The 141,841-nt window shown below is 50.4% G+C and overlaps 6 protein-coding genes across 9 annotated transcripts; 2 read left to right on the forward strand and 4 right to left on the reverse strand.

Moving 5' to 3' along the window:
• The first annotated feature begins 6,529 nt into the window (after positions 1–6,529).
• Positions 6,530–8,139, forward strand: LOC141993541 (myb/SANT-like DNA-binding domain-containing protein 7). Its single transcript, XM_074963086.1, has 2 exons — positions 6,530–7,321; positions 7,901–8,139. Exons 1-2 carry the CDS (start codon positions 6,739–6,741, stop codon positions 7,984–7,986), a joined length of 669 nt encoding a protein of 222 aa, XP_074819187.1. The 5' UTR covers positions 6,530–6,738; the 3' UTR covers positions 7,987–8,139.
• A 29,260-nt stretch (positions 8,140–37,399) lies between these two features.
• On the reverse strand, positions 37,400–48,244 carry CNGA2 (cyclic nucleotide gated channel subunit alpha 2). The gene is made up of 6 exons (XM_074963087.1): positions 48,132–48,244; positions 46,123–46,230; positions 45,289–45,462; positions 41,921–42,028; positions 40,762–40,868; positions 37,400–39,686 (listed from the first exon to the last, which is right to left on the reverse strand). Exons 1-6 carry the CDS (start codon positions 48,242–48,244, stop codon positions 38,263–38,265), a joined length of 2,034 nt encoding a protein of 677 aa, XP_074819188.1. The 3' UTR covers positions 37,400–38,262.
• Positions 48,245–62,941: 14,697 nt separating this feature from the next.
• Positions 62,942–92,085, reverse strand: LOC141994199 (mitochondrial fission factor-like). Its single transcript, XM_074964382.1, has 6 exons — positions 91,988–92,085; positions 75,274–75,501; positions 73,332–73,495; positions 71,261–71,346; positions 66,143–66,221; positions 62,942–65,596 (listed from the first exon to the last, which is right to left on the reverse strand). Exons 2-6 carry the CDS (start codon positions 75,473–75,475, stop codon positions 65,465–65,467), a joined length of 663 nt encoding a protein of 220 aa, XP_074820483.1. The 5' UTR covers positions 75,476–75,501; positions 91,988–92,085; the 3' UTR covers positions 62,942–65,464.
• Positions 92,086–94,757: 2,672 nt separating this feature from the next.
• PRRG3 (proline rich and Gla domain 3) lies at positions 94,758–114,638 on the reverse strand. 4 transcript variants are annotated; one of them, XM_074964381.1, is made up of 4 exons: positions 114,522–114,638; positions 108,852–108,893; positions 100,837–100,997; positions 94,758–100,259 (listed from the first exon to the last, which is right to left on the reverse strand). In XM_074964381.1, exons 2-4 carry the CDS (start codon positions 108,856–108,858, stop codon positions 99,723–99,725), a joined length of 705 nt encoding a protein of 234 aa, XP_074820482.1. In that variant the 5' UTR covers positions 108,859–108,893; positions 114,522–114,638; the 3' UTR covers positions 94,758–99,722. The 4 variants fall into 4 exon arrangements, 1 of the variants encoding a protein (XP_074820482.1); XR_012641035.1 differs by lacking the exons at positions 94,758–100,259; positions 100,837–100,997 and adding exons at positions 104,935–105,678; positions 107,710–107,913; XR_012641036.1 differs by lacking the exons at positions 94,758–100,259; positions 100,837–100,997 and adding an exon at positions 104,932–105,678.
• Positions 114,639–122,640: 8,002 nt separating this feature from the next.
• On the reverse strand, positions 122,641–128,300 carry RIPPLY1 (ripply transcriptional repressor 1). Its single transcript, XM_074963088.1, has 4 exons — positions 128,194–128,300; positions 127,365–127,440; positions 123,304–123,374; positions 122,641–122,896 (listed from the first exon to the last, which is right to left on the reverse strand). Exons 1-4 carry the CDS (start codon positions 128,298–128,300, stop codon positions 122,641–122,643), a joined length of 510 nt encoding a protein of 169 aa, XP_074819189.1.
• A 10,513-nt stretch (positions 128,301–138,813) lies between these two features.
• On the forward strand, positions 138,814–141,333 carry CLDN2 (claudin 2). The gene is made up of 2 exons (XM_074963089.1): positions 138,814–138,918; positions 139,831–141,333. The coding sequence occupies exon 2, from the start codon at positions 140,044–140,046 to the stop codon at positions 140,731–140,733; it is 690 nt and encodes a 229-aa protein (XP_074819190.1). The 5' UTR covers positions 138,814–138,918; positions 139,831–140,043; the 3' UTR covers positions 140,734–141,333.
• Positions 141,334–141,841: the final 508 nt, after the last annotated feature.

Below are 141,841 nucleotides of genomic sequence, written 5' to 3' on the forward strand. Positions count from 1 at the left end.
CCTGGGGAGGCTTGAGAATAAACAAGATGAGCACAGACCAACCTTTGGGTTGTTGGTTTTTTTTAGTGTCCTAAAAAACCGCATCAGATTCTAAAAGAAACAGAATTTTATTATAAAGAAAAAAGATACAAAAAAGCACCTCTGTAAAATTAGAATGGAAGATAATCTTACAGAGCAATCAGATTCAAAAACACAGAGGATTTCCCTCCAGGCCAAACTTTAAAGTTACAGAAAGAAAACCAGGAATACACCTTCCTCTCAGCACAGAGAAAATCACAAGCCAAAACAAAAATAAGCTAACGCATTCCCTTGCTAGTACTTACTAACTCTAATGGAGTTGGATTGCTTGCTTCCTTGATCTGTCCAGCAAGCACACAGAACAGACAGACCAAAACCTCCCGCCACCCCAGATCTGAAAGTATCTTGTCCCCTTATCGGTCCTTTTGGTCAGGTGCCAGCCAGGTTACCTGAGCTTCTTAACCCTTTACAGGTAAAAGGATTTTGTGCCTCTGGCCAGGAGGGATTTTATAGTACTGTATACAGGAAGGTTGTTACCCTTCCCTTTATATTTATGACAGCTTCCACCACAACAAGACTCCTGGAAACACCTGAGGAACAAAGACTGAACTGGGGGAAGTGATGGAGCCAGGTTAAAGTGATTTTTAGCCTGTGAATGAAACACCTGGGGATTCCAAGCTGTAAAGCAAGTGCATCTTGCCCCTTAAGAATCTGCAGCCTGCTTGTATCATCTCTTTGGATATGAATAGCAGATTCTCACCCTATCTATTTAGTATATTAAGCTTAGTTTGCATTTTTTGTTTATTTGCTAGGTAATCTGCTTTGATCTGTTTGCTATCACTTGTAATCCCTTAAAAATCTCTCTTTTGTAGTTAATAAACTTGTTTTTGCTTTATCTAAACCAGTCAGTTGGAGTGAAGTATGTGGGAATCATAACTCAGGGGCAAAAGGCTGTTGCATATTCCTCCCACATTGAGGGAGGGGGCAAATTTTATAAGCTTAAGCTGAACATTTCCCTGTGCACGGAAAGATGGTAAAATTTTGGGTTAATATTCCAGAGGGGGTGCATGCCTGAGGAGCTGGGAGTTGCCTTAGCTGTAGCCTTCCTATGCATGGGGCTGGTCAAAGAGCCTGCAGGTAACAGCAGCTGGGCGTGCCCCTACCTGTATGTATGCTGGTGAAAGTGCAGGCTAGAGGGCTTTGCAGCTTGTCACAGCAGCACAGTGTGAGAGGGAGCCCAGGCTGGTGGGTCAGGGGGCTCAGTGGTACCCTGGTTCCAGGTGGCACCCTAGTGTGAACCCGTCATAGGGTGAAATCACAATGCATGGCTGTCCGTTGTGTCTGATAACATCATTGGCATTGTATGTGTTCTCTTGTGGCTGTCTAGCCCGATCTGCGAGGTGCAAGGTCATGCCCAGATGTCACACAGGCAGGTGTAGGCTCCCACTGAACACTTGGCATGACACTTTCCCCTATTTTCAATCAGTTTTTCATATCTGTCTTTCTCAAAGCGATTACAGCCTTGATTTAGAGTTGTTCTCCATTCAGGTCTGTCCTTGGCTGTGTCTTCAAAGTTACCAGTATTTATGCCCCATGAGCTGAGATTCTGTTAAGAATGTCTTTGAAGCATTTACATTGACCAAGTTTCAGCTCAGCATAGAGGACATTTCTGGGGAGTCTATCACCACCCAGTCTGATACCATGACCTGGCCACCTAAGCTGAGCTGTGTTCATCGTTGCCTCAATACGGCGTGTTTTTTCTTATTCAGTGCTAACGTTTGACATTTTGTCTTGCCAGCAGACCTTCAGACTAGAGTGACAACAGCACATCTGAAATGTTTCTGGTCGCTCAATGAGTCTGCGATAAACTGTCCATGTTTCACACCCATCCCAAAAGGGTGATATCACTGCTGCATTGTATATCAATTTTGAGAACAAATTTGATGACGTGCTGGTTCGGTCTCCTACGTCCAAGTCTGTCTGATATTTCTTAATCCAGGGAATTGCCAAGGCATGTAACGGGATTGACGCTCTTTAGTTTTGTACCATCAGTGGAGATGTTTGGGAGGGGTTAGGGGAGCTTGCTCAAAGAGGACTTCTGTTTTTTCAAAGTTGATGGTGAGGCCAGACAGTTTAGTTGCCTGGAGAACCTGTCAAGGATAAGTTGTAGCTCTCTCTCACTCTGACTAAGTAAAGCACAATCAATGAAAAGTGGTGAGGTGAAATCACAACAACCATCAGTAAAAACCCCAAGGGAGGAAAGGGATTATTTGGGGTGCTACAGCAGTGGAGCAGGCTGTCGTTCAGAAATGGACAATGCAGGCCCAACTTCAGGAAATACTTTCTAGCAGGGAGATCGGTGAAGTGGTGAAAGCCATACCACTCGGGACATTTCAAACCTGGTGAAAAAAAGCACTAGACATACATTGTGTGGGATAATCCTGCTCCAGCAGGGGAATGCACTTAAAGTGACCTTTCTCTAAGCCTAATTCCTCTCATTTGATGAGCCTATGATCTGAGTATCTCTCCAGCTGCAACATCTATTCCTCTGTCAACAGTGTTCATCACAGTGTCTCTCTTGCTATCTTTAGTATCTTTTTATTGATCTGTAGTTTCTACCTATCCCTCTAATTCTTTTGTGTTTATTTCTGCCTGTCATTCAATTTACTGCCCAAGCCTGTCCTGTTTTACAATGTGTATCTTTTGTCTGCCTCCTCTCTCTGTGCCCAGCTCAGGACTGAAAGCTGTTAACTGTTTGGTAGCCTGCAGTGCATGGGCAGAGGTGAGAAACCGAATGAGCAGGCAGACACAGCTACCGTCTCAGCCACCGAAGAGGCACATGACTGGGGCATGGGCCTGCCACTGCCATTGCTGGGCCTGTTCAGGGGATGAATAGAAAACTTGTGACTCCAGCCCAGGATGAGGTGTTTGAGTGTAGGGGGTAGAGAATTCTCTTTGCCAGGGGATGTTGTGAAGGCCTAAACTATAACAAGGTTCAAAAAAGAGCTAGACAAGTTCATGAAAGATAGGTCCATCAATGGCTATTAGACGGGATGGCGTCCCTAGCATAGGCGCCGACTTCCCCTCACCCCTGGCCCCACCCCTGCCCACCCTGCCCCAATTCCACCCCCATCCCCCAAGTCCCCAGCTCTGCCCCGCCTCTTTACCACCTCCTCCCCCATGTGCACTACGTCCCCACTTCTCCCTCTCCCTCCCGGAAAGTCCTAAGCGGCACCGAACCGCTGAGGCCTCAGACCGAGCCATAACTGAGCTTAAGAGAGGAAAAGGAGGAAGTAAGCAGGAACAAACGAATCCTTGTGAGAGAGAGAGAGAGGAAGAGGCGAGGAAAGATGGAAGGAAGGATAAATAAATGGTGACAGATGGGGTTGCAGCTATAAGGCTGAATTTCTTATCTTTCATCCCTGGAAGGTGAGCTGAAAAAAGAAACCCAAAACATTTCTTAGCCAAGCTCGTTATCATGTTTCCATGAGCATCTACAGGGCAGCCACGATGCGAACAAGGGAGATTTCCGAAATGGGAGAGCCTGTCAATGTCCCATTGCAACATGTTGAAAAATCCCTCATTACAAACAGGCAGCAATTTTTCAAACTGCCTGAAAAGATTAATCCCAAACAAGCGAGTCTCCCTCCAAGGCACGGGTCTTGGCAGGGCTGGAAACACACCTCTCAGATGAGACTTTCACAGACTCCTTACACTCTCCACGTGCCTCTGGGATAGAACAAAGAACGTGTGAAAGAAAATCACCTGGGGCCTAATGCAGCAGAGCACTGAAGCTTTATGCACATGACAGAGTTCCATTGAAGTCCATGGGATTTACACCCATGCTTAAAGTGAAGCATGTGTTTAATCAGGGAGTCAGTGCTGAATAAAGAGTGTGTTGTCTGGGGTTTCTGCCTATGAAGGCAGAAAATGACAAGTGGCCCCAAAAGAGCATACTGTATCAAAGCACCACAAACAAGGGGGTGTTTGAAACCTGGCGACTGATCACAATGCTGCAGCCTGATCATCATCATTTAAATATTTACATTTGGTTTCTATTGTAGGTTTTCCTACTGTGCCCATTGCTGCAGTGTCTAAGTATTTTACATAGCACTATAAATCATAGAATATCAGAGTTGGAAGGGACCTCAGGAGGTCACATCTAGTCCAACCCCCTGCTCAAAGCAGGACCAATCCCCAATTTTTGCCCCAATCCCTAAATGGTCCTCTCAAGGATTGAACTCACAACCCTGGGTTTAGCAGGCCAATGCTCAAACCACTGAGCTATCCCTTTTCCCCGGTAAATACACAGTGCTTATTCTTGAATATCCGTGTGAGTAAATGGATTTACTGATGACCATGGTGCATCTCTCCAGCAAACCAGGTTGAACGATCAGCTTGCTTTCTTACTGAAAATTGAGAGCTGTGTGTCACAAACACATACGGCCCATGTATTCCAGAGAGTCATATACCCTGCACACACACATCTATTATACACAGGGCTCTTTACAACCACTAGAGGTGCAGAAAACAAAAAGTTAACTTACTTTTTGGTTGGTTGGTTTGAGACACACAGATTCCCCCCTCTCCAGTCATCATTAGCGGAGATATTGATGCACATGGTACTTCAAAACCCAGCCTGTCAAGCAGCCAGAGCGAGGGAGATGAAGAACGCAGCAGCACCAAAGGCGGTAGCGGATCAGAGATTCATGCCTTAAATAAAATAATATTTTCTCGGTTTCATAATTCAGCACTTGAGCTGGAAATCATTTACATTCCTCAAAGCCAGACAACAGTACAACTGTAAAAGGTATCAAGATCCTTTTCAGGGAGTCCTTTGGGTTCTTCAGGGATGAGGGGCGTGTGAAGAAGGTTTATTTGCTGGCTCAGGGGATAGGTAGTGAGACTGGATTCTCTGACCACCAAATCAATAGTGCTAAACCAGCCCGTGCCTCTGACAGCTGATGGATGGTGCGTGTGAAGGAGCAGGTGGGTTTTGGTCCACTCTCCAGGGGGCAGGTATTCACATCATAAAAACCAGCTATGCTTAATGCTAGTTGCCATTCTAACTGGCAGCCTCGGTGGAGATGCCCAAGTCTGAATGGGCTAGGGGGACTGACCATCTCTCTCACCTCGAGAGATGCTCCGTCCAGGGCCAGGCTGGGGTACGCCGGCCAGGCAGTGTTGGGGGTGGCTTATGCTCTACTTATGCTGTGTCTACTAGCTCATCAAGATGGCAGCAGGAACAAACATGGAGTTGGATTTGCCATCCCTCCAGGGCTGGGAGCAGCACTGGGACACCCCTCCGGAAGAAGCCAAGGAAGCCAGTTTCCATGACTGTTGTGAAAGAAGAAACAGAAGCTAAGCAGTGTGCAGGTCAAGGTTATTAACCCTCCCCTCCTGCCTGCTCAGTGCAGCCCCTTTCCCTGCCCCCCTGAGGTTGGATTCCAGCCCTGACCTACACATAACGGGGCATCAGGAACTCGCTGGATCCAGACTCCCACACCCACCTCGCTTCTCCATCTCCGGCAGGGGGAGATGCAGAGCAGTGCCAAGCCACGGAAGAGGAGCTGGTTTCCTTAGTGCACTCCACCCTCCACCCCTCCCTGCTGCCCACTGCCAGCCAGCATGGAAACTCATTAGCACCTGAAGTGTTACTGAGGTGGAGATTATCACTTCCTTGGAGGCTTTTCCTCCTGGATAAAATTGCCCCAGCAGCTTCTCCTCCCTCTCTCCCCTCCCCCCCCAGTTCATGATCTGGTCAGAGCCCTGGTTGGTACTTGTACCCTGAAGTGCAGCTGCTTTATACAAGTACAGGACCAACGTTGTTTCCACAACAGGAGTATCTCTCTGAGAACTGGGCTAGCCAGACCATCTCTCTGACTAACCCCTCACTCCTGCTCCCATTGAAGTCAGTGGCAAAACTCCCACCAACTTCAATGCAAAACCAGGGCCCTGGTGAATTGGTAGCATGGTTTTATAAAATGGGTCACAGCAATAATTATTCCTGTTCACAGTGGTCAGTGAAATAATGCTACAACCATCACCTGTACAATTTGGTTTAAACACTACTGTTCCTAGCCAGGTTCAGAACATACCATAGCCTCTCTGGGATGCTTGAAGACCAGGGATGTGTGGAGGGGGAGGCAGCACGAGAGAGCCAAAGGCCCATTTATAGTACAGAGAGAATCAAGAGGAGGAGGACAGAGGAGAAGTGGGCTGGGAGTTCAGTATTAATTACTGTCTTTGTCAAACATCCATAGAATATCCCTAAATTTACACAGCACTTAAAAACAATGATGAGACTCATTCACTGCTGGCTCCCCAACAAGAGATATGAGAGAGAGGGTTTGGGGGTTACTAAGCCCTGGTCTACACTAGGACTTTAGGTCGAATTTAGCAGCACTAAATCGATGTAAACCTGCACCCGTCCACACGATGAAGCCCTTTATTTCGACTTAAAGGGCTCTTAAAATCGATTTCCTTACTCCACCCCTGACAAGTGGATTAGCGCTTAAATCGGCCTTGCCGGGTCGAATTTGGGGTACTGTGGACACAATTCGACGGTATTGGCCTCCGGGAGCTATCCCAGAGTGCTCCATTTTGACCGCTCTGGACAGCACTCTCAACTCAGATGCACTGGCCAGGTAGACAGGAAAAGAACCGCGAACTTTTGAATCTCATTTCCTGTTTGGCCAGCGTGGCAAGCTGCAGGTGACCATGCAGAGCTCATCAGCAGAGGTGACCATGATGGAGTCTCAGAATCGCAAAAGAGCTCCAGCATGGACCGAACGGGAGGTACGGGATCTGATCGCTGTATGGGGAGAGGAATCCGTGCTATCAGAACTCCGTTCCAGTTTTCGAAATGCCAAAACCTTTGTCAAGATCTCCCGGGGCATGAAGGACAGAGGCCATAACAGGGACCCGAAGCAGTGCCGCGTGAAACTGAAGGAGCTGAGGCAAGCCTACCAGAAAACCAGAGAGGCGAACGGCCGCTCCGGGTCAGAGCCCCAAACATGCCGCTTCTATGATGAGCTGCATGCCATTTTAGGGGGTTCAGCCACCACTACCCCAGCCGTGTTGTTTGACTCCTTCAATGGAGATGGAGGCAATACGGAAGCAGGTTTTGGGGACGAAGAAGATGATGATGATGACGAGGTTGTAGATAGCTCACAGCAAGCAAGCGGAGAAACCGGTTTTCCCGACAGCCAGGAACTGTTTCTCACCCTGGACCTGGAGCCAGTACCCCCTGAACCCACCCAAGGCTGCCTCCTGGACCCAGCAGGCGGAGAAGGGACCTCCGGTGAGTGTATCTTTTAAAATACTATACATGGTTTAAAAGCAAGCATGTGAAAGGATTACTTTGCCCTGGCATTCGCAGCTCTCCTGGATATACTCCCAAAGCCTTTGCAAAAGGTTTCTGGGGAGGGCAGACTTATTGCGTCCTTCATGGTAGGACACTTTACCACTCCAGGCCAGTAACACGTACTCAGGAATCATTGTACAACAAAGCATTGCAGTGTATGTTTGCTGGCGTTCAAGCAACATCCGTTCGTGTGTTATCCTCAGGAGAGTGAGATATAATCCATGGTCACCTGGTTGAAATAGGGTGCTTTTCTTCAGGGGACACTCAGAGGAGCCCATTCCTGCTGGGCTGTTTGCCTGCGGCTGAACAGAAATGTTCCCCGCTGTTAGCGACAGGGAGGGGGGAGGGTTGAGGGGGTAGCCACGCGGTGGGGGGAGGCAAAATGCGACCTTGTAATGAAAGCACATGTGCTATGTATGTAATGTTAACAGCAAGGTTTACCCTGAAAGAGTGTAGCCAGTGTTTTATAAAATGTGTCTTTTTAAATACCGCTGTCCCTTTTCTTTTCTCCACCAGCTGCCTGTGTTTCAATGATCACAGGATCTTCTCCTTCCCAGAGGCTAGTGAAGATTAGAACGAAAAAAAAAACGCACTCGAGATGAAATGTTCTCCGAGCTCATGCTGTCCTCCCACACTGACAGAGTACAGACGAATGCGTGGAAGCAAATAATGTCAGACTGCAGGAAAGCACAAAATGACCAGAAGGAGAGGTGGCGGGCTGAAGAGAGTAAGTGGCGGGCTGAAGAGAGTAAGTGGCGGGCTGAAGAGAGGGCTGAAGCTCGAATGTGGCGGCAGCGTGATGAGAGGAGGCAGGATTCAATGCTGAGGCTGCTGGAGGACCAAACCAGTATGCTCCAGTGTATGGTTGAGCTGCAGAAAAGGCAGCTGGAGCACAGACTGCCACTACAGCCCCTGTGTAACCAACTGCCCTCCTCCCCAAGTTCCATAGCCTCCACACCCAGACGCCCAAGAACGCGGTGGGGGGGCCACCGGCCAACCAGCCACTCCACCACAGAGGATTGCCCAAAAAAAAGAAGGCTGTCATTCAATAAATTTTAAAGTTGTAAACTTTTAAAGTGCTGTGTGGCATTTTCCTTCCCTCCTCCACCACCCCTCCTGGGCTACCTTGGTAGTCATCCCCCTATTTGTGTGATGAATGAATAAAGAATGCATGAATGTGAAGCAACAATGACTTTATTGCCTCTGCAAGCGGTGATCGAAGGGAGGAGGGGAGGGTGGTTAGCTTACAAGGAAGTAGAGTGAACCAAGGGGCGGGGGGTTTCATCAAGGAGAAACAAACAGAACTTTCACACCGTAGCCTGGCCAGTCATGAAACTGGTTTTCAAAGCCTCTCTGATGCGTACCGCACCCTCCTGTGCTCTTCTAACTGCCCTGGTGTCTGGCTGCGCGTAACCAGCAGCCAGACGATTTGCCTCAACCTCCCACCCCGCCATAAACGTCTCCCCCTTACTCTCACAGATATTGTGGAGCACACAGCAAGCAGTAATAACAGTGGGAATATTGGTTTCGCTGAGGTCTAAGCGAGTCAGTAAACTGCGCCAGCGCGCCTTTAAACGTCCAAATGCACATTCTACCACCATTCTGCACTTGCTCAGCCTGTAGTTGAACAGCTCCTGACTGCTGTCCAGGCTGCCAGTGTACGGCTTCATGAGCCATGGCATTAAGGGGTAGGCTGGGTCCCCAAGGATACATATAGGCATTTCAACATCACCAACAGTTATTTTCTGGTCTGGGAATAAAGTCCCTTCTTGAAGCTTTTGAAGCAGACCAGAGTTCCTGAAGATGCGAGCGTCATGTACCTTTCCCGGCCATCCCATGTTGATGTTGGTGAAACGTCCCTTGTGATCCACCAGTGCTTGCAGCACTATTGAAAAGTACCCCTTGCGGTTTATGTACTCGCCGGCTTGGTGCTCCGGTGCCAAGATAGGGATATGGGTTCCGTCTATGGCCCCACCACAGTTAGGGAATCCCATTGCAGCAAAGCCATCCACTATGACCTGCACATTTCCCAGGGTCACTACCCTTGATATCAGCAGATCTTTGATTGCGTTGGCTACTTGCATCACAGCAGCCCCCACAGTAGATTTGCCCACTCCAAATCGATTCTCAACTGACTGGTAGCTGTCTTGCGTTGCAAGCTTCCACAGGGCTATTGCCACTCGCTTCTCAACTGTGAGGGCTGCTCTCATCTTGGTATTCTTGCGCCTCAGGGCAGGGGAAAGCAAGTCACAAAGTTCCATGAAAGTGCCCTTACGCATGCGAAAGTTTCGCAGCCACTGGGAATCGTCCCAGACCTGCAACACTATGCGGTCCCACCAGTCTGTACTTGTTTCCCGAGCCCAGAATCGGCGTTCCACAGCATGAACCTGCCCATTAGCACCATTATGCATGCATTGGCAGGGCCCATGCTTTCAGAGAAATCTGTGTCCATGTCCTGATCACTCACGTGACCGCGCTGACGTCGCCTCCTCGCCCGGTAGCGCTTTGCCAGGTTCTGGTGCTGCATATACTGCTGGACAATGCGTGTGGTGTTTAATGTGCTCCTAATTGCCAAAGTGAGCTGTGCGGACTCCATGCTTGCCTTGGTATGGCGTCCGCACAGAAAAAAGGCGCGGAATGATTGTCTGCCGTTGATCTGACGGAGGGAGGGGCGACTGACGACACGGCTTACAGGGTTGGCTTCAGGGGGCTAAAATCCACAAAGGGGGTGGCTTTACATCAAGGAGTAGTTCAGGCAGGACTTCACGGAGGGTTCCAATAAGAAATGGTGCACCTAAGTTATTGTTCTTATTGGAACAAGGAGGTTAGCCTGGCCTCTGATTGATACATGGCTAGATCTACCTCGCTGCACCTTCTCTGTGCGTGACTGCAGTGTGACCTAGAGGAATGAGTCCCCTAGACAGGGGAGAAGGCAAATGAGTACAAAACAAATCTGGTCTATTTCTTGTTTTGATCCACTCCATCTATCTTTTACATCTTTGGCTGGCAGCAGACGGTGCAGAAGGACTGCAAGCCATCCACATCTCATGGCTGCTCGGCAGAAGATGGTACAGTACGACTGCTAGCCATCCTCATCTCTTGCCTGCCTGGCAGAAGATGGCACAGTACGATTGCTAGCCATCGTCATCTCTTGCCTGCCCGGCAGAAGATGGTACAATACGATTGCTAGCCATCGTCATCTCTTGCCTGCCCGGCAGAAGATGGTACAATACGACTGCTAGCAATCCGTATTGCCTGCTTGCTCACCATTAGACGGTTCAATACGACTGACTGCAGGACTAAAGAGAATGACCTGGTCAAGTCACCAAAAATTTAGTCCCTGCGCCCATGTCTGCCCAGGCGCTCCCAGCCGACGTGGCCAGGAGCACCTCGGACATGACGAGGACGGCTATCAGTCATACTGCACCGTCTGCTGCCAGAAGGCAATGGGTTGCTGCTACTGTGTAGCAATGCCGTACCGCGTCTGCCAGCACCCAGGAGACATACGGTGACGGTTACCTGAGCGGGCTCCATGCTTGCGGTGGTATGGCGTCCGCACAGGTAACTCAGGAAAAAAGGGGCGAAACGATTGTCTGCCCTTGCCTTCACAGAGGGAGGGAGGGAACGGGGGCCAGACAATATGTACCCAGAACCACCCGCGACAATGTTTTAGCCCAATCAGAGTGCTCCATTGGGCTGCTCTGGACAGCACTCTCAACTCAGATGCACGATTGTTTGCCGTTGCTCTGACGCAGGGAGGGGCGACTGAGGACACGGCTTACAGGGTTGACTTCACGGAGGGTTCCAATAAGAAATGGTGCACCTAAGTTATTGTTCTTATTGGAACAAGGAGGTTAGCCTGGCCTCTGATTGATACATGGCTAGATCTACCTCGCTGCACCTTCTCTGTGCGTGACTGCAGTGTGACCTAGAGGAATGAGTCCCCTAGACAGGGGAGAAGGCAAATGAGTACAAAATAAATCTGGTCTATTTCTTGTTTTGATCCACTCCATCTATCTTTTACATCTTTGGCTGGCAGCAGACGGTGCAGAATGACTGCATGCCATCCACATCTCATGGCTGCTCGGCAGAAGACGGTGCAATAGGACTGCTAGCAATCCATATTGCCTGCCTGCTCACCATAAGACGGTTCAATAGGACTGACTGCCGGACTAAAAAAAATGACCTGGTCAAGTCACTAAAAATTTAGTCCCTGCGCCCATGTCTGCCCAGGCGCTCCTGATCGACCTCACACAGGCGACCAGGAACACCTTGGACATGACGAGGACGGCTACCAGTCGTACTGTACCGTCTGCTGCCAGAAGGCAATGGGTTGCTGCTACTGCGTAGCAATGCCGTACCGCGTCTGCCAGCACCCAGGAGACATACGGTGACGGTTACCTGAGCGGGCTCCATGCTTGCGGTGGTATGGCGTCCGCACAGGTAACTCAGGAAAAAAGGCGCGAAACAATTGTCTGCCCTTGCTTTCATGGAGGGAGGGAGGGAAGGGGGGACTGACGATATGTACCCAGAACCACCCGCGACAATGTTTCAGCCCCATCAGGCATTGGGATCTCAACCCAGAATTCCAATGGGCAGCAGAGACTGCGGGAACTGTGGGATAGCTACCCACAGTGCAACGCTCCGGAAGTCGACTCTAGCCTCGGTACTGTGGAAGCACTCCGCCGAGTTAATGCACTTAATGCACTTCTGTGGGGGGACACACACTCGAATATATAAAACCGATTTCTAAAAAACCGACTTCTATAAATTCGACCTTATTCCGTAGTGTAGACATACCCTAAGTGATCAGGTGCCATGGTGATGGTGGGTGCCATACAAGGACATAGCTAAGGAGACAAACAGGCAGGCAGGTAGATAAGTAAGAAGAGAGGAGGGATTTTTGAGGAGATGTAGGGAGGAGAGAGATGAGGGCACGGAGACTGCTCTAGGTGTTAAGAGGTAGGGATGGTCTTGTGGTTAGAGAATGTGGCTGGGACTTGGGAGATCTAAATATTGTTCCCAGCTTGCCCACAGGCTGTGTGTGTGACCAAGGGCAAGTCGCTTACTCTTTGCGCCTCAGAACCTCAACTGTAAAACCAGGAGGGCTGTGCAAATAACAGATTTTACGATTCACAGGCAATTCCAAAAAATTGGAGGGAAAGTTGTTTCAGGTCCAATCAAAAACTAATATTTTTGAAGTTTTCAGCGAATCAGGAAGAAAAACAAAAATTCATTTCAGGTCAAATGAAATGTATCGTTTCAATTTTGAGTGTTTAACATTTATTTTTATAAAATTGAAGGAAATTTTTAAAGAAAAGGTCATTTCAACCCAGAATATCAAAATGTTTTTATTTCCAAAACTGTTGGAACAAAATGATTAGACTTCCAGAATTTTTTGTTTTGTTTTTTGATATGAACAATTCAGAAAAAAAAAAAAAGACACAAAATTGTGAAATGTACAGTGTCACCAAACCTGCCTTTTTTTTTTTTGCCCGTAAAAAAATTCACCCAAAAAATAAGGATAACAATATTTTCATTTGCCCAGACTGTCTCTCTCTCGTACTTTCTTTAGGACAAAGATTGCCCCTTACAATGCCTAACACAACGGGGCAGCGATCTTGGTTGCGGTGAGTGTGACCAGAATATTAATAGTACTTAAGGTGCAGCATGTTAGAAGGCACAAAGCTGAAAACAGGAGAAGAGAACAAAGGGAACAGTAAGGTGTGATAAAGAATTTTTCTCTTGGAAAATGCAGTGTTATTTAAATCAAAACTTCCAGAAATAATGTGTCGATTTCAACAAAATTTCATTTGGAAAAAAATCAAATTGTCACATTTCATTGATGTCAGAATGGAACAGTTCTGTTTTTCATTTCAAAAGGACAAAATTGAAAGTCTAAAAGAAATGGTTCAATTTTCTCAATATGAATTGGTTCAGTTGACCTGAAACGTTCCCCCCCACCACCAAAAAAATGTTTGTTTCACAGCAAACTTTAAAAGGTCAGGGTTTTCTTCTGATTTGGAACAAAATATTCTTCCCCAACATGTCAGAATTTCTTCAGGAACATAAATTCCCATTCCTGACCAGCTCTAGCATGAGAGAACTGGGAAGAGCACAGGGAGGGAGAAGATCTTACCTGACTGAAAACTAGCAGAAGGATTCTAAACAGAATTTTCCATTGGCCACGAAGAGTATGTCTACACTGTAATCCACGGTGTGATTACAGCATGGGTAGCCATACCCGAGCTAGCATGGTGTGACGAAGTGGGACTGTTCTTAATGGTTCCTCTGAATAGTGTGGGGGTGCCTCAGTTTCCCCTATGCAGTTCTTAAGTATCTAGGTGGTGGGGTAAGGGTGTATGATCGTTGCAGAGCTAGAGGGCAGGTGTGTGCAGGGGTCTGGACACAGAGAATGGCCGACACCCTGTTTCCTGGCAACTGATGGCCTGGGCCCTTCCCCCCTGCAAGGTGAGAGCTAAAGGGTTGGAGAACAAAGGGATCAAGTGACCTCCTGGCCCGGGAAAGGGACAAAGCCCAGGGGAGGAGGGGCTGGAGGGAGTTTCAGTATGGGGCTGGCTGGAGACATGGAGTGAAGGGCAGACATGGTTGTCTGGCTCACTGGCCCCAAAACGGACCCAGCTGAGGGGTCCGGTTCTTTGCACCTACAAGCTCTGTTTTAGACCACGTTCCTGTCGTCTAATAAACCTCTGTTTTACTGGCTGGCTGAGAGTCACGTCTGCGGAGTTGGGGTGCAGGACCCTCTGGCTTCCCCAGGAGCCCCGCCTGAGCAGACTCGCTGTGGGAAGCGCACGGAGGGGCAGAGGATGCTGAATGCTCCGAGGTCAGACCCAGGAAGGTGTAAGCTGTGTGAGCTTTGTGTCCTGCAGACAGGCTGCTCACAAAAAGGAGACTTCCCCAGAGTCCTGACTGGCTTCCTGGGGAGCAGTTCCAGAGCATCGCCCAGGGACTCCGTGACACATGACTAAAAACAGTAGTGTGGACATGGCCACACCAGCTACAGCATGGACCGTCCGAGCATGCAAGGGATCCTCCATCTGGACTTGCATTGCTAGCCTGCACTGCAGCCCCTGTCACCTTGTTTACATGGCTATTTTGAGCCATGGTAGCATGGGCAATGCTAGCATGGATATTTCTACCCATATCGCAGTGTAGACATACCCTTCAGTTTACCCTATCCAATTTCAGCACCTCACCTGCACCTACAAGGTCCTATGCAATTGTGCTGCAAGATGTCAATAGAGGGATTAGAGGAGGTAAGGGCCATGACAAAAACAGGGAGGTTGTTCTTGGGTTTCATTTTCCCTCCTCTCCAGTTTAGGACTAACCGAGCCTTGGCCGGCCGTGTCCCTGTTTAACACCCAACCTCAGCATGACAAGCTCCACCAGCACTAGAAAGCACTCACCAGAGCAGGCCTAAGCTTCAGCAGTTCCAACAAGGCCTTTGGGGACTCTGTGGAGAGGTCACAACTTGAGCAGCTCCAGGTGTAGCAGCAGTGACTCTCCCAGCTGCTTCGGGTTGGGTGACTCCAGAAGACTCTGGCCAGAACAGGCTTGAATGTGGATGCCTCACCTGGAGCATTTGTCATTACATGGTCTGGCTGTCAAGACAATAACGATATCTCCTGATGATTAGGCCCAGAAGCTCTGTAGGCTGATGGCCTGTTGAATTTGAAGATTTGCCCTCTTCTCTGAGCCCAAGTGGAACTGGAGCTGAAATTATTCTAGTATGACATACACAGGACATGTAGCTACAGTGCAATACGCACCCGTCAGGTACAATAATACGCGTCAGGGACTGTGGCCATGCTGTCTCACCTCACACCTCAGTATCAAACGAATAGGGGAGTAGCCCCATCAATGCTTCAAGAGACATGTGAGACCTGAAATGGATAGTGGGGAACCTCTAGCAACCCAAGCAAAAAGCGCATGGAGGATTCTGTATCTGGATTGCATCATGGCACAAGTACAAGGGCGATGTCTAAAGCTGGACTGGCAGAAATGTCAATGCCATACGGGGTCCTAGGAATGAGCTAAACAGGGGGTTGTTGGTGAGTCTTGAAGTTCAGGATCAGAACTGTGTGGAGAATTCTAACTCTGCTCAAGTCTTTCCTTCCACACATAAGAAAATCAGAAACATCTCAAATTTTAGGACAGAAAAAGAAACCAAGGAGGGAGAACAACTAATTTTGATAAACAGCTCCCTACAGGTGAGTTTTTCAAAAAGCATTTGCTATACATCTGACAGAAACCAACTGCGACAAGGACAAGACTCAGGTGACCTTTGCCACTGCTTTGCCCTCAAAATATTTCCATAATTGTTTTTTTCATATGCTATTTTTCCTTAGTTTGTCTTTCACAAAGGGTCATTTTAATGAGAGCAGTCCACAGACACATGTCACTTAAGGATACTGACAAGCCAAAGGAAATGTCAAACCATGATTTGCCTCCCAGATATTCAGGACATTTTTGTTTGTCCTCATGGTGGTGTCCCTTCAAAGCCACCATACTCTGGTAACCCTTGCATGGGTCATTCAGTAGCGTAGAAGTGGTCCTGTAGCAATTTGCTTCCAAGAAGACAGTACCATAGCTGTCCATAATGAGAAATCACAAAGCCTGACATTTTCCTTGTAGCTGACCCAACTTCCAAGAGCCCTGCAGTCTTACACTATGGGAGAGCTGATCCCAGTGCACCACAAGCTGTCCTTCTGTGGGTGTGGCAGCGATGGACATGCTGCCCAAGCAGCCACCCTCAGGTCTAGCTAGGGACAGGTGGAGAGTGTATCCATCACTCCTGCTGATCAATAGGTGAAGGCGTATGGAGAGAACCCACTAACCCTTCTCCTGAGAGACTAGTGGCTGCAACCTGGAAGAGGTGGTTAAGCAGCAGGAAATGAGAGGAAATCTTCAAACCCTCTCTCTAGGTGGGAAGCTCTGCCCCGACAGACATTGCAGAGCACTCTGGGAGAGTTGGCATAGCGAGTTCCCCGGCCTGGGCTGGGGGAGAACCACTTCTTTCACCAGAGCTTTGGTGTACCCAGCACCCATTTAGAAAATGGGATGAAAACAGGAATGGAGGCCTGGGAAGTGTAGGAATGTGCACAGAACTTGCAGGGCAGAGTACAGATTTCAGCTCCCTATGGAGGTGGCTACACAAAGCAGGGGCAACGGACGACAGTAAAACAACAGACGTACTGTGGCTGACCTTGGCCCAGAGGGCTTGGGGGCTGGCAATGCTGAATGAGCTGCACGTTGCTTCAAGAACATTCCCAGCACGTCACAGATCGGTTCCAGACAGAACGGTACCCCCGCATTTTCAAAATGGACCAGTGAAGATTGCAGAAGCCTCTGGGTTCGTCAGCAGCCCCTCACCGACCTGAGCCTCATTCCACCCACTACCTTCTCGTTATCTCTGCAGTATTTGTCACAGTGCGCAGAGCGGGGTGATGGATGTATTCAGTTCAGCTCAAAGGCGGTGTCTGGCTGCCGTACAAAGCTCCCGGAGGGAGCAGGGGGTGTTGATCTGTGATCTTGCAAAGGACAAGTAACCACTCTCAGTTTGGGCAGGTACGGGAGAGGGAGAACTATAGGCTTGTAAGTGGGTCGGCCAAGCGTCCCTGCCACCTTGAACAACTTCCCCTCCCTTTTCCCTCAAACAGACGAGATGCCAAAACTGACACTCCAAGGCGTTCTACAGCCTGGCTCCCAGATGCTTGTCTCCACTTATGAAGTGCATGCACAGTTAGCAGCGCAGGCCATTTGTCACCGCCGGCACAGCCAGAGGGGGCTGATGGTGAGAGTTCAAAGGGAGGCAGGGGAAAGGAGAGGGGAAGAATGACCGTAGTGATTTGGCAGGGAACAGGGTTACAGTGGGGATGAGATCATAGCACTGCAGAGGCAAGTGGCTGTGGGGAGGGATATGCCAGCAGTGCTAATGCTGGCCAGTCACAGAGCTGGATGTCTTTAATTCCTCAGTGGGAGCTGAGGACACTCAGTACCCCACAGGATCAGGCCCTAAGAGGGAAAGAATAAGGAGGATAAAATGCCAGCGAGGAGGAGGGAGAGAATGGGGATAAAGGGAAGGCTAGCACCGAGGAGGAGAACAGGAAGGATGTGGGGTGATACTGGGCTTACGGGGAGGAAGAGGATAAAGGGGTGAGAAGGATGGTGATGAGCAGGGTGAAGGTTATCGGGGTCTCATGTAGGAGATCATCACTTACAGTGTCACTGTGCATGGTGCTCTGCTTAACGGAGGAAGCCTGGGTCTCTTTGGCCTAAAGATCTTATCAGATAGTAACAGCCCGTGCTCTGGGCACAAGGGTGCTGATACAGTGTGGTTCGGCTTCTGCTACTGAGCTGCTGGATGACCTTGGACAAGTTGCTTCCCCTCTCGAGGCCTTGTTTTCCCTTCCCACCCTTTGCCAGTCTTCTCTAGTTAGACTGTGAGCTAGTTAGACTGTCTCTCACTATGGGTACGATCAGCCCTGATCTCAGCTGAGGCTACTGAAACATAATAATATGACAGGTTTTGGGCATGTGCAAATTAGCCAGTGATTGTGCATATGCAACCCTGGATTCGTTACACACCGTTATCACCGACAGCATCTCTCCCCCTCTTGTAGGTCCAGCCCTCTTTCCTCGCTCTCTTTTTTGGATCCTTTTAAAACTTTATTTTCCATCAGTCCTCTGGTCCATGTGTAACAATAAGGGCCAGCTCCTATTTAATCCAGCACAAGGGGCTGGTGCCCAGCTCATTTCAGAACTGAGCTCCTGCTGGCTGCAAGCAGCCTTTGGGCCAAAGCAACAAAGGTAACCGCATGGCTGGAGAAACTCTGAGTCACGTTGAGCTTTCTGGCAGCTTTGCTGTGGCGTGTGAAAGCATGGAGGAGCCAGAGCATAGAGGAGAGCCCAAGAGAGCGTCTTGAAATGAACATGGATCATAGAGGTCACAGAAGGAGTTGGGCTGATGGGGAAGAGAATTCTCCATGGGAGAAGGCTGGGAGAGTCTCACTGCAAAGCAGAAGAAAGTAGAGGGTGGGGGAGAGTGGCACCTTTGCTCTGCGGAAGGGGGAAAACGTAAACCATAGCATCCGAAACCATGAAGAGCAACTTGGAAACATTATGGGAATCATGTGCAGCATGGTCTAGCAGACAAGACACTGGGCTGGGAACCAGGTGTGTTCTGTCCCCAGCTCTGACACTGACCTGCGAGGTGCCCTTGGGCAAGTTGCTTCCCCAGCTCTGTGCCCCTGTGGCTCTTCCCATTCTTTGTCGGTCATGTCTGCTTAGACTAAGATTTGATTGGTCCTGCTTTGAGCAGGAGGTTGGACTAGATGACCTCCCGAGGTCCCTTCCAACCCTGATATTCTATGATTCTATGATAAGAGGGCAAAGACAGTCTCATACAATGTATCTGTACAGCACCTAGCACAATGGGGCTCCTGTGATATAAATAATAATGATGGGCATTTCTCAGATGATCCCTCATTGGTGACTTTCTCCACCTCCTTTCCCACCCCTCAGGGTGAGAGAAGAAATAGCCGCACGACGATGGGAAACATCCTGGGGACATGCTGAGCTTGCACTTGGAAGGGGCGAAAGCTGCCAGTAAGTGCCAGCTCATCAAGACTTGGTGAGAGAAAGTTGCATACTCATTAAAAGTATGGGTGTATCACTCCCAGGTCCAGCATGGGAACTACAAATCATGCTAAGTCAGGACATGAGTGAAGGTGCATTAGTGCACAGTGGTGTGAAAGTGGCACTGAGCTCTCCTACCCACCAATCTGCATTTCAGAATCATGTGAATTGTAGTTCTGGTGCCTCATGCCCCCATTCTCCTCTATGGGACAGGCTTCCTGGCCAGACTTTATTTCCCATGATGCACTATGGACTCTCTGCTTGGTCAGCCACTGCAGTGCAGCATGGGAGATGTTATCCATCTCGGGAGTCCAGCCTGTGAAGGAGAACAGCGGCATGAGGCACCCAAACTATCACAGTACGGGGCACCAAGGTGGCATTTCCAAATCAACATTTTTCAGGTTTTGGCCAACACCCAAAAAGTTCATGTTTTTCCACGGTACATTCAAAGTTTCCCACAGAAAGCAGGCACTTTATGTGAAAAAACATTCAGTCAAAAACGCCCATTTTCTTCCAAAATAAAATTCAGACGGAAAATTTCTGACCAGCCCTAGTCAGAGGCATCTTTGGCAGTAGTAGTTATGGTGCGGGAGTAGAACCCCCAGCCACGCTTTGTGTCTTAGTTCCCTGCCTCCCATGGTAAAATTGATCCTGTGCAGGCCTGTGTCCTCTTATGCCATAGTTCCCCACCACATTTTGGACTGGGATTAATGCATCCAAGGCCAAAGTCTGCTGCACATCAGAGCATGATGGTGGATTCTCAGTGGAGTAAACTTCTGCTATCAGAAGACACGATGCAAAAATAATCATTTGCACTTTTCTAGTAGCTCTTTTCATCCAAGGCTCTCAAAGGGCTTTTCATATATGAACCAATTAAATTTTGCAAAACCTCTCCAAGCCAGGTAAGAGAAATTGCATCACCTATCACTGAAACGGATGACTGACCTGTGGGGTAAAAAGCCTTCATTGTTTAACAAGGCACAGCAGGGCTGTGCAACAGTTTAGGACAGGAAGTGAAGGATACTGTACCCAATGCAACCACGGGAAGAGGTTTATGTGGGCAGAATGTTACCAAAGTCAGAATTTGGCCAGGACACTGAAGCTAACCATCCACATTCTGGCAAGGTGTGCATGGGATCTTCCGGAAACACAAGTGGTTGGATTGCCATCTCTTTCAAAAGTCATAACTTCCAGCAGTGCTGCAGCCCCTACACACCATGCTGGAGCACTGGTGTGGTACTGACCCAGTGGGAAGGAGGCTCCTTTGGAAAGATCTATGGATTAGACACTCCACATTGACTCCTAAACTGAATTTTTGTTTTGCTAACATGCTCTTTTAGCTATAGACTCACAAGCAGCCACGGTCAGCGTGAGCAGAATGAGAACTGAAGTTAGACAGTGAAAAGACGCACCGAGAGTGCTCAGTTTTGGTAACAAAGAGCTCCCCTTTTTTATAATGGAAACATTTCTAATTTGGGTGCAGGTTTTTATATAGGTTTCAGAGTAACAGCCGTGTTAGTCTGTATTCGCAAAAAGAAAAGGAGTACTTGTGGCACCTTAGAGACTAACCAATTTATTTGAGCATGAGCTTTCGTGAGCTACAGCTCACTTCATATAGTTATTCCACATTTTTACCTCCCCCTTCTCCCCCAACCCACCCCTTAGCCTGTATCTGCATTTAGAGTCTGAGCCAAAGCCTACTGAGGTCAATGAAAAGACTCCCGTCAACTTCTGCGGGCTTTGGATCAGGCCCAAGCAGAAGTTGAATACTCCAAGCATTTGACATACAGCCTTTATCTGGCACCACGTGGAAGTCGTCATTAATAAGACTCCGGCTGTCTCCCTGCTGTGCCATGGTCTGAAGCCCAGTTGCAAAGCACCCAGGATCCTGGCAGAACTCTTGCTGGCAGAGTGTGGTTCTCAGTACTTCCTTCATGATTTGACCTAGTGACGGGGGGTTGGAAACCAATCAATAGTAGGGGAGGTCTTCAGCACTGCTGGCTTTTTGAGGATGCCATTGGACCATTTGCACTTTTCAATGAGGTTTGAAGCGTCACTTCTTTGAAGGAGGCATTAAACTCCATTAGGAGTGGGCGCAGTCATTCTGCTTTGGCTTTCACCAATCAGGAGGGGCACATATCTATTTTGCAGGGGGTAACAAGTCTCTCTCGAGGCTTCTAGAGGTCTTATTGTGCAAGAGAGGACAGAACTCCATCAGGATAGTGGAACGCTTAGTGCTCTCTGGCCCAGTGTCGAGTGTTCTATCTCAGAGAGCTCACCGCACATTCCGCTGATCTTATCTGCAAAGTGGGAGAGAGCTCTTCACAGCACCTGGTGATTGGGTCCTGTGTTTGGATCACACAGTGCTGATTGATTAGCCAGTTCACTGTGCACAACACTCCTGCAGGCCATCAGAAGAGAAGTAGGTTTTCTTTGCCTCCCTTGATTAGAAGTGCGTATTCCCGTAAGAAGTTTTGTACTGTTGACACATGGATTCAAGGCAAGTTTTTCACCACTTACATTCTACTCTTCTGTCCATGCCCTTTGTCTGACCCATGGGGATCTTGGGCACTGCAGGGACAGTGGAGATACGGGGTCATGTTGCTGATGACTGTGGTCATCGGTGTGGCCCTATACTGCTCTGCTGGCTATTCAGCACATTGGCACTGTTATTGGTAGTTTGCTACTACACCCGTGTGTTAAAAGCTGGCCAGATTCAGTAGCCATTGTGGGTGAGCTCTCCAGTGAGAGCGGGAAGGAGACCAAGGTATTCACGTGGATAAGATCACAGTCAGACCAAGATTAGCACCCCACATGCTTCTTCATTCCACCGAGATTGCCTCCGTCTTCCCAGGAGCAGCCTGCCCTGGCATAATGACCCTGGAATTTCAGAGATTACCCACGCTACCACAGTGTGGGTCTATGGTCTCCTCTAGTAGCTGGTCTGCATAAGAAGTTAAAGTCTGCTACAGCTACCGGCTAGGGGACATGCTCGGTTGGCACACGAAGTAGAGCACCAAGCTTTTTACTGAAGAGTGCTGGGTTCAATCCATCCTAACTGTGCCTGGTGGGTGGCTCATATGGGTGTTTGAACAGCTGTAGACCTGCCAATCCCACCCTGTGGTTACCTACCCTTTGCACTAGTGGGGATAAGGCAGATACTCACTTGCAGGAGATTCAAGGCTGTCCAAGAATAGAATCAACAGCTCATATCCCTCCCTAACACACGGTTTGGAGGGTGCTGAACTACCCCATCCATTCTGCACAGCCACACATCTGCTTTCCAGCCTCTCATTCGGAACCCGCCCCGAGTCCTGAAACCCCACTGGTTGGTCAGCACCCACGCTGGGCTGGAACTGCTCTGGAGCCAAGAGAAAGCTGAGGCGTGGAGTCAAACTACAGAGCTGACACTGTTTTAATCCTGGTCTGTCATTGATATCACGGCCGAGTCCTCCGGGCAAGGAGAGGTTAGGAAGCTAGGAGCTGCCGTAGCAGATCACGCCTGTGCTCTGTCTAGCCAAGTTGCCTGTCTCCAACTGTAGTCAGCATTAGATGAAGGTTTCAAACCTCCTGAAGGATGATTCTGCAATAACCTGCCGCTGGGGGAAGGTTTTGCTAAGCCCAGGCAGTCAATGGTGTTCTTAATTGTTTGTATCAACTCCAAGAGGTATAAAGCCATCCTTCACTCCAGTAACCGACAGCAAGCTGCTGGGGGCCAGAGAGCTGGAACATGTGCTGGCACGTAGTGCAGACGCTGAGGCACGGGATATTCAATCCAGAGCCTCTGATGCAGGGATAAGAGTTGTGCCTCTTGGGCACACTTATTTTCCTTTCTCCTGCTGCAGGATCAGGGCATCTCTCAAACAAAGGGGGCAAACTGGTTCACCAGTTCGCAGCGTCTCTGTTTCAGTCTCCCTTTCCTCTCTGACGGGCTGAGGGTGAGACCAGAAGGAAGCAGTTCTAGTGGACCCACTCACAGCTTGGCCAACGTTCTTAAATCCTGACCTGAAGGCTCCCTGTCTATTCTGGCCCTGGGATCCACACACAAGAACAGAATTCATGTGCAGCATGGAGCCCTCAACAGGATTTAGACAGGTCATGGCTTAATTCTGACATGCTAACCCCCTGCAGTTCCGGGGTCTCCATACAGGTCTGACAATGCACCGGATTTCTCACAGGTAGCGCTACTTATCTTCTGGCCCGCCCCCCGCAAGCAGCACCTGCCCTTTATGCTGAATGCCATGGTGCTTTTCGTATTCCGACAAACAGTCCAATGAAAATTTGGGTGAGATTAGCCGCCTCATCCAAATGTGGGGCACCAGTTCCTCATGCCTACTGGGGATGCCTTGTCTTGTGCTCCCCAGCTCGCTGCACCAGCTGTGCTCCTCCTCCAGCCTGACCTCCCTCTTTCTGGGCCCCCTCCAATAGCACATCTCCACTGCAACCCCGTATCCCAGTTCCTCTGCACAGCTCTCCCTCCACTCCACATGGCCTATCCTTCCTGCCAGCACCTGCCCCTCTTCCCATGCTAGCCCCACTCCACCACCATCCCAAATTCTTACTCCTCCTCCCCCCAACACTCCCCTCCCCACTCCATCAAACCTGCTCCTGCCTGCCTTTCCAGCCCTCACGTCCTCTCACCCTTGTTCCACCAGAACCAGAACCTCATTCCTCTCACACCACACAAAAACAGGCTCCTCCAGTTGTTAGGAGCTGCTCCACACCTCCTCCTGTTCCATCCATCCCCTATCCACCTCCCTCATCACCGAGATGGAAACTCAAAGAAAGTTAAATTCATCTTCACAAAGCATGAACCCAAGCCTCCAGATACCTTTGGGATGTTGGGGAAAGATGTCCAGTCTAGGACACCATCGCCACGAGCAGGGTCATCTGTTACAGCATGGTTGAGGGTCTGGAGGTAGAGTATGACTAGATGGTGATGGAGCACACTTGGAGAAGTGCTCCTCACCCTAAGGCCACGCTGAATGTTTGGAAGATGGTGCACATCCAGATTAGAAAGGGCAGCACCCCACGCATCTCTGTATTTTAACACCGCTCTTGGTGGAGGTTGGGAGATACAGTAAATGCGGTACAACATCCATGGCATGGCCGACAGCACCTCCAGCAGCTTTGCACTGTACTGAGCAGCAGAAAGGTGGCCCTCAGCCAGGTTACATAACAATGTTTGCATTTAACTGACCCACCGTAACATTTAACAAAATGTTCCATTTAAATTTGCTTATTCAACCCATCAGAGAAGAAATGAGAAGCAACAGCTAATTAAAAATATTGATCCACAGCAATGAAAAGCAGTGCAGCTGGCCGGGAGTTAGATCCTCAGCAAACTTTGCTTTTTAGAGCTACCCCAGCCTCCGTGCTTCGTGAGTAAGGAAAGAGCAGACTTCCTTGTAAATACCATGGCTGTGATTTGAGTCACGGTGCCAGACGCAGAAGTGCCCTGGTCCTCCGTGATTTGTTGCCAGTGGGGGGGGGGGGGGGAGTATTCATATTGTAAACATCCAGCCAGTATAGGGCAGTCACATGATAAATAACGAACCACTGTATGGCACTTGCCTTATTGAAAAAAATAAACTCTGCAATTCTATGACATTTACTCTGTAAATATCCTGGCATATCATGGAACCTTGCCTGTTTTTATACGCTGAACAATCACCCGGGATGTCAAAAGTCCTGAAAGAAGAGAAATAAATAAGAAATCAAAACTAGCTGTCTTTCTAAACAAGACACCCTATTTCAACCACAAGTTGCTAGGATTTGCCAGGCAAAATTCCCTGGCCTATGCAGGAGGACAGGCTGGACTAGAGGATCACAATGGCCCCTTCTGGCCTTTGAATCTGTGAAGAACTGAGCAACGCACAGAGGTAAGTCATCATCTATCTGACTCCTGCACAGCCTGGCATGCACCAGTCAATTATTCAGCAACAGCTCATCAGCTGTACAGGCTATTTTCTACAGAGGGTGAAATCAAATTGCCTATGTCTGGTCTCAGCACCTGTGCTCTGCTTGGATGGGGAGAAGCTGCTGACTCCTCATTTCTGGACGGGAACAAAAACATTCTGTCTTAATTAAGAGATAAACAAAGTGAAGAGCAGCTTGACAGCTCTGTGCCGCTGACAGCGCTATGAATAGACTCAAACACCTGCCTATGAGGCAGGGAGCCACTGTGCCCTTGTACCGCATTACCCTGCACCTCTCGCCCTGTACAACCTACAAACTGCTATCCCATGAGCTGTGAAAGGAGCCAACAACTGAAACTAGAAACTCAGGTCAGTCCTTTTGCTCCCAGCTCCATTGAAATCTGCTGTAATCTTCCTTTGATCACATGCACTGTGCAGCAGCAGGCAGAATTCATCATGTTGGTGTAAATAGGCTATGAGCAGGCTCGCCCAGAGCACTAGAATCAAGCAGAGACTAGGGTGACCAGATGTCCCAATTTTATAGGAACAGTCCCAATACTTGGGACAAGACAATACTGTGTCTTATATAGGTGTCTATTACCCCCCACTCCCTTGTCCCGATTTTTCATACTGACTGTCTGGTCATCCTAAGCAGGGACTCATAGGTGACACAGCGTAACCACCGGTTTGGACAAGCAACCCACTGTCTAGACCCCTCTGGTGAGCCATCTCCAAACTCGAGCCTCCAGCCCTGAGCTGGTAATCTTGTAGGCAGAGGCACAGTCAGGAATGCTATCTTCTTGGGGTGCAAAGGCTCTCCCGTGCTCTGTCTTTTATGTGATCTGAACTTTGTTTTAATCTTCCCATGCGTTTCGGGCTGATTTTACACAACCTGGATTGCCCCTCCCCATATCCACTCCCAAGCATAGCCAGACAGCCTCCCAGAGCATCAGCTGATCTTTCTGAGCCAAAGTGCTCTTGGGACTTTACAGAGCTCAACCAGCTTTTGACAATGATAACGGAAAGGCTGGTGACAGCACCGACCCCACTCACTTCTGCTCAACCAACCAACCAGCGCAGATCCCTAAATTACTCAGGCATCTCTGTCTGTGAGTGCCACCCCATCCCCATCTTGCAATCTCCCACCCCTCAGCCACCGAGATCACAATATTACTGAGATCAAGGGTCCTGCTAAAGCTACAAATAATCCTTGGAGTGAAGCAGTCAGGCAAATTCAGTTCTCCTTGCAGACCTTATCTGGCTCCAGGAAGGATAAGCCTAAATCCTCCATTGTATTTCCCCCCACCCCCTTCACTCTCTCCAGTATCCAGGAGACAATCTGGCATCTGGTTTAGACTGAAATACAGCATTAGGGAAAGGCATGAGATAGGGACAGCTGCCGGGACAGGGAGGATGAGGAGGGGAAGGGAGATAGAGTGGGGCCCCAGAGCGGAACGTGAGAGGGAGAGAGGCCTGTAAAATAAACATATGCATCTCAGGCTGGACCTGGAAATATCCTTGACCCACAACTCTGCTCCTACAGTGCCAGACCTTCTGATGAAATGTCATCCACGGTCACTATCATGCTCAAACCCGAAGGAACCTGGCCAAGTTCTAGGCCTTGAATTCTGAGTCCTCCCAGGAAATGCAGCACATGAGGGTCTCCTAACCAAGGGGAAATTACAGGCACCCTGTTCCCCCTACTCATCCGTTCCAGGCAGAATTTCATCCACCATGACCATGGCAGCAGCCCATACACTCCAAGGTTCAATCGTGCCCAGAGGGACTTTCCTTTTCTTCTCTTAGCTCCCACCACATCCAGCCCTGCTGTGACTGACCAACTTCTGCTCCTTGGCATGCCCTTCACTGTGACCGCTCAGCTCCCCTGAGCTCCCCCTCAAGCATGGAGCAGGCCCACAGTAGATGGGCAGATCCTGGTGGGTTGGGATTAGCTAGATTGTGTGCCTTTTCAAAGCCAGTGTTCAGAAGGGGTTAGTGATACCCCCATTCAGACCCCTTTCCTTCAGCTACGAAAGGGCAGGTTGCCCCTCTTACTAGACCAGCAGTGCCACTCCCGTATGGGTTGCAGGGGGTGCTGCAGAGAGAGAGAGAGAGAGACCCTCCTCCCCTCCTCTGCCAGAAGTAAAGGAGAATTTGCACTCGGGATTCGGAATTCCAGCCTTGGACTCAGCTGCTGCTGTGCCCGCTCTCTGGAGGAATGAGTTAAGGGGACAGCTGTTAGGGTGGTCTAGGTATGCTTCCAGCCTCACGTGCCTAGGATTCTCCATCCATAAGGATATTTGGAGGGTTGGGGGCAATCGCAGGCCGTATTTCCGGCCTCTGTAATCAAACAATTCTCTTTTTTCCCCTCTCTCTCGAGAAGTGAGATGTCTCCCCCCATGTTCTAACAGAGGGCTGCTCTAGCTCGTGTCATGTGCCATGCTCTTGTCGCCCATCACCGTTGTCATGACAACTCATGCTTTGATCTGGGCAAGGAACCAACCTGTGACTTAATTTTATTTAAGTGACTAGAAAGTGTCCCTGACATTTTGAATGTAAAAGAAGAGACTCCGAGAGAGAGAGAGAGAGATCCCTAGCTGGAACTCTGGAAGAATTGTCCTGTGAGCCCAATTTGCTCCTTCCTAGTGTAATTGAACAGGGCTATTTTCAAATGTTATTGGCCCACGGAGCAGGTGGAGTCTCCCACACCCTGGGAGTAAAGATTGCGTAGTGCCCTCAGAGGTCACTGCAGTACGTGGGGAGGTCACCATGGGACTGGGTGAGGCTGCACCATCCCATCACAGTGCCATGGCCGGACCAAAGAGCAAGACATCATGATGGGACAAAGAGTGCCTGCAGCTCTCTGAAGTCACAGGTTCTCAGCACCTCTGAGGGTCAGGCCTAGATCTGCAACATTCTGGGAGGGATTCTGCCCCAGCATGCCAGCAGTAAGAGAGGCAGTGTTGCCCAAAGGGTAGGGCACTGGACTGGGATTCCAGATACCCGGCTTCAGTTCCAGGCTGCCTGCTGAGTGGCCTTGAGCAAGTAACTGCCCCTCCCCGTGACTCAGTTTCCCCACATATGAAGTGGAGATAATGATACTGCCCTCCATTGTACAGCACTCTGAGATCTAAACACTGTTTAAAGCTATCTTTGCCACCCCTTCCCCAGGCTGTGTCTCTGGCAGCACAGCCCAGAATCTATTCTTCTGGGCGCCTCCTCCTGCCCAAATCTGAGAGTCAATCAACAGGATGCCAACTTCCCCTGGGCAAAGAGGAAGCTCAAAGAAGAAGGGTGACCACCGGCACTGTAGGATACTGCCTATTCCTATACAGCAAGCGTTTGCTTCAGGAAAGCTTTGAGGGGGCTTGCAAATCCAGGCTAGTAGCAATGCACCTGGAAACGTTGCAGTAATGTGTCAGCCCTGTGCAGGAAATTTCTCATTGGTAAGTTGCTGATTTATATTGCAGGGAATTTTACCCCATCGACATAACATCTCATCTCAGCCGCTAGAGGCTGTGAGTCTGAATGGCATTTCCCATGGCAGAGCATCTGCCCCGCAAGCTTCATGTAAAGAAAGTCTATAGAGTTCAAATTCCCACCTGCAAGCACGTCATGAGGACCCTCAGCCACTGGTTTGGGCCACAAAATGCAGAATTAGCAAGTGTGGGACAGTTGGCACATATGTCCTCTTTATGTTGTACATGCATGCTGGAAAGGACACCTGTGAAGACAGGCATAGCAACACACTCACAGACTTGCATGCATGCATACACACACACACAGAGGACTAGGAGACACTCCCTGACAGACAAGCCTATTTGCATAAACCTGCTGACACTAATGTATGCACACTACAATAATGACGCACGCACTCTGATGCTGGAACACCAGCACAAAGACACTGTGCCATACACATGGTCACACTGACGTACACAGAGGCATGGACACGCACACGCAGGAATGCTGCCCTGCGCTCAGCCCTGATCTTGGCCACGCACCCACCAATCAGTACACGCTCCAGTGAGGCGGTGGCCCGTTGCTTCACACGTCGAGGAGTTCTCAGACCAGCTGACTGCACCTGGCAAGCACAGCAATGGCAGGGGCGTCTCTGCAGATGCTCTTCTCCAGGGCTTCGTGTGGGAGGCTAGGAAATGAGCTGCTGGCGGGAATTAAGAGAACAGCACTTGGCTTCAGCTTTAAGCTCATGGCTGGGAGGGAAGGGGCAGGGAGCTGGGCATGCTGTGCCAGGGTTGAGCTCTTAAACACACTGCAAGTTCAAGGGGGGGCTGCCAGGGCTTCCTTAGGGCCCAGGCCTGCTCGGACTGACACCAACAGGCATTTTGCCATTGCCTCCAATGGAAGCAGGACTAGGCCTTTCCTGGCTCCATCTAGGTTCCTTCATAACCTACGAGGGAGTGGAGAAGGGCTCCCACATGGTACCTCAGCACATGTGCAGGGGCCCCTCTTCGGAAGCACAGCCCATCCAGCACCAGCAGGGACAGCAGCATAAAGTCAGAGCTTTTTTTTTTTTTTTAGAAAACCCAACTCTGCTCCCTTAGGAGGAAAAGAAAACAGTTCAAGTTTACAGCTAATAAAGCCCAGCTCCTCTTTGGCCAAGCCTCCAAAGCCTCCCCTGGATGCAATTGCCTAGCAATCTGGTGCCCTGGCAAGCAGCCAAGAGAGATCCTGCAAAGCCACAAGGTAACTGATTGGACCAGAAACTTCACTACCAGAGGACATAGTGCAAGTGGCAGCCAGCCACAAGGGAAAGGGATGGGCAGGGGGACAGATACTGCTACAGATGCAGCCTTCAGCGCTTAGATAGGCCCATGCTGCAAAGTTCAGATCTCGCTCTGAACTTTCCCACAGCTCAAGGGATTCGAATTTAGTTGGTCACATTGTGCAAGTAAGGGCCAGCCAGGAAGATAGATCGAGATTGGAACCTGCCCATTGACTCAGGTCCATCTCTCCTCCTAACCTATCTGAGCAGGGCGGGAGACGAGGATGTTAGCAATGACATGAGGTGGGGGATGTACACTGCAGAGGTCAGAAGCTCTTCTGAACTGCCTGAATCTGTTGCATCTGCAAGATCAGGCTGGCAGTCACGCCAGAGCAGAGATAGCCAGCACTCCCTACTTCCGAGCAAGCCAGCAACACCACAACCTTGCCAGATTTCATCCGCTGACCCAAGACAGTGCAGAGAGATACATAACAGGGCCGGGGGGGGGTGGGGGGGGGGAGCGCAAGCCACATCCAGTGAAAGGTCTGGTTTCATGCTAGAGATGAACCAAAACCTGAACCTCCCCCAGTCCCATACGCCAGTGGTTCAAATTAATGAGAAACTACATCCAAATCAGCTCAGTCTGGAGCTTGGGTTTGCTAAATTGAGACCTTCCACCTTGCCCATTCTGGAGCTGGGACAAACCCAGAATCTTTTATCTGCACCCTACCTCTGAGGCCCAACTTTCCTGTCCACAAACCTAGGAAAGACCTAGGTGAACTGGAAACCAGTTCTAAGCCACAGCTGGCTTGGGAGTCAGAAAATCAAAACAGCCTCCTCAACCCCACCAGTCTTGGAGTTAAAGCACAGGAACCAGGTTCCGTTCCCAGCTCTGTCACTGGGCTCCTCTCACCACTAGGGCACCTCCTCCTGGCTGCTGTGGGGATTAGCTCCTTCCAGGTCCAATGCCCTCTTCTGCCACTCACACCACCTTCCTCTCTTTCTTTATGACTCAGGGCGCTCTCTCTTCATGGCTCGCCCTTCAGTCTGTAATCCTTTCCTTCCACATTAGCAAAGCCCTATCGGACAACTGTCCCAGGCAGTCTTCTTCTCCGTTGCCCTGTCTGTGCCACTTCCTCAGTGACTGGCAGGGGAACCCAGGCCTGCCCCCTACTCCAGGTTCCAGCCCAGGGACTCTGTGTCTAGCAACTGTGGTCTGCTTGCTCCCAGACCCTGTTCCTCTTTCCCTAGACTCCTTCCTACATCTTCTGGCTCCCCACCCACTGTGTTTACCATCTCCCAGGGAGTGACTGCAGACTACTTCCCCTGCAGCTCCTTTCTGCTCCCCACTGCCTGGCTCTGTACCAGCCCTGCCTGTTCCTTCTCAGCTGGGCTTTATCATCAATCCGCCTTTCTAGCCCCGGCTCTCCCCCAGATGCAGCCTATCAGGGTAATTAACCTAATTTAACCTGCTTGCCTTGCCTTGTGTGGGGTGGACACCCCATTACAGTGGCTCTCTGAGTGACTTTAGGCAAGTCACTTAACCTCTCTGAGGCTCAGATTCTTTACCTGTACAATAGTAATAATGGTCACGCAGGCCCTGATCCAGCTTCCACTGACATCAACAGCAAGACTCCCATGGCTTTCCATAGGAGCAGGATGGGGCTACTCCTTGGGTGGGTGGGTTGTGAGGCTAAATTAACTAATGTTGAGACAGTCTGTGGGAAGGCAACAGAGCTACACAAAGTATCATCAGCAGTGAGTTATTCTACCTGCACTGCCTCACCCATCCCTAGATAATATGAAGCTGTTCATTTACACGTAACCCCGCCAACCCCCCCCCCCACCAAAGGAAAACTACATTCCCTGCCCATCTCTTTTCTTGAAGGCAAACTAACAGAATATTTCCTGTCATCCTCTTCTTAACTCTCTCAGGAAGAATAACCCTGTTCTAGTATGTGCCCACACTGAGGGATTAGCTGTGTAATGTCCTCTTGCCTTAGGGGCTGAAATGGGGCTTGTTAAATGACGCTGTGCTCCGTGTGCTAAGGAAAAGGAATTTCATCAAAAATAACCTCCCACTGAAGAGGTGCAGAAGCAAGAGTGCAAACAACACACGGATATTACAGACTAAGGCGTGATCGTGCACAGACGGGCTGTATCTGGGGCTAGGCGGGTGCTGAAACCTTAACAATTACCTTAATCACTGCTGGCTGGAGGTGCTTTGGTGAATGCCATAGAGTAGATGGGGGCAGTTCACAGCTGCTCTAGTTCTAGTCTTCCCCAGCAGGAGCCACTGTAAGGGGTGGTTTGGGAGCCTTGGCTATGGAGAACTCTCAGCAATATTCCCAGCCTCTCCCAGTAGGAGGCACTGTGGGGAGCTCTGAGCTATTCCAGTCCCAGCCTCTCCCAGCAGGAGGCACTGTAGAGAGCAGTGTCGAGCACCCCGACTGTTGAAAGCTCACAGCTCATCTATTCCTAGTCCCCATTAGCAACAACAACAAACCGAATGGGGGACAAGGTACGTTTCAAACCGAGCTGCTAAATCCCCTTCCCCTGATTCCATGTGCCTGTTTTGCAAGGAAAGGAGCTGCCTGACGGTGTATTGGTACTATTGTTCCTTTCCCTGCAAACCCACCTCCCTCCTGCTCACTGGAGAATCCTAAAGCTGCTGTTCGTTTCATTCACATTCTCATCGAGCAGTTCATCACCCTGTGATTTCCTGGCGGGATGTGTTCCGGATTCTTAACATCATCCTCTGGGGTAATTTGTCTAAAGGCTTCAAACTTCCCAAGTGGATTCATATGTTGGATTAAAGATGGTTTTTCCTAAAAGCCAAAATACACTGTTAGCTGCTGTCAGCTGCCAGCGCTGGCCTGTCAGGGCTGCCAGGCTAGCTTCCCTGGAGTAACTATAGCTGCAGCTGCTCCCTGCAGCCACTGTCCCAGTGCTGAAATGTCTATAACTGAAGGCATCAGAATCCAGCCCTCTCTAAGCTCCCTGCAGCCACTGTCCCAGTGCTGAAATGTCTATAACTGAAGGCATCAGAATCCAGCCCTCTCTAAGCTCCCTGCAGCCACTGTCCCGGTGCTGAAATGTCAGTTAGCTGTGGGCTAGTCCCCGTGAAACCAAATCTCTCTGCTCCCCATCATTGGCCCCTCAGCATCTCTGCCATCTCTCTCTTCCCTGCCCCAGTCTCCAGGAAACCTCTGCCCTAGCACTGGACTGTCTTTGTGCAAATGCTCCTGAGATCCTCCTTGCAGCTGCATCCCTTCATTTCTGCCATCCGGACCCGCTTGGACACTCAGATCTCCAGTGAGAACATGGGACTGGCTCAGCATATCTCTAGCCCCTCAGCTGGGACAGTTTCCTTGTCTCGTGGAGAAGGAATCAGATAATTTTCTGAGGGTGATATCTGGGTGGGGTGAAGGGATCCAGAGCTCAGAGGTGAACCTATGACCCACATTCTACTTCTCTCTCAAAAAGAAGAGGAGTACTTGTGGCACCTTAGAGACTAACAAATTTATTTGAGCATAAGCTTTCGTGAGCTACAGCTCACTTCATCAGATGCATTCAGTGGAAAATACAGTGGGGAGATTTATATACACAGAGAACATGAAACAATGGGTGTTACCATACACACTGTGACAAGAGAGTGATGGCTTAAGATGAGCTAATACCAGCAGGAGAGCGGGGGAGGAAGGGTGGGGGGAAGAAAACCTTTTGTAGTGATAATCAAGGTGGGCCATTTCCAGCAGTTGACAAGAACGTCTGAGGAACGGGGGGGGGGGGGAAATAAACATGGGGAAATAGTTTTACTTTGTGTAATGACCCATCCACTCCCAGTCTCTATTCAAGCCTAAGTTAATTGTATCCAGTTTGCCAATTAATTCCAATTCAGCAGTCTCTTGTTGGAGTCTGTTTTTGAAGTCTTTTTGTTGTAATATTACGACTTTTAGGTCTGTAATCGAGTGACCAAAGAGATTGAAGTGTTCTCCGACTGGTTTATGAATGTTATAATTCTTGACGTCTGATTTGTGGTCAAACTGGACAGTCTCTACATAAAAGAATAAATGGTCACTCGATTACAGACCTAAAAGTCACAATATTACAGCAAAAAGACTTCAAAAACAGACTCCAACGAGAGACTGCTGAATTGGAATTAATTGGCAAACTGGATACAATTAACTTAGGCTTGAATAGAGACTGGGAGTGGATGGGTCATTATACAAAGTAAAACTATTTCCCCATGTTTATTTCCCACCCCCCCACCCCCACCCCCGTTCCTCAGATGTTCTTGTCAACTGCTGGAAATGGCCCACCTTGATTATCACTACAAAAGGTTTTCTTCCCCCCACTCCCCCTCCCCTGCTCTCCTGCTGGTAAAAGCTCATCTTAAGCCATCACTCTTGTTACAGCGTGTATGGTAACACCCATTGTTTCATGTTCTCTGTGTACATAAATCTCCCCACTGTATTTTCCACTGAATGCATCCGATGAAGTGAGCTGTAGCTCACGAAAGCTCATGCTCAAATAAATTGGTTAGTCTCTAAGGTGCCACAAGTACTCCTGTTCTTTTTGCGAATACAGACTAACACGGCGGCTACTCTGATACTTCTCTCTCGTTATTCCATTCTGTCCCCATTTCAACATTGCTCTGTCACGGAGCCAGGTCTGTGTGCAGTTCTGTGGTTCACAGCACCCTCTTGTGGCTCCTTCCATGCATCCACAGGGTGGGAGCATCCAAACTGGCCAGGGAATCACTGTTTCTAGGGGAGGGGTGTGGACTTACAGATTTGCCTGCATTTGCAGTGACACAACACAGAGGTGCACTCGGCTGGGAAGGCCACATGGAATTTTATTTTGGGGGCTTATGGGCTCATTGTGGTTTGCCCTTAAGACAGGAGCACAAAGATTGGGGGTTACAAGGAGAGGTCCAACCCATTCTGTGCTCCCGCCTAGTTCTGTTCCATCTCCTTGCCCGACTGCAGCAGCAATAAAAGAAAGCAAAGGCTTCATTTACACAGTTCTTTCCTTCAGCCTGGCAGGACCAGAGTTAGTGGAAATACCAGGCTGTCTCGAGAATAGTTTCCCAGGGTGAGACCTCAGCTGGGGTGAGCCTGAGAGGGATGACAGGAGACCAATCTGCATTCTCCCTATGTAGGCTCTTACAGTGTCTCCATCACCATAACATCTGAGCACATCAGGAGGACCCTAGCAAAGCTGCTGTACAACAAAGGACCAAAAAGAAGTTGAGGCAGTTAGCTTCAAGACAGAGGAAGGCAGGCCTGGGGGTTAAGGCACAGGGCTGGAGCACCGAAGATTTGGATTCAGCTTCTGACTGCCCCAGACACCCTGCGTGAACTACTTTCTCTCTCAGAGCCTCAGTTCTCCATCCAGCAAACAGGCATGAGGATTCCTTTCTCCTCCCCAGGCCGGCTGTCTTGTCTGGTTAGGTTAGATGTCACGCAGAGACTCTCACTCTGTGTTTGTAGAGCAGCTAGCGCCATGGGGCCCCAGTTTCATTAGGAGCCTGTAGGTGCTAGAGTAATAGACGTACTAAGTTCCCAGGGTGTGAAGGTGCAGGGACCGGGAATAAGGGAGTCTGATTTTAATAGGGTGAAGACAAAGCTCCTGTCCAAGCTAACTGGGACAGGATTCGGAAGGCCTTTTGGCTCAGTCTGGGCCTGGCTTCTAGGGAGACAGACATAGTTCCCACTCCACCACAAGGGAATGATGTGGTGCGCATGGCTGTGCAGAGGTGTGAAAAGTGACCCATTTTCACCTCCCACGTGAAAACTGGTCGTGTCACAAGTGTTTGAAAATTGTCCACAGAGTGGATCCAGGGTGAAATGTGACCTTTCCTACCAGCAAATGCAGCTTTTCATAGGGAAATTCAGCTCCAGGGAGGGGCCGGACTAATCCTGAGTTTATATTAATTTGATGGAAATTGACAAGATATTAGCCATTTGGGGTCAGAGACCTCTCCATTTGCCCTGAAAAAGAAGGTCTCTGATCTGCAAGCGTGCAATGGGGTCCCTAGGAGGCATGGACACATCTCTACAACATCTCTGCTCACCACTTCTACTCTAATGGGTCTGTGCAGCCCCCCATGCTAAACGTCCACGATGGGAAGGGAGAGTGACTTTAACTAGCATGGCAATGATAAAAACAACAAACAAGTGAGATGAACTGCATCTTCTTATGTTAAGGAGCTGAAGTTGGGGTCATCAGGGCTGCATCAGCCAGAAAGATAGCTCTGCCACCTCCAGGGGCCTGGTATATTTTTCAAATGCTATTAACCTCATTGTGTTATAGGCCAGATCCAACCCTGACATACAGTTCCAGTAACTTCAATGGAGGGATGAATTTGGCCCACTGAGATTCAACAGGAAGCAAAAACATGCAAGTCCTGTTAAAGAAGCATGTCATTTCTGTGCCACAGAGAGAGCGAATGGGTAGTGTTAACAGATTGCGTTTCCCTAGGGGGTTTTCTCAGAGACCGGTAACACAGGGGGATAGGTAAGTATCCTTTGCTGTGGCTTGGGAAAACTGTCAAGCTGCAGAGACACACACACTAACCATCCTACCTGCCTACAATTTCCAGGATACCCAGTGTCTACAAGCAGGGACATTATAGGCTTACTGTGACTGCAGCACTCAGGCATTAGCTAGTTCAGAGCAGTGGGATGGCAGTCCACACAGCCTGTGTACCTTGATTGTGCAAGTACAGTGACATTATAGGATCCTTTGGGGGCTCCAACTCCTGGAATGCTTAGTTTGTAAACATGCAGGGTGCAGATGGCCCAGCCTGCATGGTAAGAGCCATTGGTATATAAGCAGTCGGAACGAAACTTATCGCACCCACAGGTCATTACAGGGAGGGTGTAGGCTAAAGCACTCGCTGGTGGGCAGAGGTTCCTTTGTATCACAAAACAGCTTGCGATAAGCAGGGTTGATGCCCAGTCTCACCGTTGAAGGCCGTGTGGTCCCAGGTGAGGAGCTTGGGTTGGGGGATTTCCCAGCTGAAGCTCAGGTGCTGAGGCAGAACAGGGAATGACGTTTTCAGCAGCAAGATTCCAAGAGAGGCAGGGGCCCCACACAGCTGCTTCTCGCGGACAGAGCAGAGGTGAGGTTGCTGCAAGAGGGAGTTGCCTGGCTGCAGTTGTGACCAAGGAAACAGCTAGTAAATAAACAGTTACACCAAGAATACACGAGGGGTGAAATCTCAGCCCCAGTGAAGTCAACAGGTGTTTTGCCGTAGACCTCAAGGGGGCCAACATTTCATCCCCTGACCCTGGGTCACCAATTCCTCCTCCAAATGGATCTGCAAAGCCCTGACACCTATTGCTGCTTGGCAAAGAGGAATATCATGTAGAAAAATACATGGCTCTGCCAGCACCCTATGAGTTACCCACTGTAAACAAAAGGCAGGTAGTTGAGTCTTGCCACAGTTTTGTGTCTTTAGAACATGTGTCCCTGGCACATCCAGTCATGATTAGAGAGCAGAGAGAGACATTTTTGCACATAAAGGAAGAGGTGCTGTCAGCCACAAGCACACTGCTAATGTCACCCTAGGCTTCTGTAGCTCAAGTAAAATTAAAGCGGCTGCTGTACCCAGCGGTTTGGGAACAGAATGCCTAGCAAAACGCCATTCTCCAGGACAGCATGACCTAGTAAAACACCTCCAGGAAAACTGCTCTTCAACCTCATGAACCAAGTACTAAATACACACAACAAGAGTGTTTCTGCCTATTGAGTAAGATGTTCATACAGGAAAACACAGCCTGGTAAGGTAGGGAATAGGTTTTTCCTATCCCCACCATCCTCTGCCAACAGCTCCTGTTCAGGACTATAGTGAGTCTGACCTACAGGGCTACGCGGAACCAGAAGACATTCCATTTGCAGACAGATAGGGCTTGGGCTGGATTTCTTCCCATCAGGTTTCAGTCTCTTGAACATATGGACTCAGACACTGGAAAAGAAGTATTTACATAACACAGTGAGTGTGTTATAAAAGCAGATACCAAAATTACATTAATGAGCATCTGGTTTATGGTTCAGTTTCTCTCTTGCGGTTTAGAAGGACCAGCTTTCCCATCAGATAACAAAAGGGCATCCTCCTCACCAGCCCCATCAAAAAAGGGAGAAGAAGTGAAGATCTCTGACTACATCAATGCTTATGCACCCCCATCTAGGCCATGCTGGGGCCCAGGAGTCCCCACTGACTCCCACGTACAAGGTGCTGAGTTACTGGAGTCCTGATCTCTAAGGCCAGAAAGAGGACAGCAGGCTCCCTGCAGGAGCTCAAAGGAAATGTTAGCAACAGCAGAGGTCAGTCTTATGCTTTTACTGATCTGTGCGGTCTTAGATAAAGGCAGCAAGGAGAGAGATACACCTGAGTGAGAGCTACTGGAGTCACCCGTCTCCTCTCTACTCGGTTCCCAGCCATCCAAGGCCGGCAGCAGGACCTCTAGGGGTTCGAGATAAGTCTCGTACAAGGCGTTGGGAGCAATGCGTTCCTGGAAATACCATCTCAGCACCATGCATGACACAGCCAGAGCTGACATCTGTGGCCCTCACTCCTGCCCTTTGGATTTAGCTTCTTCTTCTTCCTCGAGGGGGCTGTCTGAACTGTCCGAGAAGAATTCATCCTGGTTGTACTGCTTTACCCTAGACTCCAAGACAGTGATGCGCTGTTTGAGCTTCAGCTGGGCAGCATTGTACTCAGTCAGGAGCCGGGAAAAACGGGTGTGCAGCGTGTCCAGGTGGGACTCCAGACTCTCCAGCTTCTGCTCTGTGTCCTTCCCTTCCGTGCTCTCTGCGGCCGCAGACTCATCCAGAAGCCCTTCCTTGATCAGGATCTCCCGGCCACGCTCCTCCAGGACCCGCTTGGCATCAGGGTACTCGGTCACTGCTTCCATCAAGTCGTCCTTCGACAGGCAGAAGAGATCGGCGTAGCCAAGGCTTCGGATGTTGGCCGTGCGCCGGTTGCCCATTTTGCTCCCTTTGATGTTGAGGATGCTGATCTCGCCAAAGCAGCTTCCTGCGGTGAGTAAAGCGTACTGGGTCACACCATCGTCCGCCACCACAGCCAGCTTTCCTTCCTTGATGATGTACATCTCCTTGCCGATGTCCCCCTTTCGGCAAATGTAATCTCCTGGACTGAAAACCTGTGGTCGAAGTTTCAGCACTAGTTCCACCAGCAGACCAGCCTCACAGTCCTGGAAAATCCTCACCTTCTTCAAAGTCTCCAGGTGGACATTGATGGCAATCTCCGCCCTCAGCTTGTCAGGGAGGTTCTTGAGGACCTCACGCTCATCCACAGCCTTCTTGTTGGTCCACAGGTAGTCGAACCACTTGATAACTTTGGCCTCCATGTGCCTGCTGACCTTGCGGAACTGCATGTAGTGCTTGATGGCATCTATCTTGGCCTGGAACTCTGCCCTGGTAGCATTCATGTTGGAGATCATGGAGCCCACATTCCCCACAATGGTGGCAAAGATGAGGACACCGATGAGGAAGTCGACAATGACGAAGAGGTATTCCTCGTCGCGCTCAGGGGGCGGGGTCTCCCCAATGGTGGTCAGGGTCAGAGTGGACCAGTAGAGGCAGTAGACATATTCTCTGGCAAGATAGCCATACTCAGGGTCGGTGATATTGGGGTACACCCAGGTGTCCGTCCCAAACCCAATGGCCTTGGAGATGGCATAGTAAATACAGGCGTTCCAATGGATGATGATCAGGATGTAGAGAACCAGGTTGCTGATCCTGAAGATATTTGGGTAGCTGGTTCTGGTCTCAGTCCGGTCGAAGAACTCAAACATGCGGGAGAAGTGCAGCAGCCGGTTGAAGCGTAGTTCAGGCTGATGTAATCCCACTGCAAGGTAGGCCAGGTCTGTTGGCAGGATGGAGAGGACGTCCAGTTTGAATTGTAAGGTGGTGATGTAGTTATCCCGTAGCTTCTTCGGGTCCCTGACCAGCAGACCCTGTTCCAAAAAACCTACCAGAGAACAAGGGGAAGAATTATCCTGGCTCAGGTATGTTCGTTCTCCTGGCTTTGGGGTTGCATTCAACCAACATACACATATAGTAATTAAAATATTTCTAATTCCACCTGATCTGCTCAGTCTACAAGCCTTTGCCAGCCCTCAAGCACTTCATCTGTAAAAAGCCACATAAAAGGTATTACTTAGGGATTTACTCTGATGACACAGAGATAGGAGGACACACATTCACTGCATGTAGTGAATTAGATCAGAGCTCTTCGGTGACAGACAGAAATTGTAAAGCAGCCAGCTACGTTCTGGGAACATTAAATTCTACTGTTTTTCCATTTAGATTACTCTTTAACTTAACAGATACCAAACCAGAGACATAGACCTAAAGCTGTGCCCAAATACTAATGGTCATGTGGGTAATTCATAGGTGAAGTTAAAAGCTGTGGATGATGAATTTTTCATTTTGAAACTTAGTCTGTTTTACAGAGCTTTTAATGAGATTCTTTCTCCAGAGGCCGTTTCCTGCCTGCTAACACCAAGGTATGGATTAAGCCAGTGGCTCTCAAACTTTCCAGACTACTGTACCCCTTTCAGGAGTCTGATTTGTCTTGTGTATCCCCAACTTCATCTCACTTAAAAACTACTTGCTTACAAAATCAGACATCAAAATACAAGAGTGTCACAGCACACTAGTACTGAATAATTGCTTACAGTCTTATTTTTACCATAGAATTATAAAATACATCAATTGGAATATAAATATTGTACTTATATTTCAGTGCATAGAGCAGTATAAACAAGTCATTGTCTATATGAAATTTTTGTTTGCACTGACTTCACTAGTGCTTTGTAGGTAGCCTGTTGTAAAACTAGACAAATATCTAGATGAGTTGATGTACCTCCTGGAAGACCTCTGCGTACCCCCAAGGGTACATGTATCCCTGGTTGAGAACCACTGGATTAAGCCACTTTTCTGAAAGCAGCCCCAGATCAGGCCAGCCCCTCAAAGCTTATATCAGATCTCAGGTGATAACATTAAAACAAACCCTTCCCAGACTAGGCAGCCTCTTCGCTCACCTGTGCGCAGTCGAATGACAATATCGGCGATGTAGATACAGTCCGAGACATAGTCCAGCACCAGCCAATGGATCCAGTAGTCCCTCTGGAGGTCACTGAAACAGGCCCTGCAGGAGAAGCACATGGCAGTTGTCAAGATACCAAAACCAACTCAACCCCATCACCTATACTGAACGAAGGTGGATACTGGGTTCCTACAGGCTGTGGTGTCTCAGTGGGCACCAGGGCTGATCGCTGACAAGTGCCAGCCATCCCCTCACTCCTCGGAAATTAAGTCCATCACGTCTGCCCTCCACTAAGCTAAGCAGGGATGCTACTGAAACTGCCTCCCACACACAACAGCATAATGCCGCTCTGCCACCCCACGCTCGGTTGTGACTAGCCCAGCACATGCAGCTAACCTAGATGGAAGTGGCTCTGCCTTTCCAGAGCCATGACAACAGAAAAATGGGGATTTTTTGCCATTGATGCAACAAGGTCAGGCACGTCCCGTGTGCCCCCTCATGGCCAGGGTGGGTCTGCCTCAGTTTCCCTCCTTGGACTCCTCAGATATTCCCAAGATATTCACAAGTCCAACAGCAGCCTTTTTGGGGTCTGACTTATTAGCATAAAGTTCAAAAATAAACCCCAAAAGTCTTTCACCTTGGCCTTATGCCAGGGACAGCCCCACCTCCCTGAGGTACCGTCTCTCATTGCTCTCAGAGACGCTGGACAAGTTGCAAGGCTGGGCTTCTTTCTTTGCCTTCTCCCCAAAAGGAAAGCAAAACTTCTAACCAGGGCTTTCTACCCAGCTGCAACTCCCTCCCAGAGGGATCACTGCAGGAGACACTCTTCCTTCAACTTCACTCTTCAGTCACCGCACCCCAGCTGTCTACTGGCCACTGCTTCCCACCCCCCACACCTCCAATTTAGACACATAACCACCTCTCACATGATCTAATTCATCCTCTCTGCCTAGGGAGGCAAATCAGCTATATCACAGGTGGGCCGAGCCCTCCCTCCCTTTGAAGGGGGCAGCTACCCTGTGACAAGCAGCCTCAGAAACAAACAATGCAAGACATAAACCAGTTTTCAGCTGGTCGATGCTGGTCTTAGAGATGGCATCTAAGGTGGTGGAAGGGTTACAGAACAGAGTCACCATGGAATGCTCCCTACTCACCTTGCCACAAGCAAGCACCAGTTATAAAGGACGGGCACTGCAATGACAAGCAGCCAGTGGTAATACCAGTCTCCAGCAGGATCCACCACAAACAGCTCCCATTTCTTCCTGAAAATAGAAACCAAGGCAACTAGAGCGTCAGAGACTGCCTGTGGTTAACGGTACAAGCAGCATCAATTACAGCTTGGTTTAATTATCATATAGAGCACTGAGCCCCTTCCATCTAAAGAGCACTAAGCACCTGCCAAGGTTTATCAGTTAACCATCCCCCACCCAACACCCCTTTGCAGTAGGTAAAAAATGAGCTCACTCAATTTACAGATGGGGAAACTGAGGCACAGAGCAGCTAAGTGACTTGCCCAAGGTCACCCAGCTCATCAGTGGCAGAATCAGGAATAGAACCAAGGTCTTGGATTTCCAAGCTGCTGTTGCCATCACTAGACAACATGCTCTCTCATATAGAATCCTGGGACAGTATGTGTCAGTATAATAGATACAGCTCAGAGATAGTTTATAACTCTAGTATTGATTCGGGCAGAGTGAAATGCATGTCGATGCAGTTTAGGGTCATACAAGGCGCAAACTAAGGAAGGAAAGGGATTGCTGTGGCAGCTAGTACTATAGAATTGCCATTTCAGCTCTGCTCTGTGCTGCCTGCAGTCTGCTCACTGAGTCACTGGGTCCAGCCTTTGAACTGTTCCCAAGCGTCTGATCCTGCTTATCTAGGGACTGAGCAGGTGCACCAGATGCATGTGCTGCAATCGCTAGGATTTCACTGGAGGAGAGAGGGGACAGAAACTCCGCTTCTGAACGGATAGGCTTGTCTCTCTTTCACTCTGTGCCAAGATGACAAAACTCCCCACAGCCTTTGAGTTTACAAAAATCCCTCCCCGAGATAGAAAATGACTCATTTGCCAACAAATTTCACCCTTTTCCATTTGGCAATTGCCAGTTCCCTCACCCTCCAGTGCTGCTTCTGCCATCTTCAAAACCAGCATCTTCTGGCCTTTCGTTTATGCCCCTGGTTTTGCACAGCACAGGCGTCATCAACAGGAACGCACCGGGCTTTGGGAATAACACATTTGGCAAAGCCTGGAGAGCAGGTTCTCACACGGTTTTGGTAGGGCCACAACAACAGTGGTTGCTCAACATGACTCTAAAAATGGGTCACATGTTTTCAGAGAAACGGACTGCCTTCTACTGTGTCTGCACATCACATAGCTGATCTCAGAGGCAGCATCTAGGCCACCAGCTCCCAAACTGTGGGTCATGACCCCAAATGAGGTTGTGCCATCAGCAGATGGGGTTGCGCTGATCCCTGGTGTGGACATAGGTGCTGGAACTAGGGGTGCTGCCACATCCCCTGGCATGAAGTGGTTTCCATCCTACACAGGATTTACAGTTGGTTCAATGGCTCTCAGCACCCCCATTACACAAAATTGTTCCAGCGCCCCTGAGCGTGGAGAACACAATTTTGCTCCGCACATCACATATGGCGCCTGCAGGGTCATGATGTATGGAGGACGCCATTTTGCTCTAGGAACCCCTGATGGTCATCACGGATCAGTCAGCCCCAAGGGGAAAGAATTGCATTAGGGTGCCAAAATGCTGCGTCCCAACATCACATTAATGACCGTGTCACGACAGGTATTGGCTTGGTCTCCGTCCTCCATCTCTGCTCAGTGAGCTATTTTTCCCTAGAGAATGATGGCAGTGGAAACCCTCCACCCTTAGTCATACCTGTGTGCACCAGGGGGCCAGGGAACCCATCCTGAAATTTGTGAGACCCTCCCGAATTTACACACCCTCAAATGGAGCAATGGCCCCACATAACCTCAAGCTGACAAACATTTAACCACCACCATCTTTGCCATCCGGTCGCATAACATTATGGTGACATTTCGTTGCACCACAATGAGCAGATGCAGACAGATTTTGCCTGCAAGCCAAACCTCAGCAAGGTTGCAGCCCCGTGTCCAGAGCTTATTCCTGCTAAAGGCCCTCACTGTACCCCTCAGAATATACTCCAATTCCATCTCTCTGTATTTGAGTTCTGAGCCTATTTGCCTCTGATAATTAACAAGATACCCTTAACCTCGCAGGGGCAGAACATTTTCTTCTGTGGCTATTAAAGTCTCAGATACAAGCCTCTGATATTTTTCTCCTGCAGAAAACAATCATTTCTCAGTGTTCTAATTACCATTTATAATGGAAGGGTCCAGACTAGTCAATGAGCTTTGCCCTTTAATTAGAGAGAAGAAGAAAAGCCAGATTACTGTTTTTCACTATGTGAGTGTGTGTAGAGCAGATGAAAGGACTGGATTTGAAAGAGCCTTTTAGAGAACTTTTTTCAGAGTAGCAGCAGTGTTAGTCTGTATCCGCAAAAAAAACCAGGAGTACCTGTGGCACCCTCACAATGTATGTTCTGGCAGAAGGCTTGGGCAAGGAACACACTCCCCTTCCTTTCCTGCAGATGATGAAAGGAGGCTTGCAAATACAGCATCAGTCGGGTGACTCACTCACTTTGTCAAAATCCCCAGGGACTTCCTCCTGGAAGAAGCTACTGCTGATGAGAGGTAACTTGGCCTAATAGCTGCAGTATGGGTTGGGGAGCTGGGAGACTAGAGTCCATTTCTAACTCTGCTTCAGACTTCCGATTTGAGCTTAAACACTCGAAACCAGGGGCTCTCAACCAGGGAATCATGAACAGCCACACTGCCTTCCCATACTGCGACATGGATGAGGGGTCATGGCTAGATCGGAGGGGGATCCTGGTATAGAAAAGGGGGCCACCATATAGAAAAGATAGCAAACCAGTGCTATAAGCCTTAGCTTCGCCCTTCTATAAAATGGGGACCCTACGACATACAGACCTTTATAAAGTGTTTTGAGACCCTGTGATCAAAGGCACTATGGATGTGCCAGCTATGAGCACCGTGGCAGATAAGTGATTAGTGTAAGGGCCTAGAACAGAATCAGGGATGGCATGTGAGTCTAGACAGTGAGTAAAGGGTGCGCACCAACTACAGATGCAGGTGCCCATGTCTGGGCAATGAATCGGGGACAATTTGTGTACACTGCCCCTACCAGGGCCCAGCACCAGCTTCCGGACAGTAAACACACTGATACCAAACTGTTCAGAAACAGAGAGTTAACTGAGCTGGGTCTGGTCCTCTGACATAGCACAGCATGGTGACCCCAGTCACCTCTAGTTCATGTGACCATCCTGCTTATATCAGGGCACACAATCAAATCACTTAGCCCCCTTCACCGTGGGAGAGAGGAGCCCAGAGGGTGGGGGGAGGAGGTCTACCACAGACAAGAAACATTTCCCTTTCTGCCAAGACATTTTAGAGAAGAAACTCTACTTTTTGCGTTTGCTGCCGTCCTTTTCCTGGTCCCCTTGCACGTTGCCATCTCCTTCAGTCACAGTCTGGAGCTCCGGCCCGTGGAACCGCTCGAGAAATGAGTCTGGCCTTTGCTCCTCCTCCCGCAAGCTTTTGTTAGCCCAGTCTCTAAGCACCACGACCAGCCGGACTATCCTGGCCAGGGAGAGAAGAAGCCAGAGTCAGGAGTCTGTGCAGTGACAGAAAATCACACATTCCCTGCCGGGACATTGTTCAGAGGCGTCGCTGTGTGGTCCCAAATGCAGCTGCATGGGTGCTGGTAGACTGTGCACACCTAAGCCAAATGCCCATTCTAAACCATGGAATACAGCAGGAGCACCCTCCAGCCCCCTGTGCTCACTGTCTCGGCATTCTAGCCCCCCGCACCGGGACGCGCTTATTGCATGCCAGGTGAACCTGTGCAGAAACCAGCGAGTCTGAACCCAAGATCTTCAGCCCCTGTAAAGCAAAAAGGATCCGGTGTGGTACCGAATGTCCCAGGCTCCCACTGAATGCAGCGAGACAGGAGGGAGCTCAGCTCAGCACAGGAGTAGGCCCTAAGCCAGGAAAAATGTCACCTCTTCAGGGGGTGAATGAAAAGGCCACAGTTGTAAAAGAGCCCACTTTGCCCGGCGTGGCTGGAAAAGGATTTACCAGAGGTGACAGGTTAATACTTCACTTTGTAAGCACAGAGCAGCTGGGCCCGAACACGCTGGTCATTTGGAGCCCCACACAGCCCCAGCAAAGGCAGTGGTGGTTGAACTCAGTGCTCATCCCTTCATCCCACGCCTGGCTACATCCTACAAGCACAAGTACCTCGACAGAGCTCCTCTCCCTTGGATGGTAGAGTGGTCTGGCTGATCCGCATTGTCCAATGCGGCCACCCCCTGAAGCTCTGAGGAGTCATCACCTGCAGACAGGGCTCTGCAGAAGAGAAAAAGAGATCGGGGTGACTGCTTGCTCAGTGTCCACCACCAGTTACATTAGATGAACTAGACCCTGAGGGAAGAAGAGAAGAGACCTGACATCAAGATTTTGCCCTCCCGCTTCCCAGTCCTCTGCTCCTTGACCTGTGTGACTGCCTAGGGTCCCCATGTTCATTCAGACCTGGACTTCCCCCTCACCCACCTGTGCTAGAACAAAGCAAAGAGGGATCCTCTCTGTTATTTCAATCCTTGGTTTCCTCCACTCAGCCTGGAGAGGTTGTTCATGGTAATATCTCCTTGGTGTTCCCCTCCAAGCATGTGAGCCCACTTGGCTTTCTGTGGAGAATAGGGTGGGTGTCCAGGAGGAGCTGGAGTAAAGTGACCAGGCTACTTGCACAGTGAGGTCTGGATTTCCCTTTGGATATGCACTGATTTCACCATCCCCTGCGGTATGTGTTCACTGCTAAAGCCCTGATTCTGAGAGGGAGGATGGTCGAATGATTAGCGTGCTAGCGTGTGATTCAGGAGACAGGAGTTCAAGTCCTTGCTCCTCCAGAGACAGCATGTGTGATCTTGGGTAAGTCACTCAGCTTCTGTGCCTCAGTTCCCATCTGTACAATAGGGATAACCGCACTGCCCTGCCTCGCAGACGTCTGTGAGGGTAAATACATTAATGATTATGAAGTGCTCAGATACTAGCGTATTATTGTTACTCTTCCTCCCTGGCTCTACAGAGCACAGAAGTCCTTGGCTGCTCTCACAGTTTGCCCCCACCTCTCTCCATCTTCCACTAGGTCAGCCACCAGGCTGCACACCTCAAAGACAGCCTTCCAGGACACGCTCAGCCGGCCTGCCTTCCAGCATCCTAGCCACGTGCCCTGCCCACTGAAGTCATTGGGGCTTCTTCACTACATTTACTATTCTTGGTCCATAGACCTCCCGCAGGTCCCTATTAGATCTTCTGCATATATCAGTCTCCCTTACTAGCCCCAAAATTCATCTCAACACTTATTTTCAAAAGGTAGTTAGCATCTCTCTTCCTTCTTAGTCAGTGCCTGGGGCTCACGTCCATATAAAACTATCAGCCTTGTGCATCTAAAGCTTGGGCTTTCTCAGTAGTAGTTTGGAGCTGAACATTCCCTGTGGAGCAAAGTAACAGGTATTCCCACTCTGTAACTGGGCCTTACTTTCTTTTCTCACCTAACTGTCCTTGGGCATCAGTGCGCAGAGGTATTGAAACGGTCTAATTTGTTACTATTTCAATGGTGGCATATAAGCATCTAAGACAGATAGCACCTTCAGTGTTATTGACTACAGTAGGAGAGGTTGGGATTCCCCAAAGCTCCAATACATTTTAAGTAGGTGGTGTCTGCACCCTTTTCTAACAAAGGGCACATACTGTGGGCATTGCCTGACCCACACACAGCCTTCCTGGAATCTGCCCAATGCCTCAGCCAGGGCTGCAACTCCAAATCTAAGCATCCCTCAGGCTCCTACCTGCATTCTTCCTGCAGGACCCACATCTCTCTGGCCTGAGAGAAAGCAACTCGGCCTTTATCTTCTGGAGCAGCATTAAGAAGACACCATCTGGTCTGCCTGCCAGGCTGAGCCAGCAGAATAGCTCTGCTCCCCCTTCAAAACTGGGTGTCCAGGAGACGCCTTCACACACACACTTTCCCCATATCGACTAGAGGTTCCCTATACCACTCTGGTTGCTTTCAGTTTAAGTTCCCCTGGAGCTGGGTTGTGCTGTCCAGATCCCTCTCTTATGCCTTGCCTGAGAGGACCAGGTACCTCCTCCCCTGAAGGACTCTGAGGCCCACCTGTCCTTTCACCCCTACTAATAGACTCCCCTTCTCTAGCAAACCATTCCTGTTCCAAACTGAAGAGCAGCCTGACCTGCTGGGAGTGAGCTCGGGCCGCTCCGGATCATCTTCAGTACTAGTTGTGACGGACAACTGTGGGGGGCAGCTGGCAGGCGAATTCTTCAGACCATTACTCTGTCCCTTCATCCTCCATGTGAGAAAGCTGCCGGCATGAACCCTGCCCCAGGAAGCAGGAAAGAGCAGAATATAACTAAGATCTGAAAAATGTATGGCACACACGTGTCACACCCCATGCAGGGCCGTTCCCCACCCCCTGTACACAGCACTTGTGAAGGCTTCTGCTGTTGGAAGAGGATGCATCCAAGAACAAAGCATTTGCTGACCCAGATCATACTAAAAGGGCGTTCCCCATTCTGCCTCCAGCAGTGGCCTCTACTGGAGGAAGATGAAAATTACCCACCATGCATTTCATCTAGGGTTGCCAGGTGTCCGGTTTTCGACTGGAATGCCCTGTCAAAAAGGGACCATGGCAGGCCATTAGAAGACCGGTTGGCGGTGCAGTGGGGGCCCAGGGCTAAGACAGGTTCCCTGCCTGCCCTAGCTCCGCGCGGCTCCTGGAAGCAGCTGCTGGGTCCTTGCGGCCCCTAAGCGCATGGCCAGCCAGGGAGGCTCCATGTGCTGCCCCCGCCCCAGTGCCAGCTCTGCAGCTCCCATTGGCCAGGAACCACTACCAGTGGGAGCTGCAGGGGTGGCACCTGCAGGCACAAGGGCTGTGTGCGGAGCCTCCCTGACCACCCACACACCTAGGGGCTGCAGGGACCTGTCGGTCGCTTCCTGGGAGCCATGGTAAGTGCCCCCAAACCCTCTGCCCCAGCCCAGAGTCCCCTCCTGCATCCAAAATTCCCTACATGCATCCTACATCCCACACACCTCAACATTCCAACCTCTTGCCCCAGCCCTGAGCCCCCTCCTGCACCCCAAACCCCTCATCCCTGGCCCCACCTCATAGCCCACATCCCCAGCCGGAGCCCTTACCCACCCCCTGCACCCTAACCCCTGGCCTGGAGCCCTCTCCCACAACCTGAATCCCTCATTTCTGGCCCCACCCAGAGCCCACACCCCCAGCCCAGAGCCCATACTCCCTGCATCCCAACCCCCTGCCCCAGCCTGGAGCCCTCTCCTGCACCCCAAACCACTCATTCCCAGCCCCACCCCAGAGCCCGCACCCCCAGCTGGAGCCCTCCCCCCCCTCAACTCCCTGCCCCAGCCCAGTGAAAGTGAGTGAGGGTGGGGGAAAGAGTGAGCGATGGAGGGAGCGGGGATGGAGTGAGCAGGGGCAGGGCCTCAGAGAAGGGGCGGAGCAGGGGTGTTCAGTTTTGTGCCATTTGCAACCCTAATTTCATCATCAAAGGCGGCTATCACAAACCATGGTTTTGTGACTAAATCTCGCCATGTATTATCCACATGCAGGTTTAGGGTTAACCCACAGGGCTGGAAACAGGAGCCTGGGTTCTAGACTCCCCGAGGGGCTGTCAAAGTATTTAATCTTTGTGCTTGACAGTCTCCTCATCCGTAGTCCAGCAAAAACCACACTTACTAGCCTGTCTCATGGGACATGGCTGGGAGCAGTCTTCTGACTATCTTTTAAAAGCACATGCCTCTCCTGACGAGGGTGTAAGTGTGTATGCGTACAGAGGCAGAGGAAAAATTGTCTACTCTGTACTGATCTTTCCCTATTTCTCCCTATTTTTCTCTTCCTTAAGCTCTGCCTCTCTCTCTTCCTCCCTTCCCTCATCCCCTCTTGCTCCACTCTGCTTCTTCCATGCCTCCCTCCCTTCCCCAGTCTCCCTCCCTCATGGCCCTCCATTGTGCTGTGCAAGTGGAAAGATGCTCTCGCACTAGCTCTAATCTTTGCACCGTTACCAGGGTGACGGCATCAACATCAAGCACTGCTCTAACAACAGGTGCCAGCTGCTCCAGGGGCTGCAACCTCAGCAAGGTAATGAGGCCCCCCAGAGGGAGCGTGCAGGGAGGAGCAGCTCCTTCAACCCCCCACCCCCTTGTGAATACTCAATAGTTATGGAAGCAGAAGACTCCAGGCAGTGAAGAAAGTCAAAGCTACCCTGTCCCCGAGGTGCTGCTGAAGGCCTGTCGTGCAGCCAGGGCTGGCAGCGCCTGGTACCTGTTTGCTTACAAAGAAACCTGACCCGCAGGGCAGCACAACAGCCCGGAAGTTTGCCCAGCAAGCCATGAGCCTCATCTCTGCTGCGTTTGAAATTAAGGCTAGTCATTAAAATGGGCCTTTCTGAGCCTCTGATGGGCAGCCGTCACTGCCCTGCTCCAGATAGCAGCGGGGAAACCATAATTGGTACATGAACAATGCTGCGGAGTTGTTAGAGCAGGAGGTCTCCAGGTTTATCATGATGTGCACCACATCTTAGTAGAGAGACTGCCTCCCCCCCCCACCCCGCCAATCACGACTCCGGAACTTCCCTGGGGCAACCAGGGCACCAGGATTCTTTTAATGCAATTTAGCAGCTGGAAACCAGGAAGAGATTCAGCCCAGCTCTCCCCATCAAGTGCCCCGTAGACCAGCTCTGTATTAGACAGTAACAGCTTCTTTTATTTCTAGGGGGAGGAGGGAAGATTTTATACTCCCCCAGAATAATCCCCAATTCACTTTTATAATGCACCCAGGGCTAAGCGTTGTCCCCTTGTTCGCTCAAAGTTCTAGTACAGTATCTCAAAGATGGTCAGTTCAGCCCCTTTGAATTGTTTAAATATCTAGGCAGACTCAGGGGGTGGGGACGTTTGTCCTTACACCTGACAAACTGTGCAGAGTGGAAGTATCTGCCCGTGATACAGAAGCAAAAACGGGTCTTAAGATGCACAGGGTGAATGAACTATTCCAGAGAACTCATATTCAAGTGGGTCCAAGCCCCCCCTCCCTTACATTATAATACCCTTTGAATCAATGATGGCTCAAGGATTGTGTAGCTGGACAGAACTCACTGTGTTGTTTACTGGTCCTTAAATAAACCTCTGACTGGCACAGAATCTCAGATCCCGCAGAATAAAAACTCTGCATGTTCTCAAATGAACTGAGGAACAGCCCCAGGTGGACCCTGCCCTATCTCAGGTAGCATGGAGGCAGGAGATGCAGGAGCTAAGGGTTGTGACCATGCCAGGCAGCTTTGATCTCCTTCTGCTACCCAGCAAGTTATGACATCGTCCCCCAGACTCAGGAGATACAGCTCAGTTTAACTAGGGGCCCAGCTCAGAATGGGGCAGCTGCTCCAATTTAAGCAGATGCTTAGAAGTAGCGTCTGAGCTGGCTCTGCCGTTTCATCTTTTCCAGGTCCTGCAGCACACTGTTGAAGTCTTCGTACATCACGCCCCTCCCCAACACACCTGAGTCCTCACTGGGGCGGTCACCTCAGCAGAGAAGAAGGGAGGTTGGTTTCCAGGCCCCACTCTCTGCTGAGACTGCCTCTGAAGGGGCCAGCTAGTGCCAATTCTGGTTGCTTGGGTGTGAACACCTGTCCCTTAGGAATGGAGCTGAGAACACAAAAAACTCTCATTGCAGAGGCCATGGAACAGGAGCTTAGACAAAAAACTCCACATTCTCCTACAAAGCCCTGGAGCCCTCCGGTCCCCCAGCAGAGAAAGTAACGTTGAGGGGGAGTGGGGTGCAAACTGGTTTGCAAGTGCTAACCTCCTGCTCCCACTGCCAGTGTCTCCCAGCATTATTTCCCAGTCAATGTTACTGTGCCCATTTCACACTGACCCAGGAACTCTAGGATCCATGCTCTCTTCTGCCAATAGAGACCCAGCTTTGGTGCTCAGGCTCTTCCCTTCCAAGGCAGCAGGCCGGGAGCAGTAAGTCAGCAGAGTGAGTCAGTCCTGAGAAGGAGGAAACTCCTCACCCCACTCCACAAAAGGCATCCTGGCTGAGTCAGGACCCCTCCCCACGAGGGCGTAGCAGGGAGTCCCCCCAGCCAGCCCTCAAGAAGGAGAAGAATCTCGTCATAATGGAGAGCTCCTCTCTCCTGTGAGCACAAAATGGGGAGGGGTTTATTTCTGGAGGATTGTGAATTCATCCCTGTACTTCTCAAAACAGGGTCCTGGACTCGGTCATCTGCTATGTGCCACAGAATCCACAGACCATTCTGCAGCTCAACTGGGCACGCGGGTATCTGTTGCAATTAGGGCTGTCCATTAATTTCAGTTAACTCACACGATTAACTCAAAAAAATTAATTGTGATTAAAAAAATTAAGCACAATTAATCGCACTTATAACAATAGAATACCACTTGAAATTTATTAAATATTTTGGATGTTTTTCTACATTTTCAATATTAATTTCAATTACAGCACAGAATACAAAGTGCACAGTGCTCACTTTATATTATTATTTTGATTACAAATATGTGCACTATAAAAATGATAAACAAAAGAAATAGTATTTTTCAATTCACCTCATACAAGTACTGAAGTGCAATCTCTTTATCGTGAAAGTGTAATTTACAAATGCAGATTTTTTTTGGTTACATAACTGCACTCAAAAACAAAACAGTGTAAAACTTTAGAGCCTACAAGTCCACTCAGTACTACTTCTTGTTCAGCCAGTCACTAAGACAAACAAGTTTGTTTACATTGATGGGAGATACTTCTGCCTGCTTCTTATTTACAATGTCACCTAAAAGTGAGAACAGGTGTTTGCATGGCACTTCTGTAGCCGGCGTTGCAAGGTATTTACATGCTAGTATGCTAAACATTCATATGCCCTTACGTGCTTCAGCTACCATTCCAGAGGACATGCTTCCATGCAGATGATGCTCATTAAAAAAAGAATGCGTCAATTACATTTGTGACTGTACTGTATGTCACCTGCTCTGTTTTACCCACATTCTACCATATATTTCATGTTATAGCAGTCTCAGAATATGACCCAGCACATGTTCGTTTTAAGACCACTTTCACAACAGTTTTGACAAAATGCAAAGAAGGTACTGATGTGAGATTTCTAAAAATAGCTGCAGCACTCAACCCAAGGTTTAAGAATCTGAAGTGCCATCCAAAATCTAAGAGGAACGGGGTGTGAAGCATGCTTTTAGAAGTTTTAAAAGAGCAACACTCTGATGCGGAAACTACAGAACCCGAACCACCAAAAAAGAAAATCAGCCTTCTGCTGATGGCATCTGACTCAGATGATGAAAATGAACATGCATCAGTCCACACTGCTTTGGATCATTATCAAGCAGAAACCATCATCAGCATGGAAGCATGTCTTCTGGAATGGTGGCTGAAGCATGAAGTGACACAGGAATCTTTAGCGCATCTGGCACATAAATATCTTGCGATGCCAGCTACAACAGTGCCATGCGAACGCCTGTTATCACTTTCAGGTGACATTGTAAACAAGAAGCAGGCAGCATTATCTCCTGCAAATTGTAACCAACCTTGTTTGTCTGAGTGATTGGCTGACCAAGAAGTATGACTGAGTGGACTTGTAGGCTCTAAAGTTTTACATTGCATTCAAAAATAAAACAGGTTTTTTTTGTATGTAATTCTACATTTGTAAGTTCAACTTTCATGATAAAGAGATTGCACGACAGTACTTGTATGAGGTGAATTGAAAAATAGATTTTTTTTGTTTTTTACAGAGCAAATGTTTTAATCAAAATAATAATATAAAGTGCTCACTGTGTACTTTGTATTCTGTGCTGTAACTGAAATTAATATATTTTAAAATGTAGTAAACATCCAAAAATATTTAAAATAAATGGTATTCTATTGTTTAACAGTACGATTAATCGCACAATTCATTTTTTTAATCACTTGACAGCGCTCATTGCAAGGTATGCTGTACAGATCCATCGCAGCGTGAAGTACAGGGGTCTCTAGGGCTGGTCGAACAGGTGAGATGGCAAGTTGAATTTGGCTGCCTCCTTGCTCCTCGGGGACAAGTGCTGCCACTGCCCAAATTGTGCCACTGGCCCAGCAGGCTTAAAGTTGTGCCTAAATGGAGCCACAGCAGATGTGACTGAAGATACGGTGGGGTGAAGACACCCCTGTTAGCATCACAAAGGTGTTTGGCAAGGGCAGCATTTCAGCAAGGGCCGAGGCTCAGACGACTGACTCAGAGATAGGGTGCCAGGCACCGGGCCTACAATGGAAGTCCCCTGGAGAGAAGAATGGGAGGATGCAGAGGGAGCAACGATGAACTGGTTGAGGAAATAGCAAGGGGAGAGTAAAATCAAAGCAGACCAGCAGTAATCCATGGGGACCCAGCCAGCAGTGCATGAGCGCACGGGTAGTACAACATTTGGCGACAGCTGATTCCTCTCCTTGCCCAGCTGTCTTACCTAGTTGCAGCAGTGGCACCTCTAACACCCCAGAGCTGTGTACAGCCAAACACTGAGGCCATCAGGCAACTGCAAACACATGTCACTGGAAACTCACACCACCTTCATCTCCAAACACAGGCCCTGGGCGAGATAAAGGAGCAGTTCCAGCAACACAGAGAGCCTCTAGATATATGTGTATAAACACACATACATATATATACACACATACACAGGCCTGGCACATCTCCTCCAGAAGACATTGGAGAGCAACAAACATCTCATCCAGCAGAAAGATCAACCTATTGCCTGTCATGACATTAAGTCATTAATCATAGAATCATAGGACTGGAAGGGACCTCGAAAAGTCATCCAGGCCAGACCCCTGCAGTCATGGCAGGACTACGTATTATCTAGCATCCTAGGGCAATTATTTCCCCTCAGGGCTCACCATCCACGATGACCAACAAGTGTTCATTGAGGGCACATCTGAAATACTGCATGCACCATAGTGGAGACTTTCTACAACAGAGACCCACGGAGATCCCAAGGTCTGACCGGATCAGAGAGGTTAGTGAAACCACACCTGCAAGAGCTGGAGTAAAGGAGATTAGGGTGGGGAGTGGGGGAGAGAGTGGGTGGCTTTGTAAGACTTCACACAGTCTGTAGGGGACAGAGCAGAGAGGAGCTGTAATGCTAAGTCAGAACAGGCAGGTGGGAGTTTAAAGGGATTTCATGGGAATTTCTTGGCACAGAATAAAGCTGGTATACAGGACAGTCTGCTAAAGGCAGGAATGGGAGCAATGAGGAAGGACTCATGCACAGTTCGGGGAAGAAGAATTCATGCTGGGTGTATAACCACTGCCTGAACAATTAGGTGTGGGGAAGAAAGGAGGGAGGAACAGGTCTAGTGTTTCCCTGGCCTTCCTTACTTCTGAAGCCACCTACACTCCAGCCAAGTAAATTACACCCAGCTGGCCACAAAGAGCACCAATGTTATGAAGCCGACATCACAGGACTGTCAGAGTCTGATATGAATAAGGTTAGTTGCTAAGTCTCCCATCACCAGAGTAATGGGGGATGGTGCAGGTCAGGGGACCGAGCTGCAGTAAGAGGTGTGAAGGGGTGCAGGGCTGGGACTGCGGCAGGTCAGGACTGAGGGGCTTCAGCAGAGTGTGGGGAGGGGACCCTGCACTGGACAAAGCGGGGGGGCTGTACTGCAGATTAGGAATCAGATCTGAGGGCCGAACGTACAGCGCCTTACTGTTCTGGGCCTAGTCAAAGCTTGTGCTCTCAGTCCCAGATTTGCAGACGCTGAGGCTCACCCCAGCTTTAGGAACATGGCTGCAGAAGTCCTAGTCATGGGGGGTTCGAGTCAGAGCAGGGAGGGAGCTCACCCACTGATGAGATGAGAGAATTGCTGCGTCAGCCACTGCTCCCCCAGACCAGTTATGTAGGGGATAGCTACACGGAGTGAAACTCCCACAGGACAAGATATTTTATAAAGAACCCAGTCAAACTCTTTGTGGCAGAAGTGAGGTGGCTCGGTAATAATTAACAAACAGTGTATGTTAACCTGGTTATTGGGATGTTTACTGGAGGACTATATCGGGTTCAAACACCAGCGTTGTTGGGAAACAAGCAGGACGACAGAACAAAGGCTCAAGACAAAACACCTCTCAGCACACACTTGTGGTTGTTACAGGACAATGGCAGAGTCGTTGGCCATGAAGAGACTGGCTCAACCTGCCAAGAAGCCCACCAAACTGATTTTGGACAGCAGGGCCTAAATGCCTGGGAACTGAAAAGACAAAGGAACTCTCACAGAATAGCAGTGACTCTCTCACAGGATGGTAGGGCTCTAGGTAAGATAGAGATGCATGTATGTAGACTACGTTGTTTTAAAATCCTTTTCTCTAAATGTTTTATTCCTACTGTTCAGATTAAACAATACTTTGGTCTGGTTTGCAGACCCTCTGGTCAGTCAAGTCACCAGAGATCAGAGACCCCTGCAGGGCAGAAATGCAGGGGCTGAGCCCAGTTGGACCTGCTGGGTAAACACAGTCAATAGGCAGAGTGCTGTAGCCCGGGGCCCGGTCTGAGTGTGGGAGATTCATGGGATTCCAGACCAGGAGAAGAAGGCCCAAAGTCCTGAGACCTGAGGGGTTGAACTCAGAATCCATGAAGGGGACAGAGGTTAAGTCCAGAACACGTCTCAGCAGAGATGGGCCCTTGACTGCATCGGTAGGAGGAATGGGCAGTTCCAGCCCTCAGAATCTTCAGGGCTCTTGGCAGCTAGATGGGTCACCTGTCACTACCCTCGTGAGCAGACCACTTCAGCTCAGGATGGCAGATCAAACCCCGCTTAGGGAGGGGATGTCAAAGCTGTTCTTACCAGAGGGGCTGAGCAACTGAAATTCTCACAGCTGCTCAACAGACCACAGATCCCTAATGCAGTCACAGGGCAGAAACCAAACTTGGAGCACCTAAAAAGAAGTCTGTAGTCTCTTCCTGCCCAGGTCCCAGGGATGCTCAGCCTAGCTTTAAACTGTACCCATGTACCCACAGTGGGCAAACTCCTGGGTACCCCACTCCATTGCAGGTAATGTATATAGCAGGCAGAGATGCTAACAACAGACAAATACAGAGTGGATACATCACAAACAATGCAGCAGCTTAAAAAGACACTCTGTGGAGACACAGGCATGCACACTGAAATACACAAAGATCCACGGACAATAGCCACCAGGTACACATGCACTAACAGGGATGTATTCCCTTAACACCCCATGTTCCTACATTAAAGGCAGGCTGCATGGACACAATTATACACACAAATTTCTCATTCGCATAGGCACGATACACTAAATAATACGCATATAGATTATATACAGGAAACACAAATAATGATACTTATGCAGCACACAGAGGAGATGAGCGCATGCATGCATGCAATGTATTATAAACTGAAGTTCTTTGTCTACAAAGAACACAGATATACCAACATACAACAGAGGGGCAATGATATCCATACACCCCAATCATAGTCATACAGAGTACAATGCATCTGGTATATGTACGCATCTAGCTATGCATGACGAATAGATTCATAGACTTTAAGGTCAGAAGGGATCATCATGATCTAGTCTGACCTCCTGCACATTGCAGGCCACAGAACCTCACCCACTCCTGTAATGGACCCCTAACCTCTGGCTGAGTTACTGAAGTCCTCAGACTGAGATTTAAAGAAGAATTCATGCTGGGTTAGAGAGAATTCAAGTTCCAGAGAATTCATGCTGGGTTACAGGATTCAAGTTACAGAGAATCCACCATTTACACTAGTTTAAACCAGCAAACGACCCATGCCTCATGCCGCAAAGGAAGACGAAAACCCCCCAGGGTCTCTGCTGATCTGACCCGGGGAGAAATTCCTTCCCAACCCCAGGAACACACACAGGTCGATCCTATAGCCACTAGACACATGCATGTCTGTATGAAATATACACATGCACACTGTGAGATGGGGAAACAATCACATATGGGACACTCCCAGGCCGGAGCTGAACAAGCCCTTTTACTTACTAATCAGACGTCCCGCGCAGTGTCTAGTGACAAAACTCAGCCTCAGAGCAGCTTTTGCTCTCACAAGCAATTTGCTCCAGTTGGCTCAGCCTCTCCGGTGCAGTGCCATCTGAACCAGTCGCTCGCCTCCAAGTTCCTGTCTCAGTGCAGAAGGTGGATTCAGCAAACCACACACAAACTTCTGTTATCTCCAGGGGCAACCAGGAGTTGACTGGGGACTCATCACCCCAATAATTTTAAGCAGCTTCTAGGACTGAACTAATTTAGGATTTTAACTCCAATACTGATTTGAAAAGAAACAGCTCTGTCCCTGTTCCAAGGTGCTGCCTTTCGTCTGGGCTCAGGAGCTCGGCTAGACGACCATGGGGCAAGGCTGTAGCTTATAGCCAAGAAATGAAGTAAACTTTCAGATGAAAGGGGTGGGGCAGCCGGTGCCCCCAACAGTAGTGAAAGAGTCTCCGAGCTGGTCTCTCTCTCCCCCCTGCTATAGCGTGCTCATCCCCTACATGGCCCCAAAGCACTAGGTGTACTTCACAGGCGTTAATCACAGATGGCTTTGTGTCTGGGGATGAAAGGGGAGGAGTGATAAAAGCTCTTCCCCCCCTCCTTCCGATACCACTGGGCTGGGACTGCTCTGCTTCCCAACAAATTCCCACTCGCCCTCCATTTGGGTCTGGCTGAGTCCCCACCTGCCTGGAAAGAATACAGGGGTATCCATTTCTTCCTTTCCCTTGCCCTCCCATTATGGGAGGCAGGCATTTCACAAAGCATTCAAGGAATAGTGTGGTGGGACAGAATCGCCATCCATCACACCTCCCTAGCAATTCTGGTCTGAGGATCTCCAAGCACTTCACAAACCTTCATGAATTAACGTGCCCAACTGCTCTGTGCCTCACAAGGATGTTAAGTGACTCACCCACTAGTTCCGAGACCTGAAGAAGAGCTCTGTGTAAGCTCAAAAGCTTGTCTCTCCCCCCAACAGAAGTTGGTCCAATGAAATATGACCTCCCTCACCTTGTCACACTGAGCCACTGGCATTCAGAGACTGGGATGATGAGGGCTACAGAATAAACTGGGAGAGTCAGGACTAGAACCCAAGTCCGCACAGCGCCTCCTCCTGGCTTTAATCTATATGGCACGGGATACCGCAATCAGCCATAACACTAATATTTTTATTTCCATTGTGTCCATGCCATGCTACAGCTGTCACTCAGCCTGAAAACAGCAGGAAAAGGCCAATATTTTAATAGCATATGCCTCCATCACCACTTTGGACCAGCACCTACCCAGCAGTCAGAGAGCAGGAAGTAAAATCTGAAACACAAGATTACCAGGGAAGCGAACAGGGTCAGTGTGGAGATCATCAGGAGAGCAGAATTAAGTGGGAGACATTTTTCATGAGGCCATCTTTTCAGGGGGTATTAAAGCTTTTCAAAGGCCATTGTAATGAGAGACAGTGGGGGCGGGAGGGAATACTCCATTTGCAACTCAGAGCATCTACAGTCCTGAGGTTTATACAAAAGGGGTATTATATCCGATCCCCAATTATGTTAAAACAGCTGTAAGGTGTAGTGGCTAATTACTTGGCTAGATCAGTTGGTTACCACCTCCTACAGAAGTCTCATAATATTTGGTGTTTCTCTAAAAGTCCTAGGCTCTGGTGTTGTGTGATTACATGAAAAGTCTCAGCTTACACTGAAAACAAAAAAGTTTCTAGCCCTTATGGTTGCAGAGCAAACCTTGAAAATGTGAATCCTAAAGGCTGAAAACCCAAAAGGCAAATGAAAAGAATCCAAAGTGTACTATAATTATTCTCAAATCTTATGATTTTGGGGGCCTCATTAATGGTTTCTGCATGTCTCAAGTGCTAGATGGCAAGAGTGCTAAATTTATGCCTTTGCCCATCACGCCTGCCTCAAGCTGGCCCCAGCTGGCAGTTCCATCAACAATTGCCTCAGTGCCAATCCCACTATCCCACAAAGCAGAGCTGGGCTCAGGGGTTTGAACGGGGCGAGCACCAGCTAACCATGCTTAACATCTAAACTCTGGTCTCATGCCAAAGGCTCTTTACCTGGCACCGGAGAAGAGCTTGAGCAGCTGAGACCTGCCCTTCCACCCAACTCATTTCATGAGTGAAGGAACACAGCGCTGCAACAGAAACATGCTAGCAGTTAAGCCCCCATTTTTGCCACCCCTTGCTCTTAGATTGCCCTGGTTTTTAGTACCCTGTGGCGCAGGAGTCTCGCATATGAACAGCGAAGATGCCCTTGGGACCACAAAGGAGGAATCTGATGCTCCTCCCCTTTATGCCAGCACGGTAAAGGAGAGAGACAAGGAGATGCAGACCCCAGACCGAGCCGACAGACACCTAGCAGAGCTCCATGGGAACTCCAGGGGCCTGTTTTTTTCCATTCCTGTGAGTCGTGGCCAAGCGACTGCCCTGAGCACCTCTGTCACACAACCCACTTCAAATTTCCCCTTCCCACCAGCCTCCCCAGGGAAGCATCATTACAGACTGGGAAACTGAGGCACAGGGGTTAAGTGACTCACCTGAGGCCACTGTGGGAATTGTGCTGCCAACTTCCCAAAAGCCAGGGACAGTCTCTTTTTGCCTCAGAAAAGCTGCCTCCATTCAAGGACTCAGGAGCTTATCCTGGTCAGTGGCAGCTTACCAGATGCCCATGGTTCCCTGGCAAATCATTATAGAAAAAGGTCAGCAAGAGCAGCAGAACAGGACTTACCTTAACAGACCCGACAGTCGCTTAGCCAGTCTGGTTTCCTGTCTCTGATGGAAAGGATGCCCCAAGGAGAAGGAGAATGCTCCTCACCTGGAATGCCTTTGCTTGCACTGACCAGAGGATGTTTGGATTCTCATGTCAGCCCCGTTCCGCAGCCTGACAGGAATCGGGTGTTGTCCCCAGTGTGCATAGAATTCTTCTTTGAGCCAAACTAGTCTAACTTGCATTTTGTTAACTTGAACTGGAGCAGCAAAACAAAGAAAACAAATGCCTCATTTTCCAGCTTTGTGGGCGAGAGAACTAAAAGTGAAGATTATAATGCCAGACATGGATGGTCTTAAACCAGTTGCCTCAGGAATCTGCCAAGAACTTTGCTGAAAAATATGTTCCTCACCTTAGCAATGGAGCTAAGACTTACCACACATCTGCCCACCTTTATTCGAATGAAGCTCCGGCTGATCGGATGGCTCAGGCATTGTCAGTTTCATCCAGAACCATTTACAAATTTGGAACCTAATCCTGTAAACCAGGGTGGGCAAACTTTTTGGCCTGAGGGCCACATGGGGTTCCGAAACTGTATGGAGGGCTGGGTAGGGAAGGCTGTGCCTCCCCAAACATCCTGGCTTCTGCCCCCTCCTACTTCACACCCCCTGACTGCTCATAACTCCCTACCCATCCAACCCCCCGCCCCGCTCCTTGTCCCCTGACCACCCCCTCCCATGACCCCCCCACCCCTAACCACCCCCCTGGGACTCCACCCTCTATCCAAACCCCCCTGCTCCCTGATTGCCCCAACCCCTATCCACACCCCCACCTCTTGACAGGCCCCTCGGGACTCCCCCACCTATCCAACCCCCCCTGTTCCCCATCCCCAACCACCATCCCCAGAACCTCTGCCCCCCAGGACCCCCTGCCCCTTATCCAACCCCCCCCCCCACCATGCCACTCAGAGCAGCAGGACTGGCCACCATGCCGCCCAACCGGAGCCAGCCACGCCACCACGCTGCCCGGCAGGAGCTCGTAGCCCTGCCTCCCAGAGCGCTGGCGGCATGGTGAGCCAAGGTTGTGGGGGAGGGAAGACAGCAGGGGAGGGACCAGGGGCTAGCCTCCCTGGCCGGAAGCTCAAGGGCCGGGCAGAATGGTCCCGCAGACCATAGTTTGCCCACCTCTACTGTAAACCCTTAATCAATCCCATTGAAGAGAATGGGACTATTTGCATGACTATGGACCACTTTCGTGGCCGGTAAGAGTTTCAGGAGTCTGTTCCTATAAAGGAAGTTGAATCCCCCATTGAAATGCAATGTTTGGGTACAATACCATAAAGCAGTTTAGGATACAGTTCTACTTAAAATTTGTCTTTTAATAAGTCATACACCTGCTGAAATGGCTCCTCACCCAACTCCCAAATAAACAGACTGAATACTACATATTTGGGGGGGAAGTGAGTAATTAAGCATGTTGATGTTTGTATATACAAAGGGGAGTGTCAGAGGGGACAGGGTGGGGAGGATTCACATGGAGGGTCATGTGGGGATGTCACATGCCCCCCACCCCTTATGTCCCTCCCATGAGTGCAGTACCAGCAAGAAATGATTTCTACTTGCACCACTGGGTGAGTGGGTTCAGAGGCAACCTCTCAGGGTCAGGATGCAGGTGGCCAGGTCCAGTGGCTAGAGCAGGAGTCAAACCAAGAGTCAGAGCTAGAGACCAGGGGCAAGGGTCAGAAACAGGGCAGGACCCAGGGAGTCACACAGGCAGGGTCCAACATAGCAGCCAGAGAGAGCCTAATTGTGCAGAGAGTGACCAGATAGCAAGTGTGAAAAATCGGGACACTCTTTTCGGGGGGGGGGGGGGGGGGCAATAGTTGCATATATAAAAGACAAAGCCTCTAATAGCAGGATGTCTGGTCACACTAGTTATGCAGACACTTCCCTGTACCTCTCTTCAGGTTTAAATAGGAAGCCCTGGCCAATCAGTGGTCCCTGTGTTCCTCCAGTCAGGGCCCTGGCGAAGCGTCCCTGAGGTAGCTTCAGGTTTCATGGCCTCTCTGCTCCAATACTTAGTAGCAAGCTACTGGGTGGGAGCAAGGAAGCACTAGTCACCTGGGAATCTTGCAGTCGCAGGGTTCGGAGTTGTGGGGGGTTATAGCACCATTAGCCAAGAGGCTGCTAGCACATGCCAATGCTTTTGTTTAAAAATGCATTTTATTGATTGATATTTCCAGATTTATACACACACATATGATCAGCAGGACATTTGCCTTATACAAAATAAACCCATATTTCACCTCTGGTGGCTACTCACCAGTTGCCCTCTGAGTAGGCACAACAGGCCCGATCCTGCAAGTTGCTGAGCGACTCCTGCTCCAAATGATTTCAAGGAGGGTGAGGGCACTGGATGCCCCACAGGATCAGTCTCTAGCCTGGATTGGAAAGCACAGCTTCCTACCGCAAACATCTCTTCTCAGGAGCAGGGGCCACCACAAGAGCACACACTTCTGGCAAAATCGTAGCAGATTCTTTTTCGACATTACATGGGACTGGAGTGATACAGTGAGAAGAGCAGGCCCATCTGATCCCTGTTGGAATGGGTGGGGCCCCTTCCAAAAAGGGATGAGAGAAGCTGGAGTGACAGCCCTGCAGACTAAAATCCAATCACCCCAGAATAACCCAGGCAGAAGCACTACAAGATCCCTGCCATACTCCCTCATGCCTGTTCCTTAACCTTGAGATGAAGGAAGCACCTGTAGGCAGATAGCCATCCCAACCCAGGCACTCACCATCATTTCATGATGAGACAGCTGAACAATCAGCAGATTTCAGCTTCCGCTGTAATAAATCTTGATGTTCTCCTCAGCTCAGTCCCGAAGCACAGTTTGCACCCACAATTATTTATGGGTCGATTATTTAGGTGCCCAAGTATCTGATTTATAGGCCTGGTTAGTTGGTACAATGCAAGTCATTTAAACCGCCACATAGACATCTAAAATGACCTAAATTGCATCCGTGTTTATTTATAGATGGAATAAGAGAAGCCTGCTTACAACTGGGCTAAAAATCTGGCCCAAATTCTGGGTGTATGTAATGATGCATACATCAGAACTATATGGAAGTGGCCCCATTACAGCCATGAATTGCTGTGAAAGTATACGATACAAGCGCACACACTAAAATGCACCATTCAGTTACATTGTTTCCTGCTACGTACCATCCACCCCATTTCTTGGATTTGCACCTCGTGTATTTAGATTGCAAGCCCTCTGGGCCCACTTTCCGACGGGTCTGTAAAGTGCTTAGCACGTTGGTGCTATATAAAATATTACTGCACACAATCAGCATTCAAAATGAGGGGTGAAGTTAGATGCCTCTGCAAAAACCATAGTGGGCTGCAAGTGAGCTAAGCAAGTAATTTGTGTACGTGAGCTGAATGGTTACCATCTTTCCAAAACAGAAGATTGCGGAGATCCAAGAAGGTGGATGGCAACAGTTTCCAGATTCATCACATGGCAGTTTTTTAGCCAATAATGAGCCAAGAATGATCCTTGTCAGCATCTTAGGGCCACTTCAGTTGCTCAGTAGGTCATACTGACAACAGCTCCACACCAATTACTGTAGCACAGAACAATCCTTTTCTATCCCAGCCCAAACCTGTAGCCCCGTGCATTCCAGGAGTGCTACAAGAGTTGATAAACCATTCTATTATCCAGCGGATATGCTCTGAGCAGGAGATCCCATTTATCCCCCCTTTACACCCAAATACCAAAGTCATGGTCCAGGCTCCTAGACAATACCTGAACACTGATAGCGATCTTACAGATCCCCTGGCAGTCTCAAGGATACCAATGTGCCTTACAAGCTAAATAAATATGGATTGCTTCACCCGCCACATAAAAAAAAAAAAAAAAAATGCAGCCTTCCCTGTGATGAGATATAGTAACCATTTAAAAGTGCACAGCCACTCAACACGAATTTAGGGCAGGAGATGTAGAAGGGCCTAAATAAAACTACAGGGGAATCTTAAGGAGTCAATGTTTAGTTATCCGGCTGGAATTTGGTCAAGAGACCAGGGCTGACCATATCCAAAATGCAGTGGAATTTCTGATGGCCACAGGTGCCCAGAATGTCAGTTTTGTCTCTCCTCCAAAAGATGGCATCAATAGCAGCCTAGCATCCCCTGACAGAGGGCTGGGATGCTGGTTCAGTGCAGATGCAGAGGAAATAGAGGACCACCTACTGAACGACCAACACTACTTCTCAGAGTGTCTGGGATATCTCCGGAGGCTTCCCATCCAGGTACTAACCAAAGCCAGCTTACCACACCATAGTTATATTTATAGAGCAGTAGCAATCTGATAAAGCCACAGCCCAAAGCAGCATAGCTGCAGGACACAGACCAAAATTCATTGTTTATAAGCAAGCCTTCTCCAACCCTCCCAAACATTTCCCTGTAGGCACTGGCTGCATGGGCAAGAGAACCCAGCCCTGCAGTTCTCACTCCTCACCTTCACCCCCCCACACACATACATTTCCTCCAGCATCGCAGGCACATCCCAGTCTGTTCATCTTCACTCCAACAGCGGCCAAAGGGCTCAAATCCACAGGGAATCTACACTAGGAGAAGTGGGCCAGTCACTTTAAGAAGCACACTGAGTTTACTGTTCATAAGTGCTCTAGTAAGGATTCCCCCATCACACATACACACACAGAGGCTGTCTCTCTCCTGGGATGGGTAGGGCGCTTTATCTCCTTAGCCAAAGCCAGGTGTTGATGAGACATGCAGAGACTAGCACAGAGTAGACCAGAAGCTCCTTCTGACGCCAGCCAGTACATTGCTCCTCCAGAGTCCACAGCCTCCCAGAGATCTTGTTCAACTGCAGAAAAAGCAGCCAGGTCAGTTACAAGTTATGCAGCAAATGAGGGTGTATATGCAGCTGCCCCTAGCTTCTACCATCAGGTGTCTCTGTAGGGTTGGCACAACAGCACCCAGTGCGAGGGTGGGAGCTCACAGCTACTCCAGATCTACCTCTCCCAGCAGGAGAGACTGTCCTGGTGTGAAAAGGGTCGTCATCTGGACCACACAAACACAGCAGGCAGTTGCTTAAGGAAGCAAAATGTTAGGGTCCAGCAGAGCGTCATTTAGTGTCAGTGACTGGAATCTGCCAGGGTCAAGCACTTTCCCAGTTGCCTTAGGACAGTAAAATCCCTACATCCAGCTCCGAGTATAGGAGCATTGGTTGCGAGAGGAGCCCACAGACACACTGCCCTTGCAGGCACCCCTGATAAGAGGGGAGGCTTGGTTCAATGTAAGAATGCTAGCTGTGGAGGAGCCCACTACTGGTACTGGCGGTATCCGCTCTGATTATCCCTTAAGCAGCTTTCACAGAGTCCAGTTGCAAAACGTCTCCTCTCTTTCTCACCTGTTTCCTCATTGCTATGATGTCAGTCACGCCAATCTCCTCCAGGGAGCTTTCTGAGGCTGGCCCTGTGTCCTGGGAGCTAGGAAGAAGGAAAACAAAGAGATGCAAATGTACAAACAGAGATCAAGAGATGCAATCACATCAGCTCATGTATACAGCCAGGAGGAGGTGAGGGAAGGGTTACCCACACAAAAAGCACACCTGTTGGACGGGGAAAATCAAAAACACTGGGGGGGGGGGGGAGGGGAGGGATGAACAAAAAAAAAAAACCCACCAGATGTTATTGTGGAGATGTAGCATGTCTTTTTAACCACACCACAGCCACTTAAACCCTAACAACATGCAGCCCTCAGTTACCATCATTGCAAAATATACAGCGCATGCTGCAATGGGTAATGTTATACAGCTGTGTCTATATTGTTAGAATCCCAACATATGGAGCATAGAGAACGTGATATTTACCAATTGGCAGTTTGCCACACACAGAGTCATTAAAACACAAATCAGGGCCAAGGCCTCCGCTGGCATAGCTCCATTGAAATCTATGGATCCATGCTGATTTACACCAGCAGAGGATCTGGCCCATAATGTATAAAGCTGCTATTTTTTTCCATTAAAAAAAAATCGAATGGTGAGTGTCTGTCCCAGTGCATGAGCCATGGATCTCTGTTAAAAGAAGGGTTGTCTAGTTACTGTGCATGATCTCCAGCAGGGTCACTTCACTAGGCAAAGGACCTTAGGAGAAATTCTACATGAGGCCTTAAAAAAAAAAAAAAAAAAAAAAAAAAAAAAAAAACACAGAACATAAATGGTGGGGTTTTTTTTTTGTCTGTCTGCTTCTTACATCACCAGTAGCAAAGATCCCACCATCAGCACTAGTGACAGACCTGCCCATGTGTGAGACAGAAAAAGCTCCACCTTGCTCTCCCATAGCCGCATTGATTCTGTGGGGCTGCTGGGAGTAATAGCTTTGTCTCAGGAAAGTCAGCAGATAGGACTCGAGAGGACAGGCTGGGTAAAAAGGAGCTGCCATTTTCAGAGTCAACTTTTCTAACAGTGCTCCAAACAGATTTCATTGTCATTGTAAAATACGGGCCAGCCTCAGATGTCATTCCACTGACTTCAATGCTCCCAATTTACACTGTCTGAGAGGCTCTGGCCCAAAATGTGGACTATGTTATCATACATATAAGACAGATGGGAGATCTCTGTGGATTTGAATTATTTTGCAAAGTTTGCTCTGGGGAAACCACCACAATCCAAGACAGTAAGATGAGGTTTAAGGAAATGGATACTGATCAATATTATATCTTCATATAACTCTAATACAATGACAAAAGTAAAAATAAATAAATAAATAATTGTGATGCAGCAGTGTTGCTGTCACCAGAGACATAAAATATTAACAACTGAAACAACCCACAATTTTTAATTGAAAAAAATCATGCCAGGCCTGGGTAGTGCCCGTTATGGTCTAGACTGAAAATTACCTTTAATTCTAACCCCCTTTTTCCAGTGATGCAACTTTCAAGAATGTCATCTAGCAGTAGATTTACCAAAGACTTGCTTCTGGTTATGAACGTTGGAGCAAAAATCAGTCATCATTTTTTACTCTGTGTGAAAATAAACTTTTCACCTATCAGAAATGGCGCATTTGGCTAAGAGGAAAAAAATAGCCAAAACTCAGTTTCAAACTAAGCTTGTTTTGTAGAGAAAACAGACTTCCAAAAACAAGCCAGGTTTGAAGAACGTTAGTCAAGCAGCTTTAAACGTGTGAATGTCACTTTGTGTCTACACAATATAACTTCCGTTTCCCCTGTCCTTCCTCAAAATCATTTGATTACGGAGGTCCTAGCGTGCTGAGAACACAGATGTGTAAATTCCAGGGGCTGCATAGCTCAGCGTAATAGGATCCTGAAAGGTAATTGAAGGATGACTGAGTTATAGCCACTGGTGTTGGGAGCCTACAAAGCTTATAAACTCTGTAGAGAAGAGAGCTGCTGGATCAGAAACCCACGTCAGAGGCTCAAGATCATGGAATCTGTTGCCAAATAGCTCTGGATTTTGACTCCCTTTCCCGCCCCAAACCCATTCAATAAAACCAACTAGGTAGTGTTAATGCAGAACCCGAGCACTCGTGTAACATTAAGGCAATAGCCTGAGTCACGAGAATGTCACAGGAGACAGATAATTTGGGACAGTCAAGGGAATTATTGATGTTAGCAGAGGCAGATGGCCAGAAGCCTGGCTCAGAGAGTTTCAGATAGTCCAGGCTGACTGCACAGCTAGTTTCCCCTCACCCAGTCATCATAGGCTAGCAATTAGGGGTATAAAGCAGCAAAGAGCATGAAAGGCCCCCAAGAGAATATTCTGAACGGCTCCTCTCCTGCTGCGCTGCCCCCGTGGGTTAAAAAGCGCATCTCTGCTTCATGCCACGTTGTGTCTTTGAGGAATGTGAAAAGCGACAGCACCTACACACAGTTGTACAGATGCAGGCCTGAAGCAAGCCAGATAGTCACCTGGGCTGAGCTCGGTCTCGGGCAGACTTCTTAACATGGTGGAAGAGTAGGTGACCCAGGAAGTACACCATCTGGAAGATGTTCTGCAGGGAGTAGATCCTGCCATTCTGAAGAAATGGAGGGAATGGGGGGCTGGGCAGTGGGCTTGTGTCTGGCCTGCAGGGCATATACAGAATCACTCTGGTTATTCCCTTCTGGGCTGGGCGGCAGTTCCCCTCCCCCTCCATTTGCACTGGTGTGCCAGGGGACCCAGGATTGGGTTGTTCTCAGTATCCTTATGATTGCGCCAAGCCTTACAGTGGAACGTAGTTAGCAAGGGTACCATCTCACTTACACCCAGGCATCATGGAATGGATACTTAAATTAGCTAAAACAAACAAACAATCAAGAACTCATGGAAGACAGGCGAGGTCCCAGAGGGCTGGAGAAGAGCAAACATAGTACCTGTCTGGTTTGTTTTTTTAAGAGGGGAACAAAGAGGACCCAGGAAATTATAGACCAATCAGCCTAATTTCGATACTTGGAAAGATACTGAACTAAATTATTAATCAGTTTGTAAGCACCTAGAACACAATAGGGTAATAAGTAATGACCAACATAGGTTGGTTTGGCATTTGTTCTTGACAAATCCAATTTCCTTCTTTGATGGGGTTACTGCCCTAGTGAACTGGGGGTGGCGGAGCAGTAGATGTGATAGATCTGGATTTTACAAAGGCTTGGGACAGTCCCACATGACATTCTCATAAGTAAACTAGCAAAATGGGGTCTAGGTGAAACAACTATAAAGAGGATGCTCAACTGGTTGAAAGATCATACTCAGAGTAGTTATCAATGGTTCGCTGTCAAACTGGGAGAGGATCGAGTGGGGTCCATCGGGGGTCTGGCACGATTTAATATTTCATTAATTACTTGGATAATGAAGTGAAGAATGTGCTTATCTGCAGATTTTATAACACTATGCTGTGAGGGATTGCAAGCTCTTTGGAGGACAGGATTAGAATTCAAAATGCCCTGGACAAATTGGACAATTGGTCTGAATTCGACAAGATAAAATTCAATAGAGACAAGTGCAAAGTACTTCACTTGTGCATTTTATTTTTTCCTTCCCAACTACAAAATGGGTTATAACTTGCTAGGCAGTAATACTGCTGAAAAGGATCTAGGGGTGATATTTAGTCTGTGATTCACTAGGAGCCAAGAACGTGAAGCAGCTGCAAAAAAGGCTTAATACCATGCTCGGGGAGGGCGGGGGGGTATTAACAGAAGTATTGTATGAGACCGGCATTATCCCATGCTACTCAGCCCTGAGGCCTCAGCTGGAGTATTGTGTCCAGTTTTAGGCATCACGCTTTCAAAAAGATATGGGAAAACTGGAGAGAGAGAGAGAGAGAGTGTCCAGAGGAGAGCAACAAAAATGATCAAAGGTTTAGAAAACCTGACCAACTGGGCATGTTTAATATTTTGAGACTAGAAGGCTGAGGGGAAACCTGCTAACACGCTTCAAATATGTTAAGGGCTGTTACAAAGAGGACAGTGATCAATTGTTCTCCATGGTCCACTGAAGATAGGACAAGAAGTAATCAGCACGGGAGATTTAGATTAGATATTAGGAAAAACTTTCTAAGTCTAAGGATAGTTGAGTACTGAAATAGGTAACCAAGGGAGGCTGTGGAACCCCCCCTCATTGGAGGTTTGTAAGAACAGGTGATGGTCTAGGTATACTTGGTCCAGTCTTGGCACAGGCTATGGCTTAGATTATCTTTTAAGATCTTTGCTTCTATCATTCTATGATAGTTATGCTCAACCAGGATCACCAGCTCAGAGTCAATAGATTGGTGACCCATCTGCTTATACTACACTCACTACTGTGGTATCTGACTATTAGCTTCTGTGAATGATGTAATCAGGGACAGCCATCCTTGCATACCATGCCCTGCCAGCCCTTGGCAAAGTCAGCCTTCATAGCATTAGTAAAAGGGAAAGGAGGATTGTGTTTCCAGGAGTCAGCAGGCTCAAGTTCTATCCTTGGCTCTGCTACGGATGTGCTAGTGTAACACTGGGGCAACCTCTCTGTGCCTCAGTAAAACAGAGATGACGCCTAGCTCAGGAAGGTGTTCAGAATCTTAACGTATTGCTGGTGAAGGGCTCCAGCCTTCAAAGATGGATGGTGCGAGAGAAGGTCAGCATGCTGTTAAAGATCAAGGAGGGAGATCAACATGGCTCTGAGAAACACGGCCTGTCCAGCCTGAGCTGGTCAAGGCTGACCAGGCATCAGCCACACCTTTCAGCAGGATAGTCAGGCCAAGGGCTGACAAGGCCTTGAGCCCTCAGTGAGCTGAGAGCACCTCGTACGGAGGATCACACACACATGAAAGGATGGATCATCTGATGCTGGGACATCATTTAATAAGAGCATTTCACTAGAACTTGCCAACATGGGCTTGGTCCCTTCCTTCCATGCCACTGCCTGTCAATACCCTTAGATCGATGGGGATCATGCCTTCCATAGCGTGAGAGTTCTGCTGGGCCGATGGGCCATCTGAACACAATAAGAGAGGCTGAGCATTCAGCCTGGGAATTAACCCCTGGCAGTTCTCACCGGTCAGGCTTCTGGTTCGTGCAACGCAAGGCAATCTGGGGGGTCTCGTTCGGAGTTCTCTCCTTCCGCAGTCTGCCATGGTGGGTCTGTTAGAACGCACACACAAACCAGAGTATTAGTACTGACTCTGCGAGTCATTCCCCTCATTCAACCCTTCAACGATCCCACAGCATCCCCTATGCTCTGCCATCGTCAGCCAGGGGTAGGAGGCAGCGGAGGGCAACAACCCCAGTAATTCATTAGAACTGTTACAGCTCTATTGCAGCCCCACCATATCTACTGTGAAACTGCAGTGCCAAGTGGGTTTTATCAAAGTAGACGAATGTGCTTTCACGGCCACGTGGGCCTGATCCCATGGTCTTCACTCCAGTAAAGACCCACCGGCATCAATGGGAGTTTTGCCTTGAGTAAGGACTGTGGCAACAATTTCAAATTCTTACTCTGCCACTGGGGTACCATAATAACCTATTTATGCAACAGCCTCCCGGCCTACACAGTAGTTATCTTAGCCCGCTTCTTATACAGTGCGACACATAATATATTATGTCATAATTATACAAGCATTCAGGCCATAAAGGCATTAATGTGACATATTGTGTTTAGATCCCAGAACAGCATATGCCAGAACACATCTCCACACCAGCCTTGCCCATGATCAGCCTTGTTCCACGAGAATATATAAAAAGGACACAGTCTCAATGCAAACATCATATTCAAATGAAACCCCTTATTGAAGCTGAAAGAATTTGTATACAACCTTGTTTGAAGTTTGTTTATTCTCTTGCATTTCATTTGGCTCAGACAGCAAAGCTAGACTGACCTGTTTATGCCTTGGTTTGATCATAGACTAGCCTCCTGCCACAGCATATGAGGAGACTTAAAATATACAAGGGGGGGCGGGCGGAAACAGATGAGTTTTGCCATTCCATAGGAGCAGGAGAAGGCCCAGTGAACCAACCTTTCTTGGAAATATTTCCACTACCATCAGGTTTTATGGAACAACCTTGACCTTGGGCCTGAAGTGCATATGTGATCATCCCACGCAGTGTCATCCATTCCCAGCAGCAGCATTCCCTTAGCACCCACAGTAGAGCTACATGAAATTTGGTAGCTTCGTTTCACAGCTGGCTGTGGAAGCATTTCCCTTGGTTTCAGTTCACAGCCAGGACCTGACTGGAGCCAGAAAAGTTGGAGCTGGCATTTAGATTAACAAGTGAGCTCTGAAGAGAAAGAAATTAAGCTCTACATATCTTAGCACTCCTGTAACGCTCCAGGGGATGAAGGTGCCTTAGAGAAGACCTGGTTGGAATGTCTGGATGACTAAAGACGCAAGTTCCTACCTGCAAGCGTTGGAGAACGAAAGACAGCTTCTTTCTTCTAGATTAGTTTTGCTTTAGAGTAAAAATGTCTCTGGATTATTGAGCACTGTTTTGACCCCAAGTACTGATAAAACTAACTTCTTTTCCTGTTTGACACAGTAGGAGGGTTGAAAAGGGATCCCATCACCCAGCTGGCCTATATTTGGGACACACCTGGTGCTTAATTTGTGCCAGGGCTGAGCCCCAGCACCACTAGGCTTGGCAGTTCGTAGCTATGGCACCTCTGGGCTTGCAGCGTCCATTAGGACTGTAAAAAAAAAAAAAAAAAATTGCTTGAGCCCTGGCACCTCTTTCATTACAAATTAAACACTGGACACACCACATGAAACAAAGTGGCACCAGAACACATTCTGCCCAGAGGAGATAACAGCAGTGGACATTAGTGGTGGGGTAAAAATGAATTCAGAGAGAACCCCTCCAAAGATCTCTTGTTCTGGACAGAACCAGAGTTCACAGGAGTAGACTGCGACATGAGTCATCCTATCGAGCTATTCTGCAGAGGTGGGAGCTCTCCTTTTACACAGTCTGTCTTGTCACTTAAATCAGGACTTCGTCACAAGTACGGGGCACTATCAGGTGGGCTATGGGATGCAGGAGGAAGACGACACTGGGGACAATTTCACTATCCCAGGAATTTTTCCTCTGGGAGACTGCCTTGTTATGGGTGCCCAAGTCTGTTCCAGATACAGTACCGATCGCTTGCGTTTCTGGGTGCCTGATTGGGTCGTGGTGTCCAGAAACAGGAGCTCCCCAAATCCTGTAGGCTGGGTGGAAGGGTTCTGAGGCATATGCACAATAGAGGCGTGCTGCCTTAGCTGGTCCAACAGGAGAGGCCTTCGACTATCATCCATCATCTCTACAGAGAGGAAAGAGCGGGCAGTTAGAAACATTTGCCTATGTCCCAGAACATAACAGCATCGTGTTCAGACTGGGGGAGGGGGGTGGAAGTGATGTCGAAATCCCTGTGTTTCTATGGCTACCAATACAGTACCCCTCCAGAAAAACAAAAACACACAAAAAAAACCAAAACCAAAACCACCCACACCCCTGCAGCTTTGACAGTCATTGTCTGCAGTCTTTATCTGGTGCCTGTTCCAGGTTTTCCCATAGAAATCCATTTCAGGATTTCCTCCCCACCTCCCTCCCTCCCGCAATCACTGGAGCACTCTTCCCCTTAGCTGAAAGTGGGGCAGGCTTCAAACTACTCACCCACAGGCACATGGAAATCCCATGCCGGAATTCTTACACCCACGTGGACCGGAAACTGAATGGAGAATGATGACAAAACTCCTCTAAGACATTCACTGCTTCAGGCAGAGTCTAACCGTGCCCCTATTTAGCCTCTAAGGCCCATGAAAACAAGTAGAGCCATCTGGCACTGACAGCAGCAGTTGGCTACCAGTCAGCGTGTTCAATCTCCCCAAAAGCCGGGCTCCAGAGAAGTAATCAGAGTTTTACCTCCAAGTCTCTAAAAAAAAGCATTCCTTGGACACACACCACCAGCTGTGCTGAGGATAAGCCAGCCTTACTCTCAAGGCACAGAGAAGGAAAGTCACTTACTATATAGCTCCAAAGTGGCTAGTACACTGCAGTTTGGGCGTTGGTGTTCAAAGAGTAGGGGCCCTGGGTCCTTGTTTACCTGGCATCCCAAGGAGGAGATTCTACCAAGGGGTGGGGGAGATCTGGATTATGCAGATTGTAGCTCCACCTCCCCCAAGCAGGGACTCCAAGATATTAGCCAGCGTGAGTGGCACCAAGAGGATCTTAGATCTTTCCCTCCTCCACCCTATCCCTCTCTGATGAGTGCATGCACACTCATTAACCTTGGCTGAACACCACCCACCTCAAGCCCTCTGCCCCTGAGGCTGCACAATCAGAGCAATCCTGGATCCTAAACGCTTTTGCTCCCACATCTGCAAGCCTGCCTGTCACCAGCTCCACAAGCACTGCCAGAACCAGCCTCACCGTGGCCCTGCTTTAACCCTCATTCATATCTCTGGCACTTCCTCTTGGCTAATTTAGTCTCTCTTGGGTCCTTGCTGTCTAGGGCCCAGAATGCAGCAGCAGGACTACTCTGCTGCCCCAGAAAGCTACATTACTCCCGCCTCCATCACCATCTCTAGCTTCATATCCACTTCCAGACCTAAATCCACAATTTCCCACGTGACTTTCAAAGTTCTCCATAGACTCATGCTGCTCCAGCTAAACCACCATACTGCACAGCTACCTTCTCCTGCATCTTCTCTCCACACTTGGAAAGTGTAACCTCTCCTCCCTCATCTCTCTGGAGCCCATTCCCTCCCTGCCCTTGGGCCCTTTGGCACCTTTACTAGGGTGCGATGATCATCACTTCCCCACTCGCTTTCCCCATCATTCTAACACTCCTCCCCACACCTCCCTCATGCTACAGGAAGACAGAGATCTTTTGCCTCTTCGCCACTCCAGCCCCTGCTTTTCCCCCCTTCTCGCCTCTCACACGGCAGCCGCCGATGCAATTCTCCCAAACAAACCCTCAGTCCCCACTCTCAGTGCAAAGTGTGTTGGGATCGGCCAATGGGGGATGCTACACAGAGTCCATTGCATTTGATGCTCTGTGCTAGTCCATGTCCAGTCAGAGCCGGCCCATTCCATCACCTGCCAGCGACAGCCTATCAGGGATGTGCATCCGAAAGGAAGGACGAAGCTCCTCAGCTTCTCTCTCCTTTTCCAGCGGGTTGGACTCATGCACCACCTGCAGCCTGCTGGGCACCTGCATGCGCTGATTGATGGCCTCCATGAAGCTCATGTCGCATGGGGCTCGGTTCACCTCCAGGCCCCGAAACGGCCACATCATCATTTCATTCCCAGCCTCACTTTGGCAGCCTGTGAGGTCACACAATAATAAAAAAAAAAAAAAAAAGCCAACACAGCACTGAAAGAAAGCTATCAACACCAAACCCTCTCACATCCTGCCACGGTGGGCACAATTTAAGATGCAAACGTAATAATAATCCCTAACTCTCATACAGGGCCTTTCATGGGCAGATCTCAAAGTATTTTACAAGGGCGCCCATCTGTGAAATGGGGGGTGATATTGGGGAAACTGAGGCACAGAGCAGTGCAGCGAGTTGCCCAAGGTCACCCAGCAGGCCAATGGCAGAGGTAATCAATAAAAAAACCAGACACTGTTTTAAAAACCAAACAATGGCACACCCTAAGAATTAGCTGGTGGGAGGAGACAAAAAAGATTCTGATAATGATTAAAAATGGAAAATTCCTGTAGGAGGGGAAAACCATGTTCATACTCACATTTCTCCATATGCAAAGAGCATTCCTTATTGCTGAAAGTAGATGGCAATGAGCAAGAAAGTAGTAAATTGTCCATAGGAAAGAGCACAGTGTTAGGGGGCTTATTCCTTCACCCACTTACTTCCCTGGTCCTTCTCGCATGAACAGAGAGCAACAATACCCGAAGTCCAAAGGTGCAAACAATTCGATGTTTATTGGGGTGAACTTCCAGCAAGCATGATTCCAGTTTCCTTCCTTAGTATCCTCCTTCCCAGCTCTGACACCACAGAGCCTTACACCTGTGTCCCTGTTCCCATTCCTGCCCTTAGCCAAACGTTATTCCAATTTCCGCACCCCCATACCCTGTTCCCATCTCTCTCTCTCTCTCCCCCCCTCTCTCTCCCTCACACACACACCTCCCACCAAGGCCCACTCACTTCCTGATTGACTGCAGACTATATAGTAAAACTTCAGTTCTGCTTAGCTATACCTTAACCAATCATTTTCCTGAAATTTAACTAACCAATCCTAACATATTGTAACATGATTATGTAACCAATTATATCCCACCACCTTAATTAGTTTACACCCAGCAAAATTAATTATACAGCAGACAGGAACAATCACAGAACCAGACAGAGATTATACAGACAAACAATAGCAAAGTGGGAACTATAATGACAAGACAATACAGAAGTGAGGATTTCACATCCCAGCTATTGATAAGTGAGTTCTTGCCAGACAGGATGCTATCAAACTAAAGTTTTCTTTTACATTTTCTAGGCACTTCCCTTTCTCTGGAGGTGATAGGAATACAATCCTGTCCTGATAGTGCCTAACAGCCCAATAGCACCTTCTTTCAATGTGACTAGTTTGGAATGTGAGGATGTGACTGTTCGCTTCCTAGCTTATGGCTGCCTCTGCTGCTTAGCCAAAGGCCTTAGCCTAAGAACAGGGCCTCAGACTGTCACAGTTAGAGAAGGCCCTTACACCAGCAGACAGTGATTTTGATTCTTTCTTTTATACCTCTAGAATTAGCCAAGTGATAAGAATACACCAAAATTCTTAAAGTACAGGCCTTTGCAGACAGGCCTGAATATCTATATCCTAACACACAGTATACATGGTACTGCCAGGCAAAATTTTTCCACCAAAAAGGTTTTGTTTGTATTTTTGAGGGAAAACTGGGTTTTCAATTCAACTCAGAATTTTATTTTTTCATATGAAAAGAGAGTGTTCTGGCCACACAAAATTTCAAGTCTTTGTCAAAAACCAGACAAACGTTTATTTTCTTTCAGAGAAAAAGCTGAAGTTTTCCTCTGGGAAATTTCAACAAAAATTAATTCCCCGCTGCCATTTTCAGAGCAATTTTCTACAAGAAAAAGGCTTGTTTTCTGAGCAGCCCTAGTGTGCCTTTAAGAAGAAAACGGTCACAGTCTCGGAGAATCATAGAAGATTAGGGTTGGAAGAGACCTCAGGAGGTCATCTAGTCCAACCCCCTGCTCCAGGCAGCACCAACCCCAACTGAATCATATCAGCCAGGTCTTTGTCAAGCCAGGACTTGAAAACCTCCAAGGATGGAGATACCGCGTCCCTAGGTAACCCATCCCAGTACTTCACCACCCTCCTAGTGAAGCAGTTCCCCCTGAGTATCCAACCTTGACCTCCCCCACTGCAACTTGAGACCATTGCTCCTTGTTCTGTCGTCTGCTACCAATGAGAACAGCTGAGCGCCATCCTCTTTGGAACCCCCCTTCTTGTAGTTGAAGGCTGCTATCAAATCCTCCCTCACTCTTTTCTCTGCAGACTAAATAACCCCAGTTCCCTCAGCCTCTCCTCATAAATCAAGAGGGACTTTTCAAAACTTAAAGGTACAGTACACAGCAAACATAGCCTTGGTCTATACTAGGAGCTGAGGTCGAATTTAGCAGCGTTAACATCGATTTAACCCTGCACCCGTCCACATGACGAAGCCCTTTTTTTCCCCCCAACTTAAAGGGCTCTTAAAATCAATTTCTTTACTCCACCCCCGAAGGGGATTAGCGCTGAAATCAGCCTTGCCGGGTCGAACTTGAGGTACTGTGGACACAATTAGGCGGTATTGGCCTCCAGGAGCTATCCCAGAGTGCTCCATTGTGACCACTCTGGACAGCACTCTCAACTCAGATCCACTGGCCAGGTAGACAGGAAGAGGCCCACAAACTTTTGAATTTCAATTTCCTGTTTGGCCAGCGTGGCAAGCTGCAGGTGACCATGCAGAGCTCATCAGCAAAGGTGACCATGATGGAGTCCCAGAATCGCAAAAGAGCTCCAGCATGGACCGAAACGGAAGTACAGGATCTGATTGCTGTATGGGGAGAGGAATCCGTGCTATCAGAACTATGTTCATTTTCGAAATGCCAAAACATTTGTCAAAATCTCCCAGGGCATGAAGGACAGAGGCCATAACAGGGACCCAAAGCAGTGCCGCGTGAAACTTAAGGAGCTGAGGCAAGCCTACCAGAAAACCAGAGAGGCAAACAGCCGCTCCGGCTCGAGCCCAAAACATACCGCTTCTATGATGAGCTGCATGCCATTTTAGGGGCTTCAGCCACCATTACCCCAACCGTGCTGTTTGACTCCTTCAATGGAGATGGAGGCAACATGGACGCAGGTTTTGGGGACGAGGAAGAGGATGATGATGAGGAGGAGGTTGTAGATAGCTCACAGCAAGCAAGCAGAGAAACCGGTTTTCCTGACAGCCAGGAACTGTTTCTCACCCTGGACCTGGAGCCAGTACCCCCCAAACCCACCCAAGGCTGCCTCCTGGACCCGCCCGGTGGAGAAGGGACCTCTGGTAAGTGTACCTTTTAAAATACTATACATGGTTTAAAAACAAGCATGTTTAAGGATTAATTTGCCCTGGCATTCGCGGCTTTCCTGGATGTACTCCCAAAGCCTTTGCAAAGGGTTTCTGGGGAGGGCAGCCTTATTCCATCCACCATGGTAGGACACTTTACCACTCCAGGCCAGTAGCACATACTCGGGAATCATTGTAAAACAAAGCATTGCAGTGTATGTTTGCTGGCGTTCAAACAACATCCGTTCTTTATCTCGCTGTGTTATCCTCAGGAGAGTGATATCATTCATGGTCACCTGGTTGAAATAGGGTGCTTTTCTTAAGGGGACACTCAGAGGTGCCCGTTCCTGCTGGGCTTTTTGCCTGTGGCTGAACAGAAATGTTCCCTACTGTTAGCCACGGGGACGGGTGAGGGGCTAGCCACGCGCTGGGGGGAGGCAAAATGCGACCTTGGAACGAAAGCACATGTGCTTTGTATGTAATGTTAACAGCAAGGTTTACCGTGAAAGAGTGTACCCATTGTTCTATAAAATGTGTCTTTTTAAATACCACTGTCCCTTTTTTTCCCCCTCCACCAGCTGCATGTGTTTCAAGGATCACAGGATCTTCTCCTTCCCAGAGGCTAACGAAGATTAGAAGGCGAAAAAAAAACGCACTCGCGATGAAATGTTCTGAGCTCATGCTGTTCTCCCACACTGACAGAGCACAGACGAATGTGTGGACGCAGACAATGTCAGAGTGCAGGAAAACACAAAATGACTGGGAGGAGAGGTGGCAGGCTGAAGAGAGGGCTGAAGCTGAAAGGTGGCGGTAGCATGATGAGAGGAGGCAGGATTCAATGCTGAGGCTGCTGGAGGATCAAACTCATATGCTCCAGCATATGGTTGAGCTGCAGAAAAGGCAGCAGGAGCACAGACTGCTGCTACAGCACGTGTGTAACCAACCGCCCTCCTCCAAGTTCCATAGCCTCCTCACCCAGACGCCCAAGAACGGGGGGGGGGGGAGCACTCCTGGCCACCCAGCCACTCCGCCCCAGAGGATTGCCCAAGCAACAGAAGGCTGGCATTCAATAAGTTTTAAAGTGCTGTGTGGCCTTGTCCTTCCCTCCTCCACCACCCCTCCGGGTGCTTCTCTCTTCCACCACCCCTCCTGGGCTACCTTGGCAGTTATCCCCCTATATGTGTGATGCATTAATAAAGAATGCATGAATGTGAAGCAACAATGACTTTATTGCCTCTGCAAGCGGTGATCGAAGGGAGGAGGGGAGGGTGGTTAGCTTACAGGGAAGTAGAGTGAACCAAGGGGAGGGGGGTTTCATCAAGGAGAAACAAAACAGAACTTTCACACTGTAGCCTGGCCAGTCATGAAACTGGTCTTCAAAGCTTCTCTGATGCGCACCGCGCCCTCCTGTGCTCTTCTAACTGCCCTGGTGTCTGGCTGTGTGTAACCAGCAGCCAGGCGATTTGCCTCAACCTCCCACCCCGCCATAAACGTCTCCCCCTTACTCTCACAGATATTGTGGAGCGCACAGCAAGCAGTAATAATAGTGGGAATATTGGTTTCGCTGAGGTCTAACCGCATCAGTAAACTCCGCCAGCGTGCTTTTAAATGTCCAAATGCACATTCTACCACCATTCTGCACTTGCTCAGCCTGTAGTTGAACAGCTCCTGACTACTGTCCAGGCTGCCTGTGTATGGCTTCATGAGCCATGGCATTAAGGGGTAGGCTGGGTCCCCAAGGATAACTATAGGCATTTCAACATCCCCAACAGTTATTTTCTGGTCTGGGAATAAAGTCCCTTCCTGCAGCTTTTGAAGCAGACCAGAATTCCTGAAGATGCGAGCGTCATGTACCTTTCCTGGCCATCCCATGTTGATGTTGGTGAAACGTCCCTTGTGATCCACCAGTGCTTGCAGCACTATTGAAAAGTACCCCTTGGGGTTTGTGTACTCGCTGGCTTGGTGCTCTGGTGCCAAGCTAGGGATATGGGTTCCATCTATGGCCCCACCACAGTTAGGGAATCCCATTGCAGCAAAGCCATCCACTATGACCTGCACATTTCCCAGGGTCACTACCCTTGATATCAGCAGATCTTTGATTGCGTTGGCTACTTGCATCACAGCAGCCCCCACAGTAGATTTGCCCACTCCAAATTGATTCCCGACTGACCGGTAGCTGTCTGGCGTTGCAAGCTTCCACAGGGCTATTGCCACTCGCTTCTCAACTGTGAGGGCTGCTCTCAACTTGGTATTCTTGCACCTCAGGGCAGGGGAAAGCAAGTCAAAGTTCCATGAAAGTGCCATTACACATGCGAAAGTTTCGCAGCCACTGGGAATTGTCCCAGACCTGCAATAATATGCGGTCCCACCAGTCTGTGCTTGGTTCCCCCGAGCCCAGAATTGGCGTTCCACCGCATGAACCTGCCCCATTAGCACGATGATGCCCACATTGCCAGGGTCCGTGCTTTGAGAGAAGTCTGTGTCCATGTCCTCATCACTCTCATCACCGTGCTGACGTTGCCCGGTTTTGCTTTGCCAGGTTCTGGTGCTGCATATACTGCTGGATAATGCGCGTGGTGTTTAATGTGCTCCTAATTGCCAAAGTGATCTCAGCGGGCTCCATGCTTGCCGTGGTATGGCGTCTGCACAGAAAAAAGGCGCGGAACGATTGTCTGCCGTTGCCCTGACGGAGGGAGGGACGACTGACAACATGGCTTACAGGGTTGGCTTACAAGGAATTAAAATCAACAAAGGGGGTGGCTTTGCGAGAAACAGAATGGCCCCCTCAAGGATAGAACTCAAAACTGGGTTTAGCAGGCCGTTGATTTCATGGAGGGAGGGAGGAGAAAAAGAATACAAAACAAATCTGGTCTATTTCTTGTTTTGAGCCACTTCATCTATCTTTATAGATCTTGCTGGCAGCAGACTGTGCAGTACGACTGCTAGCCATCTTCTGCCGAGCACCCAGGAGATGACGATGGTGCAGTATGACTGCTGGCCATCGTCTTCTGCTGGCTGCAGATTAAAAGACAGTGCATTGCCAGTAGGACTGAATCGCCATGAAACGAAACTTAAAAGGGAAATGACTTGGCTGAATCACTCCCATGTTTGCCCATGCGCCCCTGATCTCATCGAGGTCGGTTAAAAGAGCACCCTGGACTACGTTGACAACGGCTACCAGTCATACTGCACTGTCTGCTGCCAAAAGGCAATGAACTGTTGCTATGTAGCAATGCAGTACCGTGTCTGCCAGCACCCAGGAGACATACAGTGACGGTTAGCTGAGCGGGCTCCATGCTTGCCGTGGTATGGCATCTGCACAGGTAACTCAAGAAAAAAGGCGCAAAACGATTATCTGCCCCTGCTTTCACGGAGGGAGGGTGGGAAGGGGGGGCCTGACGATATGTACCCAGAACCACCCGCGACAATGTTTTAGCCCCATCAGGCACTGGGAATTCTACCCAGAATTCAAATGGGCAGCGGAGACAGTAGGAACTGTGGGATAGCCACCCACAGTGCAACGCTCCGGAAGTTGATGGTTGCCTCAGTACTGTGGACACACTCCGCCAATTACGTGCGCTTAGAGCATTTGTGTGGGGACACACACACACAATTGACTGTATAAAAACGCTTTCTACAAAACCGACTTCTATAAATTCAACCTAATTTCGTAGTGTAGACATACCCCATAGGTGTAGCAGTTTTACTGTTTAAAAAGCTACGAGCGAGAGGAGCTAGGCAGCATTTTTCAAACTGTGGGTGAGGACCCCAAAGTGTATCACGACCCTGTTTTAATGGTGTTGCCAGGGCTGGTGTTAGACTCTCTAGGGCCCAGGGCCAAAGCCCGAGCCCAGGTTACAGGCCCCCTGCCTGGGGCTGAAGCCCTTAAGCTTCAGCTTTGGCCCCCCTGCCCAGGGCGGCAGGGCTTAGGCTTTGGTCCCCGCTCCTGGGGCCGTGTAGTAATTTTTGTTGTCAGAAGGGGGTCATGGTGCAATGAAGTTTGAGAACGCCTGAGCTAGAGGGAAGGCTTCGGTGGGTGGGAGAGTAAATTCCATGTGTTCCAAGGCACCCAGACAAAAGCACAATCCTCTATGAAGATTGAAGGTGTGCAACGGTGAACTTCCTAACAGGTGGGTTGTGTCTCAGCGGAGATGCTTGTTAGGACAAATGTCAAGGAGATGATCCCAAAAGTAGCCAGGGAATACAACCAGGGCTTTAAAAAGCAGTAGGGCCACCAGTGTCAGTCTCCCACTCGGTAGGCACCCAGTGTGCCGAGAAAGCACAGGGGAGAAGCTACTAGTCAACAGAACTCAAGCAACGTCCAAACTGGCGTTACACCACATAGTTATCCTGTTAAGATAGTTGTCCTTTCACTAAGTCTCCATGGCAGGCTGGCCTTAAGGCCTCTGCCACAGAGCACAATGTGACAGGGACTTCGCACCACTCTGCAGCCAGCCGCTGGTTGAAGAGCAGTGCGCAATGTGACAAGAGGATCTGGACTAGACATGGGGAAGGGGCAAGTGCTGGGGTAAGTGGGGAAAACCCCAGGGATCCAGGAGGTGCATGCAGGGTCTGGCTTGGGTGGCTGGAACATTGTAAATGTACATGGGAGCTTTACTAGCGTGTCTGTACAGTGCCTTGCACGATGGGGTGATGAATGTGGGTTGTCCCTAGGAACTTCTGTGACCAATATGCTTAATAAACAAACATTAGATTTTTTTTTTTTCCCCTCTATGGGCCCTGCCCCAAAAAGGATGAAAAGCAGGAGAGTAGCAGTTCTGGTAAAGAAGTGTTTGAAGACCAACCCAGGAAGGATTCAAGAAACATATTTCTCCAGCCAAGAGAGTTTTGCTGTGGATTTATTTTAAACAGCTCAATTCTTTTTCCCTAGAGAAAATCATCATCATCACATGGGTACTGGGGCTCTAGCCACAGCCCCCCCACCCCACCCCCCAGCAGCTGCTCTTTTGAAGCTAGAAACCTCGCAGAACAAGCCACACTGGCTGGGTGCAGCAGGAAGTCAAGCAGAGAGAGGTGCTCTCCATGGGGCTGCAAGAGGGTGAGAATAAATGCTGGGGAGAAAAGCACCCGAGTACCGCTCCCAGCTCTGCTGCTGACTTGCTGAGCGACCTTGGATATGTCAGTCTCCCCACACCTCCATTCCCCCATCTGTACCAGGGAGATCACACCAAATTCATTCATGTTTGTGGTGCAGTCAGCTCTCTCCAGGGCGGGAGTGGAGGGGAAGCACAAAGATTATCTGGGCTCCCCAGCTCACACAGCCACAGGGGAGGCAGCATAGCTAAGCTGATAGAGCACTGGGTTGGGACTCAGGAGAATGGGGTCTATTTCCCAGCTCTGCCTGAGTGGCCTTCAGCAAGTCACTTCCCCGCTCTGTGCCTCAGTTTCTCCTCTGTAATATGGGGATAATGACACTGCCCCCTCCTCCCTCTTTGTTAAGCTCTTTGGATGTAAAGCACTGCATCAGAGCCAGGTGTCAGAAAAGGCATTAATGGCCAAAGAGGATTTTAACTGGGAAGAAAACATGCAGCACGGCTTGGCTCAAAAGCCTCCCCCAGTTTTTGTTCTCTTTATAGGTTCGGCAGCAGCAGGGAGAGGGAAGGACTGAGAAGCAGGCCCGCAGTGAGGCTATTTCCATCGGGGGGGGGGGGGGAGGGAGGAGACTGAGAATCCAATCAGAGACACATCTCAGACCAATCCCTCTTCTCAGTCATCCTGGCTACCTCCCACTCCACACCTCCCACCACACACCCTGTCCCCACTAGCCGGTCCCCTGCTAGATCAGGATTTCCGTAACAACGGCTGCGGTTCCCCAGGGAGCCCAGCAGGGGCGCCGTGCGGCTCAGAACCTCAGAGAGGAGAAGGACCACCTGAAGGATGGCAAGCGGAGCGGAAGCACCAAAAGGGAGATGAGGTCAGAGGAGGAAGCTTCAGGAACACAAGTGAACGCACTGGGGCCCAGCCTTGTTGATGGCAGTATGCCCCCGGTCTATTTTTAGTAGCATTGCCCTGATTTTCTGCCCAGTCACTCATTCGCTTGCCTTCTGAATCCACCACGGCACCAAAGCCTTCGGCTCTGTGTGGGGTCTGAGATGCACAAGCTCCTCCCCACCCTGTCCTGACACCCACAGAGGTGCCAGGGCAATGGATGGCACTGCACCACCCTGGAGAGATGCCAACTTCTCCTTGTGACAGTCCCCTCCGATCCCTTTGCCCTCACAGGCTGGGCAGACAGCCCCCAAAACCAACATGCAGGTAGCACAATCAGAGAGTCCAGAGGCTTGGCTCTGCAGATGTTCCTGGGGGTTTGCTCGGCCCAAGGCTGGCCTCAGATAGGAGGGATGCATGGTCCCCTACGGCTGAGTAAAGGGGCTGTGCTGAGCCAGGCATGGGAGTTTCAAATAGTTATCATCCGGCTTCAGGGGCTGGTCACTTTAAAAATGTGTCTAGAGGGTCATTAAATCTAACTGGAAAAATATATCAGCCAGGCAGTTGCTCTCGACAGCTTGCTGCTGAATAGGGGAAAAGGACCATATCCTGGCCCATACACCCAGTGCCTTTGTGCCACTCGGATGGTCCAAAGAGCACAGGGTCATTGCAGATTGCCCTGATGTCAGGGGAATCCCAGGGTGCTGTAAAACCCCGTAGCCAGTTCTATGTGCCCCATTCCTTTGCAAACATAGGGGACACCCTGGGTGGGCTGGGATAGCATGGAGCCAGAGTACAATGCGCTGCAGCCATTCTCAGCTGGCAGAGGAGACTAAATGGCTTCATGCAGAGCCGCCCTCATGCTGCTCTAAGTCATACTGGTGGCTGATTCAGCCCCCAGGGCTGAGGCTCAACAGAGCTAATAGAGACCTTAGAGCCACTCCCCACCCTGACTCTCACTCAAGGTTCTGCACTGACCACAGCTCGACCAGGCCCAGAGATCTGGCCCAAAGAATCTATCACAGGAGAAAAAAGAAAAGGAGTACTTGTGGCACCTTAGAGACTAACCAGTTTATTTGAGCATGAGCTTTCGTGAGCTACAGCTCACTTCATCGGATGCATAGCATATCGTGGAAACTGCAGAAGACATTATATACACACAGAGACCATGAAACAAAACTTCCTCCCACCCCACTCTCCTGCTGGTAACAGCTTATCTAAAGTGACCATCAAGTAGGGCCATTTCCAGCACAAATCCAGGTTTTCTCACCCTTCCCCCCCCACACACACACACACACACACTCACTCTCCTGCTGGTAATAGCCCATCCCTCTTTGAAACCTCTCTTTATAATGCGCATGATAATCAAGGTGGGTCATTTCCAGCACTAATCCAGGTTCTCTCACCCCCACCCCAACCACCCCCCTCCAAAAACCACACACACAAACTCACTCTCCTGCTGGCAATAGCTCATCTTACAATGTGCACAGCAATAATCCAAGTTTAACCAGAACGTCTTGGGGGGGGGGGGGGGGGTTGTAGGAAAAAAACAAGGGGAGACAGGCTACCTTGCATAATGACTTAGCCACTCCCAGTCTCTATTCAAGCCCAAATTAATAGTATCCAATTTGCAAATGAATTCCAATTCAGCAGTTTCTCGCTGGAGTCTGGATTTGAAGTTTTTTTGCTTTAAGATAGCGACCCTCATGTCTGTGATTGCGTGACCAGAGAGATTGAAGTGTTCTCCGACTGGTTTATGAATGTTATAATTCTTAACATCTGATTTGTGTCCATTTATTCTTTTACGTAGAGACTGTCCAGTTTGACCAATGTACATGGCAGAGGGGCATTGCTGGCACATATCACATTGGTGGATGTGCAGGTGAACGAGCCTCTGATAGTGTGGCTGATGTTGTTAGGCCCTGTGATGGTGTTCCCTGAATAGATATGTGGGCACAGTTGGCAACGGGCTTTGTTGCAAGGATAGGTTCCTGGGTTAGTGGTTCTGTTGTGTGGTATGCGGTTGTTGGTGAGTATTCGCATCACAGGAGACTTTCAAAGCCATCAGAGGGCAAGTTTTTATTATTTGCACTACGGTTGCACCTGGAGGCCCCCTCCCGCCCCAAAAATCAAGAATCAGGGCGCCTTTGCAGTAGGTGCTGTACAAATAGCATAACAAGCAATCCCTGCCCCAGAGCTCACAACCCGGGTTATGAGAAAGCACAGCAGGTGAAAGAAAGGAGTGGGTGGGGTGGAAGGACCAGGTGACTGCGAAGCAACCCGTTTCCATCATGATCAGCAGTCTCCCTTTGCCACCTGCCTCAGTCAGTCGGTTCTCTCTTCATTAAATCAAGTCAAATCTTTACTTAAATAAAAAAAAACAGAAACTTATCTGACATCAACTGCTAGACTCTCCTGCTTTCACGTGTATGCTCAAGAGAGCTGCGTTCCCCCAGGTCTGTTCCACAGTGTCAAAGTGGGGGCTTCTCCTGACAAGTATCAGTTCAATGGCATCCTCAACTGAGTTGTTCCTTGGAGCCCCATTAGAAGAACAAGAGAACATAAGAATGGCCATATGGGTCAGACCAAAGGTCCAGCTAGCCCAGTATCCTGTCTTCCGACAGTGGCCAATGCCAGGTGCCCCAGAGGGAATGAACAGAACAGGCCATTGAGTGATCCATCCCCAGTCATCCAATCCCAGCTTCTGGTAGTCAGAGGCTAAGGAGACCCAGAGCCTCGGATGATGTTCCTGACCATCTTGGCTAACAGCCATTGATGGCCCTATCCTCCATGAACTGACCCAATTATACTTTTGGCCTTCACAGCAACCCCTGGCAACAAGTTCCACAGGTTGACTGTGTGTTGGGTGAAGAAATACTTCCTTACGTTTGTTTTAAACCTGCTACCTATTAGTGTCATTGGGTGACCCCTGGTTCTTGTGTTACGTGAAGGGGTAAACACTTCCTTATTTACTTTCTTCACCTCGTTGATGATTTTATAGACTCTGCCATATTCCCCCCTCCCACCTTAGTCGTCTCTTTTCCAAGCTGAGAAGTCCCAATCCTTTTAATCTCTCCCTGTGGAAGCTGTTCCTAATGTGCCTAATCATTTTTGTTGCCCTTCTCTGTACCTTTTCCAATTCTAATATCTTTTTTGATATGGGATGACCGGACCTGCACACAGTGTGGGCATTCCATGGATTTACATAGTGGCATCAGGGCACTCCAGAAAAGCAGTTGCTGAACTTTATGCATATGATTAAGTCCATTCACAGATTGTTATGCCGGAGGTCAGAACAGATAAACGATCCTTGTTGGCCTAACAAAGGCCAAGAGAGAGTCACTGTACCAAAGACCTTACAATGTTACGCAAGATGGGGTGTGGGGGGGGGGGGTGAAGAGAAACTGAGGCATAGTGAGGGGAAGTGACATGCCCAGGATAATCCAGCAAACTAGTGGCAGAGACAGGAATAGAAGCCACATCTTAGGAGTCCCAGTCCACTAAACCGGTTTTTATCCGCTGTATTGAATCAGGGCCTGAATGCAGATGCTAAAGCAGTGACAGGCACTTCTAAAAACCTGTTACAAGTTTTAACAGCACATACCCCACACTGCTATCCCAGAACGGTCTGCAGAGCACATCCTTAAACTAGCTCTGTCCTCTCTTCCATCCCAGCCCCCCAAATCCTGAAAAAATAGAGGTATCTTGCGGCCAGCCTTGGAGATCAGTAGATCTAGGCCAGGGGTGGGCGAACTATGGCCCACGCAGGCCGGATCTGGCCCATCAGGGCTTGGGATCTGGCCCACAGGATTACCAGCCCCGTGGTGCTGCGGGGCCAAGGCAGGCTTCCTGCCTGCCCTGGCCCCGCACCACTCCCGGAAGCAGCCGGCACCACGTCCCCGTGGCCCTTGAGGGAGAGAGGGCACAGAGGGCTCCGCGTGCTGCCCTTGCCTGCAGGCACCGTCCCCCGCAGCTCCTGTTGGCCAGGAACAGGGAACCACATCCAATGGGAGCTTCGGGGGAGGTAACCGCAGGCAAGGGCAGCGGACGGAGTCCTCTCCCCTCCCCCATCCCCTAGGGGCCACAGGGACATCGTGCCAGCCACTTCCAGGAGTGGCACAGGGCCAGGGCAGGCAGGGAGACTGCCTTAGCCCCACTGCATGCCACTGCCACCCTGGAGTGGCTCAAGGTAAGCAGCACCATGCCGAAGCCAAAACCCTGAACCCCTCTGCACTCCAGCCCCCTGCCCTGAGCCCCCTGCCCTCCAACACCCTGCTGTGAGTCCCCAGTACACCCTGTACCCCAAATGCTTGCCCTGAGCCCCTTCCTGCACACCACACCCACACCCCAACCCCAGCCCTACATTCATGGCCCTGGATGCCATTTCCCCACTCAAATGTGGCCCTCAGACCAAAAAGTTTGCCCACCCCTGATCTAGGCCCTGGTAGACCAAGAGACAAAGTAAATGCCAGAGTCAGTGAACCCTCACAGACAGACCCTTTCTCCAGACCCCTAGCTCACTGATCACAACTGTAGCGTATGCAATCTATGGTCTTTTCCTTCAGGTTTTTGCTGTGTTATAAAGCAATGTGGGTCATTAGAAAATCGACATTAAAAGAAGCCATGCTCAATTCGTGCACAGTGGAAGATCTGTTCGTTTTCTAATCACCAATGGAAATATCACAGCTTCTAAAGAGCTCAGGGACCAGAGGGGAATGAGGATGTAGGCCCCAAGGAGAGTCAGACTATTAAGACTAAAAATTCAGCTGTCAAAATACATGAGAATGAAGCGCTCAAGCAGATGGATTTCCTTCTTTAAAAAAAAAAAAAAAGAAAAGAAAAAGAAAAGAAAAACTACACAAAAACAAAAAGAAAACAAAAAAACCAAACACCTTTCTTCAGGGCTTTTTTTGTAGCCGCAGAATAAGCCCATCACATCAGCAGAACAGGAGTGGCTTTTGGGCTGATTCTCTGCATTTTAAGCATCAAAAGTCAGAGAGAGTTTCTGACTCAGCCAACCCTTCCTGAGGGGGGCACTCAGGAGCCCCTTGTCTGGAGGGAACCACCTGCCCTTATTGCATGAAAAGCTTCGCCAGGTAATGTGACCCCACAAGTGCTGGATGGGGGTTTAAATATGCGTTAAGGACCCTGTGGAATATCTGCCCTTCTCCTCTGAAGACATAAGGTCTAATCCTGTTCAAGTCACACATGGAAGTGACTTCGTTGGCCTCAACTTTGTCAATCTTACTGTAAAGAGAGGACCGGAACACTAGGCAACACCCATTGCTGGAGTGTAGGGTGCTGCAGAGCAAGGGCGAAGGGGCACTGGCAGAGCTGCATGGAGAGCCCAGGGATGAACCAGAGGTGCTGAAGGTTTGGGACTGAGATGGATAGGCGGAGCAAGTGGGTGGGCAGGACTGGAATGACAGGGAGGGCTGAGGTGCATGAATGGAGCTGTGAGTGCCTAGTAGGGGGACGGCCGATTTAGGTTAGAGGTGCATTGGCAGAGCTGGGGGACAGGAAGTGCTGAGGAGCATTTCAGATCCCCCACACACACACACACACACCTTTGACCCAAACACTGACCTTATTAGGCACTGGCAAGGGGACAGTGCATTGCTAACAAATCCATTCTTTGGATCAGATGTTAAAAAAAATTGAGATCACTTCGGGCTCCCTGTACTGGGAAGGTGTCATGTGCTTTACACAGAGAGTAAAGGATGACCAGCGTTTTGTGCTCAGTCTCATTAAACCCTCCATGAGCTGTGGCAGTTGGGTAGGAGCTATTATGGATTGTTTAACAGGCCACGTTCTGAGCCAGTGGGGGTAGAAGTAACTCTCCTGACATCTGCCTACACCAGATTGGAATTTGATCCAGCGACTGCTACGTTTGCCTGCACAGTGACTGCATTCCCACAGGTAACCCGTCCCTGCAGAAAGCACTCCAGGACACCACAAGTAGCAGAGGTGTTATCGGAAACAAGTGCATTGTCCTGCTTAATGAATCAAGCTCTGCCCTTAGCGCCAAAGGCTTCTGGGAGCAGCCTGGCTTGCAGCAGGGCATCGGGCCAAGGAAGGAAAAGCAGGTGGGCTCCATGTGCGAGGAGGCGAGCAACACATACAGCAATAGCAGGGGAGGCAGAGTAGAGAATGAGCTCTACTGACATCCACAAGAGGGGGCCTTGTAATATCACAAGCAGCAAGAGCTGAGCTCCAGCCATGAGGAACAGGAGGGCTGGCTTTGCCCTGTTAGGCTGGTATATGTATCACATACTCTTCAGTGTGTGTGTGATTACATATGCCAGCCTAATACAAATCAGAGGGGAAACCCCCACGTCCAAAAACAGAACTCATTTAATTTTCCCTACAGAAAACAACAATGAAGCCCTAGCTGGGAGGGAAACAGCCCAAGGTAAACTGCACCAGGCTTATGCTGAAATCAAGAGGCAGAACTCCAGTCAGGAGAGAGATTTGTTTCCAGCTCACCTTAGGCGGCAGCCAATCACCCCTGCCCCAAGATAAACAATCATTCCTCCCCAGTCCTGATCCTGTCCCTGGAACATAGGGAAGCTCTGTAAACACACTTCTCCCTGCAAGTCACAGGCATACATACCTGATATTCTTAATCTTGGTTTTGTGAGGTTTTTTTAAAAATACAACAATAATTTTTATGGAACTCTGAACAGCCTTCTATCAGGTCAAGCTTCAGCAGGGTATGGTACATGCAGATGTAAACTTCTCCTTCTACGATTTCTTACTGTCCCTTTGTACATGACAACAACTGTAAATCCCTTTGTACAAATTCTGCAATTATTTTTGTTCTTCCCAAAATCTTTTTTCAAGGAGCACTTTGGGTGATGCAGATTAAAAGGGGAAAAGTGTGATCTGTTTTTATTTTAGCATGAGCTCTTTAAAAACAATATTTTGGAAAAGAAAATATCATTTTCACTTCCAAGTCAACACGAGTGAAAAATGGACATTAAACAAACCAAACAAACTAAAAAAAAAAAAAAAAAAAAAAAGTAAAGTCAAGAAAGCTAAGCCAGGAGCCTGATGTCTTTGTCAGGCCGTAGCTAGGAAGAGAGAGAAGCTGGAATCGTTCACGTAGTTAGCCCAGGCAAGTCCAGAGTGAATTGCTCCAGAAAGGAAACTAAAACTTTGCTATGTTGTGCACCCTCTCTAAAGCCACAAACCCACCATCCCCCTTTGCTCTAGCCAACTTTGTTCCCCTTTCAGCGACTAGCTTCATGGTATTCTTGTGTTATTTCCAGTTTATTAATGAAACTTACTAACCTGTAAACAACTCTTCTTCCGGTCCCTTGCAATCAGCTGGACGGTGATGTCAACCCCAGAAGTCCTGATCCCTCCCATTTTGGCAGTTTAGGCTCCAGAAAAGCTGTGGGATTGGCTGAATGATACAGCTGTCCTTCACTCTTTTAAAGAGACAGAAGGACCGGTTAATGAGACATGGCAGGTGGCTAATTAGCACCTGTCTTCTTGTCTGTGGGAGTTAGAAATCCACTTACCTTGTTACGCACACAATATGTTCGGCATTTTCCCTCAAGCCTCCTGGCTGGAGAGTTTCATCCAGCACTAATCCCTGACATGGCAAACAGCTAACTCTTAGTGGCTGTGTGACACTTTGCTTTTCTACATGACTTTGCTTCTGAGGACCTCCAAGCATTTTACAAACACTAATGACTTCAACCTGTCAGGGAGAGGTAAGTAGCTACCATCTGCAGACTTGGTGACGTGACTGGTCTAAGATCATTTCACCAAGGCAGAGCCAGGAATAGAAGTAAAATCCTCAAGCTTTAACCACTAGACTGTTCTCCCTCCCATAAGGGCCCTAAGACAATGCTCTTCTGCCATTCCCAGGAGACTGCTTTCAATTCTTTGTAAGGAAGTTATTAGTTTTACTGCCATAGTGTTTAAAAGCTCCAGTCCTGGACCAGGACTCCATTGTGCTGGATACTGTACAAACAGAACAGAGAGCTTCCAATCTAAGTATTAGTGTGAACACAGGATTGTGAAAAATTCCTCTGCTCCAACTGTGTTTTCCCCATCTGACATTACAATCCCCTGAGTGACATTTTAAGGTGCTTTCCATCTACAACACCCTGGCTGCCCATGAGGCTGCTCCACCCTCACAGCCGGGTGTTCCTGCTGTCAGTCACTAGATTTGCACTCTGGGGGACTGGAAGTGGGATAATGGCAGTGGAGGGCTCTCCGCTCTAGAACTCAGTCCCCAGATAGATTGGGACCGTGCACTTGCTAGAGGGGCAGCGGTGTAAGAGAAACATGCTCTCTGGGGATTCGAGGGGGCTGGTGTCTCAGCTCTGTACTGTATCACTGCACTATTACTGGGGCGCCTGGCTGTTAATCTCCTCCCATCCTCCACTCCACAAACTATCTGCCATTCAATGGAAATCCTTCTCAGTAACACTATGGTTTTGTTACTAAAAACGTGACATGGTCAGGTTAAAATATGTATTTTTAAAAACGTGATTGGGCTCTCTGAGCACCTATGCTCAATGGCATGCTAGAGCATGGAAACTGAAGAACGTTACCCTCTAATTTCCTTTGCCCCATTTATTGCGGTTGTTTATTTTTGCATCTTTTACTCTGGACAATGTACGCTGGTCGGTTTCAGTGGTGCATCTCTAGTCAGTTTTACTTTGAGACGCTCCAGGAGGGGCATGTCCTTATGTGGGCTGCAGGCATGGCACGGAAAAGTTTAAATCCAAACAAAAACCCACGTGCCAGGCCTAAGTGTCCTCAGAGAGCCTCAGCAAAAGAAGGAGCCACCATCAACACCACATCAACCTGTCGAGGGTTACTGCCTGCTAAGTGGTATGAGATGATGCAAAAGTATGGCAGGTTTTAAGGAGTTTTGAATCACCTTCCTGGAGCCATGGGCTTGAGATTCAATTCCTGGCCATAGTCCGGTCACAAAAGGGCTTAAGATAAACCCCAAGTTGCCTCCGTCCTGCTGTTTATGGGGGAGACTCTCAAAGATGCCTAAGCAACTTGAGAGCATAAGTCCCACCAAAAGTCAATGGGACTTAATGCTCCTGAATGCTTTGTAGGTCCCTGTGGAAATCTCACCCCACATCACCACTGCATACATTTAATCAACCTTAGCCTGGGACACTGCTTGAAAGGTCATGGCAGCAGTTCACGTCAGGGCTATAACTGCAGCCAATCAATATTACCCAAGAAACCCCCTGGGCCCTGCTTGTTAGCAGTATTCTCTCCATAAATGTCAGCTCCGTGGGGTGAGGACTGCATTTTATTCCCTGCACTGAATACGCCATCCGCAAACACCACCTTTCCCTCTGGTTTTCATTCCTGGTGCATTGGCACTGGGGAGGCTGTCGGGGATGGTCAGCCAGACAACTGATTGCTTGGCAGGGACACTGGTAGGCTGAAACCAGACCAGTGCATATTGCCTTCCAGACAAGGCTCTTGAGCTGCGCTATAAATATCACAGCATGGGCTAATCTTCCCAATGTGCCTGTGAAGTAAGCATTATTCCCACTTTACAGGGTGACAAAGGTCACAGTCCAAAACAGACTCTAGCCAGTGCTGGGCTGTAACCTGAAGACAACACGCCCTGTGTTTCCAGCACAGCGTTCTATGAGCTGCAAGTACCGTTTCAAAGATAAATTTCATGCCATTCTTTCTCTCTCAATAAGCATAATGCCAGCTCTAGCCCTGCATGCAGCGTTCTTTAGTCCTTCCTTTCAAGCTGAGTTTACTGATCACCTTCATCCAAGTTAGAAAGCTAGTCCATAAAAGGCACACAAGGGCCAGTTCATCCAGAAACCTTGTACCGTGTGTAGCTATTTACACTCATACAATAGGGGTGAAAAATGGTACCCTTGTGATTTCATAGTGCTTCACTTTGCACTGATGTAAATGACTACACAAGGTGCAAGGCTGAACTGGGCCCACAGAAAAGTCCTCCATCCTAAATAGGAGCTGACCCCTCCCCCCGAGTAACTCGGAACCAACAAGTTAGTTCAGTTAAAAGAAAAGTCACACTAAACAATTTTGACAGTGTTTTTTTTAATAAATAATATTTTGGCACAGAAATATACCAAGTTTTACAGAATACAAACCGCAGGGTTAATTACTGTGAATATTACAGAGAGAGAGAGAGAGGAATAAATTCCCATCTATCTCCCTCTGTTCCTTTTCAGGCTCTGGTGGATCCTGATCCGGCTACAGACCATATATACCTCTCAGCCCACTAAGGCCCACATGTGGAACACAGACCCAGAAGGAGAGAGAGACAACAAACAGCAGTGCAGGCATCTGCAAACAATGCAAGCGCGGCGCCTGGAACAGAAATAACATTTTCTCTAACCTTCAGTTTCCTGAGTCCACCTTTCCGCTGTCAGACATTTTCCAGAACGAAGGAGTGAGAACACGGGATGTGCTTGGGCCAGAGGCAAACCTGGGACAGTTGAGAGGTATATGTAGTGATGGGAGTTTCCACCCAGCTGAAATGTCCTTTCAGGTGCTTGTGGGGGGAGATTTGTGCTTGGTAACGTTACAGGGATGGCAGTGCTGGACGTTTCAATACTAGCACAGTGAGACCACCACATCGGGGGTCTGCCAACAAGAAGGGAGGGCACAAGGGAGAGAGCAGGAGCCCCCCTTGCTAAGCCAAGCTCCTTGCAATGAGGAACTCACCAGCAGGGTTGTAAAAGAGACAGTTGGAGGTGCAACTCAGAGAAGCAACTGGATTGCTTTCCAAGATGGCATGCAACAAGAGTACGGGCAGTTTCATTCCCTCAGTAATTCCTTTCATGCTTATCCTAAGTATAAGCTGTCGGTCCTTGTACCAGTCAGGGCATAAGTGCACTGTGCAACTCACGGGCACTAAACAAACATCACCAATAATCCATTTCTCCTCAAGAAAGTAACAGAGCTGAACCATTGTTCAGATCCAGTAAGCAGTAATCAGCTACTTTTCCAAAGCAGCTTTGAAAAGGGGACATCTCCAAGTTAAATATCAGACCCTGCAAGACAGAATTAGCCTTCCAGTGCTATTAACAACACTAAAAGCAAAACAGAGCTCACTTTATGCCATTTGTGTACTGGATGCATTTCTTGGCCACGCTGCCGTGGGTCACTTTCTGATCACTGATTTCAGAGTAGCAGCCGTGTTAGTCTGTATTCGCAAAAAGAAAAGGAGTACTTGTGGCACCTTAGAGACTAACCAATTTATTTGAGCATAAGCTTTCGTGAGCTACAGCTTACTTAATCAGATGCATCACGAAAGCTTATGCTCAAATAAATTGGTAAGTCTCTAAGGTGCCACAAGTACTCCTTTTCTTTTTCTGATCACTGTCAGGCTCCTCTGCCTTTGCACAATGTTGCAGCTTTTAGATTCACAGGACTGCAGAAGAGGTTTAAAGAGTTTAGGGAAGTTTGAGGCACATGGTTTTTGTTGGTTTCATTAAACCTTTTGCTGGGGTTTCTCTTTGATTTTACTGTGCTCATTGTGCTTCTGTTTTCTGAAGAGAGGGGAAGAGAAGGAAAGAATTTGGAGTGAGGCAAAAGCCCACTGGGAAACAATAACAAAGGTGATGTCAGTCAGAAAGCCAAATTCACAGCTGGTGTATGACAATGGAGTTGTGCCCTCGTAAGAGCAAGGAATTTGGTCCACTGTTTAATTAAGTTGCTCTCTGTAACTACTCATGATGTTCGGTTCTCAATGTTTTGACCCCAATAAAAAGTCAGGGACTAAAACACAGATTTTTCAAAAAAGATATTTAGAAAACCAAACATGATCAGTGCGTCTGACACTTTGTTTCTTTAAAAAAAAGGCTGACAATATTCTGTGAAATCCAGGCCTTAGCCAAATCAGCCCACACCCTCAATTTCTGCACATTCCATGCATTCTGAAATGGGCCCAAGAACAGATACAAGGGAGCAGCATGGGAGCATGAGGTCCACTATTGCTGATGAAAGCTGGGCCACGGAGTGTGCACTGCAACTCTAGAGAGTCTGACAGCACGTTCTGGTTTTAAATTGGTAGCCCTATAGCCTGAAGTTCAACACAGCCAATAGGGAAAACCCACAGATAATCCAATCCATGTCCACGCACCAAAGCACTCTTAAACCCATAAGGAGAAGAGGCCTCTGCAGACTGAGGAAGCTCAAAAGAACCTGCAGAATCTTACAGGGAACTTTCCTAAGCTCCGCCCATTTATCTTGCACTGGATCGTTTGTACCTTGATCCAAGGATCTCAAAGCACTTTACATGCCGTAAATTTAGCTTCACAACACCCCCACAAGCTACTGTCTGTCCGGAGGAGGAAACTGAATCACAGTGTAAGTGACTGTCCCAAGGTCACACACTGGCTCAGTGACAGAGCCAGAACCCAGACCTTCTAGCTCCCAGTCCTATGCCTTAACCACAACCTACCCCACAACATGCAGCCTCTGTATGTTTGTGATGTTTCATAGATCTTTTTACAGTTACAGGTGACCAAAAGTCATAGGAAAGAGTGGAGATTTGACCTCCTGGCTGCATATAAAGCACAATACTGTGAACATGGGATCTTCAACAGAGAGTCACATTTGTGAAGCTTGGTAGTGGCTTGTATCAAACATGCACCATGCAGAAAATGCCTCCTCCCCATATGGCCAGCCCCAGCCTCTGGAGACATTGCCGGGGGTTGGGGAGGGGAAAGAGTCCACCAGCCCCGGCAACTCCCCGCACAGCACTTCCTGCTGAACAGAAACATCACAAATCACCTGAGCTGATGGCAGCACAGTTCAGTTGGCTAATCAGAGCGCCTGAGTGTCTAGGGGCTTCCTCTGAGTTATGGGCTGGACAACACTGAGTTCCTCTTTCCCGCACTTTACTTCACAAGACCATGTTCACCCACAATTCCCCCTCCCTTTTCCCTTGTTCCTCTGCTCTCCCTTGTCTGTGTCTCCTGCCTCCTCTAGCTCTGCCCTGCCAACTGTGTGAGCTCCAGAAGGCAGCAAGGGGCAGCACAAGACGCTGAAGCAAGTCATGCTTGCCTTACCCTTGCAGGTGCACCAGGCCCTACGGTCCCAAGTCAATTCGCCCTGATCTCACAAAGCCCCAGGGATTCCCCTCTGCCTTAGCAGGTTCTGTACAGTAGCCTCAGCACAGATCACACTGTGGGCCTTGGAGACCAGTCTCACATCCTCACCTTGCAGAGCTGATGGTCCCGCAGAAGCAAAGCTGCAATGGACATGGGGAAGCACGTCTGGGTGCAGGATGGCAGGGGTGCTGCACTGCATCTGCCTCCAGCCTGGTGAGCATGTAGTTCAACACATTCCTTTCTGCAGATTGTTCACAGACTGCACTGGTATAGGAAGCTGGAGCATGGTGGGATGGGGAATGGGATGGAAAGACATCCTCTTTAACTGTGTCCAATTTGTGGAAGAGGCCCTGGCAGAGGTCTGGGAGGGGAACGGGAAAGAGTCAAGGAGGAAGAGGCATCCCCACACTTAAAGAAAGGGAAGAACCTTAAAAATCTGCCAGAATCAATCTTTGATTTGGCGTCATGCAGGGCAAAAGGACAGACCACTGCCCACCTGCCTCAGCCACACACAGAGACAGGAGGCACAAGAGGACAATCCCAGCTCAACACCTTCATCCCCAATTGTTACAGAAACACCGCTCACTAGAACAGATGTTACAAAAAGCAGTGATCATTGAGACACAAACCCCAGTCCACACCTCTAGAGACATTCTCTACACAGGCGCTAGCCCCCGGGATATTCCCCTTTGGAAATAAGATACAGGATCACAAAACATCTCCCTGGTTGCAGCCGCATCCCGCAGAAGATCACAAAAATGCAGGTGGGCAGAATGAGCAGAGAAGAGGGAGGAGGACGATATAAACTGCATCTGTTTCACTGATCCTGGTAACAGAGCTAGAGAGCGGATTTGTTTCACCCCTTGTGCAAAGCTGTACAGGGATCTCAAGTGATTGACATTCACACACACCTCTGACAAGAAACCAAGGAAAAATAAATCTTCCAAAGGCAAAATAAAATATCAGTGCTAAACAAGTGAGCAGTGAAATAGCCAGGACCATCCCCTACCCTCTCCCAGACAAAGATCCCACAGTCCAGATGCAGGGAAAAACAGGACCTCATTCAGACGTAGGAACAACACGATTGCTGAGGCACAAACCATCATCGGCTCCACTGATGGATGCTGCAAGAAACATTGAAAAGGTCCTGTCTATCTGTTCGCTGGTCCCATGACTACGGGTGTCTCAGCGCCATGGATGCCAGGGACAGTGTGTGCATATGCAGTGAGGCTGAGGTGGGCACCGAGGCAGCAGTGTGGCTGTTTCAAACACAGGACGACACTACACCTATTTTTTGGATTGAACACACCGACGAGAACCCCCACAGGGCCAGCGACAATCTGCCACTCATCTCCTGCTGTTATGGCACTTATGGGAAAGGGCTGGAGGGCCATTCTCCGTTCTCGCAGCCTGGCGCTCCACGGAGCACCCCTCCCCGCTTCTGTGAGTGCCACGTCGCATGGGCAGAGCCGCCTGTTTGGGGTGGGCAGGAAGCACCTCTTGCCCCTCGGGAAGGTTTTGTTCATGCTGCTCTGCTCTTCCCACTACAAAAAGAAATGGGGCTTTGCTGGGATACAGGGAGAGGAACTCCACTGCTGCGAGATCCTTTCACCCCAGTGATCATGGGCACCAAGGAACCTAGCACAACCTGCCAGGGTGCCTCTAGGGGGCTGGTCTCTCTCCATGCAGAGCCTGTGCAAGCTGGATTGTGGCTGCAGGAGAGGGGGGATCTCCAGGGCTTGTGCCTTCTTGCATCGGTGGCTGCTCTCTACTGCACCCCAGCCTGGACTCTGGTGCCACCCCCCACCTCCCGTTAGGGACGGTTATTTTTGGTGAGCAAAGAAGGTAAGGCTTTTCCGTGATGGCATCGTCTAGTAAAAGTGAGAGAGAGAATTACACCAAAAGGAGGGTCCAGGCGAATGGAGCTAGCGCCACTATTTGTCCAAGGCAGGGGCCACTCCCACTATCTCTTCGTATTTGGGCGGTGGGTCATTGTAGGAGACGCTGGTTTCCTCGCCACTGCTGCTCTCCGGGTGCCCGGTCACCTCCTCGTAGGAAGGGGGCGGGGTGGCGCTAGACAGTCTGGAGAGGACTGAGACGGAATGCTCCGGCGGGTAAAGAGTGCCATCCAGCTGGGAGCTGCCTCCTGCTCTGCCATCAGCAGGCACCCTGCTGCCTGGCTCGCGCTGGGACTGACCTTCCCCCTGGCTGTGAGATGTCTCTCGGTACACCATGACCCTGGGGAGGCTGCGGCCCGCTCGGCTGGCCAGGTAGCGGTTCTGGGCGTACGAGGGACGGTGGCGCGTGGCCTTCTGCAGCTGACACCTCCAGATGATGAACAGGGCAATGACTATGAGCAGAGCCACTCCCAGGAGAGGCACCACCACATACATAGCATCTGAGCGCTCTGTGCCCTGCCCGGGGTCCTTGACGGAGTAGACAGAGTTGGTGTATCCTTTCCAGAACTCCATCTGCAGAGGGGAACAAACCAGCACCAGTCACAGGCGTTCATGTCAAAGCAGTGCCCCTCAGCTTGGTGGCCGAAGGAAGGGGTGCTCGCTTACATGCCCGACTTCCACTCTGTAGCTGAGGTAGAACTGTTCCGCCACCGCCTACTGGTTCCCCTCCAATGGAGCACAAACCCGGGAGCCAGTACCTGAGACATCATGGGAACCAGTGCACAGGTTTCTGGGCTCTCGCCCTGACAGCAGCAAGTGGCCCAATGAGAGGCTGAGGGCCCCTGTGCTAGCACCACCTCCTGCCCTGGTTAGACTGGGGGGCAGGGAGTGTGCCACAAGCACACGGTGGCAGTGCCAGCAATGCCTTGCCCACACCATGGCTCGCAGTGCAAGGACACCTGGCAGGGAGATGGCGTTGCGTGGGACAGGTGAGCTGAGCTCAGGTTTCCTGCTGACACCCAGGGAACAAACCACCTCGTGGGCAGGGCAATCCGCTCTCTCTCCCCTCCATCTCCTTCACGCCCCCCTCAGGGCTCGAGTTATTCCATCTCCTCGGGCTCTGCTCCCCACAGCCTCACCGCCCATGTACCGTTTTCTCCTTGTTCTCGAACACCTCCTTGACCTCCTCATAGCTGCAGATCTCCTCGATGCACTCTCGCTCGATGGTGCCCTGGCGGAACTCCTCCAGGAAGCTGTTGGCCCGGGGGAAGCGTTTGAGAACCGAGTGGGCATTCTTGGCCCCCAGGAACACTGAAACACACAACGCAGAGAGGCGCTGAGGACTCCCACACACCCAGCCCCAGCACGATCCAACGAGCGGCCTCTCGCTGCCACAGGGACCAGGCTACTACACAGGTGCCCACTGGCTATGCTACACAGCCCAGTGCTAGAGTCCGCCCACCCAGTCCCGCGAGCTCAGAGGGCACAACATCCTACCAGAGAGAGGGCAGAGCAGGCGCTGAGCAGCCCTTACAGGCTCTCCCGCTGCCTAGGACCAAGCTGGCCAGTGCTAGCATGATGGAGCCAGACGGGAACTGTGCGCTGGGCTGAGGGAGAACAATGGCAAGAGAGATTCACAAGTAGAGTTTTAATAGTCCCCACCCCCGCACCAGCAGAACACAATGACCTCGGCAGTGCCACATCACAGCCCATCCCTCTCTCTCAACAGCCCTGAATGTTTCGAAGTGCGGGCAGGACTAGACTGAGGGGAAAACTTGCGAGTGCTACACCGGGCTGGTTGTAACTTCAGGCCCTCGGTGCTATTGTCCATCCCGCCCCCCTGCCCAAGCGAAATCCAGTGCTGTTGGGATGCAGGGGGAGGAGATCAGAACCCAGCCTGCAATCAACCCACACAATGGTGATCACGGAGGGATTCTGGGCCATATCCACTAAAAGCATTGGCCAAGCTCCAAGGGGATTTTAGTCATACCTGGGGTATACTGTTCATGTTAAAACCCTGCCTGCCCTTTGGTTTGCTGCTCCCTGCCTATGACTGAGGGTCTCCTGTTGCAATATCACCCACCTGCAGTCTCCTGTCTAACGGCATCAGAAGCCTATGCAACACCCAATCTGGGCTGATCCAGCCATCCTGTACCACCTGCCCTGGTTCCTTACAACACCACGTGAACTCAGTTCAATGGGCTGGGAACCACCAGCTGAATTAGAGGCAAAGCGCCCGCTGCAATAGGGGACCAGAGCACAACTGGTAGCGCTATGGCACTGCCCCATTTATGGCCACAACAGGAGGAGGCAGTCTCAGGGCACAGGGAAGAGGCATGGATGGAGGAACAGGAGCTCCTGAGGCAGAGGGTCTGAGCCCTCCACTGGCACGCTGCGTTGCCGGCAGCACCACCACTGCTCAGGAGAACCAAAGCGCCATGCGTCTATCTGCTGCCAGAACCAATGATGAGCAGGGACTCTCGGTTAAGAGGCGCCACTGTCTGAAGGAAGGAGATTGGGGCTTTTGCAGCCCTTCTCTACGTCATCGTCACAGCCCATGCTGCAGCTACATTATAGGTCAGCAGATTAGGCGGCATCTGCACCAGCGCCGAACCACGATAGCTGCAGCAGGGGATAATGCCAGTCTAAGTACCAATGGGCCAATGCACCTATGCTAGCTGTGCTCTCCCCGCCCCTTATGCTGCATTACCAATCCCACGTTCCCAGTACACCATTGCACGGTGAGAGATTCTAAAACGCCTTCTGTGATCCCAGAGGGATTGTCGGAGATGAGGCCAAACTCCCATAGTTCCCCAGGAGTTGGCATTATTTCCAACTCCCTTTCTCAAACAGGCCAGGACAAACCCTCAGCTCAGGAATGGTTCCAGCTGGAGCTTTGGAGAGGCCATCCTGAGGTGCATCCGACAGCTGCTACGAGGTACAGAGAGCCCTGACAGCATCTGTGAAGAGCCAGAGACCAATACCAGCAGTTCACGCAGCTTCGGCTGCAACGTTCATGCCCCTACCCCACCTATGGCTGGATCTGTGCAGTACACAAGGATGACACTCCACAGATGAAATCCCACTTTGGGTCCACACCATGCCACAAACTGGGGACACCAAGTGGTTCAGGACCTGTGAGGAGCAGCAAGCAGCTGCATAACTTCATACTAAGGAAGGACACTTTTCAGTGCAGTGGGTGTGGACTAGCCCCAATGCGGAAGCACCAGCCCACAAGGAGGAGACAGCGAATCACCCTGCCGAAGAGTGGCAATTGCCCTGTGGAAGCTATCCACCCAGGACAGTTATTTCTCCCTTGGGTCCCAGTTTGGGGCTAGGAAGTCTCCAGCAGCTGCTGGTTTCAGACTCTCGCAATGGCATGGCATTCCATGCAGTGGCATGTGCTCAGAGCAGCCAAGGTGGCAGAGAGAATTCATGGATTTAAATAATCAGGGATCACACAAAGATCATGCAAACATACCCAGGGTGCTCAGAGCACACAGGAGAATGGTCAAACACTCTGGACTCTTCCAGGAGAATAGAGGGGACCCCTACTCTCACTGAAGGCCCAGGCAGTGATGGGGTCTCCATCCCCACAGCAATTCAGGGTCACCCAGCAGGCCAACCAGTGCCTCAGTTCATGAAACCATTCCCAGATGGCACAAACCCAGAGACCTGTACCCAGGACAGTGCACATTTGGGAGACAAGGCCAGGTGGGTTACCAGTCATGACACTTCACTGACTACTGCAGCAATTATCTCTGCAATCGCATGCATTTTGCAAAATCCATGTGAAAGCAAAGGCAAGGTCTCCTGTGCACAATGGAGTGAGAGGGCAGTGGGATTTGAAACAACTTTCACACAGCCAAACTGTTACACATGAAGCAGTTGTTCATTAGCACAGCCTGCGATTTGCCCAGACAGTAAGTGCTCTGTGCACACACTTTCTAACTAATGGCAGGACTTGGAAGAAGGATCATGCGAGCAGTTAACTAAAAATGTTACCTTCTCTTTAATTAGGAGTCATTTGTTGCTATATTGGTGGCAGGTTTCTCCTTATGTTTTCATGAGACCTTCATTTTTCCTACTCTCAACTGGTATGGTGAGTGGTTTTATGGAGTATACTGCTCCAGAGGCATTGATGTGTATTAGCAATTACTGCTATGACATGCCACCATCTTTTGGTCATGATGGGATACACTTGATGAGTTACTGCATTTACTTTTTTTCCCTAGGGTTTATTAATATTTGCTCTGGTGAGGGAGTTTATGGAAGAGAGAACTGCTGTTGTATGGACTGCGACACTGGCAGATCAAGTGGCAGCTCATGCCAAAGTCCCCATGTCTCAACTGATCACGGAAAAATATACAGCTGGAAGCAGTCTGGCTCACCTGTGTGTTAGTGTTATTAAAATAGGTATGAGAATTTACTAACATGTTTAGCCTTTACAGATTGCTTGTGAATTGCTGCATGCATTAATCTCACCTTAAAATATGGGATACAGACACTGCAAGTAATATTTAAGCATTTGTATTGTAAGCTTCTGTGACGCTGTAAATCACCAGACAAGAGAGACATTAACTAGTGTAAAGTGCTAGTCACCAACAGAAGGTGTTACGTCCTGGCCAAGAGGAAGGCCCATCAACATCAGATGGACTATTGTAGAACATTAAAGAGAACAAAAGACATTTGTTGCTCTGCTCTTCCTCCCACCACGAAGATGAGTCATGCAGGTGGATTCCTCCCATCAGCTGAGTTCACAACTCAGAGCACAAAGAATCATAGGACTGGAAGGGACCTTGAGAGGTTATCTAATCCAGTCCCCTGCATGGAGAGAGAGGAATAAAAACACTTAACAATAAAGAACTGGATCTCTATGATGCTTGGACTCTGGGGGGCAAGATTTTCTATGCATAAGCAAAAGATCCCCAGAGCTTAGTCCAGGTTAGCCCTAAAGGACATATAGAGTTTGCTTTTTATAGAAGCTTCTACCTCTTGAAACTTAAGATTGTAACTCATTTGTATATTTATGTTTACCTGCTTGAATCTTGTAAATAACTCATTTCCTTTCCTATTTACTAAATCTTTAAATAGTTTATTATAGGATTGGTTACAAGTGTTGTCTTCAGTGTGAGATCTAAGGTGCAACTGATATACGGCATATCAGTATATAATATGACTCCATATGAAGGCTGTTACTGAGCCAGAGTTTCCACTTAATAATTGGTTGGTGAAATCTAAGTATAGAACTAGCAGGCAATTTGGGGTTTGTGCCCTGGTTCTTAGCAGTCTGCCCTGAGGTTGGTAGTCACGCTCCTGAGTCACCGCAGACAGCTCGACATGGATAATAAAGAACAATATGAAGCATGTGAATTACAATGACTTCTCCAGAATCTACTTTATTATACAAAGATGCAGGCCAACTGCAATACTAGACCAGAGCAACATATTTACAAAAACAATGGGAATGGAGAGGCTATTTTACAGTCATCAAGTGCATCTCGCTGGGGCCCCAGCTCTCCTATTTCTTCAGTCTTTGTGAAGGACTTTCATGGGGAATGGCTGTGAGGGAGCTGTCCTGAGAGGAGCACTGGACAGCTTAGCAGGGATGTATTGAGCAGATGATGCAGGGATCGGTTGCTGGGTCAGCTTTGGCTGTCATCTGCTCTTCAGCCTTCATGCACTGGGTGGAGATTTCACAATGGAGCTGTCTATCCTCAAGTCATTTCCTATCTTTCTGGAAATAGCGTGGCACTAGCTCCTCGGCCTTCTGCCTTGACCCATCCAGTCTTTCAGAAGTGCATCTCACTTCGTCCTCCTCACACTGGAACACTCACTCCGATCTCCTTTGAGTCTCCCTCTGTGTTTCCTGAAGTGACAAGCCTGTTCCTGCTTTTCCTGGACCTCAGGTTTGCCAGCCTTTCCAACACTGTGCAACCTCGCCACCTGGCCCGTTCCCTGCTCTGGGACATCCACGGTGCTATACTGGCTTCTATAATGAAAAGAAACAAATAAGAGCTTCAATAAGGGAATCAAAAGCTCGATCATTCCTTGGATCATTAAGGAACACAATGGAAGTCATTGTTCTAGCTCAATTTTGAATGCCAGTGCCTCCAGAAAGGCTCTCCTTGGACTGGAGCCCGCAAGGACCCCTTAGAATTCACAATTGTTACAAGAAGGGTGGAGATGCTAAATCATTGGAACGAAGGACAAGGAAGGGATGGGGAGCTACTGACAGTCAGTATAACCACACAATCAAAGGCTACTTATCAGGCAAACAGGAGCCTCAGAGACATGTCTGTGCGGATGGTCCCAGCAAGAGTGAGCAAGGGATATCAGAGCAAGGCGGGAGGCTGGTAGGTTAGCCCTGGAGTCACTCAAGTGGACACTGGGGGACAGGCTCAAAGAAGGCAGGGGTTGCGTGAGCTTCTACAGCAGGGGTGGGCAAACATTTTGGCCCGAGGGCCACATCTGGGTGGCGAAATTGTATGCAGGGCCATGAATGTAGGGCTGAGGCAGGTGGTTGGGGTGCAGGAGGGGGTGTGGGACGGGATGCAGTGTGCAGGAAGGGGCTCAGGACAAGGGGTTGGGGTGCAGGAGCGGTGAGGGGTGCAGAAGGGGGCTCAGAGCAGAGGTCTGGAGTGCAGGGGGGGTGCAGAGTTTGAGAGAGGGTTGGGGTGTGGGATGCAGGAGAAGTTCGGGCTGTGAGCTCCGACCCGGCGCTGCTTACCTCAAGTGGCTCTGGGGTCGCAGCAGTGCGGCTAAGGCAGGCTCCCTGCCAGCCCTGGCCCTGCACCATTCCTGGAAGTGGCCAGTATGTCTGGCAGTGGCTCCTGGGGGTGGGGTGGGGCAGGCAGCTCCGCCATGTGCTGCCCTCGCCTGTGGGTACCACCCCCTGCCCAAAGCTCCCATTGGCCACGGTTCCCCGTTCCCGTCTAATGGGAGCTGCGGGGGGGTGGTGCCTGCAGGCGAGGGCACTGCACGGAGCCCTCTGCCCCTCCCCAGGGACCATAGGGATGTGATGCCTGCTGCTTCCGGGAGCGGCGCAGGGCCAGGGCAGGCAGGGAGCCTGCCTTAGCCCTGCTGCGCCACAGGGCTGGCAATCCCGCGGGCCGGATTGAAAGCCCTGATGGACCGGATCCAGCCCACAGGCCGTAGTTTGCCCTCCCCTATTCTACAGGGTAAAGGGGAATAAGCATTGCCTCCAAACTGGATGGGAGGTGTGTGTGTGGGGGGGGTAGAGATTTTCAAAGGCACTAAGACCAGTGAGCCCCAGTGACTGTCAACAGCAGGGTTTGCCCCGAAGATCTCCCTCTGTACGCTGGAGCACAAGCGTGACGAAAGATTTACAGACACAAAGGAATAAGGATTACAGTTAATTGGTATCCACGGTAGATTTCTTTCAATGCATTCAGTGCCTGACAGCAGGTAGGATAAACAGTAATTATCCTGGCAGCTCCCATGGCCTGTGTTAGCTCTACATCACTTTGATAACAAAATATGCCAATGACTGTCTTTCATGCATTAATCAGACAGAATGGCACATGACTGAGGCCAGATAAGAGCAGCATGCTAATTGGGTGCCATGGCCCAGGGACCAACAGATGCAGTGCCACAAACGTTTGGCCACAGCAGACAAGAGGTAGCTTCCTGCCACCAAGTTCTTATTTGTAGGCTTAAGCTGCAGTTTGTGTTATTTTGTTTTTCCCCCTTACTTCACCAGCTTCGAGTCCAAGCAGATGGCATTGCTCAGCGGCTGCTGGGTACAGCCACCCTAACAGTGAACGTGGCTCATATGGCCAGAAAGGCATTGGGCAGGGTTACTGGGGAATTATTGGGGAAGGGCTTGGTAACTGTGGAGCCAGGGATGGCAGGGAAGGGGGAGAGGTGGGCCCTTCCACCCTTGTCTGAGGCGACAAGTGCCTTTTAAAAAGCACTAATGGCAGCATCCATAACAAGCCACTCTTTCCCCTGCACCTGCCCTCAGCCACTGGCACAATATATATAACAAAGAGCTGCGTACCTGGCACAGAGTAGCCCTCAGCTCCCAGCTCTTCCTGCTGGCTCAGCTTGACCGCTGTCTCCACTGTCAGGTCTGGATCCTGGCATGCCCCAAGCAGATCCCAAGATCCCTGGCCTCTCCCAGTCTGGCTTCAGAACCAGGGCTATCCTCAGCTCCCAGCGGAGCATTGAACGCAGCCTCTGTGCCACGCAGCAGCACATCAGGCTGCACACAAGAGCGAGCAGGGAGGATTCAGTGTAGCTCTTTAAAGATCAAACATGCTTTTTCCACCCTGCCATTATTGTCCCAGCTTTATCGTGCTGAGCAATCAGGCCCTCGATATTGTCACAGCACAGCTCGCTAGTCCAAGCAGCGGCCATTACAGTGGGTTACTTGGCTGTTCGCTTACACAGCAATTGTAGGGCCTGGGTAACCTCCCCTTCCCAGCTAGTCATCAATGCCCACAGCACTCTCAGATCTGCCCGTACCATACTCCCAGGAGCCATACTGGCGACTGGAGCAGAACAAAGTCAAATTACTGCTGAAGAAGTGGGTTGTTGTGAACACAGTGCACAAATGAGCACCACCACCTGGGCAGCACAGGTAACAGGCCCCCAGCCAAATGGCCCCAGAATGGAAAGCAGACCAGGCAGCCTGCCTAAGCCGTGACCAGTGCACTGTGGGAAGGGCAGAGCAGCACTCTGTGCATGACTGGGGCTATTAGGCCAGCAATCTGTGCCCACTCTGGCTTGATAAGGTGGTGAGAGCAAGGCTGAGCCAAATGGTGGCATAACTGAAAACGCAGTTGGGTGGGGGTGCCTGGTGTGTTACAGGCATGCGAGAGGGACCAGCAATTCACCCAGCTGTTCTACTGTACACCAGGCTCTGACTCTGCAGCCCAGGAACACACAGCGAAGAGATGTGCAGGAAGAGACAGAGCCGTGCCTCAAGCCTCTGATCCTAGAAGGGGCCATGACACTGCCCCACTCCGAGACCCAAGGCAACACAGACTATTCCCTACCCTCTTCTCAAAGAGGAGGCTACCAGCCCTTTCCCCCACCACATGCAGGAGACCCGTCCCCCCACACCCCTTGCTCCAGAAGAGGTGAAGACACCATGCTTGCCCCTCCCTGCCCTTGAGGCCCTCATTGGGAAATACTTACTTGCCATGCTGCCTTGCTCAGATACTCAGGGCTTTCACCTACCTGTTGGGAAGAAAATGGGAGAGTCATGGAGGGCTCAAAGCCACAGGCAGTGGTTCCAAGCCCTTGGTCACACCAGTAGCAGGGACTGATCCATGGGGAAAGACGGCTTTTTCTGGAGCCTAGGCAGCCTGCTGCAGGTCCCAGCTGAGCTCTATATACCCATCGTCTCTACAGGAAACCATGACCCACCCAATACTGCCCCCAGGCTCCTTTGGTACACACCACATGTCGCAGAATGGCAGCTGGCCCTCACCAGCTCATCCAACCCGCTTTCAGCCCTCCCACCCCACATGTCCATTTGGCTGCCCCCAAATCCCTTGGCTTCAAGACAGCATATCAGTGGCTCTGCATAACTCCCGAGTGCCCAAGAGGCAGGCCACAAGGCCTAAAGGGATTCCCATCAGTCAGCTCAGGGCATCTTTGTCTCTCACTGAACAATGTGCCCCACTTCAGTAGGAGAGGGTAAAAACACCCCCATGGCTTCTGCTCCATCACATCATGCAGGAGAGATGTAGCACACTCAGTCCCCACATATTAACTGACTGCTTCATATCATCTAGCCTCAGGCTGGCAGGCAAGAGGCCTAGAACATGCAGGCTTGCAAAGTGCTTTACAACCTCTCCCCACAGCAGGAGACTTTGTACTTCACTGCCAGGCTACGTCCAACTTCTGCTGCCCTAACATTAACTACCCCTTGTTCCAAGGCCAGCGCCTCTTACGTGGCCAGGAAGGCTCTGCCAGCCAGTGTAAACCCACAGTGTGCACTAAGGAGCCTTACTGGTCTGAGAACTTATAGCCTGATCCTGCAACCTGTGGAGGCCGGGTCTACACCACAAAGTTTTCCTGGAATAGTTATGTTGGGCAGGGGTATGAAAGCACAGCTAGGCTGCCAAAAACCTCCATGTAGATGCTGCCAGCATGAGTCCTTTTACCAGTATAGCTTACGTCGTTTGGGCTGGAGGTTCAACCATACCGGCAAAAGATCTCTTTATGCCGCATCTCCTCTAGGCGGCTCTACTGGCATAGCTACTGGTATAGCCTCCCTCATGTAGACTGCTTGGGGTGTTCTCAGCTCCCTAAGGCAGTAGGAATTGAGGATGCTCAACCACCTCACAGGATCAGGCCCTTGAAGAAGAGAGTTTGGACATCTGGGTGCATACAGAACAGTGTCCATAAAATGAAAGATGAGCTAGATGGCCAGGAGCCCAGAGCCAAGCCAGAGGATGAGAAACAAACAAGATTTCTTCACCCAGAGGTGCCAGATCAAAGCCGATCTCCACAGCACACAAATACTGTACTACAGGCTTGAAAACTGCACCTGGCACCTGCTAACTTTAGGGTGAATACACCAGCCGCATGAAGGAAGAAACACCCACAGAACGTAAGCTGTTTGGGTTTGTACGGCACCTGGCACACAGGGGCCCCAGTAATGGACCAGGGCCCAAGGCACCACTTCAACACAAGTTGCGTAACAGTAATATAGTAATAGTATCCCCAGCTGCTAGAAAGAGAGGGTGCTGGAATGCACTGCTTAGGGGGATCGAGCAGCCTGCTACTCTATCCTTCCCCCACCTCCCGGCTACTGCTACTCTACCCATGCCCCTCAACTGCCTCCAGTGTATTTATGTTTGAGCCCTTCTCCTCCATGAACGGTTCCAGTGGATGCTTCTGCTGTTCACAGCTTTCCCGCGTAGCTGCAGAATGACAACTGCTGACTGTTTCACTGCTGCTCAACCTCCTGAATAGCAGCAGCGCAAACGAGAAGAGTTCCATTAATGCTGCACAGCAAAACTAACAGCCCCGCAGTGGGGCGACAGCGGTGTGCAAACTCAGGAAGGCAATACTACATTTGGAAGGTTAACTTGCTGTAAACAATGAAATCACATTATGCAGAAGTGTCTGGTGTCCCTCCACACACAGGAGCAATTTCCTATTCACCAGTGACAAGAGGATTCTTCAGACTCTATTCTACCACCTCCCCATTGTGCTCTGCTAGCCAGCTCAAGCCCATGATGCATCGTTACAGGAATTCCCCAGCTTTTCTCCCCCCCATCTCAGATCTGCACAGCAGAACCCAATTCCATCCAGGGGCTCTAGTGACTCTGCAAACCAGAGAGGTAAAAAGAGTCTCACCGGACTTTACTTTTATTATTGGGGGTTGGGGGGAGAAACAACAAGAAATAAAAGCTACACTAGTCTGAGGTCCAGGATTTACAATACTCAGATCTAGATCAGTCCTTACGTAGCTCAGCAACAGTTTCTAAGCCCAGTTACTTTACTCACGAGTGCTAGAAATAAAAGTCACATCTCTTCAAAACCCAGAAACCTAAGGCTTCCAGTAACAGAGCAATTTTTTCTTACCCCAACAGAGCAGGGAGTAGTGAACCTTGCACACAACCTCTTTTTGGTTATTACTAACATTTCTATCCACCAACACCACAACTATATCTTACATGATTTTAGAAGCTGTTGTATCAAGAATGGTTAGACACAGAAAATAAGTCTGTAGCCATATGGAATGCACATTTCAATGGCCTAAAGCATTCTCTAGCAGTCTGTGAAATATTGACTGCAAAATACATGCTGGAATTAAAGTGGGGATGAAGGAAAAAAGCAAGATAACCTGATTTTACAGTCTGCTATCTCACATTCCACCAGGGGCTAGGAAGACAGACTGGACCAATATAGATGCTTTCAACAAAAAGAAATTTTTTCTAAGCTCTGGTTAGCCCAATAGAGGAAACTTCAGTCCCTAAAACATTGATGTGACACAGGTTGAGAACTTGTAACTATAACGTGGTCAGTTGCATCGGCTATAATCAGAGGTTGCTTTGCTGTGGCTAATTTTTGCTTATGTTCGGTTTCATTAAGAAATAAAGATTTACGTGACAACAGGAGAGGGTTACACACAAACCCTCATCTTCATCAACAATACTTAAAAGGGACAAGGTGGTCTACAATCATTAATTTATCCTCATACAAGTCAGTGGCAAGAGCTGGGATTAGAAATCAGGAATCCTGGCTCATTAGGCCACATGGTGTCTCTGATGAGCGGTGGTGTACACGCCTCTTGCGACAGGACACATTTCAGGGGGTAGGGGTATGTGTGTGTGTGGGGGGATGGGGGATCATTTTAAGAAGAGTTGATATTTTAAACTTAATTATAAGCTTGAGGCCGGGCTGGTAATTCTTGAATTAAGCATGCAAAGGGCCAGCTGATGGGACGCAGGTCATGTGAGGAACATGAGTATATTCCTAGCACGAAGGAGTAGGGCGATTTAATCCAGTGGAAAAACAACCTGGTAGATATGAACTTCAATATTCATGTGTATACCATACACACGATTGACGTGCATGTATCATAGCAGCAAGTGACATAGATTATATAGAAATGCATTTATATTCTGGGCATGTATTTCACATTTCTGAACACACCAGCATTATAGGCACCCATACAAAACACAGGGTCTGGAACACAAAATACACCACCTCAAAGGACACTGAAGAGTTAATTTTTTCTGCCCAAGGATGACAAAAAGCTAAGGAATCCAAACCCAGAACCCAGCCTCAACGCCCACCCGATCAGTGCCCCTCCCTCCTTCTCTGAACAGTGTTTTCCTCCTCTATAAATACACCATCAATAGGAGGTTGCCATGGCAATGGTGAGGAGGCGTGAGGGATACAGCAATGGGGATGCTGATGCAGTCACACATTCGTGTCTTCCAGACCTGGCAACCCCCGGGCTCCCCCCACCCAATGATGATGCTGAAGAAGGAAACTGTGCTGGTAGAATATGGTGTCCTCCACCTCTAGCAATACAGGCAGACTCTGCGTGGGTGTGTGGTCTGAGGGAAGGATGTACGCAGAGAGAGAGATAAGCCAGAACCCCCGATCTTCTTGCCAGCACAGGAGCGGGTTGCGGGATTCCGTAACATCACTGACGTGTGGTGGCACGTCGGGAGGCTGCCGGATTGTTGGGCGTCATACCGCCAAGGATGCCAGCTGCTTTGCAAGTTTTAAGAACTATTTTTGTTTTCAAAGCCAAGATCAACACATCGGGGAAGGCTCCACAGGCTCCAATTCCCAGAGACCACAAAGCCCCATGGTTGCCAGGATGCCATCCCACAAACCAATCCACAAACCCTCAATGGGACCAGAATTCATCCCCACAAACCAATCCTAAAACTCACCAGGTTTGGAGTGGTATGCTTGCAAACAACTGTGTGAGCTGATACGTACCAGCCAGGCACGCTCCAGCCTCAGCCCCCTGGACCTGCCCCAAATCCCACAGTAGCTCCAGTGAACACACCTTCCCCCACAGTCCACAGCACCCACACACCCTAGCAGATACTTTCCTAGCTCCTTGGAGTTTAGCATTCAAGTACCGATTCGTTTCACTCTTCCCTCCATTGCCATCGGTGCTTCCCCTCCCCCCTGCCCATCCCAACCCCTCTTTCCTTCCCCATCACTTCCCTGACATTCCTGCCTCCCTCCTGATTCCCAAAGGTGGACTCAACCCCCTTCCTCTCTACTCCAGTGCCCAAAGCCCGCCCTCCCCCTCAATCCCAGTACCATCCCTCTTCTAGCACACCCCTCAGCCTCCCACCCAGTCTCTACTGCACCCCCAATTCCCACAGCCCTGGGTTGTCTCCAGCTCCTAAAAAGTCATACTACTTCACACTACCCTGCCCCCTCCTGCCCCATTTCTTCCCCTCCACTCCCCATAGTGCCCCCACCCCAGACATCCACCTCATTCTTCCTCCAGCCCCTTCCACATACCTATTCCTCTGTCCACACCTCCCATCCCTATGGGCCCCCTCCCCGTCCCTGCTCCTCTATCCACCCCCCCATTCCTATGGGCCCCCTCCCACTGCCCTCTCCTCTCCCTTTCCTCTAGCCTCCTGGCTCTTCCCCTCCATCTCCCCCTATTTCCCCATCCACTACCCTCCCCAACCCCCTCTCCTCTCATCCCCTGCCCCTTGCCCTATTCCCCCACTCCATGGCCCTCCCCTCTATCCCAGCCCTATGCACCCTAAACACCCACCCCTTCTCCCCTCCCCATCACCCCTTCGCCCATCCACCCCATACCCCTGCCCCTTTTCCCCTCCCCATCCACCCCATCCCCCTCACCCCTGCCCCTACTCCCCACCCCATCCCCCTCACCCCTGCCCCTACTCCCCACCCCATCCACCCCATCCCCCTCACCGCTGCCCCTACTCCCCACCCCATCCCCCTCACCCCTGCCCCTACTCCCCACCCCATACCCCTCACCCCTGCCCCTTCTCCCCTCCCCATCCACCCCATACCCCTCACCCCTGCCCCTACTCCCCTCCCCATCCACCCCATACCCCTCACCCCTGCCCCTTCTCCCCTCCCCATCCACCCCATACCCCTCACCCCTGCCCCTACTCCCCTCCCCATCCACCCCATACCCCTCACCCCTGCCCCTACTCCCCTCCCCATCCACCCCATACCCCTCACCCCTGCCCCTTCTCCCCTCCCCATCCACCCCATACCCCTCACCCCTGCCCCTTCTCCCCTCCCCATCCACCCCATACCCCTCACCACGACCCCCTCCTTGTACCTCCCATTCCCCCTCGCCTTGCCCTCGTCCCCTCCCCCCAGTACCTCATGCCCGCCGCAGCTCCGGGCTCCCCGCGCGCGCGCACACACAGAGCCGACGGCTCCCCGCCCGCCCGGCGCAGCCCAAGCCTGCAGCTACCAGTGTCCACCCGCGGACAAGGGGCGGGGCAGGGATGAGCCGCCCCCTCTGTCCAATCACAGAGCGGGGGCGGAGCTCGGGGACGTTTATGGCCAATCATTCAGCCGCTAAGGCGTGAGAATTTCATCTAATCTGCCCAATCACAAAAAGGGAGGGGAGGGCCGCCTCTCCCGCTGTGACCAATCAGCGTGATAACGGCGGGCTTTGCCGCCTGCTGTGTCCACTGAGAAGGCAGCGTTTGAAGGAAGGGCCGTCCCATTTCTGGGTTTCAACGCCATTGCGCCGCAGGGTGTTCTGGGAGTTGTAGTCCTAATGGCTGGGTCATGCCAGGCAGCTGCAGGAAGTGGGCACGAAGCTGTGGGAGGTGTCTCCGCTCGCTGCGGCTCTGATGCGCCCCTCACCGCAGTGTCTGGGCCCATCGCACCAAGCCAGGGCCTCGTTGTGTGTGGCTGCAGCGGGACCTGGCTCCACCATGCATGTTCAGCCACAATTCTCCACTTGCCCCAGACTTGGAAGGAAGTTGCTCCCAGTGGAGCCCTGCCCAGCCAGAGAGCTGCTGGGGTCATGGGGGAGGGTCCCTTTGCTCTAGGCCGAGGCTGAGATCCCAACCCTGTTGTGCCAGGTGCACACATAGTAAGGGACAGGCCGTGTCCAGGGAGCTCACAGTCCACACAGACAGGGCAGTTAAAGACATGGGGTGAGATGGGCAAGGCTTCACCCTGCTGACAGGTAGTAGCACATCCCACTGCCACTCTGACCCCAAAAGCATTGTTGGTGCTGCTGCTAACAACAACAGAGAAGGGCTCAAACCAAACACTTCCGAGCTGCAAAAGTTGGTCCCAGCACCACATGTTGCAGCGTATAAATAACTAAAATGATGATGACTAATGATGCTCTGCACTTCTACAGTATCTGTCATCTAAGGCTCTTACAACAACGCCAGGGAGGGAATGGGGATTAAACTGGCCACAGATAAACTTAGGCTGGAAATTAGAAGGCTTCTAACCATCACATGAGGGAGGTTCTAGAACAGCGTCCCAATGAGGACTAGTTTTAAAATGGAGTTTGGTATATTTATGAACAGGATAATATGAAAGAGCTGCCTGCGATAGCAGGGGACTGGACCTGATGACCAAGGAGGTCCCTTCCAGTGGTTGCCTGAGGGTTGTCACTTGCCCAGCTTTTCCCAGGATCATCCCTTGTTTGAGGTAGCTGTCCTGGAAAAATCTATAAGGGGGCTCAGTACACTCTAGCAGCTGTCTAGGTTTATGGGTTTGGTCTCCAAATCATCCCTGATGTCCTGTTTTTTTGTACCTCAGAGGAGCCAACCCTACCCGTCCTTTGTTCCTAACACTGCACAAACAGCCATTCACTCATGGCGTAAAGAAAAGGAGTACTTGTGGCACCTTAGAGACTAACCAATTTATTTGAGCATAAGCTTTCGTGAGCTACAGCTCACTTCATCGGATGCATACTGTGGAAAGTATAGAAGATCTTTTTATACACACAAAGCATGAAACAATGGGTGTTTACCACTACAAAAGGTTTTCTCTCCCCCCACCCCACTCTCCTGCTGGTAATAGCTTATCTAAAGTGATCACTCTCCTTACAATGTGTATGATAATCAAGGTGGGCCATTTCCAGCACAAATCCAGGGTTTAACAAGAACGTCTGGGGGGGTGGGGTAGGAAAAAACAAGGGGAAATAGGTTACCTTGCATAATGACTTAGCCACTCCCAGTCTCTATTCAAGCCTAAGTTAATTGTATCCAATTTGCAAATGAATTCCAATTCAACAGTCTCTCGCTGGAGTCTGGTTTTGAAGTTTTTTTGTTGTAATATCACAACTTTCATGTCTGTAATCGCGTGACCAGAGAGATTGAAGTGTTCTCCGACTGGTTTATGAATGTTATAATTCTTGACATCTGATTTGTGTCCATTTATTCTTTTACGTGGAGACTGTCCACTTTGACCAATGTACATGGTCAAATGCAAGGCACTGCATTTAGCTGTATGGAGTGGAAATCTATCAACTGCATGAAAAAACTTGTACAGATACAGACAGACATCATCTTCCTTTCCAAATGCAAACAGATGGATATCGTACCAAAAGGACTGAAGGTAAAAAATCCATTACAATCTACATACCACACAGACTATGCTGACAGCTTGTGCCACACGCTCTCAAAGAAACTGCGGAACCACCTGATCTACATCCTCTACAGCAAACAGGGAAAGATAAAGAATGAGCTCTCAAAAATGGATACTCTCATAAAAAAACAACCTTCCACACAAACTTCCTCGTGGCTGGACTTTATTAAAACTAGACAAGCCATTTACAACACACACTTTGCTTCTCTACAAAAGAAAAAGGACACTAAACTTTCTAAACTACTACATGCCACAAGGGGCCACAGCAATGGTTCCTTCAACGCACCCAGCAATATTGTTAACCTATCTAACTATACTCTTAGCCCAGCAGAAGCAGCTGTCCTATCTCGGGGCCTCTCCTTCTGCCCCTCCACCCCCACGAACATGGTGATACAGTTCTGTGGTGACCAAGAATCCTATTTTCGACGTCTCCGACTCAAGGAATATTTCCAACACACCTCTGAACAACATACTAATCCACAGAGACCTCCCTACCAACACTACAAAAAGAAGGATTCTAGGTGGACTCCTCCTGAAGGTCGAGACAGCAGACTGGATTTCCACATAGAGTGCTTCTGCCGACGTGCACGGGCTGAAATTGTGGAAAAGCAGCATCACTTGCCCCACAACCTCAGCCGTGCAGAACACAATGCCATCCACAGCCTCAGAAACAACTCTGACATCATAATCAGAAAGGCTGACAAAGGAGGTGCTGTTGTCATCATGAATAGGTCGGAATATGAACAAGGGGCTGCTCGGCAGATCTCCAACACCACTTTCTACAAGCCATTACCCTCTGATCCCACTGAGAGTTACCAAAAGAAACTACACCATTTGCTCAAGAAACTCCCTGAAAAAGCACAAGATCAAATCCGCACAGACACACCCTGGAACTCCAACCTGGGATATTCTATCTACTACCCAAGATCCATAAACCTGAAAATCCTGGGCGCCCCATCATCTCAGGCATTGGCACCCTGACAGCAGGATTGTCCAGCTATGTAGACTCCCTCCTCAGGCCCTACGCTACCAGGACTCCCAGCTACCTTCGAGACACCACTGACTTCCTGAGGAAACTACAATCCATCGGTGATCTTCCTGATAACACCATCCTGGCCACTATGGATGTAGAAGCCCTCTACACCAACATTCCACACAAAGACGGACTACAAGCCGTCAAGAACACTATCCCCGATAATGTCACGGCTAACCTGGTGGCTGAACTTTGTGACTTTGTCCTTACCCATAACTATTTTACATTTGGGGACAATGTATACCTTCAAATCAGCGGCACTGCTATAGGTACCCGCGTGGCCCCACAGTATGCCAACATTTTTATGGCTGAAATAGAACAACGCTTCCTCAGCTCTCGTCCCCTAATGCCCCTACTCTACTTGCACTATATTGATGACATCTTCATCATCTGGACCCATGGAAAAGAAGCCCTTGAGGAATTCCACCATGATTTCAACAATTTCCATCCCACCATCAACCTCAGCCTGGTCCAGTCCACACAAGAGATCCACTTCCTGGACACTACAGTGCTAATAAATGATGGTCACATAAACACCACCCTATACTGGAAACCTACTGACTGCTATTCCTACCTACATGCCTCCAGCTTTCACCCTGACCACACCACACGATCCATCGTCTACAGCCAAGCTCTGCGATACAACCGCATTTGCTCCAACCCCTCAGACAGAGACAAACACCTACAAGATCTCTATCAAGCATTCTTACAACTACAATACCCACCTGCGGAAGTGAAGAAACAGATTGATAGAGCCAGAAGAGTTCCCAGAAGTCACCGACTACAGGACAGGCCTAACAAAGAAAATAACAGAACGCCACTAGCCGTCACCTTCAGCCCCCAACTAAAACTCCTCCAACGCATTATTAAGGATCTGCAACCTATCCTGAAGGATGACCCAACACTCTCACAAATCTTGGGAGACAGGCCAGTCCTTGCCTACAGACAGCCCCCCAACTTGAAGCAAATACTCACCAGCAACCACATACCACACAACAGAACCACTAACCCAGGAACCTATCCTTGCAACAAAGCCCGTTGCCAACTGTGCCCACATACCTATTCAGGGGACACAATCACAGGGCCTATTAACATCAGCCACACTATCAGAGGCTCGTTCACCTGCACATCTACCAATGTGATATATGCCATCATGTGCCAGCAATGCCCCTCTGCCATGTACATTGGTCGAAGTGGACAGTCTCTACGTAAAAGAATAAATGGACACAAATCAGATGTCAAGAATTATAACATTCATAAACCAGTCGGAGAACACTTCAATCTCTCTGGTCATGTGATTACAGACATGAAAGTTGCGATATTACAACAAAAAAACTTCAAAACCAGACTCCAGTGAGAGACTGTTGAATTGGAATTCATTTGCAAATTGGATACAATTAACTTAGGCTTGAATAGAGACTGGGAGTGGCTAAGTCATTATGCAAGGTAACCTATTTCCCCTTGTTTTTTCCTACCCCCCCCCCCAGATGTTGTTGTTAAACCCTGGATTTGTGCTGGAAATGGCCCACCTGGATTATCATACACATTGTAAGGAGAATGATCACTTTAGATAAGCTATTACCAACAGGAGAGTGGGTTTGTGTGGGGGGGGAGGAGAGAAAACCTGGATTTGTGCTGGAAATGGTTCAACTTGATTATCATACACATTGTAAGGAGAGTGATCACTTTAGATAAGCTATTACCAGCAGGAGAGTGGGGTGGGGGGAGAGAAAACCTTTTGTAGTGATAAACACCCATTGTTTCATGCTTTGTGTGTATAAAAAGATCTTCTATACTTTCCACAGTATGCATCCGATGAAGTGAGCTGTAGCTCACGAAAGCTTATGCTCAAATAAATTGGTTAGTCTCTAAGGTGCCACAAGTACTCCTTTTCTTTTTGTGAATACAGACTAACACGGCTGTTACTCTGAAACCACTCATGGCATAGGAGTCACATAAGACCCAGCTTGATTCTCAGACTTTAGGTGGACTGGAGACTAGAGTGCAGGAAATTTGGGTGGGGAGAAGGGATTCTCTTTTTGACATATAAAATGGGGCCCTTACTGTGGGAGTGCAGGACGTGGGGTCCACACAACTGTAGCTAAGAAACATTAATTTAAAGGGGAACAGCAAAGTGTTGTTTAAATTGAGGATATAAGTGATTGATGCATAATATGGAGAGCATAAGCTGCCTATTAGCTAGAAATCAACATTTTTCCTCGCTGAATCAAACTGAGAGGGGATCCATGCTCTTAAATGACAGAAAGAAAGGTCTGTGGACTCGAACGGGCTTTGCCAACTCAAGAAATAGCTGAAGAGGTTCACGTAATCTCCAACTCTACAGTAAAATGTTAACTAAAGTGCAACACGCCTAATGTCCACCAGGTGTCAGTAGCTGCTAATATTTTAGAAAGGCCTGACAGCACAGTAATTAGGACAAGTATCAATTAGAGGTCCTGGAGTTTTCATTACAGTTTACAAGTAGCATACGTTTTTGTTTGGAGGCTGTGTTTTAGAACTGGGACCCTTATAACAATAATAATATCTATAAGAACATAAGAATGGGCATATTGAGTCAGATCTATGGTCCATCTAGCCCAGTATCCTGTCTTCCAACAGTGGCCAGTGCCAGATGCTTCAGAGGGAATGAACAGAACAGGGCAATTATTGAGTGATCCATCCGCTGTCATCCAGTCCCAGCTTCTGGCAGCCAGAGGCTTGGAGATCTGAGAGTCAAGCTGGGTTCTTCCTGGCTCATGGATCCCCAGCAGGATTAAAGATTCTGCAGCTGGAACGTAGCTGACAATGGCATGGATGATCCTTAAGCCAGAACAGACTCAGAGCTAGGATGGCTCTGCAGGTCTGCCCATAAAAGCTCGTTTCTGTCCACAGAGGCAGCAGCTATGACTCGGGAAGGGCTGACACCTGAACTTGTACCAAAACTACAACCCTGCCTTGGAGTCCCACCTCTTGTTATTTCATTGTAGGTCTGTGTATGGACACCTGTTTCACCTGTTCTGATTCGCTCCTGACTTCAGCACACTCAGAAGAAGGCACTTTGACTCTGGGATAAGAGCACCCGTCCCCAGAGTTTGTCTACATGGACATTGCACCAGTCGAACTGATGGGGTCACACTGCAGCCACTTTTAGTTAAGCTGCTGCAAATGCATGTGTGGGCCCAGCGCTGGGCATCCTCAGTGGACGTGACCCTCATCCCCTCACTCACCGCAAGAGCCAGCCTGCTCACCAGCAGCCACCGCCTGCTCACTCACCGCAAGAGCCAGCCTGAAAGAGGGGCAGGTGGGAGCGGGGAACGGGTCTGAGGAGATGGGGGCATTGGATGTTCAAACGGCAAATACGCTCACCCCTCAGTCCATTCAGCCGCATCTTCTAGCAGCGTGACTAGAACTTGGATCTCCTGATTCCCAGTGCAGAGCTTTAACCACTAGAGGTTGCTGTCACACTATTAGTTCAGCGAGTCACGGCTAGTTTTGTCGTGAAGAAGGGGCAGGAATGCTGCTGCGTGGTGCGGTTCCCCTCGGTGGCTCTAGGCCGCGCTGCATTCGGCCACTAGATGGGGCTATTTAAGCAGTTTGACATAAAAATGAGAGTTTCCTGGCCTGAATGCCACTGTAGATTCTGCTCTGAGCCCGACTGCATGGCAAGGCTGGTGTAGTGGAGGGCATTGGGCACCCCCTGCAGCCTCCCCCAGCCCCGTTAGCCTGCAGGGCTGCACTGTCCTTGCCTGATGACACCTGTCCCCAAGTGCTAATGGAGAGGGTGCCCCAGGTCAGAGCACAGATTGGCACCCGGCCTGGCCAGCAACATAGTTCTCGCCCCGCCCAGAGACTGGCTATCAGCCACCTGCCCCCTGCAGACAGAGGTGCAGGTTGTAGACGCCATAATCTTGTGCCCAGCTCCAGGGACAGCAGTCAGACCTTGGAGCAAAGGCACTAATCTGGCACTTCCCTCTGCCGTGTGGGGCCCCCCTCGTCCCATCCGCCCCACCTTCTGTTGAGCACAGTGATGGCCCTGCCCTGCCCCCACCAGGTCATTCCCCGACCCACAGCCCTCTCCCCCCATCACACATGTGCCCACTTCCCCATGCTAGGCAGATTTCCTGGCCATGGACTCCAGAGCACCATGAACCCTGATGTTAAAGCATCACATGCTTTATTTCACTCGTCAATGCCCTGCTATATATTAACCCCCAGAACACACAGACTAAAACCCAGAGCCACAGCTAAGCTCCACCTGGGCATCAGCACCCCCGAGTGGGAGCAGACACCCCCTCGAGGTTAGGGGGAGCAGGCTGGAACACTCACTCTCAGCCCAGCTCCCACAGCGTTGTCTGTCCAGGCTTCTTCCTTGAGACCTCCTCACCCGGCTCCCAAAGGGGCTGGTGCAGAAGGGCAAGCTGACCTCTGCTCTCGGCCCAGCCCCACTCCCCAGCACTAGGCAGGCATTGCTCAGGGGACGTCATAGTCTGGAATGGGAGAGTCCTCTCCCTGGCAGACACTTAGACCAGCTGCCCCGAGCTCTGACTGCTCACCTGGGACAGGCGTGGGGGCCTCTCGCCTCCCGCAGGACCATCTTGGAGTTTTGCAGCCCCTGGGTTTGAACTGTGCCCCCTGCTGGAGAGACCTGAAAATGCTTCCCAACAACCCTCTGGCCCCCCATCATCGCGCACACACACACCCTGGTGTAGGATGGCAAGGGCCGGGGTCTCAGAACCTTGGGGCGGAGTCTCTGGCAGGCTCCTTTACCGGCAGCATTGGGAAAGGTGGTGGCATTTATCCCCACAGCTGAGTCTTGCCCAGGTGCGCTGGGCACTGTGGGGGTCACTTCAGACAGAGCTTTATTGGCTGGCTGGCCCCAGCTGGCCCCTGATGGCAGCCTGCCTCCTGCCGTAACACAGACTCCTCCGCCTGCTGACCCCCTTCCTCCGCCTGCCTTTCCTCCCCCCAGCCTTCCTCCTCCTCCTCGCTGTCGGAGTCCTCATAGAGGCTGATGGTGGCTTGCACGGGGAAGTTCTCCAGCAGCTTCTCCCCCTCACTGTACAGGTAATCGAAGGATTTGGAGCGGGGCCAGAAGAGTCTGTGGGGAAAACATGCTTGACAAATACAGGTTCCTTTGCTTCCTCTTTGGAAAGCCCGGGGGTGTGAAAGAGGCACCATATCCTGCATGGGGCCCAGCACTGGGCTAGCAGGGGGTTGCAGGTCAGGAGTGAGAGGCATCAGCACAGCTGCGTGTGGGGAGCCCAGTGGTAGAGTGGCAGGAGTGGGGCTGTAAGGCAGGCTTGTGGGGTCTTGGCAGAGCTATGGGGCAAAGGCAGGGCGGGACTGGCCAAGCACGGGGGCACTGCAGGGCTGGCCAGTAGGGCATTGGCCGAGCCAAGTGCACGAAGCTGACGCTGCACTCTAGTGAGCACCATGAGCGCTGGTTACCCGCCCCAGCGAACAGAAACAAGCAGCCTGCCCGCCATCACTGTGGGGTGCACGTACCTGACGGGGTGCCGGAACAGTGCCGATGCCTTGCCGGAGCCACCATCCACCATTGTCTCGCTGCCACGGGCCTTGGGAAACACAGAACAGGAATTCGGATGCATGCCTTCAGCACCTGCGCTGCAACCTCCCCCCAGCATGGGGGATGGGGGTGAGTTAGGATCCCTTTGGGGGCTGATGGGATTCCAGGGGCAGGGATGGGGGATGCAGCGGGTACACTGGGAGAGCCCAGGGATCTCCTGCTGGGAAAAACAGGATGTAACTAAGCAAAGGAAAAGTTAGTTTGACTAGCAGGAAAGATTGGCCTGCCAGTGGGATCTCTTGGGCCATGGGATCATCTGTCAAGGGAAGCAGGAGCAGCTCCGGCACACAGGACCCACCAGCTTAGATGAAAGATCAGCCATTGTTGTTTGCAGTGCTGTTGTAGCCGGGTTGGCCCCAGGAAATCAGAAAGACAAAGTGGGTGAGGTCATGTCTTCTATTATCTTAATATTTCTCACCAACAGAAGTTGGGCCAATAAAAGATATGACCTCACCCACCTCATCAGACTAGATCAGAGACTAGGTCCATATGGCCTGTCTCTGGCAGGGGCCAGCAGTCAAAAAAGCAAACAGAACGCTGGTAATCATTAAGAAAGGGATAGATAATAAGACTGAAAATATCATATTGCCTCTATATAAATCCAGGGTACATCCTCCCAACCCCCCCACTGTTCCTCAGACGTTCTTGTTAACTGCTGGAAATGGCCCACCTTGATTATCACTACAAAGGGTTTTCTCCCCCCCCTCCCCCCCCCCACTCTCCTGCTGGTAATAGCTCATTTTAAGTGATCACTCTCCTTACAGTGTGCATGATAAACACCCATTGTTTCATGTTCCGTGTGTATATAAATCTCCTCACTGTATTTTCCACTGAATGCATCTGATGAAGTGAGTTGTAGCTCACGAAAGCTTATGCTCAAATAAATTGGTTAGTCTCAAAGGTGCCACAAGTCCTCCTTTTCATCTTAAATACTGGTGCAGATGTGGTCACCTCATGTCAAAAAAGATATATTGGACTTGGAAAAGGTTCAGAAAAGGGCAACAAAAATGATCAGGGGTATGGAACAGTTCCGTATGAGGAGAGATTAATAAGAGTGGGACTTTTCAGCTTGGAAAAGAGACGACTAAGGGGGGATATGATAGAGGTCTATAAAATCTTGACTGGTATTGAGAAAGTAAATAAGGAAGTGTTATTTACACCTTCTCATAACACAAGAACTAGGGGTCACCAAATGAAATTAACAGGCAGCCGGTTTAAAACAAAGAAAAGGAAGTATTTCGTCACACAACACACAGTCTTTTGCCAGAGCTTGTTTTGAAGGCCAAGACTATAACAAGGTTCAAAAAAGAACTAGATAAATTCATGGAGGATAGGTCCATCAATGGCTATTATCCCGGATGGGCAGGGATGGTGTCCCTAGCCTCTGTTTGCCAGAAGCTAGGAATGGGCGACAGGGGACGGATCACTTGATAATTACCTGTTCTGTTCATTCCCTCTGGGGCACCTGGCACTGGCCACTGTCAAAGGACAGGATACTGGGCTAGATGGACCTGTGATCTGACCCACTATGGCCACTCTTATGTTCAGCACCAGCTGCTGCAGAGGGAGAACCTGCAAGCAGGCGGTGAGGGACTAATCTCCCCGCAGGGAGAGTGGCGTCCTTACCCCCACTAGTAAGAGTTGGGCTCATAGCCCGAACACGGAGGGTCACACCCTTTGCTCTAGCTGATTTAATTTTTCTGTGGTGCCTATTCTAACCCCAGGATGTTAGCATGCTTTTATGAGCCCTGCTAAACTCTTGGCCTCTGTGATGCTTTGTGGCAGAGAGTCCCACAGGCTAACTGTGTGGTGCCCAGCAGGAAAGTATTTCCTTGAACCAGTTCTGAATTTGCCTCCCACCAGCGTCCCCTTGTTCTTGTGTTAGACCCAGCCCCAGCACTGATGCATGCGCTGTAGGGACCAGCCTGCATAGGCCGGAAGAGGAGGTGAGTCCTCTCCCAGCTCTGGAGTGTCCCGTGCTTTCTCTGTGGGGTCAGGCAGGATAGGAGAGCAGCAATGGCATGAGATGAAGAGAGGGGACGTTTAGGCTGAATAGCAGGAAAAGGTACCTGCTCGTGAGATGTGGGAGGCTGTGGGACCTGCTCCCAGCAGAGAGTGGGGAGCCCCGTTGCTAGCCCATCTGGGACGACAGCCCTGGCATGAGGAGCCAGCTGCCCTTCTGGGACTTTGTCGTCTCTCCTGGGATCCGTGGCTCCTTTGCCTACTGGTATTCTCCAACGGGGCAGGGCACATGAGCAGTGCAGGGAGTAGGGAGGCCATGCTGGCCGCTCCCCATCCCTGGGGGAATCACACCAAGCAAGGCAGATTTCCTTTCCTTCCAGCCGGCTGCCACCCGCGCTGAGAGGATGAGCCTGCTGAGGGGACACGGTCCGGCCTCCTCCGCACCCCAGCCTCACTGAACACACACCCTGGTGCCCACAGCAAAGACGAGGGCCAGGGAGGAAGCTGGCTCTACCCTCGGGAGGGCTTTATCCATTGTAATCTCCCCCTGTGCCAAACCCCTGCCTAGCGCAGCTAACCCCTGAGGAATCCCAGCCCTGGCCAGGGAAGAGGCATCCCTTTCCCACCACCCAGAGCCCTCTGAAATCTAACCCCCCACAGCAGCTACACAGGGAGAGCCAGCCCTTCCAGCAGAAGTGCCAACCTGGCACTGGCCTACACTACCCACTGCAGGGAAGGGGCTCGTTTCACAGCTGCTTACCTTCAAAAGGAGAGTCTGTGCCAGCTGGGAGGGATGGGGGAAGATGCCCTGTCTTCCAGACAGGTCTGCCTGCCAGCCTCCAGGATGCCAGCCAGGGTGGTCTGCCCCCAGCCTCCAGGGGACACCAGCTGGGGGGTGAGGGGTTGGCCTGCCAGCCTCCAGGGTGCCAGCCGGGAGGGGTCATCCAGGTGGGAATGTCTGCCCCCAAGCCTCCAGGGGGCACCAGCCTGGGGGGTCCACTCACCAGCCTCCAGGGGTGCCAGCATGGGGGGGTGGCTTCTTGCCATCCTCCAGGGGTTCCAGCCAGGGGGCGTCTGCCCCCCAGCTTCCAGGGGGTGCCAACTGGGGAGGTCTGTCCCACAGCCTCCAGGGGGTGTCGGCTGAGGGGGGTCTGCCTGCCACCCTCCAGGGGTCACCAGTGTGGGGAAATCTGCCCACCAGACTCCAGGGGGCACCTGCTGGGGAGGTCTGCCCCCCGCCCCTAGCCTCCAGGGGATGAAAGCCGGGGAAGGTCTTTTCACTAGCCTCGAGCAGGATGCAAATGGAGACTACTCAAAGGATCCCATGTGTCAGGTTGCCAGGCCCTGCACTTAGAATAACTTTGCTTGGCTCCCAACCCCTCAGTCCTTTTCTGCCCCTGCCACTGAGCGGTCCCTGTGTACAGCCCAGCAAGCCGGTGGAGCTCGGAGGTTAGAGGTGGAAAAGGCCCAGCAGCTCAGCCTGTCCAGCTCCCGGGGCCAGCCAGGATCCGGCCCTGTCAGGTGCTGTCCAGCCCTAGCTGTAAAAAAGTGTTGAGGGATGGATCTCCCCTGGGAGCCAATCACCCAGCCCCCCCCCCGATCTCACGGCCAGGCAGCTTCCCACGAGCTCCATCCTGAATTCCCCCTCTGCAGTGCGTCCCGTCAGGCGAGCTGAAGCTCTGGGCCTCATGGAAACAGAATCCAGAGCCGGAGGTCACCCAAGGCTACCTCCCTGGAGCCCGGACCAGTCCCTGCTGGACAGCGACTAGCAGCGTGGGGCCCAGAGCTGAACGCAATAACCCCAGGGGCTGGGGACAGCAAAAGAACCTAGGGGAAATGCCTCGGGAACAAGGCTGCTCAACCTAGGAGCGGCCCCACCGTGGGGATGCTGTGATGCAGAGGTCCGCAGAGGTGAAGGGCGAACGCCCAACCCCGCCCTCCGACCCACCTTGAGCCCCAGGGGGACTAGGCGGATTCTGGGGCTGGGCCGAGCTGGATCAAGAAGGGTGAAACTCACTGGGTCTGTCTGGTCCCTGTTCTGCCTGCACAGGTCCTTTGCAGTGGGAAGCCAGGGTCTCCAGAGCGGTGGGAATCTGCGAAGTGAGACAAGAAGAGGGGGTGGAGTGGGCCAGTCAGTGGTCATCAAGCCCAGGGTGCTATCGTTCTGAGAAGCCCCAGCTCGTGACAGCTGATAGAGCCGTGGCATCACACAAGCACCAAGGCAAATGCAGGCCCATAGTGCCCGCGCACCCACACAGGGCTAGGGTGTTCTCAGCACTAAAATCCCCTGTCCTGCAGCCCCCCCACATCCACACACAAACGCAGCGATGCAGCCTCGTCCCCGGCCCTCCGCCTCCCCCGCTCCGGTGGGATTTGTTTTTTGTGGGCAGACCCTGTCCCCAGACTGCCAGCAGTTTCGCAGGATGATCCTCGGAAGCCCTACGCTTTGCAGTGCCAAGGGATGGTCGGGAAGGGGAAAGCGCTGCAGTCCCCACCCTAACCCTCCCCCAAAAGTAGAGCTCAGGGGCTAAGGGCTAGCAGTGACAGCAGGAGAGTTCCTGCATCGTGATCCTCTGACACAGCCTCAAGGTTTCCCCATCTGGGAGGTGGGTTTAGGGGCCTGTTTCTGAGCCCCCAGCGCAGAAGGGAAGAGAAGCACAAAGCCCTTATTAACAATCACAGACAGACGCGCCCCATTCTGTATGACACTCCCCCCCACCACACCTTTGCCAAAAGTAGCGAGACGGAGCGCCACACTCCCCCCTCTGCCGGCCCCGTCTCCTCCGACTCGGCTGCGCCAGCCACAGAGCGGGCAATGGGCACTGTGGCCACAAGACCCTCATTACCTTCTGCCTTGTTCTCGGCCCTGCACAGGGCACCCACAGCCCCAGGCAGCTGGGGCGCCCCGGAGCCAGCCGGCCAGCCCGAGGGGAGCGTGGACAGAAGCATCCATAGTGTGAGCTGGCGAAGAAGGAGCAAGGTCTCTCTCTCCGGCCTGTCCTAGGAGCCCTTTATAGCCCTCCCAGCCTGGCTGGGGCTGGGGAAGGGGGAGAGCAGGAGGTCCCAGGGTGTCCAGCATGTCCCAGTTGAGTAAACAGTGGCTCAGCAGGAGGCTGGGGGGGCACCGTCAGCTCCGGTGGAAAAACAAAACACAGAAGGGAAAAGTTAGACACCATTTGTGAGAAATGCCCCAGGGAGTCAGGGGGAGCGGGGCGGGGACAATTAATGAGGGTGATTAGGAGCTTTGTCCCCATTACCCTAAGGGAGGGGACTGGAGGGGCAGTAATGTGGGGAGGAAATGGGTCTGTGCAGGATGGCCCAGCTAATGGAGAGAAGGCCAGAAGGAAAGAGAGGGAGGAGAGAGTGACTTTCGAGGGAGGGGGGCAAGGAACAGAGGAGGGGAGGAGAGAGAGGCGTGAGATTTCAGGGCTGTAACATAGGGGTAAAAAGGGAAGCAGGCCTGGCTCGGTACCAATTGGGGGTTTCTCACTGCGGGCCCCATCCGGCTGCCAAGGGCACGCACGGGGCAGGGTCGGGCCTTGGGCTCAGAGTCCCTGCTCTCAAGTCACTGCTCTGTAGGCTGGACAGCACCAGGGCAGCCCAGAGATCCAGCCCCAGCAGCACCGGGCGGGGCGGGACACACATAGTCAAAAGGATTTGCTGTCTGGGATGTAGGCGCGTGGGGAGCAGCCCTGCAAGGGAAAGCGACACTTCGGCTCCTCCTCCGGGGCTGAGCTGCATCACTGATTGCGGGAGAAGCAGGCGACTGGTGCCTCTGGGGCAGCACAAGGCAGCCAAATCCCCCTAGGCCTGTGCTCTCTGGCAAGAGAGCGATGGATAATTCAGCAGGGATGACCAATGGGACAGCCCCATTGCAACTGGAGATTACAGGCCCTGCTTTTGTCTAGCTTGGTGTATTCCAGGACTTTCAGGGAGCCAGCTCCCGCTTCCCAGCCTCAAGGCTCGGCAGGAGAGACTCTTTCCCAAGCATTCTGCCTTCCCAGCCTGGCATGGGGCTATGCCACTGCTAGGGGCAGCCCTGTGCGTCTCCCTAAATGAGCTTGTTTTCAGCTGGGCATTGCCAGCAGGCACTGGGCTGTTAGCAGGTGCTCCCTGGGGAGCGGGTCTCTGGAATTTCCCTGGCAGACCAGCCGCGCAGAGCCCTCTCACCCGCCCAGGGGGGACGGTCCATGCACTTTCCACTAAGCCCCTGCCAGAGCTGCCTTCCCAGCACTGGGCAACTTGCCCCCCTCCCCACCTTGCCCCTTCTCACTGACAGTGCAAAGGGCATGCAAAACCGGCCCAGAGCCAAACAGCACCATCTCTCCCCTGCTCCGTAGAAGGGATATGCTGCACAGGGCACGAGGCTGGGACCAACCAGGCCCCATGTCTCATGCCCCCCCACGCCGCTCTACTTCCCAATCTGCCCGTCACCCGATTCCTTCCCTCTGGCCTTGGGGAGGCATTGCTCTAGTATCTGCAGCACCAGAGGGAGCCTCTGATAATGATAGCCCCGAAGGGGCCCTAATGAAGCTTTAATAGGATTTGTTACGGGCCTCTGATTAACACCGACTCTGCAATGCATCCGCTGAAGTGAGCTGTAGCTCACGAAAGCTTATGCTCAAATAAATGTGTTAGTCTCTAAGGTGCCACAAGTCCTCCCTTTCTTTTTGCGGATACAGACTCACACGGCTGCTACTCAGAAAACTGGCTCTGCAGTGACATCTCCACCTCCCGCCCTGGCCGGGCCAGCTTCCCCTTTACCCAGCCCTGGGAAATCTCTACCCAGGCTGGGGCCACAGCCCCCACTTCCCCAGCCCTACCTTTGGGCCAGGAGGAAGGAGTTGGAGGGAATTTTCCCAGCTGAGTCAGTGCAGCCTGGAAAAAACCTGCAGGGAGGGACTTTGCACACGGCACACCTCAGAGCACCTGAATCGCTAAGCGTTGCAAGCCCTGAGACAGCCTAATGCTGGACTGGGGGGCACGGTCTCCCCTTCGGAGCTGTATCAATCCCGGCTTACGCTGGACCCTTCCTCACTGTGGCAGCTGAATTTTTCACTCACCTCCGAGGCTGCACATCTGGAAGCCACCACTCCAGTTCTCTCCTGTCCATGGTCACAGAGCAGGGATCCTACTTCAACAGGTGTTGGCCACTAACTCTGCTCCTGGCAAAGCTATCATTGGCCCTGGAACAAGAAGCTGGGAAAAGGATCCTATGGACAATCCAACTATGGAAAATGCCTGTAGTGACTATTTCTGAGCCGAGCACTGCAGGACTGAGCATGCTGATGAGCTATAAAGCGTGCAGCACACCCAGTGATCACACAAGAGTCTCAAGCCATGAAGCAGTCCCTGCTTTCAGTGCAGAAGCTCGCTCGTGTCTGATTGTTAATACTCGGTGCTCGATTTCTTGGTACAAGCTACTCCTCAGCTCTGTAAAACATGTCATTTAAAGTTTACCCCCCAACAGTATCTACCGTTACCAGAGAACTCGCCAGCTGCAGCTCGCCCAGCCCTTTACACAGGGGAGATCAATAAAACAAACCAAAGGATAGCCCAAGCAGAGATGGGACACTTCAAAAGGAGCCAGGCCAGAGATTCCAAGTCCCCTAGGAACTTCCCCATTGCTATCAATTTCATATGGAAGGTGCCCATATACAACGATGATGGACAGCAGTATAAAATCATTAGCTAGACTGTATTGTTAGCCCCATTTTACAGTGGAGGAAGCTCAGACATGGGGAGGGAAAGGCCCACAACCTCAGAGGTATTTAGGCACCTAGCTCCCATGTCAAGGGAATTTCAATGGGTGCCTAAATACATTTGAAGATCGGAGCCTATGTGACTTGCTCAAGGTCACTCTACAAGTCAGTGTGGGCTTTGACAGCCATGAGACATCTCCTTTCTGGGCCCACATGACCACTGGACTGGTGCTGTCCTTCCACCTGCCCATTCGCATAGCAGCCTGCCATGGAGGTGACCCAGCTCCCACTGCTTGTTCAACAGAAATAATCAAGGGAAAGAACTTGGGGATTCAGTGCACGGATGGGACCCCAGCCCTGGCCTACTCCCCCACCACGCTGGCTGCTCCGATGCCTCTGACTGCCCTTTGATTCCAAACATGAGGGGACTGTGCTCTGGGCTTTTTATGGCACATTTAGGGGATCAGTGCTGCTCGGCCCTGGGGAGTCACGGGGGTTATTCCCCCTCCCAACCGTGTTTGCTCAGGTGCTGTAAAGCCAGAAATGTTACCTCCTCTGTGCTGGGCCTCTCCCCCATCCCCACCCCCTGGGGCTGGGGAGCCATGCAGCTATCTATATGGGAGCCTGGGCTATGGGGCACTTCACATCACGCACCTGCCGGCTGAGACTAGGGGAAACTGATGCATGCAGGCAGGCAGGGAAATAGCATGCATCTGATTCCAAACAAGGCTCATTGTGCAGAGCTGCTGCCGGGTGTTGTACAGCAGGGAAAATAACCCTCATTCCAGGGACATTCCGTTTTAGGGTCTGATTTGGGGGGGACTTCATGCCAGTTGCTTCCCACCCCTTTGCCTCCATTCCCTGCCCTCATTCTAACCCCAGATTAAATGTCTTTAACTTTGAAACAGAGTCAGCAACCATCCCCCTCAGCCTCAGCATAGCAGTACAGCAAGAAGCACATGGGCCCTAGCTGATGTAGAATACAGGGCATGCAAAGAGGTAAATAAAAGCAACCTAAACACGATGCTGTAGGATGCCCCACCCTAACCCAGGAGACCCACTCCAACGATATGCCTCTTCCCCGTTTGCTATTCTCATCATCGGGTGAGACCCGGCTTCGAAACACTCGTAGGGTAGGGACGGGGGCAGGAGGCAAAGTGGGGTCACAGGTCAGCCCCCTCTCTCAAGATGCCTTCAGCGTGGGAGAAGAAAAGAAAATAGCAAATGGTCCCGTCCAGCCTCTGCCTTCTGCGTCCAGCTGTCCCAAATGCTCCAGCTCTGGGAACAAGCGTTGCAGGCTTTGCTGGGCCCTTCTGGAGAACACAATTTGTCACCCCTGGGGCTTCCCTCTGCCCCCCATTTGTGACAGTGGTTAGGCCTTTGCCTGCACGGCAGCCTGTGCAGGGCTTCTTACATTTCCCCATTTGTTTCTCATTTGGGCCAGGAGTCTTAGAATAACAAACCCTGGGGAGGGCGGAGAAGGCTGCTGCTGAGAGAGGTATTTCAGCCAGTCAGTCCAGATCCCCCGTCCTCCTCCCCTCCCCGCTACCCTGCTCCAGAGAGCACTGCAGCCTCTGGGAACTAGCCTGAGTGCCCCATCACCTTTGTTACACTGGTGGGGGGGAGGGGGGAATCATATTGGGGTTATTTGTACGCACCAGACAGACAGACACCATGGCACAGATTTTCAGGATCCCCTCCCCTCCGGTTCACAATGCTGAGGATCTGTGTTTAGGGGCACTCCAGCTTGTGTGTGCATTCACACTCCTCCCTCTAACCCTCAGGGTCTGCCTAGCCAGGCTGCGCGTGCAAATGCCGCTTGCACACACAAACCAGACGCTGGGGAGACGCGGGGATAACAGCCCTTCCCTGCCTACCAGGAGCGTTAGGACACTAAATATATTACAGGTTGTGCGGTGCGCAGATGTGAGGGGGCGGTTAGGAAAACATGGGCCTGCCCTGGAGTAAAGAGAGCGAGCGCTGAGCTGGCACGCCCTGGGCATTGCTGAGCTCTGTGTGGGAGCCTTAGCCAGCCTTTAGCCACGGCATCCTCACCCAGGACTCAGTCTTGCTCTCACTGCCGGCATGAGGTGCTCTGCCATCGACTTCAGTGGGCACAGGCCGCCATTTTGTCCTCCCCACTGTTTCTGATACTGGATGGGCAACTGTTGCCTTTCAGCTTGTTTTCCTCCATCCTGTTCAGGAGCCTGACTTGTTATTGTAGGGTTGCTCAGGAGGAATGGACGCCTTCTCCCAGCCGGATGACTTGGCCCCCTGTCGATGTTGTCTTGGGCCAACTCTAGGTGGTGTGGGGACACTTGCTCCTCCTAATACAGAGCCTTCCATTCCCCTGGAGTGCCCTGTGTACCAAACCCAAGCTCATCGCCGGCCAGCAGCCTCGACCCCGACGCTCCGATAATCAGAGGGGCTAGACACCCGTAATTCCACCTGGAGTCAGCCAGGGACACAGCTGCCCAGCATTATGGAGAATCAGGCCCTACAGGCTAGCCCTGGGCAGACAACCCACAAGCTGAGCCACAGCAGGCCAGAAGGGGGCGCTGTAGAATGGCACGCCTGCCCCACAGCGTCCCCTTTCTGGCCTGGTGTGCCTCAGCAGCAGCCTGCATCTGGTCTCTTCTTTGCACCCCTTATTAATTCCTCACGGGCTTTATTTTTGTCCAGTAGCTCCCCTTCTCCCAGGGTATAATTTAATGGCCTAAATCACAAAACAATGCGCAGTCCTGGGGCTTCTCTTTTCTCCCCTGATCTGCTCTCTGCAGCACTTCCCTGCCTTGGCAAGCCACTCCTAGCCCTCCCTGGCTCCAGTCTTTTCTACTCCTGCTCACCTGGCTCTCAGCCCTCACCTCTCTGCAGCCCGCAGGAGCCTCCCAGCATCTGCAGCCCTCTGCTTCATTCCTCTTTACGAAGACCCCAGTGCCTCCCCGTAAGCCCCAATGGCGCAGCAGGTCGGCAGCCCCGGTGCATGGGCCCCTGCTCCCTCTTCACGGGCCCAGCCACGCTGTGACACCTGGAAACCTCCCCTCCCCTGCCACTCCATCCAAACCTCACGTAACTGGCTCGCTTTCTACCCCTACCTGCCCACACCTGCCCCCCTCCCCACCGCTCACATTGTATTTTATACAACAGCCATGGTACAAACAAGCCAGACGCGCACGCCTCAGCTCAATCCCTTTGCCATCACGACTGCAGCCCTTCCCCACCTCCCTTGGTCTATACTTGGCTGTTGTAGTTCACAAGCTCTTTGGTTCAGGGACATTGTCTCCCTTACTCGGGCTCACTAAATCAGCTCGTGGTCACATGAGGGGGCCTGACAACTGCACACCATAGCAACCTGCCCTGTCATGGGATCCAGCCCAATTGCTTCGAGCATGTACCGCCTGGCTTCCTACGAATGGAAACTGGCCATGGTGACCACTCCCCTGGCCCTGCAGCTTCTCTTGACAAAGCAAAAACCCTGACAGGAATTCTTTAAAACGCCAGCTCCCAACTTTCAGTGACTCCCACCAACAGCAGGGCTCAAGCTCTCACCAATGCTCTCCTTTGCAGCCTGCCTAACAGGGCTCTCTCTCTATCCCTCCTCTTCGCTACTCAGTGTCACTTTCACAGCTGCAGCACGAAAGAGCCTGCGATTTGGATGCAGGTTTGAGGCCCTGGGAAAGCCCCAAGCCTGAGGTTAGACAAGTCTGATGTATGGCCGTACCGGCTGCAGCGATTCTTTGATCACACTTGTCAGGACCCCGTAGCAGCGTTCACCCATCTCATGACTAGCACCAGCAAAGATAGGATCAGCGGAGTGGACAGGAGTCTGGAAAGTGTAGCCTAAATGGGAGACTTCACACCTCAGCCTCCCAAATGGTCTCTCTTGCCCTTTTCAGAGGCGACAGCTTGGCCCGGGAAGGTGTTGGCACACTCTGCTTAGCTGTCACTTCTCCAGACCTTTGGACCCAGCACACTTCGGAGTTTGTGGCACAGAGTCAGACAAAGGTCAGAGAGTCACACACCCCCTTTCCGCATCTGCATTTCTCACACCCCATGGGGCTGAGAGTTTGCAGAGCCATGGCCTATCTACAGCAGATCTGCCATTACACTGGTGACAGAAGTACCGTGCATGCAGCAGTATCCCTGTGACCTTTGATCTTGATAATCTGAGCTCATAAGCTAAGTGGGGCCGCAGCTGGCCAGTGCCTTGATGGCCGCTCTCCAAGGAAAACCCGCGTGCTGACGGCTATCCCACCAGAGGATCTACTGGGGGCACAATGATGCATACGTGGGGATGGAGGTACAAGAGCAGTAGCAGAACAACACTTGCACGGACTCAAGAACTCTTACATTTTGTCTCCCCTGTGTCTAATTCACCTTCAGTTCCAAGACACTTCCCCACGCACTGGCTGAGACAATTCGAAGGGATGCTTATAGGATGCTGCTATCTAAAATCAGATCTGTAGGTTTACGGGCAATCCTATATTCACCAGTAAGAGTCCAACCCTCTCTCCACCACCACGGGCAGCTCTCACCATCTGCGTCACTCCTCGCCGAGTCAGTTTCCTACATTGGCACAGATTGGAGACTGCACCAAATCGGCACCTTTTCAGCTTTGCAGTTGTTTGCCCCAAACCATCTTCTTGCTGCTCTATCCTCCCTTCCCCCCACACACCCCCACAAAATCACATGGGCAATAAACCCCAAACCCCTTTGCCAAATATTTACAATTTTAATTAATTGGGGGGGAGGGACAAACAAAAAGGTGACCGCAGCTCCTCAATACTTTGCATCTTCTCAATGATTTAGTTCTGATCTGGAATAAGCCTCTGACCCCAGGCTAAGATTTGCAGATGGATTTTGCAAAGCTGCAGTTAACCACTAGAAATCCTTTATCGCCCTGGACCCCGGCCTCCTCTCTGCTCGCCCTGTCCCAAGGAGACACGGTCCTCCTGCACTTGGATAACTCATGCCCCTTGTGCAATCCCCACTCGGCTACTCCGTCGCTCCCTCCGGGTGCTGTATTTCCAGTAAGTATTTCAAAGCCCTCGTGCATTTTTCTCTGGGTGCCAGTCAGGGCCAGCTCTAAGTTTTTTACTGCCCCAAGCTCCTAGGGCGCAACGGCCCAAACAAACAAAAAAAAAAGGGTGGCCAGAACGCCGCCCCTGGAACTGTGCTGCCCCAAGCACGTGCTTGCTTTGCTGGTGCCTAGAGCCGGTCCTGGTGCCAGGATGAGATTTCCCCTCATTCCTTTCTTCACTTCCTGGCCTGGACTGACCCAGTCCCAATGCCCTCGCAGAGTGTCGCTGAGCCATACATACAGGCTGCTGCCGGCTTTCAACACTCCTCTTTAATACTTAGTCCTGCCGTGAGTGCAGGGCACTAAACTAAATGACTTCTTGAGGTGCCTTCCAGTCCTACAATTCTATAATTCTCTTCCTGGCTGCATTTCAGGGACGGGGGATGCAGCTCTGCCTATGTCACTTGGCAGGGCTTAAGCCAGACCTTTGAACAACATGTCGCTCCACTTTTGGAGTCCACACTGCAGTCATCTCCAGAGGTCACATCAGAGCTGTGATACGACCCAGACGGTTGGCACCAGTGAAATTCCCTGGGACTAACAGGGGCAGTGCCAAGAGACTAGTGTGATGTGCTCAACAGAAACACCGAAGGTAGACAGCTGGGATACCATCAAACTGCTGGGCTGGGGGGTGGGGGCGCTGGTGGCAGGGAGGGAGACAAAGACATGTTGGGAAAACTTGCAACAAAATGATCACGAGGCAGATCTGAGGGAAAGGGGACAGGCCAGAGGCTCTTTTGCTTCGTTCTATTCTCTCTCGGGTTGTTGCTTTCAAATAGGGTTGCCAACCCTCAGGATCATCCCAGAGTCTCCAGAAATTAAAAATTAATCTTTAATTAAAGATTATGTCACATGATGAAACCTCCAGGAATACATCCAACCAAAACTGGCAACCCAACTGTCAAAGCAGGGTGCTGACTTTCCCAAAGAAAGAGGCAGCTGGCCTACAATGGCTGTGTCTTTTAGGGGTGCCAGCCCCCATTTCTGAATGCACCTGTGGGAATTTTTGGAACAAACGGGGACAGGGAAAGACATTCATTTGCTGCAAAACTCCAGAAGTATACATATAATGCAGCTGTCTACATGTGTCCATGTTGTCACATCATACTGGGAGGGGCCTGGCAGAAGCCAGAGACAATGGAGGGCCAAGGAGAGGTGCTGCAGCTGGAGAAATACCCCAGCAGAGCACCGAACAGCAGCGTGAGTACAGAACAAGAGCAGCCCTTAGGGATCGTTCACAATCCCAGCCTGGGCTATTGTCACTGCCAAGCAGCAGGCGCCTGCACTGCTGTCAAGTTTGTTTCCTCCTTGTGCCAACTGAGGGGCTGCTAACAAAAGGATCCCTCTCTCCACCTGAAATCAGCAACCGTGGCTCACCCAAGTCCCCTAGGACAGTTACAGAACCTCTCCTAGGCTGACATTATTATAAACACTTTACACTTAGGCAGTGCTTTTCCTCTGCAGATTACAAAGCACTTTCCTGAGCAGGCAGACCCCTGGGTTGGGGATGGGAATATTGAGGCATAGACAGGTGGCGACCAACATTTTCAAAATATCATTTCCACCAACTCAGGCATCTCCATTTTTAGGTGCCCAGCTGGAGACACCATTGGTGGCCAGGAGAGGCATGGGCATTAAGTGCCTGGGGAAATCAGGCCCTAGGCGTCTCAACTCACCCATTAATTCCAGCTGCCCACATCTGACCTAAGTGACTTGCACATGGTCAACAGCAACTCACTAGCAGAGGCAGGAAGAAAAACCAGGTCTTCTGACTTCACATCCCAGGCCTTAGTCACTTAACTGAGGTGTCTCTCTGGCCCAGGCTGTTAGCAGACAGGGTTTGCCTGGGACCCAGAAAGGCCAGCCTGTGAAAGGAGTGCACCTGGCCAACACAACCAGCAAATTTAAGTTCTCCCCACTAATGTGACAATCTGGGTTAGAGCTGTAGGTGTCACTAGGCAATATAGCACCCCCTGCTGAAGGCCTGCGGCCCTGCTTGGTCACCAAACTGAAGACAAAAAGCAAAACATGTCTCTGCAGCAGTTAATTCCCAGATGATGTCATTCCCTTTCAGGCCACAGTCCTCTCTCTCACATGTCTCAGCTTCCCCTCCAAGGAAAGATTAGGAAGCGATCCTAAACACAGTCTGCTTTCCTCCCCCGCAGTCTGAGGTTCTGGGGGATTCAGCCACGAGGCGCTGGTGCACACTATGGCTTAAGCTCAGAACTACAGTGATCCCCAAATGTAGCCCCAAACCCACTGGGGAGCCATTGATTGCAAGGGGATGGGCTTATTCAGAAGATGTTTTAAGAGGGAAAGGGGCTGAATTCGAAATAAAGATTTTCCCAAAGCAGGAAAAGCAGGGTGATCAGATCCACTCCCAAGGGCCGTCCCACTGCTCTCTGGCATTTCCCTGGAAGCGTCCCAACTGGATTGTGTTAGCTTCTGGACTCTAAGCTTGTGCGACAGGGGGTAAGGTCCCTCCCAGTGCTCAGCCGAAGCCACCTGGGATGGCAGGACCTGAAAACACCACATGGAATGGGAGAAAATGCAGGAGAATGAGCCCTGCACTGAGGAGAACTTAACTGAGGGCAGAAAGCACAGGGGCCAGGAGACCTTTCCTCCCTCCATCCCAGTGCTCAGAGGCCTATGCGTTGCCTTGCTGTACACACCAGGAGTGGCAGGAACCCCAGCAGAAATGAATTCTGCTCCTACAGCATTAAGAAGTGCTGAATTGGCCAGCGAATGCCAGGCAGGGGCCAAGCAGTTGCACGCCCCAGAGGAAACAGGTTTGTAGCTCAGGGTGGGGAGCAGTGTGAGAGAGCCCAGGACGAGATGGACATGGAGACCTGAGCTGTCCCCTCACCTCCGAAGGGTGAGCTTCTTCAGGGTCAGGTCTCTGCTGTCACCTGAGATGCCACGGCAGGGCTCCCAGGGACAGCATACTGGAGCTGTGTCTTCTCACTAGTGCTGTTCCCGTCAGGCAGTCAGCGAGGGAGCCTAGGGGATCTTCTTCAGGAGGGAAACACACAGCCTCCTCCCTGGCCCAGTCCCTGCTGCACCTAGGGACAAAGGTGGAGTCATCCCAGATGAGCGGAACCTCGGAGCAGGGACAGGGTCTCTGTTTTGAAGGGCTTTGCATCCTGACAGCACTACCCCTCAGGCTGCCTTTGCATTACTGCTCAAACTGGCCTGGGCTGGCAGGGAGCTGGGAGCTGGCCTGGCACTTACAGCGCACTCCTTCCTTATGTGCATGACATTAGCGATGGCTGGTGGAGATGGCTCCGGGGAGGTGGTGTTCTCAAACACAGGGGGCCAGAGGGGTCAGGATCTGTGGGCAGCCATAGGCGATTCCCCGCCAGGCTGCAGGAGAGAGAGAGAGAGAGCGTCTAATCGCAGGGTGCCCCAGCTCAGGCAATGCAATGGCACGTGCCACTAGCCGCTGATCCAGCAGCCAGGCTGGAAGGGAACATGGAGATGTGGAGCAAAGCTCTGATTCGTCTCATGTTCCTGCACGTGGGTGTTTCGCCAGGCCCCTGTCACCAAGGCACATTTAGACTCCCTTGATCGAGTTTATTATTTGGGGGGCTTTTTCTCTCGAAAGGTTGTTTGGAATGATAGCGGAGGTGAAAGGGCACTTGGCATCTCTCAGGAGTCTCTGGTCAATATTTAATCTGCTATGGATTTTTTTTTCCTTCCAGGGAGTTTCTCCTCCCCTCTCTCCCGCCCCCACACAGATAGCCCCACAGACCTAGCATACAGGGACGGGGAGGAGATAAGCCCAGACCACCGAGCTGCTCTCCAAGAGCTGGGACAATAGAAAGACAAGAAAGGGGCTGGTGGTGAGGAGCCAGGCAGCCAGCAAGGAAAGGCAGGAGCAGTCAGCCACAGCCAGGTGAGGAGAGCGACTGAAGATGATCTCAGTCGGGCTACAGCTTGTGGGCTACATCCTGGCGGGGCTGGGGTTGCTGGGCACAGTGATCACCACGCTCCTACCCAGCTGGAAGAAAAACTCCTACATTGGCTCCAGCATCGTGACGGCGGTGGGCTTCACCCAGGGCCTTTGGATGGAATGTGCCATACAAAGCACCGGAGTCACCCAGTGCGATAGCTACAACTCCCTGCTGGCCCTGCCGTCCGACATCCAGGCAGCTCAGGCTATGATGGTGACCTCCTGTGCCGTCTCCTCGCTGGCCTGTATCGTTTCCGTGATGGGGATGAAGTGTACCATCTTCGCTAAGGGCTCCTCTGCCAAAGACAGGGTAGCAGTGACAGGGGGTGTGATCTTCATCGTGGGGGGTGTGCTGTGCTTCATCCCCGTGGTGTGGAGCACCCACGTGGTGCTGCGAGATTTCTACAACCCGATCCTCCCAGACAGCGCCAAGTATGAGATGGGGGAAGCGATGTACCTGGGCATTGTCTCAGCCTTGCTAACCCTCCTTGGCGGCTGCATCCTCTCTGCATCCTGCCCGCCCCGGCAGTCTGAGACAACCTACCAGAGCGCCTACCAATCCAAAGCCCTGGTGACCCCCCAGCCATCCATCAGCCATACTCAAAAACCTAAGAGTGAGTTCAATGGCTACAACTTGACTGGGTACGTGTAGGAGCCCCGAGGCCTGGCCAACTCCCCAGCAGCAAGGCAGCCGGTATCTAAAACCCTCACCTGCCTTGGGGACCACTCAGAAGGACTGGACTGGGGGAGGTAAGAGGAGAGGCCGAACCAATCACTCAAGCTCGTCTCTCTCATGCACTTGTCCTTGAATCCCAATTTCCACTGACCGACCAATGCTCCCACAAGGCACTCAGCAGCTCGCATGGACTAGGCTGGTTCTGGCCTTCTGCTGTAGCCCCCTCAAGTGGCAGGCAGCAAAACACAAGCCCAGGGGAGCGCTCTCCATTGGGAACCCCCCTCTGCACCAAGAGGAAGAGCAGCATCCCAGATGGCCGTCCGCATGAGAGCAGCAAGTGCTCAGTCGGCACAGCAACAGATGGACTCGTGGAACGCAGCCCCAGCACCTGGCTCTCGCAAGTGGTCACTGGCCTGTGTGCTCATGTGCACTGGACACAGAACAAGGGGCATGTTTGCCAATGCCGCCCGCCTGCAGGTGAAGGACACTGAAGATGGGAGGGTGCAGTCACACAGCAGGTGGAAGAGCGTTTGGCAGGGTGGTGGGTCAGGGGTGAGCTTGCTAGGACTGGCCATGAAGCACTTACTGTACTTTGGAGTGATTTGGGGAGGGGGGTGGGGGGAAGAGGCAGCAGCTCTCCGGGAGCAGCACATTTGCTGAATGGCCCCGTGGGTCAAGAATGACGAGGCATTGCAATAAATCTGTGTTACAGTCATGCTGAAGCTGACTTAGCTTTCCTTCTGCGCCGAAGGGGCTCTGCCCTCACCCCCAGGGAACCCCACCCACGCTGGGCCAGGCCATCTTGTGCCCATTACAGCTGCCCACTTGATGCCCAGCCAGAGGGCAGAGGCTCGGAGGTATATTTCAAAGGGGACTGGGAGCCCCAAACCCAACCCCCGTGCAATCCTGTGTTTGTTTCCGTGCTTGGCTTTGAAGAGCCGTGACCCTCGGGCATGAGAACGCCACGGCCCCTTGCAGATGGTCCGAGTAAACAAACAGATCTAAAAGAAGACAGGCTGCTGCTCAGGAAGGGCCTGATTCTGGTCCCACTCAACTCAGTGGGAAAATACCCACTGACCTTCGG

Source organism: Natator depressus, chromosome 9 (assembly GCF_965152275.1).
Source record: "Natator depressus isolate rNatDep1 chromosome 9, rNatDep2.hap1, whole genome shotgun sequence".
Taxonomy (NCBI): domain Eukaryota; kingdom Metazoa; phylum Chordata; order Testudines; family Cheloniidae; genus Natator; species Natator depressus.

Coding starts and splice junctions, on each gene's coding strand:
- LOC141993541 (XM_074963086.1), top strand. CDS start 6,739: ATGCAGAGCTCATCAGCAGAGGTGACCATGATGGAGTCTCAGAATCGC. Junction 7,322..7,900: donor AGGCGGAGAAGGGACCTCCG/GTGAGTGTATCT, acceptor TTTCTCCACCAG/CTGCCTGTGTTTCAATGATC.
- CNGA2 (XM_074963087.1), bottom strand. CDS start 48,244: ATGAAGGGACAGAGTAATGGTCTGAAGAATTCGCCTGCCAGCTGCCCC. Junction 42,029..45,288: donor GACGGCAGCAAACGCAAAAA/GTAGAGTTTCTT, acceptor TTCTATTTTCAG/GAAGAAATGGGAGCTGTTTG. Junction 40,869..41,920: donor TGGTGCTTGCTTGTGGCAAG/GTGAGTAGGGAG, acceptor CTTCTCCTGCAG/GGCCTGTTTCAGTGACCTCC.
- LOC141994199 (XM_074964382.1), bottom strand. CDS start 75,475: ATGATGATGTGGCCGTTTCGGGGCCTGGAGGTGAACCGAGCCCCATGC. Junction 73,496..75,273: donor TGATAGGCTGTCGCTGGCAG/GTGATGGAATGG, acceptor TCCTCTCTGTAG/AGATGATGGATGATAGTCGA. Junction 65,597..66,142: donor TCATAGCAATGAGGAAACAG/GTGAGAAAGAGA, acceptor CTTTTTCTGCAG/TTGAACAAGATCTCTGGGAG.
- PRRG3 (XM_074964381.1), bottom strand. Junction 100,260..100,836: donor TCGAGAACAAGGAGAAAACG/GTACATGGGCGG, acceptor TCCCCTCTGCAG/ATGGAGTTCTGGAAAGGATA.
- RIPPLY1 (XM_074963088.1), bottom strand. CDS start 128,300: ATGGATGCTTCTGTCCACGCTCCCCTCGGGCTGGCCGGCTGGCTCCGG. Junction 127,441..128,193: donor GGCCGAGAACAAGGCAGAAG/GTAATGAGGGTC, acceptor CTCACTTCGCAG/ATTCCCACCGCTCTGGAGAC. Junction 122,897..123,303: donor CTGTTCCGGCACCCCGTCAG/GTACGTGCACCC, acceptor TTTTCCCCACAG/ACTCTTCTGGCCCCGCTCCA.
- CLDN2 (XM_074963089.1), top strand. CDS start 140,044: ATGATCTCAGTCGGGCTACAGCTTGTGGGCTACATCCTGGCGGGGCTG.